The sequence below is a fragment of the Castor canadensis genome, chromosome 1, assembly GCF_047511655.1.
Source record: "Castor canadensis chromosome 1, mCasCan1.hap1v2, whole genome shotgun sequence".
Lineage (NCBI taxonomy): Eukaryota > Metazoa > Chordata > Mammalia > Rodentia > Castoridae > Castor > Castor canadensis.
Genome location: NC_133386.1, coordinates 121,960,656 through 122,104,834, shown reverse-complemented (window position 1 = coordinate 122,104,834; position 144,179 = coordinate 121,960,656). Strand labels below are relative to the sequence as shown.

Here is a 144,179-nt window from a genome sequence, read left to right as displayed (position 1 = left end):
TCAATGAAGCAGTAGTGCCTCTCCACCCTGTAGTTCCAAATCCCTATACACTTTTAGCCCAAATACTTCCAGGTACTGCTTACTACTCTGTCCTGGACTTAAAGGATGCCTTCTTTTGCATTCCCTTACATCCTAAAAGTCAACACATCTTTGCCTTTGAGGACCCCACTTGAAAGTCTGGACAAGTCACCTGGACTGTCCTCCCCCCAGGGATTCAGAGGCAGTCCCCATCTCTACCACTTGAGCCACTCCACCAGCGGCAGTCCCCATCTCTTTGGGTTAGCTCTAACCCAAGACTTGGCAGAGTGGCAGTGTCCACAAGCTACTCTGCTACAATATGTAGATGACCTCCTGCTCTGTGGACTGACTGAGCCTGTCATTTCATGAGCCACTGAATCCTTACTTAACTCCTTAGCAGATAGAAGATATAAAATCTCTAAAGAAAAAGCCCAATTGTGTCAGTCTTGGGTTACATATTTAGGTCTTGTCCTGGAGAAAGAAATGAGGTCTCTAGGAGAAGACAGAATCTGTCCAATCCTGATGTTTCCTCTACCTAAAACTCTAAAGCAATTGAGGGCCTTTTTGGGAGTCACAGGATACTGTAGAATTTGGATCCTGGGATATGCAGACCTAGCCAGGCCCTTATATCAAATCCTTAAGGCAGCACAAAAGGATCCCCAGCCCTTTATTGAATGGGATGACAAGTCAGAAAATGCATGCCACCAGTTTAAAAAGGCCCTTAAGACAGCTCCAGCACTGGGTCTCCTGGTACATGATAAGTTTCAATTATATGTCTATGAAAAGGGAGGCCTGGCCTTGGGAGTGGTGACTCAGCTCCAGGGCATCACTCCCCAGCCAGTAGGCTACTTAAGCAAAGAGTTAGATCAGGTAGCCAAGGGATGCCGAGGATGCCTCAGAGCACTGGTTTCTAGTGCCTGAAGCTCAAAAACTTATCCTAAATTGCCCCCTAATGGTTTATACCCCACATGACCTAGGGGGAATTTTAAACTCAAAAGGAGAACTTTGGCTATCTGACAGCCAAACTTTAGCTATCTCATAGCCGTCTACTTAAATACCAGGCCCAGCTTCTGGGAGGGACAGAAATAACTTTAAGGACCTGTCAGAGCCTAAATCCTGCATTCCTTCTACCAGAGGCAGAGGGAAATCCTGAACACTCATGTGAGGAGGTACTCATGAAAAATTATGCTGCCTAACCTGACTTAACTGATCGGCCTTTAAAAAACCCAGATCTAGAATTATACACTGATGGCAGTTACTTTGTCAAGAACGGTGTCAGACATGCAGGGTTTACAGTTGTAACAGAATTTGGCACCCTCACATCAGATCCTCTTCCTCCTAATACAAGTACTCAACTGGCAGAATTAGTGGCCCTAACAGAAGCCCTAAAACTGTCAAAATAACACAGAGTCAACATCTATACAGATTCTAAGTATGCCTTCCTGATCCTGCATGCTCTTACAGCCATCTGAAAGAAAAGGAGAATGCTAGCTACAACAGGAACAGATTCCCACAGAGATAAAAGAGAGGTTACTTTAATAGTTTTAGGGATAACAGCCTTAGTTACAGCCCTAGCTGGAATCAGCTATGGGGTGATTGCCAATCATGTAATTGAAAAAAACCTAACCAAAGTAGTAGAAGACACCTCAGACCAGGAAGGCCTTGCCATTAAGGACATGCAAAGGTCTTTGTCATCCCTTGCCTGTATGGTCATGGACCACCGCCTTGCTGTAGATTTTCTTTTGGCCAAACAAGGGGGGGTATGTGCCACGGATGATACTTCCTGTTGCACATATATAAACACTTCAGGCATTGTAGAGGAACATGCAGACTACATTCTCCAACAGGCTAAGTGGTTCCGGGAGCAATCTCTTGAGACTCAGGTTTTTACACAGGTATGGGACCAAATAAAACCCTGGCTCCCCTCCAGGACTTGGTTCCCACCCTTTCCAGGGACTATAGTTGCCATTATTCTCTTGCTTGTGTTTGGGCCTTGCATTTTAAACTTACTTGTCAAGTTTGTTTCTTCTTGCCTAGAATCCATGAAACTACAAATGCCTTTGATGGAGATGAAAATGACCTACTACCGCAGTCCCCTTGACAACCCCTCTCATGGTCAGCCCTGATGCTGCAGGCCCCTTCATCACCCCCATCAGCAGGAAGCAGTTACTGAATAGACTTCATCCCCATCTGTAACAGCATTTAGGGCAACCATTGAGAGGGGGGATTGAAGGACGGACTGCAGGAGGTCCTAAAAGGTGATAAGTGGTCAGGGAGACACCTCTCCTTCCCAGGAAACTTCTGTCTGCACCTGAAAGACATCTCTGCTCTCAGGCAATACTCAAAAAGGCTATAAAAACCCAATCCCCACCCTGAACCAGATCACTGGTTTCTGGCTCCCCCTGCATTTCCCACTATGCAGTCTTTCTCTTCTCTACAAATAAAATCTTTCTGACCTCTGTTGCTGGAGTCCACCTGTGCTTTCATTCTCAGAGTGGGCTCAAGAACCCTGAGCACCTGAACTTCCTGCATGTGTCATCTGTGCATCAGCTCACCCTCTATAGTGAGAAGCAAATCCTGTTTCCTGTGGACAAACTGTGAAGACAGAGCTCTGAGGCCATGGCTGCTTGACTTCCCAGCCTCCTCCCTCCTAGGGGGAGGAGTCTGAAAGGGCTGAAGTTTGGGCAGGCAAATTGCCAGATTCCCTTAGTTCTCTCCATCCAGTTCAGACCTCAGTCAGTGCTCTGTTTGTTTCCCCAACTCTCTGATAAACTCAGGGAACACCCACTGGCTTGGATGTTTTCTGGCCCTGGGTGCACAAACAGGGAGGCTTCTGGAGTGAGTGAAAACATCCCTCATGGGAGCAGGAGTGGCTACCAGTGCTCTACCACTTGAACCACTTCAGCAGCCCTGTTTGTGTTGGGTATTTTCAAGATAGCATCTCAAGAACTATTTGCCCAAGGTTGGATTTGAATTGCAGTCCTTTTGATCTCTGCCTCCTGGGTAGCTAGGGTAACAGGTGTGAACCACCAGCACCTGGCTTATTTTAAAGTTCATAGAAACTATTATTATTTTTCATTATTTTTTGACCTTTTCTATGGTTATTGGATGGTGTAATTATTGTTTTCAATTGGTTTTATTGTATTTCTATATCTAGTTTGTTTTGGTTTTGCTGCTATTATGGCAGTTCGTTTTCTCTTCTCTGAGTGGTACTGGGGATTGAGCCCTCAAGAGAAGACCACCTTATAAATCTGAAAGGGGTATCCATCCTAACACATGCACAAAGTGCAACATAGAAACATGAAAAAGTAAAGCAATATGACTCCTCCAAAAGTTTGTAACTCTTCAATAATTTAACCCAATGGTGTTAAAACTGTTGTAAAGCCAAAGAATTCAAAACTCTAGTTTTAAAAATGATTGATGAGGAAAAAACACCCTGGGAGATTCCAAGATGGTGACTAGAGGGAGGAAGCAGAAAGCATGCTTCTTCAAGTAAAATCTTGGAGAGACACTAGGGACACACCTGGCAGGAAAAACCACCAAGAAGAGGCAAAATTCTGACACCTCCACACCCCCAGCCTGTATATATCATCCCCAATCAACGTTAAATGGAGAAACCAGGAGGGCTCCTGCGCTGCCAGACTCCAGCTCCTAACCTGCTTGACAGAACCTCAGGTGAGCAAATAAGCAGCATGCAGTACTCCCACAGAGAACCCTAGGACAAATCTGCATAGCCCCCTGAACAGACTGACCACTGCCCAGGGAAAAAAAATCTGAATAATAAACAAGCAGCTGAAAAAAAAAAAGACATGTAGCAAAGAGGGCAGGGCACCCTGAGCTCCAGAGAGCTCCCGAACTGTAAATAAACAAGCCCGCTGGAGGAGGCCAGGAGTAGCGGCACTTGCCCAGCAACCTTGAAGTGGGGAAAGCTTGTAACAGTGGCTGTCTTGTGGCACGCTCCACCGGAGTGGGGGAGGGGCATAGCCCCATGCTAACTCTAAATTAAAAAAAAAGACTGCAATTGCAACAGGGAGGTAGGGCTGTATACTGGAGAAAACAAAAGGGGCGTGCATCCAGAAGAACTCTAAAGAAACAAGGCCTGTGGGGCTAGGTGAGTGTAAAGCTTATTCCTGAGATCTGCAATAAATAAAGCCTGCAGCAGCAGCTGGCTGGCAGTAGGTGGCAGGTGAGCTGCAGCCTCAGATAGACATTCACAAAGCTGTATCCAGACTCTTTTTTTTTTTTTTCCTTTGATGAGACAATGACAAAACTACTACTCAAAAGCCAACACCAGGACTGGGTGCTAAAAGAGTAACACCAAAACTATTAAGACTGAAACTTTATTGCATTTGAACTTGGGGTTGTTTTTTAATCCGCTCTCTGTCTCTCTAATGCCTGTTTAGCTCACTGTTGTTTAGTACACTATCACTCCCTGTTTATTTCTTTGGCTGTTTTTTTTTCCTTTTTTCTTTACCTTCTTTTCTTTCCCTCTCCTCTCACCCTTCCATTCTAGATATTATCACAGTTACTATTCCAAGTTAGACAATACTGAATTACACACAGTACAAGGACAGTGACAGTAGCAAGGGCAAAGATGAGAAGATGGAAAAAAGAGGGAAACCACTTTCCCCCCCAATAACAAATTAGTACAGGAACGAGAGGGAAGTGAAGAAAACAGATACCCAGATCCAGACTCCAACAAAACGAAAATAAACTATGACAAAGACCCAATGAAGCCCACAAGAACTTCCTGAAAGAAGAAATCCTGCAGGTAATCAATGAGATTTTATGGAGATGACACTGGATATGGTCAACCAAAATGTATAGGAGACACTCAAGAAATTTCAAGACAACAAAAATAGAGAATTTGAGAAAGCACAAGAACAAATAAAAGAAACTATAGAAGCACTGTATGAACACCAAAGTGATAAATGAACTCAGGATGAAAACAGACAATATTAAAGAGGCTACTTAAAAATCTAAACATTGATCTACCATTTGATCCAACAATACCACTCTTGGGGAAATACCCAAAAGAATGTGACACATGTTACTCCAGAGGCACCTGAACACTCATGTTTATTGCAGCACTATTCACAATAGCCAAGTTATGGAAACAACCAAGATGCCCCACTACTGATGAATGGATTAAGAAAATGTGGTATTTATACACACTGGAATTTGATGCAGCCATGAGGAAGAATGAAATGTTATCATTTGTAAGTAAATGGATGGAACTGGAGAACATCATTCTGAGCAAGGTTTGCCAGGCTCAGAAGACCAAAAATCGTATGTTCTCCCTCATATGTGGACATTAGATCAAGGGCAAACACAACAAGGGGATTGGACTTTGCTCACATGATAAAGCGAGAGCACACAAGGGAGGTATAGGATAGGTAAGACACCCAAAAAACAAGACAGCATTTGTTTCCCTCAATGCAGAGAAACTTTAAAGCAACTGAGGCCAATAGGAGAAGGGGACCAGGAACTAGAGAAAAGGTTAGATCAAAAAGAATTAACCTAGAAGGTAACACACATGTACAGGAAAGCAATGTGAGTCAGCTCCCTGTATAGCTATACTTATAGCTACAAGCAAAAAATCTTGTTCCTTCCTATTATTGCTTATACTCTCTCTTCAACAAAATTAGAGATAAGGGCAAAATAGTTTCTGCCTGGTAGCAAGGTGATAAGGAGTAGAGAGAGAAGGGGTGGGGTAGGTAAGGGAGGGGGCGGGGGGAAGGGGAGTGAAATGACCCAAACATTGTATGCACATATGAATAAAATAAATAAAAATAAATAAAAAATAAAATAAAATTATTTATGAGCTCAAAAAAGATTCAAATACACAGATAAATGAAGTAAAGAAGTTGACTCAAGATTTGGACATGAAATTCAGCAACTTGGATGAGAAAGGCAGCAATGAAAGATCCTGAAAACAAATTTTGAAAATGAAAATCTCAATAAATCAAATTAAGAATCTGCTGGACACCAGTGACTCAAACCTGTAATCCTAGCTACTCAGGAAGCAGAAATCACAAGGATCACAATTCAAAGCCAGCTCTTGCAAATAGTTTGAGAGACTCTATCTAGGGACTATCCTTGCAAGAAAGATCTGGCAGAGTGGTAGAACACCTGCTTAGGAAGCATGAGGCCCTGAACGCAAACCCAGTACCACAAAAAAAGAAAAAAGTTAAAAACTTAATGGAAAGCACCACCAATAAACTACATCAAACAGAACAAATAATATCAAGGATTAGAGAAATAGTTGAGGAAATAATAAAGCAAGCAATCATGACATTCACAACATTTAAGACACTTGGAACATGATTAAGAAGACAAACCTACTAATCAGTTATATACAAGTGGAGGCTGAGATACAGATGAAAGTCATGGAAAACACACTCAATGAAATTATAGCAAAAGCTTTTCCAAATCTTGGGGAAGAAATGGACATCTAAAGACAGGAGGCAAGGAGAACCCCAAATAAACACAAAAAGAACTCTAAAGGACAGGAGAACATGGATTATGTATTTCAAGCCCCCAAACAAAATAATTGTCAACCCAGACTCCTATACCCAGCAAAGTTATCCTTTAAAGTCAAAGGAGAAATAAAGACCTTTCTTGATAGACATACATTAAGACAATTAATGACAACACTAAGCCAGCATTGCAGAAGATACTTAGGGGAACACTACACACAGAAGAGGAAGAAAAGATATGCACAACATGAGAGTTCAGGAAAGAATAAATCTCACTTAGAGAATAAATAAGTAGGAAAGAATTAAACATCATTTGCTTCTAAAGCACACTTCTAAGATAAAGAAGGGAGAAGTTAGGAAATAACTCTCAATAATAACCCTAGATGTGAATGAACTTAACTCTCTAATTAAAAGATGCAGATTGGCTAAATGGAATAAAAACCAATACCTAGGATGGATTCAAGATGACAACTAGGGTATAGAACCAGACAGCGTCAGCTCTGTGACTCCAAAACCTTGCTGAGACACTGTAGCCACGCTTGGCAGAAATAAAACAACAAGGAGAACCAAAACTTCGACACCCTGAACACCTAGCCTGTAAAAAGCTTCACCATGCCATATTACACTGAGAAAACAGGTGGGCTGCCACTGCTGCCATAATTGCCACTGCCACCACTGGCTCCAAACCTGCCTGCAAAACATTTAGCACACCAAACAGGTGAATGCCAAGCATCACGTGGTACTCCCCCAGCCACCCCTGGGACAAACCAGCATACCCACCCTTGGCAGATTGACCCCCCCACACCCCCGGCAAAAAACAAAACAAAACTGAACAATAAACAGTGAACTTAAATCTAGCACACGGTGGAAGGGGAGGGATTGCTAAAAGTGCACCAGAGAAGGGGGGAAGGCAAGGAGCTAATCTCTGTGAACTTTCAGTAAACAAACACTGGCAAGACAGGAAGGCTGACAGTGGGTAGATGATAAGCCACTGCCTGAAGCAGGACAGGTAGTGGACCACAAAGCTCATCTCCTGAGCCAGTGAGCAACACCCAAAGTCAAACAGCTCCACAAAATTGAAAAACAATCAGCAAACCATCACAAAACACTGACAGCAGGGGGGCAGCTGACAGATCACTGACCTTGCCCCAGAAAAAGGGGGCAAGGCAAAGAAACAAGCCCCCAATAATCAAGCACAGTGAAAACCCAACTCCAAAGCAGGACAGCTGGTGGGTTAAAGAGCTGATTCTAGAACCTGAGGACAACATGCAAACTTAAACTTCCACACCTCACTGAGGGAGGCGCTGACCAAGCAGCTGCCTCTGAAAGACAGAAGAAAAAAAAAACACTACCCACAGGCCAACCATCTGGCAAGACTACAACAGAGCTTCTGTTTAAATACCAACAAAGGACTGGATGTCAGAGGAGCAACACCAGAACTTAAAATAAGACTGAAATTCTATTGTTCTTGAACCTGGAGGGTTTTTTTAGTTGTTGTTTGTTTGTTTATCTCTTCCTGTTGATGTCTTTGGTTTTTTGTTTGTTCGTTTTGTTTTTTGTTAGTTTTATTATTGTAAGTTTTCTATTTTTACTTTTGCTCCTATTATCTTTTTTTCTTTTCTTTCTATGCTACCATTCTCATCCACTCATCCCTATTCTCACCCCCTTCACTCTCCATCCCTCTCCTCTGCTAAAACCCATTGCTCCCCTCTCCAACAACTTGTTCTGCCCCCTCTCACACCTTCTGTTCCCCCAGCCCTCACTTCCCCTCCTGTTCTCCCCTAACCTGTCACCAAACTACCCCTCCCTCCTTCACATTCATCACCCAGTGAACAACCTACTATACCAATTTTACCCAACTCCAAACCCCTGTAATCCCTAACACAAACACCCTCTTCAACAACAACAGAAATACACCCAAACACACACAAGGACTACAAAAACAGCAGCCCCCACACTGCTTCCCCCACTCACCCACCCCACTTCCCATCTCCACCTTTAGTGTCACCCTATCCAACTCCCCAAATTTCTACAGCTAGCATTGCAAATGTTAACACCCCAACTCCCACTGCTTATAGATATTACCACCAAGGGATCTTCTAAATAACACACAAATTACTGGCCGGGCATTAAACCTGTGAATTAGTTAATAAGTAACACTCAGACCAGGGTCAGAAATAGCACACCACCTTAGCTAAAAACCCATGACAACCACTAAACAAAAATTAAATCAAGGGAAAGAAAACAGGTGTCTGAAACCACCAACTAGCCTATCAAGAACATAGTTGCACAGTAACAAGCGGAGCAATAGGAAGAAGAAAAAGGATGGAAACCATTCTCCCCCCAAAATAATTTAATACTGAATTCAGAGGGAAATGAAGAAAACGGATGCCCAGTTCCAGACTCCAAAAAAACAAAGATAAATGACACCAAAGAACCCAATGATGTCCACAAGAACAGCCTCAAAGAAGAAATCCTGCAAGTAATCCCTGAGAATTTCATGGAGATGATACAGACATGGTTAACCAAAATGTACAAGAGGCACTCAAGAAATTTCAAGACACCAAAAATAAAGAATACAAGAAGACACAGAAACAAATTAACAAACTCATAAGAACCCTAAATAAACACCAAAGTGAAACAGAGAACACTATAAATAGATAAATGAATTAAAGATGAAAACAGACAATATCAAAGAGGAAATGATCCATGATATGGAAAACCTAAGAAAAAAGAATGAAACAGAAACAAAAAACACAATGGAAGGTCACTCCAGCAGACTAGAACAAGTCAGAATATCAGAACTTGAAGATAAAATGGAAATTAAGGGAAAAACTGAAGAGCTATTAGTCAAACAACTCAAGTCCTGCAAAAGAAACATGCAAGAACTCACCTACTCCATCAAAAGACCAAACCTGAGAATCATGGGCATTGAAGAAGGAGAAGAGGCCCAAGCAAAAGGGATTCATAATATATTCAATAAAATAATAACAGAAAATTTCCCAAATCTAGAGAAAGTTATGCCCATTCAGGTACAGGAAGCCTCCAGGATACCAAAGAGACTTGACAAAAATGGAACTTCCCCACAACATATTATCATTAGTAAAACAACAAGCACAGAGAACAGAGAAAGAATATTGAAGGCTGTAAGAGAGAAAAAACAAATAACATACAAAGGTAACCCATCAAAATCAAAGATTTCTCAATGGAAACCTTAAAAGCAAGAAGGGCATGGAGTGCCCCAGACACTGAATGAAAATAACTTCAACCCTAGGATAGTTTCCAGCAAAACTATCATTCAAAACAGATGGAGCAATAAAAGTCTACCATGATAAGCAGAAATTAAAACAATATATGACCACAAAGCCACTACTACAAAATATTCTTCAAGGGATTCTGCACACAGAAAGTGAAACCCAACATAACCATGAAAGGGCAGGCAGCACCAAACCACAGAAGAAGAAAAGGCAAGAAAGTAAAGAGTAACATCGACTTAGCTACACACAATCAAACACGCAAACAACTAAGACTACAAAATGACAGGAATCACCACATAACTATCAATATTAACACTGAATGTCAATGGACTCAATTCCCCCATCAAAAGATACCATATGGCAAACTGGATTAAAAAGGAAGATCCAACAATCTGTTGTTTACAGGAGACCCATCTCATTGACAGAAAAAGGACTGGCTTAGGGTGAAAGGCTGGAAGGAGATTTACCAAGCCAATGGTCCCCCAAAACAGGCAGGAGTAGCAATACTTATCACGGACAAAGTAGACTTCAAACTTACATTGATCAAACGAGATAAAGAAGGACACTCCATACTAACAAAAGGAGAAATACTCCAAAAGGAAATAACAATTATCAATCTATACACACCCAATTTCATCAAACATACTCTGAAGGAAGTAAAGGCACACATAGACTCTAACACAGTGGTAGTGGGAGACTTTAATACCCCCCATCACCAATAGATAGGTATCCAAACAAAAAAATCAATAAAGAAATTCTGGAACTAAATCACACCACAGATCAATGGACCTAGCTGATGTCTACAGAATATTTCATCCAACATCCACACAATATACATTCTTTTCAGCAGCCCATGGAACCTTCTCCAAAATTGATCATATCTTAGGGCACAAAGCAAGCCTCAGCAAATATAAGAAAATAGAAAGAATCCCATGCATTCTATCTTATTGCAATGCATTAAAACTAGAAACCAACAACAACAACAACAAAACCAGCAGTAAATGTGCAAACAATTAGAAGCTGAACAACACATTGCTCAATGATCAATGGGTCATTGATGAAATAAAAGAGGAAATTAAAAGGTTCCTGTAAGTTAATGAAAATGAAAACATGACCTACCAGAATCTATAGGACACAGAAAAGGCAGTCCTAAGAGGAAAGTTTATACCCATGAGTGCATATATTAAAAGGACAGAAAGATTTCAAATCAATGACCTAATAATGTTACATCTCAAACTCCTAGAAAAACAAGAACAAGCAAAACCCAAAATTAGCAGAAGGAGAGAAATAATAAAAATAAGGGCCAAAATTAATGAAATAGAAATAAACAAACAAAAAACATAGAATCATCAAAACAAAAAGCTGGTTCTTTGAAAAAATAAATAAGATTGACAGACCCCTGATTAAAATGAGGAGAGAAAATACCCAATTCAGTAAAATCAGAAATGCAAAAGGGAAGATAACACCAAAACCACGGAAATCCAGGGAATCATCAGAGTCTTTTAGAACCTATATTCAAATAAATTTGGAAATCTTGAAGAAATGGACAAATTTCTAGATACTTATGACCACCCAAAATTGAACCAAGAGGATATTAACCACCTAAGTAGATCTATAAGATGAAATGAAATTGAAGCAGCAATCAAGAGTCTCCCAAAAAGGAAAAGTCTAGGACCTGATGGATTCTCAGCTGAATTCTATCAGACCTTTAAAGAAGAACTAATACCAACCCTCCTTAAACTTTTCCATGAAATAGAAAGGGAAGGAACACTGCCTAACTTATTTCATGAGGACAGTAAATTACACTCATCCCCAAACCAGACAAAGACACCTCCAAAAAGGAGAACAATAGGCCAATCTCTTTAATGAACATTGATGCAAAAATCCTCAATAAAATAATGGCGAACCGAATCCAACAAAACATCAGAACGATCATTCACCATGACCAAGTCACCTTCATCCCAGGGATGCAGGGGTGGTTCAACATACACAAATCTATAAATGTAATACAGCACATTAACAGAAGCAAAGACAAAAACCACTTGATCATCTCAATACATGCAGAAAAAGCCTTTGACAAGATCCAACAGCACTTCATGATAAAAGCTCTAAGAAAACTAGGAATAGAAGGAAATTACCTCAACATTAGAAAGGCTATATATGACAAACCTATAGCCAACATCATATTAATGATGAAAAACTGAAACCATTTCCCTTAAAATCAGGAATGAGACAAGGGTGCCCACTATCCCCACTCCTATTCAACATACTCCTGGAATTTCTAGCCAGAGCAATTAGGAAAGAAGAAATAAAAGAAATACAAATAGGTAAAGAAACTGTCAAAATATCCCTATTTGCAGATAGCGTGATCCTCTATCTTAAAAACACAAAAACCTTCACTCAAAAACTCCTAGACACCATAAACAACTTCAGCAAGGTGGCAGGATACAAAATCAACTTACAAAAATCATTAGCTTTTCTATACAGCAATAACAAACAAACTGAGAAGGAATATATGGAAACAATTCCATTTACAATAGCCTCAAAACAAATCAAATACCTAGGAGTAAACTTAACAAAGGATGTGAATGACCTCTACAAGGAGAACTACAAACCCCTGAAGAAAGCGATCGAGGAAGACTACAGAAGGTGGAGAGATCTCCCAAGCTCATGGATTGGTAGAATAAACATAGTAAAAATGGCTATACTACCAAAAGCAATCTACATGTGTAATGCAATTCCCATCAAAATCCCAATGACATTCATCACAGAGATTGAAAAATCTACCCTAAGGTTCATTTGCAAACACAAGAGACTGGGAATAGCCAAGGCAATGCTCAGCAAAAACAGTTATGCTGGAGGTATCACAATACCCGACTTCAAACTATATTACAAAGCAATAGCAATAAAAGCAGCAAAAATAGATACGAAGATCAGTGGAACAGAATAGAGGACCTGAATATTAATTCACACAGCTGTGCCCACCTTATTTTTGATAAAGGCGCCAAAAATATATGATGGAGAAAAAACAGCCTCTTTAACAAATGCTGCTGGGGAAAGTGGTTATCTGCCTGCAGAAAACTGAAACTCGATCCATGTCTATCACCCCATACTAGTATCAACTCAAAATGGATCAAGGACCTTAATATCAGACCCAAAACTCTGAAGTTAGTACAGGAAGGTGCAGGCAACACTCTGCAAGCAATAGGTATAGGCAAGGACTTCCTCAATAGAACCCCAGCAGCCCAGCAACTAAGAGAAAGAATCGACAAATGGTAATTCATAAAATTAACAAGCTTATGCACAACAAAAGAAATGGTCTTTAAACTGAAGAGATCACCCACAGAGTGCGAGAAAATATTTGCCAGCTATATATCAGACAAAGGACTTTAACCAGAATATACAGGGAGCTCAAAAAACTAAACTCCCCGAAAATCAATGATCCAATAAAGAAATGGGCAACTGAACTAAACAGAACTTTTCAAAACAAGAAATTCAAATGGCAAAAAAAATATGAAAAAATGCTCACCATCTCTGACCAAAAAGGAAATGCAAATCAAAACCACACTAAGATTCCACCTCATCCCTGTTAGAATAGCCATAATCAAAAACACCACCACCAACAGGTGTTGGGGAGGATGTGGGGAAAAAAGAACCCTTATACACTGCTGGTGGGATGCAAGCTAGTGCAACCACTCTGGAAAACAATACGAAGGCTACTTAAAAAACTAGACATAGATCTGAAATATGATCCAGCAATCCCACTCCTAGGGATATACCCAAAGGAATGTGACTCAGGTTATTCCAGAGGCATCTGCACACCCATGTTTATTGAAGTGCTATTCACAATAGCCAAGTTATAGAAACAACCTAGATGCCCCACTACTACAAATGGATTAAGAAAATGTGGTATTAATACACAATGGAATTTTACTCAGCCATGAAGAAGAATGAAATCTTATCATTCACAAGTAAATGGATGGAACGGGAAAGCATCATCTTAAGTGAAGTTAGCCAAGCTCATAAAGCCAAAAATCATATGTTCTCCCTCATATGCAGGCTTTTGATCTAAAACAAATGCAGTAATATTATTAATTTGGGTCACATGCTAAGGGGAGAACACATACAGGAGGAATAGGGAAAGGTAGGAAACCCAAAACTTGAAAGTGTTTGATGTCCCCACTGCAGAGAAGCTAATACAGCAACCTTAAAATGACAGAGGTCAATATGGGAAGGTGACTGGGAAATAGTGATGAGTTCAGGTAGAGATGAATCAATTCATGTTGTAATATACTTGTGCATGGAAGCAATGCTTGGAATCTCTCTGTATAGCTATCCTTATCTCAACTAGCAAAAATGCTATGTCTTTTTTTATTATTGCTTATGTCTACTCTTCAACAAAATTGGAGAAAAGGGCAGAACAGGTCTTGCCTGGAAACGAGGATAAGGGGGAGAGGGAGGGGGCAGGGGTAGGGTGGAGAAATGGCCCACCAAACAATGTATGCACATATGAATAAATGAATAAAGAAAAAACAAAACAAAAACCAATATCTAAGTATTTGCTGCCCTCAAGAAACTCACCTCACTAGCAAAGAAAGGCCTGATTCAAAGTGAAAGGATTGAGAATAATATTCTAAACAAATGGAATCTGAAAGTAAGCAGGAATAACAGCAATAAAAATCACTGTTTGCAAGGAACAATCCATCAGAAGAGATAATTTTAAATATATATGTACCAAATATTAGTGAATCCAATTTCATGAAACAAACATTACTAGACATAAAGGGACAGAAAGGTCCACATACAATAACAGTGTGTGACTTCATTACCCTACTCTCATTAATACATCCTCCAGAAACAAATGAACAGAGAAACTTCACAGTTAAACTGCACCATAGCTGAAATTCCCTTAACAGATATTTATAGACAGACTATTTCATCTAAAAGCTGCAGAATATACATTCTTCTCAATAGCTCATGGAGCTTTCTCCAAAATAGGTCATATTTTAGGCCATAAGGGTTTACCAAACACACAAAAAATTGCAATAATTTCTTGTATCATGTCAGATCACAATGGGACAAAACTAGAAACCAATAGCAAGAGAAAACAACAAACTATACAAACTCTTGGAGCCCAAACAATATGCTTTTGAAGGATTAATGGGTCATTGAGGAAACTTAAAAATTCCTAGAATCAAATGAAAATGAAAACACAACTTACCAGAATCAGTGGGATAAAATAAAATCAGTTTTAAGAGGGAAATTTATACCCATGAGTGCTACATTAAAAATTTAGAGTTTTTGAGGGAGATGCGGCTTGCCTCTCCTCCTGACTCACCGCGGTTCACTGTCATGGAGGAACAAGTCGGTCAGGAAGCTGCACGTAAGCCATGGCTTTTTAAAAAATTATTCACTTATTCACATGTGCATACATTGTTTGGGTCATTTCTCCCCCCATGCCCTCCTGCCCCACCCTCTTCCCCCCGCCCCCTCACTTCCAGGCAGAACCTGTTCTGCCCTTATTTCTAATTTTGTTGAAAAAAAGACATAAGCATAATAAGGAAGACAAAGCGTTTTTGCTAGTTAAGGATAGCTATACAGAGAGATTCCTAGAATTGCTTTCGTGTACACATACAACCCAAGTTGATTCATCTCTAACTGATCTTTACACTGGTTACTGACCCCCTTCTCATGTTAACCTCTGTCACTTTAAGGTTTCTGAGATATGAGGAAAACCTCTGTGGAGCTGGAGGTGGTGAGTCACTGAATTCGCATCACCCTCACCAGCCACAACGTGAAGACTCTGGAGAAGGTGGGAGCTGAGTTGATCAGAGGCGCCAAGGAAAAGAACCTCAAAGCGAAAGGACCAGTCCACATGCCCAAGACTTTGAGAATCACTACAAGAAAAACACCTTGTGTGAAGGTTCTAAGACATGGGATTGGTTCCCGAGGAGAATCCACAAGCAAGTCATTGACTTGCACAGCCCTTCCGAGATTCTTAAACAGATTACTTCCATCAGGAGTAATCAGGAGCCAGGAGTGGAGGTTGAAGTCACTATTGCAGATGCCTAAGTCAACTATTTTAATAAATTTAATAAACTGAAAAAAAATTTAGAGGGCTGGGGATTGGCTCAAGTGGTAGAGTGCTTGCCTAGGGATATGTGAGGCCCTGGGTTGAACCCTCAATGCCTCAAAAAAAAAAAAAATCAGAGAACTATCAAATAAATAACCTAATGATAAACCTTAAGCTCTTAGAAAAACAATAATCAGCCAAACCCAAATTTGGTAAATGGAAAGAAATAATAAAGATTAGGGCAGAAATTAATGAAATTGAGATTGAAAGAACAATACAAAGGATCAGTGAAACAAAGAGTTGGTTCTTTGAAAAGATAAATAAAATTGACAAACTCTTAACCAAATTAAGCAAAAGAGAGAAGATCCAAAATAATAAAATTAGAGAAGAAAAGGAAGACATTATGATATTATGATAGTTACTGATGAAATTCAGAGGATCATTAGGAAATATTTTGAAAACTTATATTCCAATAAACTGGGAAATCTAGAAGAAATAGGTTAATTTCCAGATGCACATGACCTGTGCAAATTGAACTAAGAGGATATAAACAACCTAAACAGATCAGTGAGATTAAAACAATGACACTGAAGCAGTAATAAAGTCTTAAAACAACAACTATCACAAAAGCCCAGGTCCTAATGGATTCACTGCTGAATTCTATTAGATTGTTAGAGAAGAACTAACACTATGCTCCTTAAATTATTTCATGAAATAGAAAGGTAAGGAACACAATTAAACTCATTCTATAAATCCAGTATTACCCTGTTACCAAAACTGGGTAAGCATATCAAAAAATAAAACCAAAAAACAAAAAACCAAACCAAAAAATAAAAACTAGACCAATTTCCTTGATGAACATAGACATAAAAATACTTTATGAAATACTTGCAAACCAAATTCAACAACACATGACTGAGTTGGTTTCATTCCAGGGATGCAAGGATTATTCAACATAAACAAAGCAATAAACATAATACAACACATAAATAGAATCAAGGGCAAAGATCATGTGGTCATTCCAACAGATGCAGAAAAATCCTTTGATGAAGTTCAACATCCCTTCACAATAAAAGCCCTTAAGAAGGTAGGAATAGAAGGATCATACCTCAACATAATAAAGACTGTATATGACCTAGCCAACATTGTACTGAAGGTGAAAAACCAAAACAATTTCCTCTAAAATCAGGAAAAAGACAAGGATGTCTACTCTCTCACTTACTCAATATAGTGCTTGAATGCTTAGCCAGAGCAATAAGGTAAGAGATAGAAATAAAAGGCACACAAATACAAAAGAAAGAACTCAAATTATTCATATTTGCAAATTATACAATCCTATATTTAAAATGCCTTAAAGACTTCATCAGAAAACTATTATATATGATAAATACTTTTGGTAAAATAGCAGGATACAAAACCAACATATAAAAGTCAGTAGCTTTCTATGCACCAGTAATAAAGAGGAGGAGAAAGAAATCAGTAACACAATCCCATTCACAATGGCCTAAACACAAACATGCAAACAAAGAATTAGAAATAATCCTAACCAAAGAGGTGAAATACCTCTACAATGAAAAGTATAAAATACCAAAGAAAAAATTGAAGACCTCCTATGTTCACAGATTAGTAAAATTAATATTGTTAAAATGGTTATATTGCCAAAATACAACCTATACATTCAATGCAAAATCTCAATGACATGCTTCATGGAAATAGGAAAAAAATAATCCTAAAACTCATGTGGAAGCACAAAAGACCCCAAATGGTCAAAGCAATTGGAGTACCAGAACAATGCTAAGGTAACACAATACCTGATTTCAAATTATACTACAGAACCATAGAAACAAAAAGGGCACAAAAAGAGACACATAAGACCAAAGGAACAGAGTAGAGGACCCAGAAATAATCCCATGCAGCTATGGTCACCTGATTCTCAACCGAGGAGCCAAAAACATATGTTGGAGAAAAGACAGTCTCTTCAATAAATGGTGCTGGGAAAATTGGATCCACATGTAGAAGATTAAAACTAGATCCGTATCTCTCACTCTGTACAAATTCAAAATGGATCAAAGACCTTAATATAAGTCTTGAAAATTTGAAACTACTATAAGAAAACACTCTAAAATATAGGCACAGGCAATGACTTTCTGAGTAGGATTCCAATAGCTTAGGAAACATTAGCAAGGATTGTTAAATGGGATTGCATCAAATTGAAAAGCTTCTACACAGCAAAGGCAACAATTACCAGAATGAAGACGCTGACTACAGAATTAGAGAAAATATTTGCCAGTTATTCATTTGACAGGTGATTAATGTCCAGAATATATAAAGAAGTAAAGATATTAAACACCATGCCTATAATCCTAGCTACTCAGGAGGCAGAAATCAGGAGGATCGTAGTTCAAAGCCAGCCCAGGCAAATAGTTCTTGAGACCCTATCTTGAAAAAAAAACCCAACACAAAACAGGGCTGGTGGAGTGGTTCAAATGGAAGAGCACCTGCCTAGCAAGTGTGAGGCCCTGAGTTCAAACCCCAGTACCACCAAAAAAAGTTATTAAACACCAAAACTAAATAAAAAATAATCTGATCAATAAATGTGTGACATTTCTCAAAAGAAATGCAAATGACAATAAATACATGAAAAAATGTTCAATATCTTTAGCTTTTGTGCTTTGTGTGGGAGGACAAAATGGAAAATGGACAAAACTGGAGATTACAATGTTAAGTGAAATAAGCCAGATACAGAAAGAGAAAGTACATATTTTCTCTCATATGCAGAATCTAGACAAAAAAAAAAAATATTCCTAAAGTAGAAGGGGAACTATTTGAGAAGAAGAAGGGGACCAGTGGGAGAGGGGAGGGAGAACAAGAGAGATAACTAAGGGGTGAATATGACCAAAATATATTGCATACATATATGAAAATCACCATGAGACATTATTTTGTACAATGAATACTAATAAAATGTGCTAGATGTGGCAGTTTCTCCCTCACAATGTGAAAAGAAAATATTAAACGGCTGAAAGCCTTGTCTGCATAAGACGTCACAGTTGACAAGGTATTTGGAAAAAGAAGGGGACAGTCTTGCAGAATAGTAGCATCTCTAAAGCAAATAGGCAGGCTTTCTGTCAACCCAGCACTCAGCAGTGAACAAAGCTACAATAGTAGCTTGTTAGTGGACTGCATTGTAAAGCAAATGTCAAAGTTGTACCACTGGGAGCATCCTGTCAGTATCTCTCATTCAACAAAGCATCCATGGAACACGTCCTTCCTGCCTGGCACTGGGTGTGAGACCTTAGGGAAGCAAGAGGAGAAGTGGAGTCACAGTCCAGGAGTCACACAGTCAGGCTGAGCCTGAGCTGCTTTTGTTCTTGGCAAGAAGGAGCAGAAAAGGAAGTGAGAGACCACAGGATAAGATGCTGGTGGTGGCGTGGGTGAGATTGCCCTGTGTTTAACCCACACTAATTTAGTTTTAGGACGTTTAGTAATAGGTTTTGGAAAGAAAAATTTAATCAAAATGAGTTTAGGTGGATTTTCTTTAGGTTTTAGTTCTCAAAACTACCTATGTAACATTTGCATGTTGTTATTCCAGATTTGGGGGGATGTGGACCAACCAGGTGGTGGCAGCTTTAATCCCAGGCTAGAAATTTGCTTATTTTGGTGCAGAAATTTGAAGAAATTAAGGAGAGTTTGGAAAACACTGCAGATTTGGAATGTCTTTGGCAGTTGCTTATTCTCTAAACCCTGGATACCCCATCTCTCCTTATGGACCTAAATCCTACATTGCAGGATTATTTCAAGGTTTAGAGTGTGTAACCTGCACATTGCAGACATTCCACATATGGCAGCTGAAATGATAGCTGACATTTAACAGTAATTTATGATTCTCTGGAAACAAGGCTAAAGATGTTTGGCTCACTTTGCAACACGTCCTTATTGCTCAGTCTTCTGGTGGTGGTGATGGTGTGTGTGTCTCCGTGTGTAAGCTCTGCACGCTTTCATCAAGGGGCTCTGAATGCACAGGCAACAGTGGGTCAGCGGCCACCTGGTGGGAGGGCCTGTGGGCAGCTCTAAGAGGCAAAGCCCATGATCCGATCTGCATCAGGCTAGAGGGGCCCTGCAGTAAAACTAGGTCCCAAGTGCTTCCGTGTGAGGAAGGGGAACACACAGGGCATTTTTGTTTCTTTTTTGAGCTCTTTTAGTCAGACACTGGAGTGATTCAGGGAAGGGGGGCAGGGGTATTTTTGTGGCAATAAAGGGCTGTTTGTTAAAAGGTCTGCATGGTCCCTGATGGTCTCACTAGACCTCAACACAACAGTTCTCTGTATTTTTCTTGGAATAAACAGGCTTTTGCACTAAAAGCAAGGAAATATGCCCTCGAGCAACAGAGGCTTTCTAAATATTAGTAACTTTAACTGGATTAAGTATTTCCATTTCCCATTCCTATGACTTTGTGAGGCTCAAATTCCCAGAAAGTCTGCTTTTTGTGGCCATGACTTTGGGATTGCTTACGTTTGAGGTCATTCTGTTATGATGTGAGTAAGTGCTAAAAATCTTCAAGAGACTTTTTAAAAAAGTCTTGAAATAGAAAGGCTAGAAAATGAGTTTTACAGTAACTGCAGATTCAGATATCCTCCCAGATTCTTTCCTGCAAGTCTTCATCAGCATTTCTTTCCTCAACTTGCTGGCCTCTTGCCTTCTTGGGTCAGTGCTATCTTTTTGTACAGTCTCAGCTATAATAACATGCTGGTTCTTGCAACATCTTCCTCCTGAGAAGAATGGAAATTAACTATGTGGATTTCCCTCTGTAAGGCTGCTCCAAAGAAGGCTGGAGAGGCACTTTTACCTTAAAGTCCTCAGACACCAAATCAGCCGGGTGGTACACTCCCACCTCACTGGAGGTTCTAGTATGAGTGTGTGATTAACCTTGACTCTTACTTAGCAAGTGCAAGGCTTGGGTCCTGTCCCCAGCACCACAAAAGACAAAACCAGAAAGTTGCCTCAGAATCAGATACTCAGCTGGCACCAGGGCATATGAAGTCAGGGGGTCAGTGGTCTGCTTTGAAGGCAGTTTACACGACAGATGTTCATGATATGAAAGGGTGGAACAGACAGTTCCCAAGACTGGACTTCAAAAGACAAGAAATGCGAACAGCAGCAAACACTTAGAGGTGTGGATCATAGGCACTGTCCAATGTCAACCCCACTGTGATCTTAAGATCACATTCCCATTTTAAGATGATTAACAGGCTGAAGGAAATCTAGTAACTTTCCCATTGTTGCCCAGCCAGTTAGGAGCAGAGCCAGGATTTGAACACAGAAGGTTTGCCTCCAGGATCTAGACTCTGGACCACAAACTATTCTGCAACACTCTTAAGAACAACAGTAACTTCATACTGAAGCTTTCTGTTGGAAATGCCTCCATTGATTCAATCATTAAATACAACACTCCTATGAGCTAGGCATAGGCTATTTTGTGCTGCAAGGATGCCCTTTAGGAGTAGCTTCAGGTAATGACACATTCCACTGATATGGCTTTCCAGCCTTTAAAAGATATGTATTATGCAACACAAGTTCCCCTCCTAACTCCCGTCCCCAGATTACTTCCCTGAGTAAACTTTCTAAAACTGAAATTATTGGATTAAGCCAATGCTCACCCAAAACAGCTTTACTAGTTTATACTCACCTCAACCTTAGATAAGCAATCAAACCATGTGCTCTCTTGTTCATGCTCTCTCACACATGCTATTTGACAAGTCAGCACTATATATTCCAGTATATTGTAGAGTGGTTCTGAGTAGGTCCAGAATCAAAACTCAGTAAGGGACTGGAGGTATGGCTCAAGCAGTACAGTGCCTGCTTTGCAAGCACAAATACCTGAGTTCAAACCCAAGTCCCTAAGAATGGGGGAAGGGAAGATAAAGAAGGATGGAGAGGGTAAATCTAGCTAAGATATATTGTAAGCATTTTTGTAAATGTCACAATGGACCCCCAGTACAATAAAGAGACATTACCCATTCTAAAACAAAACAAAACAAAAACTCCCAAAAATCAAAGCCTAAGTCCCACCAAAAACAAATGGCAGGAGTATTAAGAGTCTGAAGCCAGCCAGCCTGAGGCTACAGTGAGACCCTTTCTCAAAATAAAAACTAAGCTGGCATGGTGGTACATACCTGTAATCTCAACCACCCAGGAGGCATGGGCAGGATGACAACGAGAGGCCAGCCTGACTATGTATAGTGAGACCCTTAAAAAAAACAACTAAAACAAAACAACAAAAGGTTCAACCAGTGAGTGGTTAAAAATCACAAGTGTCATAATCTCTCTGAGCCTGTTTTTTCAACCATAAAATAGACATTAACAAAGGTGCCTTGCCCTATGTAAAGGTTGAGTAGAAATAATTAAGGACAGATTAGGAACTCTTGAAAGAATTAAACTAGGGATAAACTCAGAAAAAAAGGTGCCTCCTTTGCCTTCAATTAAGTGAACAAACATACATAAAACCACTTTCCATTTGGAAGGCACCCTTGCTGTTTTCACTTGAATTTTAAGCCACTACTGAAGATGAACTGTCACTGGCCATTAGTATTTCTTCGGTGAACTGTTTTCTTACATCAAATTCTTTTTCTATTTGACGCTAGATATTTAATCACCTATTTTCTTAAGATTTATAGTTACATTTATACTGTTTAGCCCATTTGGAACTATTCTGGTATATAATGGCCAGAGTCTATCCCTCCTTTTCTTCTTCCCCAAATACATTTTTTTTTTACCTTTTTAAAATTAGGATATATTCATTGTACAGGGAGGATTGTGACAATTTCAGATAGGCTTATATCATACACTGAGTAGATCACCCCCACCTCTCCCACTCCACCCCTTTCCTGCCCCACTTAAAGCAATTACAAGGTTTCATCATTCTAGTTCATGTATATATATGAAGTCCATCAACCATATTCCCTCATCTTAATCTCCTTCATTCACCCTGCCCTCCCAACGCACTGCACCTTATAGCCCTGTCTTTCGTTTTTAACTCCAAAGTCAATGTTCAAAGGGGTTTCTCAATGAAACCCTTCCTCCCACTCCCCATTATTCAAGTTTTCAGCACGTATCTTCTACTCGCACAGATGTATTTTGATATTGACTATCACATTTCTTTCCCTCCTCCAAGTTCCACAGAACAGTTCCACTATTACAAACACATTCCACGTTTGTAGTTTGTGTATGATCATGTTGGTTGGTTGTGCATATGGATATCTTTTGGATCTGTCTTCCACATAGGAGAGAAAACATGCAGCCTTGGTCTTCATTCAACATGATGTCCTCCAATTGCATCCATGTACCTTCAAACCACAGGTGTCATTCTTCCCTATGGTCGAGTAAGACTGCATTGTGCATATATACCACATTTTCTTGAACCATTCATCTGTTTAGGGCACCTGGGTTGTTCCCACTGCTTGGTTGTGAACAGTGCTGTGATGAACATCGGTTTGCAAGAGTTTCTCCTGTATCCTGACTTACATTCCTTTGGATAGATGGCCAGGAGCAGTATCACTCGATCTTATGGCAGTTTTATTTTTAGCTTTTTAAGGAATCTCTGTACTTCTTTCCATAATGGTTGTACTAATTTGCATTCCCACCAACAGTGTATAAGGGTTCCCATTTCACCACATCCTTGCGAGCACCTAAATACTTGATGTTGGTAAAAATCAGCTCATTAAATTGCTTTTTCTTTTTGGTGCTGGGAACTGAACCCAAGCCTCATGCACTATTGAACTACATTCTTTCAAAATACTACTTTATCACGTATTTTAACATGCTATAAGGCTTACTGTCCTATTCTGCACCTGTTTTTCAGGCCAGTATCATTAAGTTTAATTTCCCATGCCTTTCACAGTGAACCTTCCTTCGCTTCTGTTCTCAACATTAGTAATACAAATTCTGCCCATGTCAGCAGTCACAAAAGACTAGTTCCTTGTGACAACCGTGACTGCAGTTGTCCTCACACCTGCCTCAGCCCACCTTGCTGTGCTTCTCAGGATTCCCCAGTGAACCTTTCCTCCTTCCAGCCCTTGAAGCTGCTCTCCAATAAGAAATGTGCTTTTCAGTTCCTACCCTACTTCAAGTCATAAATGATCATAGATGCACTAAGCTGGCAGTGCCAGTATGGTATGTGTGATACAAAGTGCTCTTGAAAGGCTAAGAAACTAAGTTCTCCCACACCCTGAAGTGTAGATGAATGCAACATTCCTGTCCCTATGCTTCCAGTTAAAGGCATAACCTAGTGCTTGTTCACCAGGAGCACAGGACAGCAGCCAAGTGCCCCAGGCAGACAGAGTGCCTGACTGGAGAAGGTTCAACATGTCCAGAGATGGTTTCCAAAGTGAATCTCAAAATTTTTATTTTGAAACCAACTTTAAAATTAGCTTTTATAGGCTGGAGTTGTAGCTCAGTCGAAGGTTGCATGCTTAACATGTACAAGGTCCTGGGTTTTACCCCCTACACCAAAAATAGCTATTTCCATCTAGAGCTTATTAGGAAACAAAATTTCCATAAAACTTTCCAATCTAGTCTTTCTTTGCTGTCTGCCTATCATCACTTGAACCTACATTGCCTCAAAAGTCACACATTTGCCCCAAAAATAAATACTTAGAAAGAACTTCACACAATTTTGGGTAATGTGAGCAGTTTCACACAGCTAAGAACTGCAGTTACACATTACAGTAACAATGTATGGTACCATTTACTGAGTGCTTACTTTGACTGGAAATAATAGGTAGACTTAGAAACATTTCTGACTGGTGACATTCAAACAGAACACAGTAGCAAGGTATCAGTTGTGATTTTCTAAGGGAGACATCTGCAGCCTTTCTTCCAAAATCTATTCAGAATGCACAATTCCAGAAGGGCTGGTCAGCCTTGTAACAGGCAGCAGGTGTGGCAGAACAAAGATCTAAGCTAGCAGAGAGGATGCAGGGATGAAGGAACCCTTTACACTGTTGGTGGCAATGTAAGTTAGGGGAACTATTTAAGAAGAAGGAACCAAGGGAAGGGAGAAAGGGAAAACAAGAGTAATGGGTGTGAATATGATCAAAGTAAATTATATACATAAGACTCATCATTTTGTACAGTTAATATGCTAATAGTTTTGTTTTGTTTTTTTAAATCTAAGCCCAGTTGCAGAGACTGCTGATAGAAACTGAGGGGTGTTTTCCAGAAGGCAAGAGTTGTTTATCTGGCTTGAGTGCTGAGGCCTCTCCACAATTTATGACCCAGTCTGCCAGCACACATGAGCCACACTCCTCCTGAATGCATAGAGTTTGTCCTTGGAATTTTGAAGGATAAGCAGCTGCATCAGTACTCTGAATTTTCAGTTTGGAAACACATTTATGGATGATGATGATGAACAAGAGAAGGGTTTTGAAATGATTTTTAATTCAAATAGAAACATCTTGTAAAGACATTTTCCAAGGATCACGTTTTGCTAGCTTGTGGAGAACATTACTAGTGTAATGCAAGACCAAGATATGGACTCTAGTTAAGGGATGTCTTTTACAAAATGCTGAATGCTAATAACGAGATGTAAAACCAAAAGCAAAAAACTAATTCAGGAAAATGATTTGGGACATGAACAGCTACTAACAATCGAATCTCTCTCTCTGCAGCTGCTACCAACTTGCTAACTAACTGAGCAGTGAAATGCTGTGGGTTATGGATGGGGTTTAAGATGATGGCACTATACATTCAACAGCTGATTCACTTTAATCTTTGTATTTTGACTGAAGTTACTTTATCATACTCGTATTCTTCCCTGTCAACCATGTCAGGCCATCAGGGGAGGAGGAAGCAGGAAATGTGCTTCCCAGAGGGCCACCTGGGAACAGAGTAGCCAGCAGTTTAGACTGCAGAGGGACACAATCCCCCTTTCAGTTTGTTTGTTTTGAGACAGGGTCTTGCTACAGAGTTTAGGCTGGCCTGGAACTCAGTTATGTAGACCAGGCTAGCCTCCAACTTGTGATTCTCCAGCCTTGGTCTCTTGAATGCTGGGATTACGTGCCCCATTTCAGCTTTGAATTAATGATTGCAGGTCACAGCAAACAATGAACAATGAACCATGAAATCAAATACCTGACTCTCTCCCACCTGCTAGCTTACCACCTTGGGCAAGTTTCTTTTCCGATTCCTGATAAGACAGGTAAAATATGGGTAATTCCTATCCAAAAGAGCCCAAAATAGTTTGAATAAAATGGAAAGGATTATGAAGCACTTCATATACTGAATAAAACTATCAAAATAAAGTAATATGAAAGAAAGCCACAGACCTTAAAATATAATATTCGAATACTAGAAGACACAAGTCAAAATATATTTTGTGATAAGAAAGTTAACTTATAAAAGTACAATTTTCTAGTTTATGTTGGCGGTTTAATGAGTCAAACTTAAAACCCAGTAAAATTAACAAAGCACACTAAGACTATATAATTTTTCCAGAAAGCAGATGTTTACCAATGCAAAGCTTTTAATCCCAGTATCACATACTCTAAATCCTACTTACTACTCAATACGCAACAAGATCCAAAGGTTTTTATTTTTGTTTGTTTGCTATATTTGAGACTGAGCCCAGGCTGGCCTGGAACTCATGATCCTACTGCTTCAGCCTCTAATGCTGGGATTCCAGGCATGTACCACCATCTTCTGTCAAAGGTTTTTTTAGCAGTCATATGCACCACAAGCATATTCTCACTTAAACTTACCTGACTGAAGGGGCATCTAACAGAAAGCAAAATGAACAATTTTAGTAAGTGGTCCAGTTTAGCAATAAGAGTCTAGAAGGCAACAAAAATTGCAAAGAGAAATCTTTTTGGAAATTTAAACAAAACAAATTTTATATTTTATTAAATCAGCAAATATCACCTGGGTATACTTTTTTATTAGCAAAAAATGATAAAAAATAAAAGGAAAAAAGAAAATGCACCTCAGACCAGAATACTAACAAAAGTTTTGTGGAAGCTGCATTTTATTTGAAAATCCACCCATTTTGCTAACATACATTTTAATATTGTAAACAAAAATAGAATTTGCAGAGACAATGCAACAAGTATGCTTAAACTCATGTACAGAATTGCTTTCCTACAATGAATGTCCTTCTTAAGGCCCCTCTCAACCCAAGTGTTAAGATGTATTTACACAAAGCACCGATCAACAGTGCAGTTTAATTCTCCGTTAGCTAAACTCTTGGCTAGACATTAACTTTAAAGATACTATTTCCCCTTGTTTAAAAGGTACATGATCATAACATGGCACAAGCCAAATAAAAAGTTCAAGGATTTTGTCCCCCTCCCCTCCCCAATAACACCTCCTAGAGTTTTACTGAAAAGAAGGAAAGTCTTGAAGTGAAAGCAATTCCTCACATTCATTTTGGAAAGGCCCTAATGTCAAATGGAAAATAATGACATGCCAAGCACAAAGCAGTAAAGATCCTTCCCAATGCACTAATGCTGAATTTTAAATGTAGTGCTTTTCCTAGTCAGTGAACTGTTCCCTTGCAAAATCCTAGGCACAGAATTGACTATAAGGATTAATGCATTTATAATGCTTCCCTAAGTCCCACTAGAGACTGAGAATTCTTAAGGGATCCAGACCTACTACGGACTTGCCTTAAAATATTTAGTGCTCTGTATGTCAGCTGAAAAGCATTCTGAATCAGATTCATTCTTGTGGATAAAAATCAAACATACTGTGTACATCCATACTCATTCTCATAAGGAGGTTTGATACAATATTAATGTTATGTAAAATTGATAATCATAAATAAATACAAATACTTAAGGAATGTCTACTGCAAACTGAATATAAATTTTTTTAAAAGAAAAGTTAAATTTCAGTTACAGTTTCTGTATTTGTGAGGACTGGAGAAAAGAAAAGATAATGCATAATAAGAAATATGTTTTTGATCCCCCAACGAGTCCTGCTGAATTATTGTAAAGGACACAGCTCTTCTTTCCAGGCAGCTTTTCCAATACAAACCTCACACTTTCCAAATAAGGGCTTTTCTTGGTAGGTTACTGATTATGGGTATTAATAGGAGTTGAAAGAACTGAAGGGTTAGTCACCAAAGAGACAGATCTTAGTCTTAAATCATGGCAATTCTTGGCTTTATAAATGGTATCAATAACTTCTCCTATAAACTAGTCCCAATTTCCTTCCTGGGCCTTCACTGGGTTACTGTAGCGTTCTAATGGAAGAAGAGTTTAAGAGACAGCAGTTTAGATTTTGCTGGAAGTAAGGTTTCGCCACTTGAGCACTTGTCTTTTTTGGAATAATTCCATTCTCTTCCATCTAGTTACATAAACTGTATCTGGAAAAAAAAAAGTATGTAAGTTAATTCACTGCATTGTAGGATATCTTCTCATAAATAAAAATGTGGCCTTTACCATATAATTGGCCCAGAAGTATTGACAACATGGTTATCACAAACCCTGATTACAAAACAAAGTGTTATGAGCTTATCATGTGCCAGAACTCAGTATTTGCATCGTAATTATAGGGACTTCCAATACCTTTCTAATTACTGAAAACCAAGGGGTAACCTGGGGTGGGGCGGGGGGAATAAGGGAAGAAAGAAGATCAATGAGCTATTTTTCCATGAGAAGTTCAAAAACATTTATCCATAAAAGCACAAATATTCCATGTGAAATCTCCTACTGAAAAGCAAAATGTGAAATATTATTTCTAAATGATATAAAATTAGAGATAATAAAAGAAGAATAATCTTATGCTAACTAATTTCCTTAGTAATATAAATCAAAATCTGAAAGATCTATAAAGGAACACTTTTCAATTGGGAGTCACTGTTCATTCAAAGATACTTTACTTTTCTGTTTAACTGCCTATCTACAAGTATTAAGCAGGCAGATGTGCTAACAAGCTTGTCAAATAAGAAGAGTGTAAACTCCCAAAGATCTAGAAGGCAAATGTAAGCTGGGGACTAGAGCATCAAGAAGAACAATTACACTGCCTCCAGAAAACAAGGGCAGTGTGGATCATATGTGGAATCCTTCTAGTCATTAAGTATTCATTTGCCCTTAATTAAAAAACAAGTTTTTTTTAAAGTTACTATTTTTAAATGAAAAGGAACACATAAAATACAAGTTTAACTTAAAGAAATTATGGAAGTGAATTCCTGACAATTAATCCGATTCATTCTGCTACAACTAAAGCTACTCCCACAATCAGGCTCTAATACAATGTATAAAATTGGGGAGTTCTCTACAATTCATTATAAAGATTGACTAAAACTCCTACTTTTTAAGAGAGGTGTTTGATCTCATCCATCTGCTGTGAGCAATGGATACTTCCTGTGATTTTATACCTTCTAATTATGTTGAAGGTATTTTCCAAAAGCTACTTCTTATGTTCTATCTTGACCTATTTTTATTTTTCATCTATAAAGAATAGGAAGAGGAGGAGGAGGAGAAGCAGAGGGAACCTAGACTCTTAAAGAAACAAAGGAGGAGAAGAGTGAATGGTGCTTAATGTTTGGTAATTTTATTAAGTATTTAAGTCCCCATCTCCCCCAACAAGCAGCAATACCTAAAGTGATTTATAAGAAATCCTCCAAAGAAAGTTCTGCAAAAGGGTCCTTTCCTGAAGCTCTGTGAGGACTGTGACTGGAGGGGCTGGATGCTGCCGACAGCTGGGGGAAAAGAAGACAGAGAGAGGGAAAGAAAAAAAGATCTCAGAATGACAGAATATGAAAGCAGAAAATGTAATGAAAGAAGAAGTGGTTTTTGTTTTGTTACCTTTAATAAACATAAAGGCAGTCTTTACAGAAAATGGAAATATTAAACTAAAAGTTTTGTCACATGTGCTTTTCAGAAAACAAATGTGTGCTTCTGAAATTTGAAAGGAATAGTCTTTAACCCATAAAAGTCGACATAAGCTGACCACGGTTAAGACTTTCAGTGTGGAAGCATAGGGAAAATGGGTAGGAGAGTATAGGAGACAGGATGCATAATTGTGAAGATGACTTCCTGTGTCCAGGCTAGCTGTCTATCTAGCCTCAGTGCAGACTAAAATATCTAGCTGCCATTCTTTCTTTCCCATTCCTTCCTCCTAATGGGTGGAAAGTCCTGCCTTCAGTTCTCAGACTTTTTTCACAGGGAGTCGTCTCCTGTCCTGATGCATCTACTGTGGGGAGTGAAAGGGACCTCAGAGGTAACTTAATCTAACTTTCCACATACTTCTCTGAATAAGGGGACACTTAAGATCTTTGATTGTTTCCTGTTTGAGTATATCTGCTTCATTTTTATAATCTGAACTCATCCTTTAATTTGGCTATAAGGTAGGTTAGACTATTGAACCAGTAACATTTGAGTATTCTCCTAAAGAAAGTCAGTTCTGAAGAATCAAAATGTTAATTTTCATATACGCATCTCCTTCATTTAGCTGATGTATAAGCATTTAAAGTTCAATACAAGCTATTTGAGTTTGGAAGAAACTTTTAGTTCTTTTTCTCCCTCAATATAGGATTCTGGATCATGCAAGCACATGGCCACTATGAAATGAGCTCTTTTTAGTGATGTTCAATTGCCCAGTAAATCAAACTTGACTAAATGCAAACAGTTTCAATCCACACTTCCATCATTCAAATCCTATAAAGAATTTTAAGCCACAAAAATCTCTCTCTCCGAAAAGCATGACAGAGAATGAAGAGCCAATGAATTTCAGCAAATATTGCACCAGTATAAGTAATTTGTCATTCAGGACACTAAGATCAACTTACAAGTTTAGAAATCACCATCGGTTATACTGGTGGTCATTTTCCTAGTCTACTTATTGCTTCAGAAATAAATGTTTAAAGACAATAGGAAGAGATGACAGCAAGGATGAGGGAATCACATAGGCAGCTGCTGCTGGAAGGACAGGGCACAACGTTTGGGCTTCAGGTTTCAAATACCATCCATGCAGGCAGAATCAGGTATAGCCTAACTGGAAAGATGTTCCCACCTTCCCCCTTCAGCCCAAATGCGGATTACCCTTCAGAAGCAGAATGATTTCAAGTAACTATCAGTCACTAAGGGGGAGGAGGGCCAACATTCACACTTATCCTCATTATTAACTGGGTTTCTCCCAAGCAGATTTTGTCTTTTACTTGAAGTTTCGGCAACAAACCCTGCTCATTACAGACATACTGCATCCTAAATGACAGGTCTGCCATAAGAGCCCTGAGCTAACCTGTATTCTTACATCAGGTTTTCAGGAGGGCAGCAATCTGATGGCCTGATAACACCAGAAAAATGCCCCCGAATAAACCAAAGGAAACATTATCATTCTTCCCAAGACGTGAGTATGCTGTTAGACAGAAGTCCCAGAGGCTTACAGTATTAAACAGGATCAAATTTCTTTGGGGAAAAAGGTACTGTTTTTTTGTTTATTTGTTTACTGGCAGTACTGAAGTTTGAATTCAAGACCTCATGTTTGCTAGACAGGCAGGTGCTCTACTACTTGAGCCACACCCCCAGCCCTTTTTTGCTTTAGTTATTTTTCAGGTAAGAGCTTACTTTTTTGTGATCCTCCTACTTACAGACTCCTGCATAGCTAGGGTCACAGACATGTGCCGCTGCACCCAGCTAAAAATACTGTTTCTTTAACTAAACCTTGTACTAGTCTCTTTTAAAACAGTAGAAATACACACTTCTATGTCTTTTATCTATAAATATTTAGCAAAATTAAAATGTGTTTGATACCATTAATGAGAAAATAAAACTTACTATCCTTGCTGCTATTTCTTATCTCATTAATATCCATCTGAAGTGGATAAAACCGTAGCTCAAATGGGTTGGCTACTACACAGCACCGAGGACTGGGACACCCAGTAGCCTTAACCATCTGGCCCATTCCTTCCCAGAGCCAGTGCCAAGCACAGACACACCTCACAGTGGTAAGATAGTAGTCAGCTCAGAGAGAACGTAAAGACGAGGGAAGGAAATATGCTGTCCATATTATTGTTCAAAGAGAGCAGGAAGAAGAAAAGGGGCAATGGGATCCTAATGCGTTCAGAAACAGCAGCATTTTACATGTCTGAAAAAGTCATCTATGATATGAGCACCAACCCTCCTGTACTTATCATTCTGTTGGACACATCAGAGAACATGATGTAAGGCTGCTAAAACACATAAAATGGCAACATTAAAATACTGGATGATGAGGAATTAAAAAAATACAGAAAACACAGCATTCATTACAAGTCAAACTTCACAAACAGCATAAGACAAACCATAATCGGTCCTTCCCGTTTCCCTGAAACACATGACACATAAAAACAAAACTGCCTTCAGCAGTTTCTCAAGAATGTGTTCTCCATAATATTCTCCACCCCAAAGTTCCCACAGAGCTTAACGCTTAATGTAGCTATCAGTCTGTTCAAATCCGAGTAGCCTACATTACAGCTAAAGATGTCTTTTAAAGTAGTCTTAGTTCTCCAAAACATATTTAATCTTCTCCTCTCAGTTATAGAAAAATGAAATAGTAAGCTACAAGAGCAGCACATAAATTTACAAGTAATAATGTAACTCGTAGTTGAAATACCTCCACTACTCTAATCAACCTTTAAAAAGTGTATGTGTAAAGAATTTCTAATGTTTCACCTGCAGAGGTTTTCCTTGACTGTAGAGCACTTAATATAGTAAAGACAGTACAGAAATCATAAATTAACTTTAATAAGACAAACATACCTAAAGGAAGTTTTAAAACTCAATTCTATAGATAGAATAAAAGTCATAAAATATTTACTCCATTACACTTCTGTTTAACATCAAAGAAAGATTTTCAGGTTGGAATAAGAATATAGAAGCAGTCTCAGAAAGTGAGGCTAGTGCAATCAAACATTTATGATCTGGGACATGACTCAACTCCCAAGCACAAGGTTCTGTGTTCAAACCCTAGTATTGCCAAAAAAGATTTAAAAAAAATTAATAGAAGCCAAGTATGGTGGCTCGCACCAGTAATTCCAATCACTCAGGAGGAAGATAATGGTTTGAGGACAGTCCAGACAAAAAAGTGGTTTGAGGACAGTCAGACAAAAGTTAGTGAGACCCCATCTCAACAAAGAAGGTGGCCATGATAGCTCATATTTGTAATCCCACCTATAAAGAAGGCTTAGGTAGGAGGATTACAGTCCAAGGCTAGCACCAGGAAAAAATATGAGAACTTATCTGAAAAATAACTAAACCAAAAAAAGGGCTGGGGGAGTAGCTCAAGTGGTAAAGCAAAATCTATCAAGTGTGAAGCCCTGAATTCAATGTGAATACACATTTCACCTTGAGAAGCTGGATGTGGTGGCACATACCTATAATCTCAGCTACAGGCATAAGTATGGCAAGTTTGAGGCCAGCACTTGCCTAGTAGGCAAAAAGTCCTGGATTCAAATCCTTGGTACCACAAAAAAGTTTCAGAGAGACTAAAACATGGAGTATCTATAGGGGAAGTTTTCTAACATGGTTCTGTACTTAAAATTCTTAGGGAAGCAACTTTGCCATGTCTTTCCATTTAAATTTTTTATTCATCCAAAAGCCTAGGTAGCAAATAGCAATACTGTAAGAGACTCATTTTGAGGGCTGGCAGAATGGTTCAAGTGGCAAAATGCAGGACTAGCAACCATGAGGCCTTGAGTTCAAGTCGCAGTACTGCCAAAAAATAAATAAATTTTGTAAGACTCATTTTGTCTTCACTGAGGGAGCAAAGACACCAAGAGGAAAACGTGTGTAGTTCTTTTGCCTAGAATGAGTGAACAGGGTTTTATAGAAAGGTGAACTGAATTGAATTCTACCTCTCACATAAAATGGGGGTGAGAATAGCTAAGCCCAATACCTGTGTCCTTGTTTATAGCTGTCTTGAGGATTAAACGGCAGTACGTATCCAGTATAGTGCCTGACATAAGTCAACAATTCAAACATTGTGTCAGTCTTCCCTAGAAATTACCATCAACTGTTCACATGTGTGGTAAAAGCTCAGCTCCGTGTCAATCTGTGCTACTTTTGCTCTTCTGCTGTACTATTAGCTCTCTAGGTCTATAAGGTCTGTGACCGCCCTGTCCACCGGTCACTTATGCTTCCAAATTACACTCATCTCTAGGCTCTTCGGGTTAGGCGATGTATTTTATCTGTCTCTTGTTTGACATTTAGCAGTGACCTATTCTATACATTCTAAAATGTGGTAAATGAAAATGCTTTTCAGTGATAAAACAAGCTTTGTAAAAAAAATGGCCTCCAAAGTGGGGTGTAAATAGAAATTAGAACTTATCTCTTAATTTTAAAATTTAACCATTTAAAAAATTATTTTTACATATTTTATATCTAACATGTTACTTCAGGAATAAATCAATAAATCTGTATGTACGCACACCGAGGGCACATGCTTACTAATGCTGGAATTTAGGGGCTAATGGCATTTCTCAGCAGACACTTGCCTAGCATGCATGCGTCCCGGGTTTGATCCCTAGCACCAAGGGAAAAAAAAAAAAAAGGAGGAAATTTAAACAGGCTATTTCTCTAGATAGTGACAGTCAAAGCATCCTATGCTTTCTAGATACACAATGCTACATGGTCACTCATGTTCATTATCAACTTTTTGGAGAACTTCAGACACCCAAGATTTTAAGATCACTTTCTGGTTTTGCTTATTACAATGAGAAGTTACATCTCCACCATTCTTTTAGAAACAATGTCCTCCAAGCCTACATGCCTGCTGTACACGCTGACTTAGTAAGGACAGTGCCTGCAGATGGGACTTTTAACATCTGACTGTCTTGTGTGTATACTGAGGGCTACAGAACCACTTCTTCATCTATGGTGCTAAACCCCAATTCCCAGAGTAAATTCTCTCATGGTATCCTGTAGTAGGCTAGGATGAATAAGCATGACATACTGCTTGCTGGCAAGGCAAAAAGCTTTCTTCACAAAAATCCAGCTGGGCAGATCAGCTGATAGAAGCAACACTACCAATACCCATGATTAATACACCAAGTTTAAAAAAAAAAAAAAAGCTCCCACAAACTAAGCCTAAAAGCAAAGGGCTATTGGTTCTTATAAACAAGAAAGTCATTAAAAAAGGCCATTTTAAAAACAAGACTTAAATTATTCCTGTATCTAAAACCAACAGTACTCCTATTTAGAAGGGTAAAAAGCACTCACAACAGGCCAGTGTTTCTTTTCAGACACTTAACTGATGTCATACTTAAAATTGGCTACTGCAAACAAAAAACAGCAGCCATTTTGTATATTTAACCTGATGTGCCATACACAAAACTAGCAGTCTTTCATAAAAATGCCTAATATAAATTAAGGAACCAACAAAAATTTTAATATGCTTATTTTTAAAATTGTCCAAGATTAACACTAATGTTTATATTGAATTTTGCAAAAAAAAAAAAAAAAACAGGCAGACTGCTATGGGGTCCACATAAGTTCGTCACAAAGTTAAGTGATGAGAATATGGCAAACACAATAATCTTCCCCATCCACAAAGAGCTTCAACAGTATCTAAAACTGCCATGCAAGCATTCATTAAAACAAAGTGTTATTGCATACCACAGTAGCTTTCAAAAGAAAACAGAACTAAGTTAACTGTGTTCGTGCTCGTAACATGATAGCTGCAGACTGCAAACAGAGTGAGTTTTCAAATTACATGTCAGCAACGGACATTCCAATTTACCAAACACTAGTGAAATTTATATAATAAATTTACCAATAAATTTATTTATATAATAAATAAAGAAATAAAGAAAAAAGGCTAAGACTCTATTCTTCCCAAATTAAGAGATATACTAGGAACCTGTAACAAGTAATCAAATACTAAGTAAGACTGTGAGGAAATAAAGAAGAGATAAAAAGTAAAAATAATGAAACCTAGCATTTTCCATGTAGTCAAACACATAGGAAGATGCACTAACGCAAAGCATATTTAGAAGTAGCTAAAATGGTTAGAAATGATCAGAAGAACTTAATATCCACCTTTAACTAAGAGATTAATGAAAATACCTTAAAAATGCATAAATAATGAGCCCGCTCCCAAACAAAAAAGGGGTGAGGATACTGGAGCTGGGGATGTACCTCAGTGGTAAGAGCTTGAGCTTACCATGCACAAGGACCCAGATTCAATCACCAGGACCAAAAAAGTAGTGGATGGGGGTGGTATCGACAGAAGAGTATATGTATAAGAAGGTATAATTTCAAAGCTATAGTATAGACTACTAAGTTAAAGTTATAATAAAGACAATTTCCTACAAAACAGAACAAGTCTATGTGACAATAACCTGGAAGGTATTATCTACTTACTCATTGTCAAGCACTAATGCAGCACTTAGAGCAACCTAGATAAAATATAGAAGATATGACATACTGCTTAGACTGTCTTACCAATAGAAAACAGATCTGGTAAGAGATGGAGTGCTCTGGACAAAATTAACGATTTGCTAGTAGTCAGATAAAAAGACCAAGAGCCCCGAAGTATGCCCCAGATTGGTAATGAATGATACCCCAAAGAAACACTTAAAGGAACAAGGAATTCTGGTAATAGTTGTGGAACTGGGATTTGATTGAAAGATTCTATTTTGACGCAACTGTGTTTTTCATTTAATCTACCATTTACTTTACAATGTGCAAAGAAAAGGTCACTTCTCTCATAGATTTTTGCATCCAACTGAAAAAAGGAGAACAAAATAACAAGAGATTAAAAGGTAATTGAAAATTTTTGGTTGTGGCTAACATCAAATAGACAAAACTGATCCAAGGGAACAGCTAGTAACCATTAAATATTAAAGCATGATAAAAATCTCATCTACTTCAAAGACAAGCAGTTAATTTAAAAATTACTATTAAAAAAATAGTCAACATGAAAACAAAGGTGTATTCATTCCTCAGGTGAGTCAGGTAAAATTTCAGCAAACAAATCAAACCAATTTTGAATACTACCATAAATTACTACAATGTTACAATTATGTGAAATGAGAAATTAAAGAGAAGTGGAAAGGTGCATGGTGAGAATGTTAAGTTTTCATCAAGATTCATTTGATAAATAATGTCCAAAAAACTATTACACATGAGGCACTACTCTTGGAACTGGGGATAGAAGCCTACCTTTAGGATGTTTACTATCTAGTAAACGGAGTCTTGTTAGACTGGATGGATGGATGTAGAGTGCCTGCCTAGCAAGCAGAAAGCTGAGTTAAAACATGATAACCATGAAAAGAAAGGAGAGGAGAGGAAAGAGGACAAGAGGGAGAGGGGAGAGGAGAGGAAACAAAAATAATGCAGGATAAGGAAAACAAATTACGGATCTCATAATTACTCAAAAAGGACAAGAAATGACCAAAGAATGGGGCATAAATCCACTTTGTGGCAGATGAAAGATCTTTGGAAAACCCTGGATAGTTACTAAACTTGTAAAGGCATGAGCATTAAAGAAGATGAATATGCGGGCACAGGTGGCTCACTCTTGTAATCCCAGCTACTCAGGAGGCAGAGAGCGGAGTCAGCCCAGGCAAATAGTTCACCACAAGACACTATGTTGAAAAAAACCCATCACAAAAAAAAGCTGGTGGAGTGGCTCCAGTTCAAGCTCCAGTACCAAAAAAAAGTGAATAGTCTGTTCACTCATCATTACTCTTAAAAACGGAGTAAGTCTTCATGAGGGAGACTTAAGATGAAAGGAAAGCTGAGGGAATGCCTTAAATGCTCAACTGTATTTAGATTCACCTCTTTAGATGTTTTAGTATGGAAATAAGATGATATAAATACTGGCAACATAAGATTTTCCCAGTATTTACAAAAGGATTAAATTAGAGGCACAAGTAACACAAGAGAATGCTGCAAAACAAGCTCAAATAAAGAAGCTTCAACCTAGGAGAAGGCAGTTCCTAGTAATAGAGCAGAGGAACAACTAGTGGGACTTTTGAGATCAGAAACATGAAAAATAAAGAGAGGAAAGGAATTAAGAGTCACCAAAAAATTTAAGCCTATAATCCCAGCATACAGGAGGTTAACGCAGGATGGCTAGCCTGGCTATATAGTGAGACCCTGAAGATTCTGAGTTTTAAGTAACTCAAATAACTTCTGTGTGGAGTCCAAAGTTTCTGTGAGCCACTTTACTGCTGCCTCATTTCTTTTTCAAGTTTTCAATGTGCTTCTTTTATGTGTTTCTTCAACCAATAATTTTAGGGTTAAGTACTTACTTTTGAAGTAGAAACATGTTACCCTAATGTTTTCACAGTTACTTCTCTTCTGGCATAAAATGAGGAACAGACATTTTGGTTGCTCTTTATGAAAATTCTGGCACTTTTTGGATGCTTTAGTGAAAAGGTTATGGGGGTTTTAGAAAGTAACAGGAAATAAATTAAGAGCTGATGGTATGGGATTAGCACTTTATTTTAAGGCAGATTTTCTTTTCTACTGTTTTTTTAATGATTTTTTTAAAAAGCAAAACTCATAATGTTTTAAACTGAACGTATTATGCAAAACTGCAGAGATATTCTTGACAACTACAGTAGTTACATCCCAAATGTATAAATGTGATTTGCAATTCAACAAACAAGACCCAATGAACTGCTGACAAAGAAAACAGGGCTACTTGTAATGGTCCTCTGTCTTACAAGTATAGAGACAATGTGGGATGAGCACTGAATGAGGCATCAGAAACACCAGGAGGTAAGTTATATTTCACCACAGACTGAGCTGAACGTTTCCAAGTTTCAGTCTCCTTTTCATCAATGAAACATCATGATGATATCTACCTTAAACATTATTTTGAGAAGTGTATACACACTACTTAAATATACTTAGGTTCTAATCACTTAGTCCTTTACAACAGGAAACCAAATTATTAAAAATAAATGATAGTATGTTTGAAGTTAAAAGTATGACTAACAAAGAATAAAACAAACCCTTGAGGGCATGATGAAGCTTGTAATTGTACAACCTAAGAATCCATCTCCATTAATAGATAAAAAACCATCAATATACTTCTTTTTAAAAAATTTATTATTATTATATTATTGTTGTGCTGGGGGTACATTATGACATTTACAAAAGTGCTTACAACATATCTTAGTTAAACTCACCACCTCCATCATTCTTTATTCCTCCTCCCCCCATTTTAGAATAGTTACAACAGGTCCATTTTTCCAACACTTTTTTTTTTCAATACACTTCTTAAAGTTATAAAAATCCACTATGTTTCTTTAACAAGTCAAAGCAGAACTACCCATAATTCATGTCATAAAACAAATACATAAAAAATAAATGACATATAAAAGTAATGACTACCATGCATCAATTACCCTGACCCCAAGCTATCTTCACTGTAAACACCTAACTGATTACAGGAACAGGCAGAAAAAAAAATTATCATACATAGACAAAGGGGTTAAAAAAAAAGGGCAGGAATTATAGGTGTGGCTCAGTAGGTAGAGCGCTTGTTTAGGATGCGTAAGGCCCTGAGCTGAACCCCAGCATTGCAAACAAAAACAGTAACAAAGCAAGTATGACCCTGACCAAAGACAAGTGAACAAATATATGAATTGTGGCCATACACATTCTGTCTCCCCATCAGAACTGAATTCCACTATTCACTTGTAGTCAACAGAGGTGGCAATTTAGTGAATGATTTCAATACTCAAAAAAGGCACACATATGAAATAACCTCACATACTTCACTAGTCTATGAAATACAGACTACAGTCAAACTGGATCAAAATAAACTATGTTTTAGCAATGTAACACCATATGTCTTGGCAAATGCAAAATGTATGTGCATTCAAGTGAGAAAAGGGATAACAAGCCCATTACCAAATGTTTACTCAAATGTTTTCAAAAAGCATCAAACACATAGAGTACACTAATCTGCTGGCATTGGAAACAACTTTAAAAATGGAGAAGTGCAGTAACAATCATATGCAATGAATTATTTCTGTTAAGGACTATGAGCAGAACCACAGATGAAGGATAAGCCACTCCTTCTTAAGGGGCTCATTCCATCATCTGTCACCAGAGAAGTAAATAGTAAAGGGTTTTCCTTTCTCTCCTCAGAATAACAATTACAAGTTTTAAAAAACAAACAAACAAAAAACCCTAGATTCCTCTAATGCCAACAACAATGGGATGTAAAACAAAGACTGACTAGAGTGAATTTTCAGGAAGGAGACAGCACTAGAATTATTCAAAGAGGAAAGTCTCTCGTTCAAAGAAATTAAATGAAATGTACAGAATTAAAAGGGTTTCTTTTTCTTTTTGGTTTGTTTTGAATACAATCCTCAGTGGCAAAAAGTTTATCTAATGAAAAAAATAACAACCAAAAGATTGTGGAGATTTGCCAAGAGTTTTGCAAATATCCAAGGACAGCACTCTTGTAGCATTACTCAAGCTAAGAGCCAAGGAGCTGAGGCACTGAGTTAAAGGTTTTGAGGATTCACAATAGACAAGCATGCCAGAATCATGAAGAGAAGTAGGTTCCTTAATTTTAGAAAAACATCCTCTGTATTCGTAAGTTATGAAAAATTTTCCATCTTTAAAATTTTAATCTACATGTCCTTTCCCTTCAAACAATCAACATTCCCCAAAGCTCTAATATGAGAACAATATGGAGCACCTAACATCCAGGATGAAGGGGAAAATACAAAAAACTTATTAAGTTGTATAAAAGGATTTTTTAGGGCTATAAAGCTTTTCCAAATCAAGAATGTTAGAAGAGATGGATATAGCATGTAATACCTGTGCTCCTGATACAGGGCCAAAGGGGTTAGGCGGTCTCATGACAGGCTGGCTGTATATTAAGGTTGGCTGTGTCATTACAGGTACACTTCCCATTTGAGGAGGCTAAAAAACAGAAGAATATCAAGTGAAGGGCTGTTGACTCACATCTTCCTTACTATGAGTGAGTAAAAAAATAGTAAGAAGAACAAAATTCTTTGCTTTGACTGAAAGGGAAAATTTCTCTGCACACAAATAGGTCTAACAGCTACAATTTCTTTCTTCCCCTGGTGGTACTGAGGGGTTTGAACTTGAGCCACTCCACCAGCCTCTTTTTTGTGTTGAGTATTTTCAAGATAGGGTCTCTCAAACTATTTGCCTCGGATGGCTTCAAGATAAGATCCCTCTGACCTCTGCCTCTTGAGTAAGCAAGGATTACAGGCCTGAGCAATGGGCACTGGACTAACAGCTACAAATTTTTTAAAGAGTATTTTTCTGTATGGAAAGTCTTCAGCATGCTCATTTAAAAAAAGGTAGTAAAGAAAGTCTTTTTTTTCTATTTAATGGAGTTGCAAATTATAAACTTTAATTTTATAATTTTAAACTTTAAACAGTGTAACATAAAATAGTTCAGAACAAATAACTTAGCACAAAACTCAAAATTTCCAGATTTGCCAGGCTTATCTATGAGAAAAGTGTAAATTCTGTTTTATCAAATCAAGTTTTTATGCCATTATGCAAGTAATCACATGTGAAGACGGTTTTTAAAAGAAGTTCATACTCTCTAAAGTTCTTTCATTTTACCTCAAGTGTTTTAGGAAGAATAAGATGGGGCTTAAATTACAAAGAATTGATTCACTCTTGAGTAAATGAAAAGTAGAATCGTCACTCAGGATCCCAGGAGGCCAAGGCAGGAGGATTGTGAATTCAAGGCCAGCCTGGGCCATGCAGCAATCTCCTCTCCATCCTCCTTCCCTCCAAAAAAGTTCTCAATTAACCATCCATTTCTTTGAAAATAATGCATACAATATAGCACTGTATTATTTTGCTTAAAATGTAATGCTTTAAAAATCTTCTATTTTAAAAGGTTCTATTTAGCCTTTCAACTAGACTTAACCACTTACAAAAAGAGCTTGCCTTTATGGCCATGACTACCAATCCAAAAGCTGTGAAACTTCTTCACATGTATAAAGGGAGCTACTCCCATATCATATACAGGAAGTAAAACAGCAGACACAGTATCAATAATGAGGACACAATGCTGCATTCTATCAGCATCAGCTCATCAAATATGCCAATGGGTTGAAGCCTCTCCTGCCAAGTCTCATCTAAGTCTATATACTGAGAGGGTTAGGAGAGTGAGTATTATATTGAATATGGAGTATGAGGAGCTTAAAAGTTAGATTTTTTGTGCTCTATCAATCATTGTCACAGGATAATCTCTCTGACCTCTCCCAGTGTAATTCAAGAAATGTTAATCTCTTCCTTCCTCTACAGTATTAATAAGACACACTGGCATTTAATGTAAGGTCAGAACAACAAAAGCTTGGAGTTAATACTAGCATTTAAATCAGTTTGTAGGACTAAGGTCTGGCTGAAGTGGTAGAGCACTCGCCTAACAAAGGCAAGACCCCAAGTTCAAACCCTAGTACCTCCAAAAGAGTTTGTAATTAAAAACTACATACTTAGCAAAGTTATCAGAGGAAAAATAAGCAATTAATACCCTGAACACTAATAAATACCCTCTATTTTATAACAATTATTCTTGAAATACTTTGAAAACAATGCTAGGATACCACTGTGTTAAGTACTAGGCCTAGTTGTGCAGGGCACTAAATTCTTTTTCCAGTTAAGTCTGAAATAAAAGCATGCTAAATATGAGTCAATCTGTTTTCCAAAAATTGTACTGGAAATGTACTTACGATTCCATATCCTATCATGCCTGTTGGTGTAGTAGCAGGATAGGCCATTACAGGGGGTGCCTAATATTATGAAAAGAAAAATAAACAAGGAAGTGTAACTAATGTATGTCAAGTGAGTTCTAAGAATTAACAGCTATCGTTCCATTAAAGAAAAAAATTGTTAAGACAGCTGTGATTGACATTTTTGATTATTGATAACTGTGTTAATACTTAATGCTCAATGAAAAGGTGTCTGAAAATTAGCAGAAAAGCAAAATTGTTAAAAAAGAAAATGTACCACTTAAACTTAGATACAGCAGTGTTCTAAGATTTCAACATACTTTTTATAGCTTTAAAAATCCTTGATATAGTATTTGCCTAGTATGTGTGAAGACTTTGGATTTGATCCCCAGCAACCCCAACTCAATACTTTGGATATTTAAAAAATATTCGAAGTTCTAAATTTTAAAGTCTGTTACTATATAAAAAATGTTCACCAAGGCTGGAAGCAGTGATTCACACCTGCAGTCCTAGCTACTTGAAAGGCAGAGGTTGGGAAGATCATGGTTCTAACACAATTCCCCTAAGGGGAGGAGGGAAGTTAGCAAGACCCCACTTGATTCAATAAGCCAGGTGTGGTGTATGCCTGTGGGCCCAGCTACACAGGAGGCTACAGGCAGGAGGATCACAGTCTAAGGCCAGCCTGGGCAAACAGGCAAGACCTTACTTGAAAAATAAGAAAAGCAAAAAGGGGCTGGGGGGCATGATTCAAGCGGCAGAGTGCCTGCCTAACAAGTGTGAGACCCTGAGTTCAAACCTCAGTATCACCAAAAAAAAAAAAAAAAAAAAAAAAAGTTAACCAAGAAAAAGTTATTAGCATTGGAAGAGAAAAAAAAAAAAACCCTAAAAATTTCAAATAAATTAATAACTTGACCTTCAAAAAAAAAAATGAACTCCTAAAGACCTTATTCACTGTTATGAAAGAACCCCCCCACCGCCGCCAAATTCTAAGTCACTACTGAGTATGGCTATTTCTATGAACCAAAGTTCTCTAATAAAAAGTCAATATGTTAGCTTTCTATTTTATTCCAAACTTAAGAGGAACAATAAAGTTTTAAGTTAGTTTATATTTTGATGGTTAAAAGAACTATCTACCACTAAGATATGTAAGTTCCCCTTCTCATACTACTTTAATGATACAAATGGGAACAGAATTATTTTAGATATAGTGGCTGTCTTAACAACATTCCCTGTGTGTTTCTCATAATAAAGACTAAAACTCAATACAGGAGAAAGACCAATAACATTGCTGAAACATTAAAAAACTGAAATTATATGGCAATTTGAACATATGCATGGAGAAATTAAATGAAGCAAAAATGAAAAGAAGTAACAGTAAAGTAGATAGTTAAAAGTTTAGTATTTGGGTGAGCATGTAGGGCTTATTGGTCTCTCCCTACTTAAAAACCAAGATCTACAAGAGCAGTAAGACAAACTGCCAAGTATAGCAGAAGCCTATAAGATTACATGCAGTTATTATTTTAAACATTACCACAATCAACATTTCCCTTCATTCAGAAGTCATTAAGTGCATAGTGGCAGCACAGATACACACACAGACACCCAGCCATCTGGCAGCAAATGGCGGAATATTAAGCAAGAAAAAAAATTGTATTTCCCATGCCACCATCAGAATCAATTCTGCAACACACCCATGAAATCAGTAGATGCTAGGAAGAATTTCTGGCACATTGAAAATCTGAATGTGAAAACAAGTAATAGCTGGAAGGTTATGAGATTCTGCTGCAGCAGTGGTTAATAGCATGCCAATTTATTGCAAAAAAGGCTAGTTTTTGGTCACTTACGTATTGTGGAAAATGCATGCCATTCTGTTTTTCCCAGGGAGAACAATTACATAATGCAATAACACTGGATTAGAACAAATACTTACACAACAAAATACACAGAGAGCATTTTAGTTCACATGTATATTCACTAACTACCTAAAATTCCTTGGATTTCCAATATCTAATGAAAGAACATCTATACCAAAACAATATCAAGGTTGACAAGGGAAAATGAGTCTTTTGCTTCATCCCTTTATATGTATATAACAGTTCAGTGATTACAAATGTCATTAAAACATAAAATCTACCAGTAGAGTCAATAGTGCAAAATTCAATGTATCCCATAAAGAGGGTTGCATTAGATGTGTCTGCCATAGTAAAAAAAATTTTAAAAAGCACTAATGAAAAGAATTTGTAATATAACATACATTTTAATAAAATTCCAATGGATTTGTTTTAAATAAAAAAATTTTAGACCTTGACAGTGTTTAAGGATTAATAAAAAGGTTAGAAATGTAAACAAATGTCATAAGCAGCAGTTTATCTTAAGTAGTAAATCATGTTAGCCATTAAATATAAACTCTATAACATGTACAAATATTCAAACAAGATCTCCTTAAAAGAGGATATACACTCCCATATACAACACAATACCATAAATATTAGTGACTTATCATAAGCTTAGATACAAACTGTACATGGTTAGATGCCTGTAACATTTTAGTGGTCAATCCTAAGCCTACTGCTATCTAAAAACGTGCAATATTTCATATATATATATTTATCAGTTTAATATAAAGTAAGTAAATAGTCACTGTATTTTAATATAAGCCTTAGTATTTCTATCATTACACATACATTATTCATGTACAATTCACATCTGCTACCCCCTTACTGGTAAAGTATGAGGTAGTGGTAAAAACACTGGATTCAGAATCAGAAGGAATGAGTTCAATTTACATCTGCTTCCAACTGCTTCACACTTGGAAAAGAGAATCACATAGCTTTATATTTAAAACTGGAATAACTGTTCAAGTTCTCCCAAGAGAATACCACTTACAGGTTTAAGATAGAGCATGTATATATATGCATGTGGGTGTGCACACAAAAACCTAAACTATTTATGTGTAAAGTTTTATTATTAGTGATGGTGGTGACAAATATCTATGAAAAACTGACACCTTAAAAATGTGGTTAAGTTTCAGTATTATTTTCTTTTTATCAAGTCTGAAGCTAATAAAACTCTCTAATGTCACACAAAATTTTATCAGCATGCTATTTTTAGCCCAGCCCTTATATTTTTAATATATAAGTAACTCAAGGTAAATAGGGCAATGTCCTAGAATGGATTCCCCTTTTAATGGTTCAGTATTCACTAACTCAATGTTTGGGGTGACTAAAATATTTAACTGCCACAAGTGATGAGAATCAATTCTCATAAATCATGATATTATTAACAAAAGCCAAACAAATATAGTTTCTTTACGAATGGTGAGATCTGAAGAAAGTTCAATTTTGTATTATAAACAAGTATGCAATAGTTTTGAGATCAGCAACACAGAGTACTGACTAAAAGCATATGCTCTGCTGGGCCCTGGTGGCTCACACCTGTAATCCTAACTACTCAGGAGGCAGAGATCAGGAGGATTGTGATTCGAAGACAGCCCAGGCAAATAGTTCTGAGACCCTATCTTGAAAAACCCTTCACGAAAATAGGGCTGGTGGAATGGCTCAAGGTGAATGAAGGCCCTAAGTTTAAGCCACGGTACCGCAAAAAACAAAAACAAACAAACAAACAAAAATCCAGCATAAGCTCTGCAGCAACCTGGCTGCCTAAGTTCTAAAAATGCACCTAGTCACTTAAGAATTCTGTGAGTCTGGGCATACTGATTAACAACTGTGTCTCTATTCCTTCACCTATAAAATGCGAAACTAACAGCTCCTGCCACACAGAGTTCATTCATATAAGGATTATACAAAATAAAACCATATGCTTATTTATTAAAATTATGTCCAGCAAAGTAACACTTAAATACATGTTAAGTACTGAAATACACAGAAAAATATAGTTAACCAGTTTCAAAAGAAATACTACTTATACTGCTAAAACTCAGTAACAATTTACTTTTTCTATTCATGTGTATCACTTTATAAACATTTTCATGTTATACATTTAATTAAATATTCATATGTTAGTATATCAGGAACTTTCCCAACTCACCATTGTTGCAGCATTCCAAGCGGTTGTTGGTGCAACCTTTGGTTGCCAGTTAGATCCTCCTGTTAACTTCTTTTCACCTGGCTGACTCCAATTCACATCACTTTAAATAAATAAACATGAGAATTTTTTAAAAAATAATTATTAAGGTTTCTGTACTATACATTTAGATTCAACAGAGCATTTGAGGTTCAGACTTGACATTTCTACACATACTTTTGTGTTGAGAGCTAAATCAAGCTGGAGAAAGAATACAAATAAAACACTTACTTCTTAGTGGTTCCATTTCCAATGCCAAGATCTAGGAAAGGAAAAAAACCATTTTTTTAAAACTAGACTCATTTTAACAAAATGACTTACTTTAAAGATGATTAAAGAAACCAGACTACTTACTGCCCACGAGATTGGCTAAAGATGAATCCAAGTCATCAGATACTAATTTGTTAGGTGGAAGTTTGGCAACAGGAAGACTCTGGTTCTGAGAGGCCACTGTTGGTTTGAGAAGTCCACCTAGTTCATCAAAGCCTTAAAGTTACAAACAGACGAAATAGGATTTGTAAGGAACTTTATGGTGCTACTGCTTTCTAAAGGGGGTCTTTTCCTTTCTTGTTTGTTCACTGGAAAAGTTCTCCCAAAAAGGGGGGAAGGGCGGGAATTAGTAAATACCCTCAAAAGGAAAAAAAGCAGAAATTTAGCACTTCAAAGCAAACTGAGAAAGCTTCACTTGCTCTGACAGAAATCATTATCTTCTCTCATAAGGAGATTATACTAAGGTTCAATAAAGGAGATTAATAAAACAGTAGCTCTACAAAAGGGAAGGAAATGGAATGTAATTCTCCTATCATCCGGCAAAGTTTTACAAACAGTTGTATCGAAAGCAGTGTAATTAGAAAATATGTTTTTACAACTTTGAAAAGGTTCCTTTTATTTTGAGAAATAAAAGATTGTTTTTATACTCTTCAAAATGGAGATATAACAACTAACCTAAATTATACTAAGAAATAACTAAACTACTCGAACTCCAAAAAGTCACCTAGTAAACCAGGATACCTCTTGAAAATGAAAGTAATAACTCTTTTTCCACTAAAGGGTAGAAGGCAAAAACAAATCCAACAAAACTTAGCACACTAAGGGACTCAACAGAATGATCTAGAAATGCTACAGAGTTTAAAAGAAGAAAGTAGGATGAGCACAGTGGCTCGCTCCTGTAATCCTAGCTACTCAGGAAGCAGAGATTGGGAGGAATGTGTTTTGAGGCCAGCCCAAACAAAAAGTTCATGAAACCCCATCTCAATCATGGCTGAGTGTGGTGGCATGCTCCTATGCAGGGAAGCACAAACAGGAGGATCACTGTTCAGGTCAGCCTAGTCATAAGGTGAGACCCTATCTCAAAAATAATCAAAACAAAAAGGGCTGACAGAGTGGCTCAAGTAGTAGAGGGCCTGCCTAGCAAGTTCAAGGCTGAGTTCAAACCCGTGGTATAGCGCGCGCGCGCACACACACACACACACACAGTCACTAAGAATGATAGTCTACAAAATTATTCTCTATTTCCTTACCAAGATAAATTCAAAAGAAAAAAGTCAAATGCACCCAAAAATATATAAAGTGTATTAAAAATAAATTCTTAGTCCATATATATAAGCTTGTTTCTTTCATGGATGATAGCTAATTACATGCAATATAAATAAGAATACCTTAATATGTTCCAAACTTTAATTATTAACCAAAATTAATGGCCATTTCATTATAATAATAGAATCAGAACATCATAGTTTTATAGGAACTTTAGAACCTTCAAATTAACAATGGAAGCACAAGTTCAAACCTCACTCTACAGATTCATACAATTCTTTTAAGACAATTAACAAGCACACTAAAGTAACGATTACCCTTAGAACAATAAAAAGCTCCTATACCCACAGATGTTGTATTTAATATATTAGTTACTTATTTATAGTAACTATCAAACCAGTCGCGATACCACAGGTTATATTTTCAACATAAAAACAGGCAATTTTATACATTATAATGTAATATGGTTATCACTTATTTCAGTAGAGTAAAAATTATAAAGTACAACATCCTATATAGTCACTAACAACTTCGAATTCTAAGGAGAAACCGCTTTTCCTTATATACTCTGCTGTGGAACAAACAAAATCTTCAATAGTTCCTGGAAGTCTCATCTAGTAGTTTGGGGAAAGAGGGCCAATTTAATGTACCCATAGATGCTAAAAGCAGCACTGTCTGTCTTTACACCAAATCTATATTAGAATATTACAGAACTTAAAAAACAATTTTCTTACCGCCAGAATCCACAATAATGTTTGTAGATTTATTTCCAAACACAGATTCAAAGTCCACATTAAGGCCAGTTGAAGGATGTGGCTGTGTAACTGGAGAAGGAGTAAATCCTGAGAAAAATCAAAATGTAAAAAAACTCAATTCTTTAATAACCATATCTATATCTTTTTAAAAATGACAAAAGAATGGAAATGGCAATAAATTCCTTAAACAAAAGGCAAAGTTAACTCTTCAAGCAAAATGTTTTACACACCATATTTCTATGGTGATTATATCTTCCTAATAAAATCATTCATTAAGAAAACTAGTGAGAGCTGGAGGTATGGCTCAAGTGGTAGAGAGCCTGAGTTCAAACCCCAGTTCCACAAAAAACAAACAAACAAACAAAAAACCCAAAAACCTAATGAACCAATGAGCAACTGATATTGAACTATAGCTTGCTTCATTACAGAAATAAAACCTTTGTTTATCTTTTACCTTGAATTTGTGTGCTGGTAATCTTTTAAAAACTAAAGTCATCTAAAACGCCAGGATTTTGCAAAGTATGTACACAATGCAAGGAACCATTTGGGAATAAGTATTTGGTGGTACTTTTAAAAAATATGAACTATCTTAATATCCCCAAGACAAGACATTTTCACTCTACCTACCTACCTTCCATCTCACTTTTACCTTCCTTTTTCCCTTCTTTACCTCAACAGTTAATCAAAAGCTACATGGTTTAAGTTCATCTGCATTCTAAAAGTTGCAACCCACTAATCTTTATATAGACCTGTATGCAATTGCTTTTAAAACAGTAAAGAAAAAAGATACACATTTTCAACTACCCTCTGATTTCAATAGGGCTAACAAGTATATAATCCAACATGCTAATCAATCTAACTCTAGCCAGAAGCACCAGCCCATTAGCAGGACACCTTATTCTTTCTTGGTTGCATTATACTGGCAGTAGTAGTATTAGTCAAACAAACACTCAGCCAAATCTTAAGACTGGACCATAATGGAGCAACAAATGTAACATCTTTAAAATGTGAAGCTAAATTTTTCTGAAGTGAGCTTCTGAAATTCTAGAAGCTGAAAAAAGCACTAAAAACCATTTAAAGTACTAGGTATGCCACTATGATTTGAGCAACTCTGCGTCACTGAGTATATTCACCTTATAGAAGTTTGTGTTAAATGGCTCCTAAGGTCTCATTTCTAAAGTCTACCAAAGTCAGAATGTAAACAAAAACCACCTGATGTTAGAAGGCTACTATCTGTACCATTAGGGAGAAATTGAACTTTTGAGTTCTAAACATTGATTCTTTCTTCTCCCAGCTTTGTGCAGAAGGACTTTTCAACAGAAACCTCACTTTACACCATCAGCATATAAAAAAATACAATGATTTCATGTTGTATTAGACAGATTGGGTTTAAAGAAAATTGTAAAAAGTAGAACAAGATTTGGTGAAGGGTAAGAAGGTCCTTCAAAAACAGAGAACCAAAAAAAAAACAATGATTATTAGCAATAATCCATACAAGATGGTACATATCAATGATACTGACTTAAAAGTAGCATTTTGGATCATATAATGAATATTTTGTAAGGCATAAATTTTTTTTGAGAATCTACAAGTCTGAATTTGTTTCAACCCTTAAACTACCTTTAACTCAAAGACACTGGTCTTATCATGAGAACACAAAAACTTATCAAAATACCAAATCACCTCACCATTCATTGAAAGGATTTAAGAATTTTAGACTTATTGATCTAATAATATATAAAATATACAAGCATTAACTATACTATGAGCATACTGGTTCAGCTCATAACTCTGTATTAAGGTCAATGCATCTACTTAATAAAAAAATATATTTACTTATGTGCCCATTCTATTAACATATTGTTAATATGTTAAGTAAACATATTGTTCTTTGAAGGATTCTGGGAACAATTGAAATCCCTATGTGTCCTGCTACATTGTCCTAGCCTTCTACAATTTGATTAACAAAACTAAACCTATAGCTTTACTAATGTTAATTAACAGAGGGAGTCTCCAGAGGGATCAATTTGTGAAATTACAGTATTATTACCTAGAAGTACAAAAGGTTTTGTTGGGTCTGGGGACCTAAAGGGCAGATAAGCAAGTATCCCATCCCCCATGGAAAGCACTATGAGCCCTGCCCCCTGAGGAGGAGATACAGGGTCTCATAAATCTGCCACCAGGCTGGTAAACAGAATGCTCTCAAGGTTGTTTCCCCCCATAAGGGGCAAACAGACCAGCTCATCGAGAGCTGGTGTATAAATTCACCACCAATAAGAACCCATCTAACCCTTACCCTAACCAGAGTTAAAGCGTTCATAAAAAGCCCCAGCCTTCACCTGAGCAGGGAGTCACCAGTTTCCAGGCTCCCCTGCACTGCCCTAGCTGCAGCCTTTCCCTTCTCTCTAATAAATCCCACTTTGTGTACCAGCCTTGTCTCACGAGTCAATCAGCTGATGAGCCAGCTCTTTGGCCTGTGAAGGCAAGAACCCTAGACACCAGCCCACAACATTTCAGGTCTGCATGTTAACAGTTTGAGAGAATACAATGTAATCCAGAGCACACAGCTCAAGTTGAAAAAAGAAATCTGTTATGTAGACAGGGAAAAAATAAAAAGAAAGTTTTAAATAAACTGCAAGAGTTGATTAGCTACTGGGAAGCAAGCAGTGAGTTTCCAAGATAACAGTCTTTGAAAGTAATGAATAAACATAACACATACACCTTCAAGGTAAGCTTTTTATCAGTTCAATGAACACCATCAACTTAATGGCCTTCTTTTACCTTTTGAGGTACTTGTTAAGATCCCCAACTTTAATTTCTAAAGGTTACTTTAAAACAAAAACACAGAACTTGAGGCTGAGGCAGGAGGATTTTGAGTTCAAAGGCCAGACTAGGCTACATAGTGAAACTCTGTCTCAAAAACCAAACAAACCATGGGGCATGATGGTACATGCCTGTAACTGTTACCAGGGAGGGTAGCAGTTCCAGGCCAATGCTAGTAAAAACATAAGACCCAATCTGAAAAAAAACTAAAGCAAAAAAGGCAGAGGTGTGGCTCAAGTGGTAGAGCTGCAGGAGGCCCTAGGTTCAAATCCCAGTACTGCTAAAAACCCCAAAAGAACTATCACTATTGCAAAAGGGAAAATTTAGAGAGGAGGGAAAAAAGGAAATAGGCTCCTGCCTATATTATTTCATAAGGCCCAATGAAAACTGTCACTGATCAGCACCAGTCAACAGACTAGTATTTAGAAAACACCACCCTACAGGGCAAACCTCAAGAGGAAATAATAAATTAACTGAAAAGCACAAAATTGGCTAGCTTTGGAACATGAAGGCATTCTAAATATCTTTAGTAAAAATTGACTGGGCTCATTTTGGATTTTGGTGTTTCCACATAATAAATTAGATTTCATACATTTTTGTGAAAGTAACCATCATTTATTGAACTCCATTAAAGGCTGGCAGAGTAGCTCAAGTGGCAGAGTGCCTGCCTACCAAGAGTGAGGCCCTAAGTTCAAACCCTAGTACCATCAAAAATAAACAAATCGACCCATTAAACACTATGTAAGGGTTTTATAAACCAGACATTATTTAAACGTTATAACACCCTATTAGATGGCTGTTTTATTCCCATTTTACAGATGAGAAAATAAACAATTTACCTAAGGTCAAGGATTTGGTATGTGGCAGAACCAAGACTTGAACCTCCATTTATATGATTCAAAAATCTACCTGAGGTTTTCAGTTTATTTTAGGCATTTATGTTACATAAACTAATATGTAACAAATTTTTATTATACCCATAATTTTTATTAAAAATTATTCAAGTTCTATGAACTTCTTGAGCTTTCCATTCCTAATGCTAAGACCAAAAATGCAAATGACTCTTGATAATTTTAATATCTAAAATTAATGAGAAAATAATCAGTGTTCAAGATTTTGTCTGATGACTAAATATTAATTTAGATAAGAAGAATATTAGAAGTATGAAGTAGTCTATAAACACAATATGGCTTTTAATGATGGTAATTTTATGATAATTTTATATGCCAGGCATAGTGCTAGGTGTTAAACAGTCATATATGTAAGCTTTGTAATAATTATTCAAGATTACCAACTTTTATAGGCTCATAAAGGTTAAATATTTGCTTAATTTTTTTTATTACATGCTCTCATAAATTCCATTTTAAAATATATTCTTACCATGACCAAGAACCTCAATTCCTTAGTTGTGCTATATATATATATATATATATATATATATTTTTTTTTTTTTTTTTTTTTGACAGTACTGGGGTTTGAATCCAGGGCATCACACTCGCTAGGTGTAACACTAGCCATACCATCAGCCACAGTTGTGCTATACACACACTTGTAAAGCTTTAGTACACACTAAAAACTAGTGGTATACATACACACCCAAAAAAAATCAGCTGGAATTTGAAGCTTCCTTCAGTTTTACTGTACTGGCCAAGAAAATATTTGGAAAGACATAGATGAATATACAGAGAGCTTTAAATTTAAGCTAGCAATATTAAAATGTCATAAATGTTTCAGAAATTTTTTAACAAGTCCTGAGTATTGGACTAAAGTAAAACCATAACAAACCATAGGGTATGATTTGTGAAACAAAACATTCTGTCAGAAAACAGAATCTGACAAAAAAATGGTTGTTCAAAAGTAAATACATATATTTTTTCCTTAACTAGTTTATAAAACTTCATTTTAAGGGGAAAAAAATTCCACCTCTATAAAAAAAATTGATTAAAGAGACTACTGTTAACCTACCTCCCACCAAACCAGCTACGATAAAAGTCTCATAGCATGTAAGGGTAGCATTAGGATAAACTTGAGTGCCAAGAAAATTCTGACAAGGTACATATGACAGGAAAGGGGGGGGGGCTAGAAAGAGAGAAAAAGAAAAGGGAGGAAGAAAAAAAAGAAAGAGCATTAAGAGGAAAAACTGTTTAGAGTGGGACAGAAGGGCTGGTGGAGTGCTAAGTGGTAGAAGTGCCCCTTCCCAGTCAAGCCCCAGTATTGAAAGAAAAAAAAAGTAAGAAAAAAGTGGGATGGAGTAATTAAAAAATAATTAGTTAGAACAAATCAACAACAAAAAAAATAAGAGAGGAGTTCAAGCACTTGATATTCTTTAAATTATAACTTACTAAAAAAAGAACTTTAAGGCTTCAGTATTCTACTAAAAAGATTAAGAAAGGAAACTACTGTTTACATTAAATTAACACACAAACAAAAAAACCTCACTATCTTATTAGAAAAAGAACTATGATGAAGCAGTTGACTTTTCAGTCAATACTAACCTGTTGCTAATGCCTAGTTTGACAAATGAGGAAGTAGGCCTGGATAAGTTCATATACTCATACATGTGTCATAGTTAGGACTACATTGACTCTCCTTGATGACATCGGTTCTCTTACAGCTTCAATGAGGACTAGCTACCTAATACACTGAACATCATATTATTTCTGGCAGGGCTGGAGGGTATCTAGACACACAGCTACTGTGATTTTTCTGGGTTGTTCTTAATTCAATAGAACAGGGGCTGGCAATTTTGTATTGTATTACAGTGACAAAGAATTAACTTCAATTAATTACTGAACTATGAATATATGTGCATGTGTTTTAAAAAAACAGGATTCAAGCCTGGCGCTGGTGGTTCACACCTGTAATCCTAGCTATGTGGGAGGCTGAGATTTGGGGTTGGGGGAGGGTAAAGGAGGGGTTGCAATTCAAGCCACACAGAACAAATAGTTTGAGACTCCCATCTCCAAAATAACCAGAAAAAAATGGACTAGAGTTGTGGCTCAATCAGTAGAGTGCCTGCTTTGCAAGTGTGAGGCCCTGAGTTCAAACCCCAGTCCCCCAAAACAAACAAAACTAATCAGGATTCACAAACTTTTTTTTCAGCTTTAGTATACACTTAGAAACTTACTCTTCTCTATATAATTCTGGTATAAAAATTTTCCCTTTTATATTGTGATAACAGGATATTCAAATGAAGTTGCTTTTCTACTTTATTAGTTAAAATGGGACACATATTTCCTACCTTTTTTCATTCACGCAAACAAATGAGGTGAAACCCTTAAGAATGGTATGATTGGAGTGAATCTAGTTAAGATAAATTGTAAGCACATATATAAATATCACAATGTATCCCCCATACAAACTCTTATATGCTAATAAAAATAAAAAAAGAATGGAATGAAGAGTATGTATGAATTTTAGACAACAGAAAATTTTAGTATGCAAAACTTTAAAAAAAAAAAAACTCACTACTAAGAGTGATAACTACACCAAGCATGGAGGGAAAAATATAAGCACATATAATTATGTAAGTTTAAAAAATGTTACTTTTTAAATGACTCTCTAGACTAATATACAGGATGCTACATGCTAGAGATAGAGGATTACATTACACTAGAGAACAAAAAGCTAGAGAAGAAAACACTTAAGAGTTCAACATCAAAGGAAAAATTTTCTCTAAAAATTCGCATTAAATAAAATTAGGGATACTAGATGTTAATCTAAGAGCTTCACATTATTATTGTTGTTCACTTTATTTTAAAATTTGATGTTAAAATCCAAAGTAATTATTGCAGTGTCTTAAAAGTAATTAATGGATACCAAAAAAGAATATAGTCAGTATAAACATGAATTGGAAAAAAGGTTAAATGGTACTTTACCAACAAACATTTCATGAGTAGGTGTCCTAGTAGTAAAAGTGGATACATCTGAAGAAATGGGAAGGTGAACATCACCACTACTTTTTGTGAGGAAAGGATTTAAGCTTGGAATGGCATCATCAACAGCATCTATAGTAGCAGAGAAAGGATCTGTGCAGTCCCAGTGAATTACAGCAGAATGAAGAAAGGAAGTAAATAAATTAGTATTGTAATTAGTCAAAAGATGCAAAGTGAAAAGTAGTATATTATTGTTTATTAATTTTAAATGCAAATATATCTAACTACCAAGATGGAAGAACTGCATTTAACATATTTTAAAAGAAATCCTTAGGGGGCAAAAGACATGTATGTGTCTATTAACAACAGTAGCACATAAGAACAGATTTGCTCTCTAACATTAGAAAGCCAATACTTAGTTTAAAAAGAGAAAAGTAACCAAGACATTTCTATAAGAGTCACTCACCTTTGTATCCATCTCTTCTCTGCCCTATGGGGGAGTGTTTACTCAAATAATGGATATAAACTTGTATTGTGTAAGTAAATTTTCAAAAAGGAGAGGGGTAACTTCAAATGAGGAGTAAGGCTATTTCTAGTATGTACAGATAGATATCTGCACAAAAGATAGGAAACAAAAAATAAAGATGGAGAGATTTATGGATGGGGAAAGGGATTTTTGACATATAAAAACAGAGAAAGACTACTCACTTAGTAGACTGGGACCAGGGCTCTGAAGTTCTGGCTAAAAGCTTTAATGTGTAAGTGACTTTCTAAAGGATTAACAGAAACTCCCTATATAATACTAACATTTTTTTTTTGACAAATCCTACATCTAGTTATTCTACTAACAGATATTTGCTGTATCTATACCTCATTCAAGGCAATCATTCTAATGCTAAAAACCATTTCTTAAGATTTAAAGAGTTAACTAAATGAGGAAAAGAAGTAGCAAAAATACAGCATTTTTCCTTCTTTGTAACAATTAAATATGACATGACAGACAGGTGTAGTGGTACACATCTGTAATCTCAGCACCTGGGAGTTGAGGCAAGAAGACTGCAACCTTTGAGACCAGTCTCAACAAGTTTCAGTCCAGCCTGGGCTACTTAGCAAGACACCGTGTCAACAAACAAACAAGACCCCAAGGAGATAGTTTTATACTTCCAACAACCAGCCTCTTCTTGTCCATTCTTATCTAGTTCTTGACCTTCAGTGAACTACACTGTGGAATCTTCAATACGAGGCACAATGTTGAACTTTGAAGATGGTTAATTAAACAACAACACAGCAGCAATGACCTAAGGACTACCTCATTCACTATGCCATGGACACACTTCCCAAGTCAGTAAGCTCAAGGCAGGTGCTCCATCACCCCAAACACAACTGCTGGAAAATGGAAAATATCAAGGAAATACTGAGATCATGGGTTTAAATTAAGCATAATAAAACTTCATATGACAACTTTTCTAGGAATTAAGCATTCTTATGGAACATCAATTCACACTCAAAAATAAAGTCCTACAAACTGATCAAAATATGCTAATTACATTATTCAAACTAAAAGGATGTTTTAAAATCTTTTTCCTTTTATCTCCTTTCCCCAAAGTGGAAAAATGGGGGAGGGGGATCAGCAAAAATAATCTAGAAATAAATGGTAGCAAACCATAACAAGGAAGATGATTTTCTTTTTTTTTTTGTACTAAAATGAAAATGTAATGCTATGGACTCTAGCTTCTTGGGTAAGAGCTGACCACCTAAGTTGAAAGTATTCTTTTAAAATACTTGATAGTGGCATGGAGTTTTTTAAAGTACATTATACTTTGTTGACCATGTAACTCAAAACACCTCTCGAGTCTTTCTTGCCAAAACAACAACAACAAAAAGGCCAAGATGAGTCATTAAAAAAGGACATACACTTCTACAGCAGATCCCTTAATTTATGAAAAAAGACATATTTAGCCACTGCTGCTCTACTGACAAGCACCTAATTGCAGTCAATTCCTATTATGTGACACATCCTAGAGAAGAATACACAACATGCACAAATGCATTTATATTTAGATTAATTAGATAATAAGGAAAACCAAACCAGTTCCTAATCTATTTGACAAAACACTATTGCTAATCTAGACAATGGAATTAATCCATTAGACCTTTTACCATAATAAACAAATTTATTAAAATGATTTTTTTTTACTTAATGATAATAATGTTCTAGCTATTCCAATGTAAACTTTACTCCTAAACTGTTAAAAAATAATTTTGTCCATTATTTTATCATTATTCATATGAAAGTTTAAGTTTATGCCATCCAAGAGTTGTGGGAAAAAAAATTCAAAGTAGTTAAAACAAGAACTAAAATAACACCATAATAACTGAATTTTTTCATGAAGTATTATGTGTCTCATGCCTGATAAAAGAAAGTTAAACTTCAGAAAGTTTTATAGCTAAATTTTGAAATCTTGCAAAATCTTAATAGTGCAGCTATTATCTATTTTTTAAGGGTGGTAAAAACCTAAGTCTTCTCAGATACTAGTATTCAACATTAAGTGCTTACTCCAGGCCATTTCTTGAAAAAAAAAAAAAAAAAAATCAAACGCTCATTAATAATTCACTGGGGAATAAGGGAGCTTGTGTTTTCTGTTTCTCCTACCCCTGCCGCCCTTCCTTCATTTTCATTTTTAGGTGGAATCTTAAACGTCTTTCACATAAATACTTAAAACCTTCCTTCCCCTTAACTCTACCTCATTGCAACCTCTCTTTGACAAGGAATATACTTCATCTCTTTGGTACTTATGATAAGACCCAAATTAAATAATGGGTCTGTTATTAGCATTCAGTTTAGCTGATGATCACAAAAGAAGCATAGAACAAAACTGAGGGTTATAAAAAAAAATCATACTTTTGTTTTGCCACATGCTACAAAAGCAGCATGATATAAGTGTTTTATATTTAAAGTGTTCAGGTAACTGTTTGTCTTCAAAATATTTTTAAGAATTTGCTGTTATGGTAGGCTCAGTTGTACAGCACTTGACTAGCATGTGCAAATCCCTGAGCTTGATTACTACCACTGCAAAAAAAGAATGTATTAGTATGGCAAAAGCTTTTCTATAGATTTCTTTATCTTAAGTTTAATTCAATTTTAAAAATAAGAATTTTTTTCTCAACATAATAGATATGAATAAGTGGATTAGAAGTATTGAGAGTTGGCTTTTAATACTCTTCAGTTATCTAATCATGAAGAAATTGAAGCCCTTAAATTATCACCAACTCAGTCTGCCCAATATCTTTATGTAAGAGCCAAGACAGATTTAATTCTGCTTAAACTGAAAAGTTCATAGTGAAGATCACATTCATTTTCTCACATGTAATAATAACTTTCTGGAAAAATAGTGCAATTTCTAAGGCCTGTGTTCCAACTGTATTGTATGTGATGTGTATTTTGAATGGTCTCACTGCTCATGTATAGCAAGCTGAATGTTAAAATATAAGGGAAAGAAATAGCAAACAAAGCAAAATAAGCTAAGACAGAAAAATAAGACATGGTTAAATACATCATAGCTAGGGGCCAGTGGCTCACACCTATAATCCTAGCTACTTAGAAGGCAGAGATTAGGATAATCACAGTTCGAAGCTAGCTGGGGCAAATAATTCTTAAGACCCTATCTCAAAAATAACCAACACAAAAAAGGGCTGGTGGAATGGCTCAACTGGTAGAACACTTGCCTAGCAAGCGTGGGGCCCCGAGTTCAAACCCCAGTACTGACCCTACAAAATATTTAAATATATTATATATATAAATAACATTACATTTACATATAGACTGTTATGAAACAACGTCTTCTAATAGTACACAGAACAATTATTATATACTGTAATTACTTAAGACAAATTTCTACATGTCTATCTGCTTTCATAAAACCACTCCAAGTGAAACCTTTAATTTCTCAATTAGAATTTTACATGATAGTCTCAAACAATTAAGGATTTTGCAGTTCCATTTCACTGAAATGTTAAATATATTAACTTTATTAAGCCTTCTGCAAAAAATTTAACCTATTTAGAACATTTTAGCCTCAATTTATTAAAAATAAAGAAGCTAAAACTTAAAATGGTCTTGTTAATTCTACTAACACTATCTAAAGCATTAAGAAGTAGAGAATAAGAGTATAAATTTAGCAGGTTGGAGAATCTTAAAATCAGGACTTAATACACTGTTAAATTCCTTTCTTAGCCTTAATTTGCTACCTACATTCGTTCTGAATTCTAAAATACTTAGTGAATTTAAGCTATCTTATCATTTTTAGAAATTACTCCACACTCTTGAGATTTTGCTAAATTAAACTAGGTTTCATGGTGAACTAGTTTTTCTAACCAAATTAAAGCTCATAAAACCAGCCTAAAATCTAGTGTTTTAGTGTTGCATTATTTCTGGTTCCCTACCTCAAAATAAGACAGAAATATTATGTCCAGAAGAAGAGAAAATGTCTACTTATTCAACAAAGTACCTATTATATGAACTTACTTATCAAGAAGTGTGGCTAGGATTGAAGACAGCAATAAGCAAATTACTAAAGAATTATTGAAGATTTCACAGAGCTTACACTCTAGTATACAAAACAATGCATTAGGAAATAAGCATTAAAAATAAAAATATTCTTAATTCAAATCACTGAAGAGGAAAAAATTTAGCTCATATACTGTAAACACTTTCTAGAATAATTTATCCTTACTTTGAGAGGTAAGCCTATCAATTCGGATGTTATATGCGAGTGAATACAAATTTTAAGGTATTCAAAAATACCTTTTCTGTGGTATCATTCTTTCTCAGAATGTCTCTTCCCTTCCCAGTCATATTTTGATGACTGTTTTCTAAAACAATATGTACATACAAACAGAAGTTCTGAAACCAACCAAGGAGATGATTTGGAAACTAGATGTCTAAGCAAAACTGTGACAAAAACAAAAACAAAAAAAAACTGTAAAAATTGACATGGATTAGCGCTTAGTTTGAAAGATGCAAGACCAAGGTTATAAACATTACAAGGTCACCTTACAATTAAAGAATTACTCAAGAGCAGCAAACACTCCTATCAGTCACTACTAGGGGAAATTCTTCGAATACCAAAGTCCAACAGGTCTGAATTAAATCAACATTTAAGTTATAAACAGTACAGAGTTAACATAAGATAGCTGGGCCACAACATTACTTCACTGCCTGGGAACCCCATCTGAGTTTTATTAATCTTATCATATACTTACCCAAAGGTGAGTGCTCACCCCCACAGGGAGATTTATTTATTTATTTATTTATTTATTTATTTTGGGAGACCAGAAGAAAACAGTTACTATACATTTTTGATTATGGAACTGAAATTCACTTTAAAGAATGATTTCATATTAGGAAAAATGGTCTTTCCTCTTATATTTATATTTAATGTCATCTTTGAACCTCACTTCATAATTTAACTAAACACAAATTCTCAAAATGGATTTATAATAAATGGAAACATCCTCAAGGGATAAAATTAGTTTAGTGTCATTTTAAAATTTCTTAAGTTCTCATGTGTCAAAAACTACACAAATAAGTGTAAAAACAACCAAAAGACAAAAGCAAAAAGCCAAACCCAACCTACATAATGGAAAGATGCCTATACAACATCTAATATAGAATTCATTAATGCTTACCTCCCCAAGTACTTGCTACCTGAGAAGCAGTTGACATAGGATGTACAGATGGATGAAAAGTTGGCTGTTGCAAATCAAGCAGATCATTTGGCAGCTTTGATGTGCTACAAAAATATTTTGGAAAGATGTTTTATTTCCTAGAGAAGTTTCGCTACATTTGCTATCCCCACACAGACATTAAACAAAACAAAATTAAGAAGTGGGGAGAAAATGGCATTTGCATACCCCTCATACAATAGCGTATTTCTGTAGGCCTGGAAAAATATTCCAACACCATATCTTAAGTTTATACAAAGTCAGTTAACAAACCTTTTCTGGAAAGTCTGAATGACTTGCTCCAGGAAAATACTGATTTCCTTATACTATATTTCAATTAGTATAAATTAGTAACTTAGTAATCTTCTACTTCCTAAATATGCAAAATATCAATTCTTATCACTTTATATTTAGATTTTATGCCAATTACTCCATTTATCAGCACTTTTGTAAGCATTTATGATTACAAAATCACAAATCTAAAAATATCTGTAAAATTTCTTCTATTAGCAGTCCTGTACCCAAATATCCAAAGGTAACCTTAGTATTTCTCTATACCTGTTAGAAGAACTAGGGGTAGAAAATATGTCAATGGCTGGTGTAGTCATTAACCCCCCTGTTGAGGTGGACACAGGAGAGGCTGCAGTTGTTAAAGAGGTATGAGGTTTCTTTGCAAGTTCTTTTAGGCGCTGTTCCTGTTGAGAAACATATAAAGAAACCAAAGAAGAGATCTGTTTGTTTAGCCACTGAAGAAAAGCATTTTCTAATTGTTTTATAGCTGAAAGGTATTCCTTTATTCTTTTCACCTGTCATTCTATGTCAGGATGAAAAACTAGACTGAATTTCAGTCTATCTAGTAGCTATATATTAAAAACTTAACTCTGTTAGAGGCCCCATTTACTTTATGTTCACCTGGACTTATCTTCCAAAGAGAATGTGCACACTCACCTTTAAAGCTTTTAAACGAGCCTGTTCTTCCTCTAACGCTGCCTGCTTTTCCCTTTCATCCACTTTGGTCAGAGACAGACCAGTGCTTGCCAGGGAAGAGACTGCATTGGAAAGTGTTGTGGCCCTAGGATAAATTGGACAAAGGTAATATCATCTTGTGCCAAAAACTATATATTCAAACCATGAAATGATCCTGCAATCAGGATCATTGATAGGCTGTAATTACAAACTTAACTTTTGGACCCAAAATGAGTATACTTCAAATGAAATATTCTAACCAGTGATCTAGATAACTAGAACAATTAACAATTGGGACACTGTTGACTGACACACACAATAAATAACTTAGTGTTAGATTTTGGAAAGGGTTCACAAGAGTGGGGTACACTGTTTCTTCCAAGCCTCAAGAGAGGGAACCAATGCAGTTAGGAAAGAGCTTTTGTATGCCCAGGAAAAGTCCTGATGGAAAAAAGTATTCAGTTTCTCACAGGGAAAGATCCTCTGCTAATTTATAACCTGGGTTTTGGCAGTGCTTCTGGAAGAATACCAAAGCATAAACAACAGCACTAAGTAATGTATGTTTAGGTGTGTTTCCCTATAACAATACTCCAAGATGTCATCCCCAGAGGAACTTCAGTCTCCTTGACAAGAAAGATAAATTTTGATCCAGTCTTTAGTCCATCTGGCACCTCCTTTCTTGTGCTGCCCTCCCAAGAATCTATAATTTTCTTGTCAGACATATTATGCATGCATCATTTATCATCATCTATCAAACACTAATCCATACCACACCATAAACCCCAACATTACATTCTAGGATAAATAAAAAAATATGATAAAGAACTCTAACAAAAAAAAGAGCTATCTTGACTTTGACTTTCCTTTTACCATAAGCTAAACATTATTAATTTCTACTCTAAACAAAGTAGCCAAAACTACCTAATTTTTACGTGAAATCAGTATTATGAATGAGTCAATAAAAAGATACAACTCAGAAGACAAGAGTTATATATTCATGACAGACATGTAAGAAGCCCAACAAATTTTGTGATAAATATTTGAGGTAAATTATTACACCAAAACTATGGGGCTTTATTTTTCATTACTTTTACAACTAACTGGGCCATAACATTTTGGCTATTATAATACTTTTAAAAACCTACTAGAACATTCAAAATACAAATCTGGAACTAAAAATAAGTATTAAAATTCATTAATGGCTTTTTTCCTTTAAAGGGTATTTAATTTTCCCTCTTTCATAACAGGGTCTTGCTGTGTAGTCAGGTTAGCTTCAAATCCATGTTTCCCTACTACCACAGCCTCCTGAGTGCTAGGATTACAGGTGGGCACCATCAATGTCCAGTATTTATAGTCAAGTAATTACTAAACCCAACCCAAAAATCGTGTTCAAAGATCAATATGAGATGATTTATGTTATTTTTAATTTGCTAGGTTAACTGAGAAATTAGCTCAATAGTTTTTGGGGTTTTTTTGTTTATTTTTTGGCAGTACTGGGGTTTGAATTCAGGACCTCACACTTGCTAGGCACACACTCTATCACTTGATCCACTCTGCCAGTCCAGTACTCAGATTTGAATAGTGTGGGCTTCTTGCTTGCTAGGCAAAGGCTCCACAGCTTGAGCCACATCTTCAGCCCTTGTTGTTCTGGATTTCTAGTTAACTTGCCCAGGTTGGTCTGTATTGTGATGGTCCTATTTGAAGCTTGCTGCCATCGTAGGGATGACAGATGTGCACACCACCCCCAACTATTGTTGAGATGGGATTTTGCAAACTTTTTGTCCAGGGGCTGGCCTCAAACTGTGATCCTCCTGATCTCAGTCTCCCAAGAAGTTAGGATTACAGATGTGGGTCACTGGCAGCTGGCTAGCTCAATTCTTTAACTGATTAAAGTAGGACACATCAACAGTCAATCCCATGAACTGGCATTAGAAAAAGATGATGAAATTTGATGTCAGACATCCTAGGTTTGAGTACAACCAAACCTAGATACGTATTTCATAGAGCTAATATAAAGATTGAGCAAATTAATACCAAAAATGTAATTATAAAGTATCATACAAACTAATGCATTATCATCTTTATGAGAAATTTTGACATTATGAACACAATTCTGAACCAAGGCATCATTGTTATCACTTTAACAGATGCTGACATTTATTAAAGGTCAATAACTATTCTAAAAATTTACTTGTATTAACCCATTTAATCCTGTTACCAATTCTATGAAGTTTACAGTATAATTAAATCCATCTTCAAACAAATCAAGGTAAAGAGAGACTAAACTACTTGAAATCTGAGCTGGACTCATCTAAAAAAAAAAATCACTCCTAATCTTTGCCTTACAAAGAATAAAGTACCTGCTTGCAGCTGTGGAATCTTTGATTTTCTTTCCTTCCAAGGAAGCTAAATGTTGTTCCAAAGCATCAAGAAGACTGCTGGGTGCCTAAAATTATACAAATATTAAGGATTTCATAATGATCAGGCCATTGATGAGTCAAATTATCATCTAACGAAAGCAACTATTTATATACATATATATATATATATATACACACACACACACACACACACACACACACACACACACACACACACAAGGTATGTTTCTCATAGGCGTTTTAGTTGCCTTATTATTTTTATCACAGAAAGAAGACCTAGTTGGAGGTCTTAAACTTATCAAAAATGCAAAACCCAAAACTATATAAATAGGAAACATTAAAAGACTTCTGCAAAAACTTAGATTTTTTTATATTTAATTTGAATTTTAAGTGAAAACTTACTACTAAAAACTACAACTACTATGACGCATGCAGCACGTACTGACTACTTGCTGACTAATTGTGCAAACATTACTTTTAAAAGTTAATGACAAGACTGACATCAGGAAATTAAAGTTAGAATGAAATGTACCTTTTCCACCCACTAGAATGGCAAAAACTAAATAGATTATAATATTAAATGTTGGTGAGGATATGGAACAAGTGGAACTCACACACATCACTAGCAGGAACGTTATCACTTTGGAAAAGTTTCAGGTCCCCCCGCCACCATACAGACAATAGTTAAGTACATATTATCTATCTTTAAGACTCAATGTTACTCCTATTTATCCAAAAGTGATGAAAATATAACTCCACAAGAAAAGACTTGTATTTTTTTTATGCAAGAATGTTTAGGGCTGGGAGCGTAGCTCAATGGGCAGAGTATCTACCTAGCAAGCAAAAGGGCCTGAGTTGGAATCTCAGTGCTACTTAAAAAAAAAATTTTTTAAATGTACTAAACAATGTTTAAGGACTGGTGGAGTGGCTTAAGTGGTAGAATGCCACTTCAAACTTCAGTACCAAAAAAAAAAAAAACAAAAAAAAACGCTTACTTACAATAGTCTAGAAATAAAAAAAAATCCAAATTCTATCATTTGATAGGGTCACATAATAGACTATCACTCAGCAATAAAGAACAATATACAATTCAACAACATGGACCAATCTCAAAACACGATAATGAACAAAAGCTGCAAGACACAACAGCAAATACCTGCATGATATTATGACACATATGCAAGTGTGTGTATATACCTGTTTACATATGTATACAAGTATAGGTTTTGTCTATGGTTCCTGCCTCATAACTTCCACCACCCTTGTAATTTCCCAAGTGACTAGATTAGTACTAGAGCACTTCAGAACTCAAGAAGTAGAGTCTCTCTCTGACCTTCTCTTACCCTTCTTTAACCTGTTCCTTTTTTTCCACAAGGAAGGCCATAGAAACTAGAATTTCTCTTCACCTAGGCCAGTAATAAAAACTAAAAGCATACTACAATATTCCCCTTCTTTTTTATCTTGGAGCTGGCCAGTCACAATACCCCCATTTCAGAAAGGATCCTGCCCTGTAAGTCAGAGAAAGGAATGCAGAATAAGAATGCATAGAGGCTGTTAGTTTAGATATGAATTACCCTCCCCTTCACGTGATGGACTAGCATCTACCTGGTGGTGCTGAGAGATGACTGAATCATGAGAACGCAAACCTCATCAATGGATTAATTCATAACTGAATGGTCTAGTTGGAGGAAATAGGTCATGTAGAAGGGCTTACCTCATCCTCTGCCCCTTGCTCTCTGCTTCTCAGCTACCATGTGGTGAGCAGCTCTGCTCAACCACATGATCTCCACCATGATATTCTGCCTTGCCACAACTCAAGCACAATGGAGCCAAGTAATCATGTACTGAAACCGTAAGGCAAAATAAATCTTTCCTTCTTTAAGTTAATTTGCCCAAGTGTTTTGTCACAGTGCAAAAGGGTAATTAACAGAGGCCAAGATGAATGTGGCCATATCCTGCTGAGTTTCCCTACTCAATCTATTAGTATTAGATGGTGGTTTATGCTTTAATCATGTGCATTAAAGTCTCCATAAAAAACCAAAGGATAGGGTTCAGAGTTTCTGGACAGCCTAACAATGTACAGGTTGCTGAGAGTGGTATGCCCAGGGAGGGCATGGAATCCCTATGCCCCTTCCCACGTGCTTGGTCCTATGCATCTCTTTATTTGTATCCTTTGCTACTAAACATGTTTCCTTGTGTTGTCTGAGTCACTCTAGCAAATTAAGCAAATCTGAAGACAGATCTGTTGGATCCCTGTATTTAGCTGGTCAGTCAGAAGCACAGATAAAACCACCTGGGGTTAATGACTGGCAGCTGAAGTGCAGCGTAGGTGACACTCTTGGAGCCTGCACCCTCAACCTGTGGAATCACATACCATCTTCAAGCAGAGTCAGAACTGAATTCAGGAATGCCCAGCTGGTGTTTGCTTGGGGGATTGTTTGCTTGGTGTGTGGGGAAAACCCTTCATATATCTGATGAAAAGTGATCTGCGTTGTGAGAGTACAGGAGCATAAACTAATTTGTCTCTCCACTGTATGTCTGCAACTTGCATAATTTATTGATTCTATTTATGTTAAGCTCAAGAACTAATAAAATGATGCTACAGGTTGAATATCCATTATCTAAAATGCTTAGGACCAGAAGTCTTCTATGTTTACTTTTTTGATATTTGCTATCAAAATCTTGGGGATGGGTCTAAAATTTAAACAAGAATTCATTTACGTATCATGTAGACTTAATACACATAGTCTGAAAGAAATTTCATACCATACTTTTAGTGTGCCTATGTTTTGACTGTGACTTATCCCATGAGGTTAGGTGTGGAATTTTCTAATAGAGTACCATGTGAGCATTCAAAAGTTTTGGACTTGGGAGCATTTAGTATTTCTGAATTTTGGAATAGGAATGCTCAACCTGTATTAGAAACCCAAACAGTAATGATACATGGAAATGGAAACAAAGTAAGAGTGATAGAACTGGGTATGTCTTGAATAGTACGTTGATTACACAAAGATTTCCATTTATCACATCCACTGAAATAGGTATTTTTCTTGAGTGTTTTTCTTTTTCTTTAACTGAAAACTAGTTGAACTACAGGCCTAGTATTAGTATGGTCTGAGAAAAGGGTTAATTATTTTGAAAAGGAAACCTTTCCAGTATGCAGAGTAAGAACAGGTCCCTCTGTTTAAGTGAAGTAAATGCACCTGGCATTTATTTACCCCAAATATTGTTCTTAGGTTTTCCTTGTAGAACTAGGGACTGAACTCAGGGCTTCAAAGCACTCAACCACTTGAGCCACAACTCAACCTTTTGCCTTTTATTTTCAGTTTTTTCTATGGATATGGTTTCATGCTAACTTTTCCTGGGCTGACCTCAAACCTTGATCCTCCTGCCTCCTCCTGAGTAGCTGGGACTACAGGTCTGTACCACTATTCCCGGCCTCCTTGAATTATTTAGGAATTCAAGAAACAGTTTTTAGATAGTAGTATCTAAAAAACAGAGGAGTCAACATCTAGCTAATTTCTCTATCAATTACGGCTTTAACAATACCTTTCATCTAGTATTGTCTATGAACAGTATATGGCAAGACCATACCACAAGGGAGTAGACAACCATTTAAATTCAAATACTGGATTATAAGACGGGCTTTGACATTAAACATTCCCTGCTACACCCCAGCAAAGTGCTAATTGGCAAGCAAAACACTGTCTCAAGAGTTTTTAGTGGAGGTGATCATAAGAGTGTTGATGATTGCTGGTAAGGCTTTACTTTGGTGGTACTAAGGTTTGAAGTCAAGGCTTCACACTTGCTGGGCAGGTGCTCTACCACTTGAGCCATTCCACCAGTCCTGTTTTGTGTTGGGTATTTTCGAAATAGGGTTTCATGAAATATTTGCCTGAGCTAGCTTCAAATGCCAATCCTAATCTTCGCCTCACAAGTAGCTAGGATTACAGGTGTGACCAACAGGTACCTGGCTGTTGGTAGGTTTTCAAAAGCTCATTTAAAACAACAGGTACCCTGGAAACAAGGGGGATGAGAGGTAGAGGGAAGGAGCAGGGGGGAGAAATGGCCCAAACAATGTATGCACATATGAATAAATGAACAACAACAAAAAAGAATCCATGAAACCATTAAAAAAAAAGGTACTGAATTAGCTACCTTGCATATAATCACTGAATCTATGAAGTAGACACCACTGACATACCCACTTTAGACACAGACAACCTGAGACAGTAAAACCAAATAATTTGTGAAAGATCACACATCTGACATCCAGCAAGAGACAAAACAGGTATATGTGATCGTAAAATCTGGGTATTGAACTACCAAATCTTAGACTGAAACTAGTCATTCAATTTTAACTTTATTGTGAAGAGTTTAAGATGTGACTCACAAATATTAAACCTCTAAGATATAACTAATGATGAACCATTTCTAAAATACTTTTAAAAGTATCTGGCTATTCTTTAAAAGGAAAGTGTGCTTTATAAAGAGAGATGGAGACTTCAGGTTAAACTGAGAAACCAGGAGGGGCCCTGGGACGACAGACACGTGCGGCCAGACGGCTTGGGAAGACACGGACAAGGTAAGCTAAGCGATACGCGGTACTCCTACGGACAACCCTGGGCCAGAACAACATAGCCCCGTGGACAGACCGACCTCCACCTGGGGAAAAAACAATAAACACACATAGCAAAGAGGGTGGGGCGCACTGGGCGCCTAAGAGGGGGGAAGGGGATCCTTCCCGGAACTATAAATAAACAAGCCGGGCCTGGCCGGAGAGGCTCTGGCGGGAGCGCGGGCACACGCCCAACAACCAGGAGCGGGAAAGCTTGTGTGACTGGCAGAGGGAGGAAAACTCCAAAAGAGAGGGGGGAAGACCCACTTCCAACGTGAGCTGTAAACAAACACGCAGGCCAGAGAAAGTGGCTGCAGTGTCACCTCCTCCAGTGTGCTTGGAAAGGGGAAAGAGTGTAGCAGTGGCTCCCACACAAGAGAACTCTGAGTAAACAAAGTCTGCAGGGCCAGGTGAGTGTTAACCTCACTCCTGAGATCTGCATAAATAATGCCTCCAGCAACAGCAGGCTGACAGCAGTGGGCAGGCAAGCCACAGCCCCAGACAGCCATTCACAACCTGTCTCCGACTCTGTTTTTTCTCTCTCCCTACCTTTGATGAGAAAACAACCGAACTACACCTGCATGCTGAAAAACTTACTGAAACAGTATTGCATTTGAACTTGTGACACTTTGTGTTTTCTTTTTTGTATTTTTTATTTTTTTGTGCAGTTTTGTTCTACTTTATGCGTCCCCTTTGATGAGATAACTACATAACAACAACAGAGGCACCATCTCCAGGATTGAAGGCTGAGACAGACACCAAAATTATTAAGACAGAAACTTCATTGCATTTGAGCTTGGAGGTTTTTTTTTTTTTCTATTTTTCATTTTGTTTTATTTTATTTATATATATATATATATATATTTTCCTTTCATTTACTCATTTTTTATCTTTATTCTTATCTTTATTCTTTTTATTCTTTATTTTCAATCCTCTCTCTGTCTCTCTAATGCCTTTTCAACTTACGGTTGATTAGTACACTGTCTCTCCCTGTTTATATCTTTGAAACTTTTTTGTTTGTTTCTTTGTTTTGTTTTTTTTTTTCTACTTGATTATTTATTCCTCCCTTTTCCTTTAACTTCTTTGCTTTCCATCCCCTCTCAACCTTCCACTCTAAATATCACTAGTGTTACTATTATAAGACAGAAAATACTTAATTGCACACAGTACAGGGACAATAAAAACATCAAGGGCAACGATGGGAAGACAGAAAAAACAGGAAAACCAGTTTCCCCACAGCAAAAAATTAGTACAGGAACCAGAGGGGAATGAAGAAAACAGATACTCAGATCCAGACTCCAACAAATTGAAGATAACCTATGCCAAAGAACCCAATGAAGCCCACAAGAATAGTTTAAAAGAACACATACTACAGGTACTCAATGAGAATTTTATAGAGATGATACTGGATAGGGTCAACCAAAATGTACAGGAGACACTCAAGAAATTCCAGGACAACAAAAATAGAGAATTTGAAAAAGCAAAAGAAGAAATAAAGGAAACCATAGAAGGACTGTATAAACACCAAAGTGGAACATAGAACACAATTAATAAAGAGATAAATGAACTCAGGACAAAAGTAGACAATATTAAAGAGGAAACGACCCAGGATATGGAAAACCTCAGAAAAAAGAACGAAACAGAACTGCAAAACAAAACGGAAGGCCAATCCAGCAGAATAGAACAAACAGAAGACAGAATCTCAGAACTTGAACATGAAATGGTAATTAAAGGAAAAACCAAAGAACTATTAATTAAACAACTCAAGACCTGTGAAAAGAAAATTCAAGAACTCATTTACTCCATTAAAAGACGAAACTTGAGAATCAGGGGCAATGAAGAAGGAGAAGAGGTGCAAGCAAAGGGAATACGTAATATATTCAACAAAATAATAACAGAAAATTTCCCAAATCTAGAAAGATATTCCCATACAGATGCAAGAGGCCTCCAGGACACCAAACAGACCAGATCAAAATAGAACTACCCCACTACATATCATCATTAAAACAACAAGTTCAGAAACTAGGGAAAGAATATTGAAGGCTGTAAGACAGAAAAAAACAAATGACATACACAGGTAAACCCATCAAAATCAAATCAGACTTCTCAACAGAAACATTAAAAGCAAGAACAGTTTGGGGTGAGATCTTCCGGGCACTGAATGAAAATAACTTCAACCCCAGAATACTCTACCCAGCAAAACTATCATTCAAAATAGATGGAGCAATAAGTCTTCCATGATAAGCAGAAACTAAAACAATATGTGAACACAAAGCCACCACTACAAAAGATTCTGCAAGGGATTCTGCACACAGAAAGTGAAACCCAACTTAACCATGAAAAGACAGGCAGCACCAAACCACATGAAAAGAAACATCAAGACAGTAGAGAGTAACCTCAACTTAGGTACACACAATCAACCCTTCAAACACCTAAGACAACTACATGACAGGAATCACCACATACCTATCAGTACTAACACTTAATGTTAACGGAAATAATTCACCCATCAAAAGGCACCGCTTCACGAAATGGATTAAAAAGGAAGATCCAACAATTTGTTGCTTACAGGAGACCCATCTCACTGACAGAAATAAGCATAGGCTTAGGATGAAAGGCTAGAAGAAGATTTACCAAGCCAATGGCCCCAGAAAACAGGCAGGAGTAGCAATACTTATCTCTGACAAAGTAGACTTCAAACCTACATTGATCAAACGAGATAAAGAAGGACATTCCACACTAATAAAAGGGGAAATAGACCAAAAGGAAATAATAATCATCAACCTGTACGCACCCAATGTCAACACACCCAATTTCATCAAACACACCCTGAAAGACCTAAAAGCATATATTAACTACAACACAGTGGTTGTGGGAGACTTTAACACCCCATTATCATCAATAGATTGGTCATCCAAACAAAAAAATCAATAAAGAAATCCAAGATCTAAAATATACAATAGATCAAATGGACCTAGTTGATGTCTACAGAGCATTTCATCCAACATCTACACAATATACATTCTTCTCAGCAGCCCATGGAACCCTCTCCAAAATAGATCATATCCTAGGGCACAAAGCAAGCCTCACCAAATATAAGAAAACAGAAATTATATCGTGCATACTATCCGATCACAATGCAGTAAAAGTAGAACTCAACAACAAAAGTAAAGACAAAAAACATGCAAACAGCTGGAAACTAAATAACTCATTACTTAATAAACAATGGATAATCAATGAAAAAAAACAGGAAATTAAGACGTTCCTGGAAGTGAATGAAAATGAAAACACACCTACAGGAACCTATGGGACACAGCTAAGGCAGTCCTGAGAGGAAAGTTTATAGCCATGAGTGCATATATTAAAAAGAACGAAAGATCCCAAATCAATGACCTAATGATACATCTCAAACTCCTACAAAAACAAGAACAATCAAATCCCAAAACAAATAGAAGAAGAGAAATAACAAAAATAAGAGCTGAAATTAACGAAACAGAAACCAAAAAAACCATACGAAGAATTAATGAAACAAAAACTTGGTTCTTGGAAAAAAACAAGATTGACAGACCCCTGGCAAACCTCACAAAATGAGAGAAAAAACTCAATTAGTAGAATCAGGAATGCAAAAGGGTGAGATAACAACAAATACCATGGAAGTCCAGAATATCTTCAGAGACTACTTCGAGAAAATATATTCAAATAAATTTGAAAATCTTAAAGAAATGGACAGATTTCTAGCTACATATGATTATCCAAAACTGAACCAAGAGGAACTTAATCATATGAATGGAGCTATAACACAAAATGAAATTGAAGCAGGAATCAAGAGTCTCCTGAAAAAGAAAAGTTCAGGACCTGATGGATTCGCTACTGAATTCTATCATAACTTTAAAGAAGAACTGATACCAACCCTCATTAAACTGTCCCACGAAATAGAAAGGGAAGGAAAACTGACGAACACATTTTATGAAGCCAGTGTTACACTTCTCCCAAAACCAGGCAAAGACACCTCCAAAAAGGAGAACTATAGGTCAATCTCCTCAATGAACATTGATGCAAAAATCCTCAATGAAATAATGGCAAACCGAATTCAACAACACATCAAAAAGATCATTCACCACGACCAAGTAGGCTTCATCCGAGGGATACAGGGGTGGTTCAACATACAAAAATCAATAAACGTAACAAACCACATTAACAGAAGCAAAGACAAAAACCACTTGATCATCTCAATAGATGCAGAAAAAGCCTTTGATAACATCCAACACCATTTCATGATAAAAGCTCTAAGAAAACTAGGAATAGAAGGAAAGTACCTCAACATTATAAAAGCTATATATGACAAACCTACAGCCAGCATTATACTTAACAGTGAAAAACTGAAACCATTCCCTCTAAAATCAGGAACCAGACAAGGATGCCCACTATCTCCACTACTCTTCAACATAGTACTGGAATTCCTAGCTAGAGCAATTAGGCAAGAAGAAGGAATAAAAGGAATACAAATAGGTAAAGAAACTGTCAAAATATCCCTATTTGCAGACGACATGATCCTATACCTTAAAGACCCAAAAAACTCTACTCAGAAGCTTCTAGACATCATCAATAGCTATAGCAAGGTAGCAGGATATAAAATCAACATACAAAAATCATTAGCATTTCTTTTCACTAATAATGAACAAACTGAAAAAGAATGTATGAAAACAATTCCATTTACAATAGAGTCAAAAAAAATCAAATACCTAGGTGTAAACCTAACAAAGGATGTGAACGACCTCTACAAGGAAAACTATAAACTTCTGAAGAAAGAGATTGAGGAAGACTATAGAAAGTGAAGAGATCTCCCATGCTCGTGGATTGGTAGAATCAACATAGTAAAAATGTCTATACTCCCAAAAGTAATCTACATGTTTAATGCAATTCCTATCAAAATTCCAATGACATTCATTGAAGACACTGAGAAATCTACTGTTAAATTTATACGGAAACACAAGAGGCCAGGAATAGCCAAAGCAATACTCAGTCAAAAGAACAATGCTGGAGGAATCACAATACCTGACTTCAAACTATATTACAAAGCAATAACAATAAAAACCGCATGGTACTGGCACAAAAACAGACATGAAGACCAGTGGAACAGAATAGAGGACCCAGATATGAAGCCACATAACTATAACCAACTTGTCTTTGACAAAGGCGCTAAAAATATACGATGGAGAAATAGCAGCCTCTTCAACAAAAACTGCTGGGAAGACTGGTTAGCAGTCTGCAAAAAACTGAAACTAGATCCATGTATACCACCCCATGCCAATATTAACTCAAAATGGATCAAGGATTTTAATATCAGACCACAAACTCTAAAGTTGATACAGGAAAGAGTAGGAAATACTCTGGAGTTAGTAGGTATAGGAAAGAACTTTCTCAATGAAACCCCAGCAGCACAGCAACTAAGAGATAGCATAGATAAATGGGACCTCATAAAACTAAAAAGCTTCTGTTCATCAAAAGAAATGGTCTCTAAACTGAAGAGAACACCCACAGAGTGGGGGAAAATATTTGCCAGCTACACATCAGACAAAGGACTGATAAGCAGAATATATAGGGAACTTAAAAAACTAAATCCTCCCAAAACTAATGAACCAATAAAGAAACGGGCAAGTGAACTAAACAGAACTTTCTCAAAAGAAGAAATTCAAATGGCCAAAAGCACATGAAAAAATGCTCACCATCTCTAGCAATAAAGGAAATGCAAACTAAAACCACACTAAGATTCCACCTCACCCGTTAGAATAGCCATCATTAGCAACACCACCAACAACAGGTGTTGGCGAGGATGCGGGGGAAAAAGGAACCCTCTTATGCTGTTGGTGGGAATGTAAACTAGTACAACCACTCTGGAGAAAAATTGGGAGGCTACTTAAAAAGCTAAACATTGATCTACCATTTGATCCAGCAATACCACTCTGGGGGATATACCCAAAAGACTGTAATACAGGTTACTCCAGGAGCACCTGCACACCCATGTTTATTGCAGCACTATTCACAATAGCCAAGTTATGGAAACAGCCAAGATGCTCCACTACTGACAAATGAATCAAGAAAATGTGGTACCTATACACAATAGAATTTTATGCAGCCATGAAGAAGAATGAAATGTTATCATTCGCTGGTAAATGGATGGAATTGAAGAACATCATGCTGAGTGAGGTTAGCCTGGTCCAAAAGACCAAAAATCATAAGTTCTCTCTCATATGTGGACATTAGATCAAGGGCAAACACAACAAGGGGATTGGACTTTGAGCACATGATAAAAGCCAGAGCACACAAGGGAGGGGTGAGGATAGGTAAGACACCTAAAAAATTAGCTAGCATTTGTTGCCCTTAACGCAGAGAAACTAAAGCAGATACCTTAAAAGTAACTGAGGCCAATAGGAGAAGGGCACCAGGAACTAGAGAAAAGGTTGGCTCAAAAAGAATTAACCTAGAAGGTAACACACATGCACAGGAAATTAATGTGAGTCAACTCCCTGTATAGCTATCCTTATCTCAACAGTAAAAACCCTTGTTCCTTCCTATTATTGCTTATACTCTCTCTTCAACACAATTAGAGATAAGGGCAAAATAGTTTCTGCCGGGTATTGAGGGGGTTGAGGGAGGGGGCGGAGTAGTTGGTAAGGGAGGGGGTGGAGGCAGGGGGGAGAAATGACCCAAGCGTTATATGCACATATGAACAATAAAAAATAAATAAATAAATAAATAAAAACCACTTAGAGCAAGCAGTGAGACAACAACAACAAAAAAAAAGAGTGAAGGAAATATGATGCAGCATATACTAGGAGCAGCAATTTATAACAAAAAATGAATGAATAATTTCACAATCCCACTGTTCTCTGATATTACCATATTCTCTGAATTATAGGCAATTGTTTTAATTTACTTTTGAAAATTTTTCTAAATTGTCCAAAGAACCTCTGGCATGTTCTCTTTGCTCAGAGATCACCAATAAAGAGGGAGGGAGAGAGGACAGTCAACCCTAACCAAGTATAAAGCTATCAATATTTAAATACATATAAGGACAGCATGTAATTTCTACATATTGTCTGAGGCTGATGGTTTTTAAACAAAATACAAAGGATGCTGGCATGACAGGAGATGGGTAATGGAGGAAGAGGATCTAACACTACCAAATCAATTCATACTGCACATTATTCAAACAATGATTCCAAACATTTAGCCAAAATAATATGCTCAATCTTAATGAAGCCACTTTACCTTATGTGGATACTTTGTTTTAGTTAGCTAGATTATTTATATACTCAAGAGTAGCCTCAAGATCAGAAAGATGAATCAGAATAGTAAAATGAACACAAAAAGCAGCATGCACAAGAAAGTGTTCCAAAGGTATCCCAAAAAGTTCAAAACAAGGTAAGAGATGTCACCTATTAAAGAGAGAGCTGACAAGTGTTATAAGGACAGTTTATGCTACATACTTAACACTCAGTAAACAAAACACTGAGACTAAGCCAGAAGAAACACTGGTGCATGTTTCTTTCCTAAATTTTTTTTGAAGATAATAAAAAAGAAACAATAGCTAACATTAATTGAATGCTTAATCTCTAAATTTTATTAACCTATTTAATCACTCAAATACCATACAGATGGTAACAGTGAAGCATAGAGAGTTAATTTCCCAAAGTTACAGGGCCAGCTAATTATAGCCAGACTCAAACTGACAATCTCACCCTAAAGCAGGCTCTCTTAACTTTACATTTCCAGGTTTATCTCTACTTAATACTCACACCTCAGTCAAACAGCCAAAAGGAAAGGTTTAAAACAGGAAACCAGCTGGGCACCAGTGACGCATGCATGTAATCCTAGCTACTTGGGAAACAGAGATCAGGAGGATGACAGTTCAAAAAGACCCTATCTCAAAAATATCCAATACAAAAAAGAGCCGTCAGAGTGGCTCAAGTGGTAGAGTGCCTGCCTAGCAAGAATGAGGCCATGAGTTCAAACCCCAGTACCACCAAAAGAACTCCCCAAAAAATGGAAACCAAATCCTGCATAAATGAATTCTCTATTACTAGTAAAGCAAAAAATTTACAAAATACCATTCTCTTAAATTTGGCTTCCAGCTTTGTTGTTGCTCGGCTGGTTGGTTTTTGGTAATAATGACGATGCAGAGAAAAAGAGGTTAAAGGAAATAAAGAAATGGTAGAGTAGTTGAGTAGGGCCACCAATAAAAGAGATGAGTTGATCATTTTATGTAGTCATAATGTTAGAACAATTTTCAGCAATGTATCAAAATATTAAAATATGTTAAGAAAGATTATACTGATCTTAACAGTATTGACTACATATTACTCATCTTTGTACTTCAGTACACAAAAGACAGATTGCTATTTTAACAACATACTTACCTGTGAAAGGTCTGGTATATCACCTCTGTCAATTCCAACTTGCTGCAAGGAAAAGTATAGAATAAAGATGTTTTATAAATAAAAATTGGGAAAATAATACATTGTAGATAAGACTTCTATGTGATATATGATAAAAGCATTATGGCAAGAATGAGAAAGACAGACACGAACAAGTTCCTTGGGGCATAAAAGGAAGAAGTAAACCTGAGGACACCTACTTTTTCTTTCTCCATAACACATACCAGACACCTAGATAACACTTTTTAAAACCCATGTCATTTCTGTAGGTCAGGTGTTTTGTTTTGCTTTGTTTACAAATATCAAGTGGTATCTAACCAGAATAAAACTGTGAACACATTTTCATGATGTTCAAGCACTAGGTAATTTCTAGCAAAAATGGTAATCTTTCCTACCATCCAAATTAAAAAATTATATTCCCTCCTGTGGCTATGGCTTTTTTTTTTTAAGCAATTTTCTTTTTTTCTCAGCCTCTCAGAATCATAGAAAAAAAAAAATCCATGTTAATAACTAATCACTGTCTGAGATCTGTTCCCTTCATTCCACGAGGTTACTCTTGTTTTTCTTCTAAGAACTATGGTCTCATAACGACACTGCAAGCCCCAAAAAATAAGTATCATGACAAAATATTTTACAGCAAGGGGATCTTCCTATTTTTTAGATTACACAGAGTTCTGGTTTATCCCACCTGAGTCAGAGCAGTAGATCTAAAGGTAAGTAAGGGCTTAAAACTTGTGTTAGTAACTATAACCACTAAATACAAAGAACTTAAAAGACCAAAAGGGTAAGTTGACAAATAAAAAATGGTTTTTTTGGAGACAGAGACAGGCTTTGTAGCCCAGGCTGGCCTCACAATCACTATCCTTCTGCCTCAGCCTCCTGAGTGCTGGGATTGTATGTATGCACCATTGTATGTGGCTCAACAAATTAAAATTTATTCTTAAATAAATGGAAATCATATCATAAATCCTACCTTCTTTTAAGTTTTAGTATGTGACTGATCCTCAGTAATCACTAATTTCTTCAAATCCAAAGCAAATTTCAGTTGGCATCACAAAGTATCTCACCAAGAAGTTTTTTGCGTGAGGCCTTGAGTTCAAACCCCAGTACCACAAAAAAATCTTTTTCCCCAAAGATCTCCTCATCTTTTCTATCCTTTTCCATATGCTTCAGAATAAAATATCACTATAATAATAGAGCCTAGGATAAATCACTAATTTGTTAGTTCCAGTGTAGTAACTTTGATGTAACTGATCAAAATATCCTAGGGAGACATTTCTGGCAGTGATGGGCAGCAAGTAGAGAAAAGGAAAACAAAAAATTCCTTAAGTTAAGAGCTTGTCTCTGTGCTAAAAAGATAAGCCTGCAAGCATTACCACAATTGCTTTCTATGGTAATCTCAGAATATTATTTTTAAAACAGATTTGCTAAACTAGATTATCCTGAAACGTCTTTATCATGGTTTTCATAATTAGTGGTAAGTAACATACAAATTTCACTTCTGAAGGGGAACAAACATCTGGAATGTTGTGGCTCCAGTTGTAAGTCTCCTTGGAGGAATAGAAACTTGTACTGACATTGCATATTCTCTACCACCATTAACAGAATAAACTTTCTAAAACACATGATTCATTCCAAACATAAAAGTCACTGCCACCACTATACCCTCTCTATCTACTTTATTCTGTGAAGAAGTAAACAATTTAAAAGCAGATTATTTTTCAATGTTCCATACTGAATTAAGTATGTAGCATATATCTTATTTAAGCACTCATTCCATGCTAAAGAATTCAATACAGCATATTAATATGACTGGATATATACCCTATTTTACTGAAGACATTTCTTACATTTGGATAGTGATTTCTTCAAAGTACTACATACAAATTTTTTTAAAAGCAAGTTAAGAGACAAAGGCCCTTAAAGACAGTTTACCTCTGCAACTTTGAGAAACTCTGAGATTCTTGTCATCCTAGTCAAGAACTTCTTATAAATGTCAAGACCTTCTTTGCACTGGTTCTTTTTCATATCAAAATATTTTTCTGCCAAAAGTAAGCATAAAAAGTATTTACATCAAAATACAATGCTCAAAAATAAAAAAGATGAGGTGATAGCTACAATAAGATCATATAAGTCTCTCAAAGAACATACACTACAAAAAATTACCTAAAATTATTTAGGTATTTAAAGCAAATGAGAATAAAGGTGATACTTTAAAAATAGAAAAACTACTTGACTTTACTTACTACTTTGTTTTATATTTCTCCCCAGACAATTCCATAATATTTGCAGGTAAGCATACATCATACTTTACTCATTTAAAATAACATTAATACCTATTTCACAGTATTTTCATTAAAAATATATTCATATTAACATACTCTAAGATGGCAACTTTACAATATTCTAGTGTCACTTGGAAACCTCATTTAAATTTAAGATTATAAACAATTGCAAAGAGTTTAATTTATACCAATCACAGGGGAGAACGACTGTTTTTCACAGCTTTGAAAGAAAACCCTTCAGTTTTCACTTACTAAAAAAATTAAGCCCAATTTCCCTACCCTCATGAATTAAAGCACCCCTGAATAAATCTGTTCTCATAGTGTATGAAAACAGATTTAAATGAGTAATTTCTAAGGGAAGCAGGGAGAGAACGGACATGTGGAATAAAAGTACTTGACACCTGACACTTGATACTCTGGCACCCTTTGTAGTTACTTTTCTACCCTGTCCAAATCCCACTGAAATAAATGAGCATATCTATGCAAAATTAACTTTATCCTACATATGGAAGAAAATGCCACAAATTTCTAAAATGCTTTAAAAATAAACATGAAATGGATTTAAAAATAATTATTGATTTTAAAACTTTAAAAATAATTATTGATTTTAAAACTTTAGGTGTTAACTCAGTGGTATACCATATGCTCACTATTCCTAAGACCCTGGATTCATTCACTCACCAGCAACTCCTGCCCCCACAAAAATTCTACATTGTGGGGGGGAGGGTGAATCAGTATTACAAAGTTTATCATGGGATAAATTATAAGGAAATAAGATTTTTCCAGGAGAAAAAATTTTAGAGGTTTTCCCCCCATTTAAATATATGTAACATAAAATTGGCTATCTTAGCCCAACTTAATCATAAGGAAGTTTTAAGTTATTACTAAGAATGAATAAAAATTTGTACTACCCAAAAGACTGTGACACAGGTTACTCCAGAGGCACCTGCACACCCATGTTTATTGCGGCACTATTCACAATAGCCAAGTTATGGAAACAGCCAAGATGCCCCACCACTGACGAATGGATTAAGAAAATGTGGTATGTATACACAATGGAATTTTATGCAGCCATGAAGAAGAACGAAACGTTATCATTCACTGGTAAATGGATGGAATTGGAGAACATCATGCTGAGTGAGGTTAGCCTGGCCCAAAAGACCAAAAATCGTATGTTCTCCCTCATATGTGGACATTAGATCAAGGGCAAACACAACAAGGGGATTGGACTTTGAGCACATGATAAAAGCGAGAGCACACAAGGGAGGGGTGAGGATAGGTAAGACACCTAAAAAATTAGCTAGCATTTGTTGCCCTTAACGCAGAGAAGCTAAAGCAGATACCTTAAAAGCAACTGAGGCCAATAGGAAAAGGGGACCAGGAACTAGAGAAAAGGTTAGATCAAAAAGAATTAACCTAGAAGGTAACACACACGCACAGGAAATTAATGTGAGTCAACTCCCTGTATAGCTATCCTTATCTCAACCAGCAAAAACCATTGTTCCTTCCTATTATTGCTTATACTCTCTCTACAACAAAATTAGAAATAAGGGCAAAATAGTTTCTGCTGGGTATTGAGGGGGTGGGGGAGAGAGGGAGGGCGTGGAGTGGGTGGTAAGGGAGGGGGTGGGGACATGGGGGAGAAATGACCCAAGCCTTGTATGCACATATGAATAATAAAAGAAAAAAAAAGTCTAAAAAAAATTTGTAGAAAAATATTAGCTATATCTAAAAATATGAAGTGCATCTAGTAGAACATTTTCATTATGAAAATAAGAACTTAATCACTTGCATATATAATCAGCTATAAAATTTTTTTCTCCATTCAAATTGTTACAATGAGTGGACCTTTTTAGGCAGCTTTAAGTAACAACTCAGTCAATATTATTTATCAATATGACACATAAGAAAAAAATGTTACTAGGCTACAACAGTATTTACCCAGCAAATTAATAATTCCTTCATTGTAGGCTGCAAATAGTCTAATGGCGTCTTTGAACAGGAGCATGAAGGCAGCATTTATTACCCCGTTTGTAAGTTCATTACTATTAACCTGGGGGAAAATGGAAAACAAATTAGCTAATCTTAAGCTTTAAATGACACTGACAGAAAGCCTTCCTAAAATACAGCAAACTCAAACATATAAGCATATTTTTAAAAAGTATTTTCTCTTTATTATACATAAATTTCCTAGTACATGAATATTCTGATTTCTTACAATCAGAGCAGCAGGCAAATATTGCAAAATTCTTAATAAGAGTTCAGACTTAAATAAAAGCCTCAAGTAAACAATAATCAAATTTTTGACATTCAGTTTTAATTCAGAACAATGTCACAAACAAAAAAGGTAATGTCATTTAACTCTTTTTTTTTTTTGGTACTGGGGCTTGAACTTGGGGCCTTTATCTTGAGTCACTCCAGCAGCCCTATTTTTGTGAAGGGTTTTGCAAGACAGGATCTCGTAAACTATTTGCCCAGGCTGGCTTCGAACCACCATCCTCCTGAGTAGCTAGGATTACAGATGTGACCACCAGCACATGACGCATTTAACTCTTGAAATTTCTAGACTATAGCTCAAGTCTTTGTATCATAACATTAAGTACTTCCAATAGCTAAATGAAGCCTCTCTTTCGTTTTTTTTTTTTTTACAGTACCGGGGCCTAAATTAAGGGCCTGACAATGGAGCAAGCCCTCTATCACTAGCCAAGCCTCCATCCAAGGTGAAGCTCATTTCTAGATAGAAGTTCACTGTGACTCATGAAAGACTTACTGAATTAATTCTAAATCAATAAATATTTATTAAATGGTTACTACAATCACCAAAGTACTAAGCTCAGCTAAGTAGAAGATATACTTTTTTAAAGTATATCTTTCCCCAATATTATTATATTACATTATATTAGTATATAATATTATAACCACCTCAGATGGTTGCTGGGAAAATTAACTAATGACTGAAAAAAGTCTAGTACAGTAGCTATCACATAAATGATTATGAAGACTATTTCTATCATTACTGAATTATGTTGCAACAAAAAACAGCACTCATTTATCTATCAAGAATACAGGGCTGAAGTCATGGCTCAAGTGGTGCAGTGCTTGTCCAGTATGCCTCTACCATGCCCAGGGTCCTGGCTTCAATCACCAGTACCACAAAAACAACAAAAAAGAATTTTGCAAATATCTTTAGCACTAAGGAATGAATCAAAAAGATAAACAAAATTAATTGTTTTAGATAACACAAATATCTAGTATATGAAAATTGTTTAATTTACTGTGATCCTCACTTTCTACAAATACATGCAGGTAGTTGTGTCTGTGTTCACATTTGTAGCTGTTATGTAACACGTACACACGTGTGTGTCTACAGAGAGACATTTAACGTAAGAACAAAGTTGGTAAACAAACCGGTAAAAAAAATATTTGCAGGATATCTAACAGGTTTGATTTCCACTATATAGGAAATATTTTAATAATAAAGTAAGGACAACTTACAAAATAAAAAATACATATGGCAAAAAACACATGAAAAGTTTAGCTTTACTTACCGCATGAGTTAAAAACAGAACAACCAAACTACTGAAGTATTACTTTTTAAACATCAAGCTAACAGGTATCAGATAATAGATACTACTCAGTGCTGGTGAGAATAAAGAAAAACAGTCAGACACAATGTGCACATCTGTAATCCCAGCACTCAGGAGTCTGAGGCAGATATCAGGAACACCAGCTTGGGCTACAAAGCGAGTTCCAGGCTAGCCTGAGCTGCAGAGCAATACCTTGTCTCCAGAAAAAGACAACAAACCAAAACAAACAAACGAAAAACAGACACCTGTTGACAAGTGACTGGCTCAATACTTTTGAAGTTATGTTAACAATATTTACTAAAAATTTAAAAGTTTAATATCCTTTGAACCATCAAACTCGTTTTCAACACACAACACTGTACAGACAGGTTTATGAGGATGGACAGATGGACAGACATACATACACACACTGTATTTACTGCAACACTGTTTCTGACCAGAAAGACTAAACACCTAACAGTAGGAGAATTGGGTGAATCGTAATATACAATAAGATATAAAATAGAAACTGAAATGAGTAAATAATTTTATATAGAACCCAATAACACACTAAGTGAAAAAAATAATGGCTGGGCCCTCTGGGACAAACCAAACTAATGCTCTGTAATTGCATCAATTTCAACAGGAGTCCACAAGCTTTTCTTTTTGTAAAAGATCAGAAAGTGAGTATTTTAGACTTTGCGGGCCACATGGTCTCTGTTGTAACTATTTAACTCTACTACTGTAACAGAAAAGCAACCACAGGCAGTATGCAAACCACTAAGAGTCTGCCTATGTTCCTGCAATACTATTACAAATTCTGAAATTTGAAAAATACTTTAAAAATTTTTAGCCTGGGGATGTGGCTCAGTGGTAGAGCATTTGCCTAGCATATGCAAGGCTCCGGGTTTGATCCCCAGCACTGCAAAAAAAAAAAAAAATTTTTTTAACCATTTTAAACTGACAAAACCATTTTTAGCTCACAAGCTTACACAAAAACAAACAAGTTGTTGTGTAATTCTATTCTACTCTATGAAACACAGGATTCATTTACTGAGCATTTATTTAACATTTAGTATGTGTCACACATCACTAGGCAGTGGGAATATCGGAGAGAAAGCAGGCTTGCTTTCTACCTGAAGAAGCCGTTAAGACTAGCAACTAAACACAAAAATAAAGAAAAAAAATCAATTTGAACATGAAATTGTCAAAGTCCCATTCACTAATTAGCACTTAAATAATGTCAAGATACTGAGTGAGTAAATGGAGAGAGAGAGAAAACATAGTTGAAAACACTAACTTCTAACAGCACAAATAACTATGTCAGCAACTTAATTCAAGTAATATTAAAACAAAAATTCCATGGAAGACAATGCTCTTGAGCAATATATAAATTATTACAAATGCCTTTGGAATTTCCCTTTATTTTTGAATCACTGTCCTGCTTTGAGTCAAGCAGAACTCAAAAGTAGCAACATCAAAGTGGCTATTTTTAAAGAAATCCTTAAGCATTTTTAAAATCTAAAAGCCATTATCAAAAGAAAGTAGATTTTCAATGTGGTATCTACACACAATGGAATTTTATGCAGCCATGAAGAAGAATGAAATGTTATCATTCACTGGTAAATGGATGGAATTGGAGAACATCATGCTGAGTGAGGTTAGCCTGGTCCAAAAGACCAAAAATCATATGGTCTCCCTCATATGTGGACATTAGATCAAGGGCAAACACAACAAGGGGATTGGACTTTGAGCACATGATAAAAGCCAGAGCACACAAGGGAGGGGTGAGGATAGGTAAGACACCTAAAAAATTAGCTAGCATTTGTTGCCCTTAACGCAGAAAAACTAAAGCAGATACCTTAAAAGCAACTGAGGCCAATAGGAAAAGGGGACCAGGAACTAGAGAAAAGGTTAGATCAAAAAGAATTAACCTAGAAGATAACACACACGCACAGGTAATTAATGTGAGTCAACTCCCTGTATAGCTATCCTTATCTCAACCAGGAACCCTTGTTCCTTCCTATTATTGCTTATACTCTCTCTTCAACAAAATTAGAGATAAGGGCAAAATAGTTTCTGCTGGGTATTGAGGGGGTGGGGGTAGAGGGAGGGGGCGGAGTGGGTGGTAAGGGAGGGGGTGGGGGCAGGGGGGAGAAATGACCCAAGCCTTGTATGCACATATGAATAATAAAACAATAAAAAAAAAAGTAGATTTTCGAATCACTTTTCTTCTCTATCATTTTCTTTGGCTTGTATATCCTAAAATTCTAGAAGTATAGATGAAACACCTAAAAATTATGCATGTATTTAACTACATAAAAATGATGTTATTTGATTGCAGACTGCATTCATAGGAAAATCATTAGACAAACAAGATATTACAATGTGAAAAAGTAGTATCTATAAAAACTTGAGAATAAAAACTAAACGGTTATAGTGATCTAACTTTTAAAAATCTTAAATTGCAAAAACATAAATCAACTTACATTAAAATCAAGAAGTGCATCCATTTGATTTTGAATAATTGGTACAGTTTTTAAGAGTTTTTCTGTGTTCATTGTTCTCATAACTCCATCAGCCCTATTATTTAAAAAAAAGGAAACAAATGAATTTGCTATTAAATCTTCCTTCTGGTTCTCTACTTAAATAAAAAACAAAGTTGTGATGTTTCTAACTCATTACTGAACTTAAAACCTCAAGCAAGGATTACATAGAAAAAAAGCAAAAATGAAAGTAGACAACACTATATATCCAATACCAGTGTATTCATTTAAAACCAAAGAAAGAAAGAGGAGGAGAAGAAAAGGAGGAGAAAGAAGAAACAACTAAAATTTGAGATATAAGAGCAAAAGTTTATAGTACACAGCCAGGCGATTGGTGTACTTTTCACATTAGGAAATCACATGATCCTCACAACCACTGGGTGTGTGAAAGGAGATTTACCAATTTTTAAATAACAACAATAAAAAATCATTTGCCTCAAGTCACTAAACAGTTAAACATGGATTCCGCAGTCCAAGCACTGCTTTACTTAAAAGTATCTTATTCATAGCCAGGTGTGGCAATACACACCTATAATCCCAATAATTCCAGCATTCAGGAAGCTGAGGCAAGAGGCTTGCAAGTTTGAGGCCCGTGTGGGCAACTTAGCCAGACCCTGTCTCAAAATAATGTCAAAAGAGGTGGCAATATAACTCAGAGGTAAAGCATTTCCTAGCATGTGCTAGATGCTGGGTTCCATCCCTCGTCCCACATTTAAAAAAAAAAAAAGAAAGACTGTATTCATATGACTAAAATAGCAATGGCCTGTTAGACAGAAAAGTATAAAGAAAGCGACTTTATCACAAAAGACAATTTTACCAAGACGTTTTAATCTAGTTGTTAAACAAGAGATTCTAAGAGCATTATTTTTTTGTTTGTTGTTTGGTTTATGATAGGCTCTCCTTAGGCAGTCCAGACTAGCCTAGAACTCTCTCCATCCTGCCTCCCCTTCTCTATGCTGGAATTACAGGCATTACCACATCCCACCTAAAAGCACTGTTTTTAAACAATTAAGCTATGTATGAAAAGCAACAACAGTACTTTGCAGGACTCAATAAAGTATAGTAAATATTGAAATACCTTAGGCAGCTATTGATCAGCTTTAGCCTAACTAGCCAACTTAGGCTAGAAATACTAATTTTCTCTCAAGTACTAAACTACATTGATTAGTACCAGCTGCCAGAGTCTGGGATCAGGACACAATCTTCTTTGCAACTCTATTTTCATAACCAGCCCACTCTTATTTTTACCAGTCACCACCACTTCTCTTTTAATTCTCCCTCTCTTTTCCTGAAGTCATTTTTTGACCTCTGGTCATTTCTCCATTACAGAAGTGTTAAATGGTAGACTCAGTCTTTCTTGGTTAACTTCAACATCTACATAAACAACCAACCTAACATCTTGATCTGTAAGTCAGTCCCTTTACAACTGCCCCTAATTCTGTAATCAGGTCAAACCTCACTACTCTCAGATATATTATCCCACCCCTTAGCTGGAAGTGGGAGGAGACAAAATCCAGACATCTTATTCTATGACAATAATCTTTTAATCTTCTAGCTGCTTTGGCCAAGTATCTCCAAGTTTTTGCTTTGACAATAACTATTTGACCTCATCAAAAACCACAATATATCAACTCTACCACTACCTTTATCCCTTCTCATTTTTACTTTCTTCATCTAGCTTAGAATTCTGCAGATCCTGTTATAAATACTTCCTTCCAAATACTCTTAATTTTCTTGTACCTCTCTTTTTCCTTTGGCAAATTCACAATCCTGCCTGAGCAAATAAATCATCCATGCCTGTAACACAAATAACTGAGTGCTAGCAAAGAAAACCACGCAGAGAATGTTGCACAGTGATCACTTGCCTAGCATGTCCAAGGCCCTGGGTTTCATTCCTAGTATCGCAAAAAAGAAAGGGAAAGAGGAAGGGAGGGAGTGAAAGGAAAAGGAAGCCACAGAACCAGGCAAACTAGAAAAACTATAAACTCATAATCATTAATGTCAAAAAGGTATTGAACACTGATAGCAATCCTCTTAGCCTTCTCTGGCGAACTCCCTTTCTAAGTATTTTCAAACCTCCTCCTACTTCTACATCCCTGCCCACCTTCATCAACTCTCAGCTCGTAACTCTTAAAATGCTTCATTCACTAATTGAAAACAAGCCAGGTGCCAGTGGCTCAACTATAATCCCGCTACTTGGGAGGCTGAGATTGGGAAGATTGCAGTTTGAGTCTAGTCCAGGCAAATAGATGGGGCTTAAGTGGTAGAACATCTGCTTTGCAAGTACAAAGCCCAGAGTTCACACCAAAGTCCCACAAAAACCAAAAAAACAGAAAAAAAGGATCGTGTGGTTTTGAAACCCAAATTACACTATCTGCTCTGCTCCTGTTACAATTAGGGAAGTCTATCTCTTTCCATCAAATGGAAATATCACTGCCACAGTACTTTGGTTGTCCTCTCAAACATCGCCCCTATTCAACACAACTAGCTGTGATGATAAAAATGTCCTGTGTGTACATCATTCAATATGGCAGACAGACTAGCCACATTTGGCGACTGGGCATCCGAAAGTGACTAAAATACAAGTTCATTTAATTTATTTAAATTAGTCACACGTACCAAGTGGCCAGTAGAGCTCATTAATCTTCTTTCATAGTAGATCATTACCATGTTCAGGCAAGCAAATGCTCTACAATTACTTTTTTTGGGGGGGTGGGGGTACTGGGGTTTGATCGCAGGCCCTCACTTGAGCCATTCCCCAGACCAAAATTTTAGCTTTCACTGTTTTTCAGTGCCCAGGACCATCCTCAAACTGATCTCATCCCATGTAGCTGGGATTATGGGCATAAGCTACTGCAGATCTGGCTTCCACCTACATTCTTTATAACACACACACATACACACACACACACACACACTCACACTCTCTGTCTCTGTCTCTCTCTCCCCCCACTATTCCCATCTAGTTTCTACAGAGCCAACCATACTTAGCAAAACATTCCATTTTTCAGTTCATTCCAATATGAGCTCCACTCCTACCACCTGAAACTTCTTTTAGGTCATTTAGACATTCTGGGTTGTCTCTTCAATAGGTACTTTCTATCTTCATCTGACTAGACTACTTAGTCTTATTCAGAAGTTCCTGAAATACTTTCTTACCATCTGCTATTTCTCTCTATCCTTCCTTTCTTCCATCCTATCACTTTGTTCAGTATCTTTTGTTGGCTCATCATCCTCTCCCCATCCTCCAAAACACACGTTGGTGTGTACCTCAATGTATTTCTGGGCCTCTTCTCTTTCTATACTTACTCCCAAAGCCTAAATTACCAAAATGCTATCAATACACTTATATTCCCAGACCAGAACTCTTAAGTTCCAAGTTAGAATGTACAGTGTCTGCTTACTTGATATTTCAACCGGCTTAAATCACAAGCATCTCAAAAATGAGTACTTCCAAATTATATCAATTATTACTACACCCTACATAACACATTTTTGCAGTAAAAAGAGCCATATTCCCTGTGTTTTATACTTAGGGGACATTTTTTGGTTCCTTCTCTCACTAGCTCCACATCATTTCTTCCCAGAAAATCTAAATTTATAGAGGAAAAATTTAAATTAAATGTGCATACCAGACTTCAAAGAAACTTCAAATACTTTATAAACCTAAATGTTTGGGTTCATATTCCATGAAAAATACAAGTTTTAATGATTTCATAAATGAATTATAAATTCAGATACTTGCTTCCCAGATATAAGCTAGCAGTGGATTAAAAGTTGAAAACCCACCCCCAACCCCCATACAGCTTGCGTTCAATGTCTTTATTTGCAGAAAATAACCAAATTTTTCCTTTTATTTATTTGACTTATACAACAATGCTTTGTCACTTTTGACTCACCAATTTAGAATACAGGATAATTCAATAAATATTACAAAAAATGAAATGTTAAAAACAAAATGGAGGAGCCAATGTTTAATAAACTATTGAAAAAAAGTCTACAGGCAATGAGATTATCTATAGAACCACATCACGTACTGTTAAAATCATTTGGCTGTATTTTTGAGAACCATTAACATCTACTATGTTTAGACAGAGAGGCAAGTCCTGAAGCTATAAATATGAATAAGACTTTATTTTCTTAATGGATGTGACAAAATCATACATAACCCAACAAAAGAAACAAGATTTTCTCAAAGAAAAGATAGGTGAATAAATTCTTGGAAAATGACTAAGAATTGGCCAAAAAGGGCTATATAGAAAAAAATGAAATATATATGAGTGAAAAATCATTTAACCATCATCAGAGTAATTAATTTAGATATCTTTTTCTTTTTTTTTTTTGGTAGCACTAGAGTTTGAACTCAGGGCCTTACCCTTGTTAGACAGGTGCTCTTTCTGCTTGAGCCACTCCACCAGCCCTCATTTAGATTTCCAAATAGTCTATATTTCTTTAAAACAACTACTGTTGGCTTTTATTTTGTTGTTGTTTAGTCTGTCTTGTTTAGTTCAAAATGGTTTTCACTATGTAGCCCAGGCTGACCTGAAACTTATGGTCATCCTGCCTGAACTTCCCAAATGCTAAGATTACAGTGTGTGCCATCATAAAAACATTAATCAAGCATTTAAATATAAAATACTGAAACTACAAATATACCTCATTAAAACAAGAACAGGTATTTGATCATTTCAGGGTAGAAAAGGTGGCTCTTGAGGTTGCTTTAAAGATAAAAGCCATAAATAATTTCAATCATGTAAGATTTTTAATTTTTTTTTCTCTATTTCTGAAAAACTAGATCACTGCTTCTTACCCCCAACCTAAGTCATGGCTGCACTCAAGATGCTCTCTGTTGGCCATATTTTTGGAGAAGTCAACTTTGCTTTCTACAGTTATAATACTACAAAAAAAAGTTAAATGCAAGTGGTATATTTCTACTGAAAGCCCTTTCTTTCTCCATTTCTTTGGTGTAGGCTACATATACCCATTTTCTTTTGTTTATTTGCATTTCAAAATGTGAAGCCCTCATGTTTCACATTAAGAAGCATTCTGGGGACAAGACTTCACAAGCTGCTGTGGATTATATATGCAAGGAATGAAAAGTCCAAGATATTATATTCTAATGACAATGATCCTAAAAAGAAATGGTTATCAGCTCCTATGAATCTAGACTCCACAGGAACTTCTGGTTTCTAGGAGACACTCAACGTAGAAACAGATGTATATCCTAAAAGTTCACACCTCTTTTCTCCAGAATTTTTTATCATATTAGTTTGAAATTCTGCAAATCAGGACATCACAGAAAACTAACCTTCTTAATCAGGGTCTCCTGTTTCCCATTCTCTTCTCTGCAGTTCAATAACCACCTTTTTAAAAATCTTTTTTAAATTTTTATTGTTGTGCTGGAGTACATTGTGGCATTTACAAAAGTTCTTACAATATATCAAATATATCATACTTGAATCTACCCCCTCTCCCAAGATTTTTAAACTTTTAACAAAGTTAAAACATAGGGAAAAATAGCCCTGACAACTTGTTTTCCTAGTACACCAAAAAGTTCATTTGTTGACTGTATTATAATTACATACAATATTTCATTTAATTTGCACCACATCATGCAAATTGTCTTTTGTTATCTATCTCTCGACAGCAGCTCTATATAACCTACAACTCATGAGCTTCCCATCTTAGCCTCCATCCATCACTACCATTTTACAGAGAGATGAATCAGAGCTTACGTCAAGGCTTCCTAGTCATGTCACAGAATACGAATATGGCAGAAAAAGAGTTGCTTACATGTGTGTGCCCAGAAACTGACTCTTTATCCTTTCAGCCTCAAGCACCCTTTACCATTTAGCCCAGTATCCTGTAATAACAATTATCAGTTTGTGTTTGCTATATGAAGTTATCAAGTTGATGGATGTGTAGTAAAAGGTCCCCGTTCTTAGAAAAAATGCACTGAATGGGCTGGAGATGTGGTTTGAGTGGTAGAGTAATTATCTAGCAAGTGTGAGGCCCTGAGTTCAAACCCCAATGCAGACCCCTTGTAGTTCCAGCTACTTAGAGCTGAGGCAGGAAGAGCACTTGAATCCAACATAGCCAGACCATCTCAAAAAAAAAAAAATCCTAAAAGTTTTGAGGCACAGAGCCAGGAAAGAAGCTCCGAATTAAAAACCCAGTAACACACGCATGCATGCACACACACACACACACACACACACACACACACACACCCTTCAAGAAAAGCCTGCTCTATTACATATAAAACTTCATCAGCTATTCTCAATCTCAAGACTGGTGGACCTTCAAATTATTCTCAAATCTACAAGTAAAACAATTCACAGTGAAGTATTAATATAAGCCCAAGTGGAAAACAGTTTATTGGACAGAACACAGGGATTAAGAACCAAACTCCTAATGTGAACCTGTCAACTATAATCTACAAAGTGACTACACATATGAAACAGAACCTGAGGAATTTAGTTTTGGTAAGTTTCAAAATAATCACCTCTCATTAATTTGGATAACTAAGAAGCTACTTTCATATTGTTATTAAATTTTTCACTTCAGTTTAATAATTTATAACTTTAAGAGAACAATTTCAAGAATGTATCAATTACTAAGATCTCTGGAATGTCTGGTCACCTCAAAAAGGCATTTGCCCAAGTATTTCTACAGATGACAGATTCCCCGCAGGACAGTCCATCATAGCTAATAGGAAAATCATTTCTTTCAGAATGTCTTCAGTGGTTTTTCCTGAAGTATTACCATATATACTCTTGCAAGAAAAAAATCTGCATATCAGACATTATCAAGAATTGAAGAACTGGTATTATTCATGTGACTAAGTTCATGTGCTAAGATGACTATTATTTAGGATGCAGCAAAAACTAACTTCACCTTTTGCATCAAGGTTAAAGGGAATCTTAAATACAAAAGAGTACAGAAAGAAATGAAATACCTTCACAGAAAGATAACCTATGTTTATGGATTAGAAACTTAATGTGTTAAAAATGACAATAATCCCCAAACAGACTACAGAGTCAGAGCAATCACTATTTTAAAAATCCCAGCTGCTTTTTCTATAGAAAATAACATGCTGATCCTAAAACTCACATGGAATGGCAAGGGAGCCAGAAGAGCCAAAACAATCTTGAAAAAGAACAACATATCTGGAGGAGTCACACTTTCCAATTTCAAAACTCACTACCAAAACAACAGTAATCAAGTAACTCAGTGTAGTACTGCCATGAGGACCTATAGATAACAGAACACAAGTGGATCCAGAAATAAATGTTCACATTTATGGGCAATTCATTTTCAACAATGGGGCAAGACCACTCAATGAAAAAAGAATAGACTTTTCATAAAATGATACTGGAACAACAGGATATACATATACAAAAGAATGAATTTGGAGCCATCCTCATATCACATACAAAAATTATTTCAAAACAGATTAAAAATCCTACACGTAAAAGCTCAAATTATAAAAGTCTTAGAATAAACCACAGAAGTAAATCTTTGTAACACTATTAGACAATGTTTTTTTAGACATGATGCCAAAAGTACAAACGACTGAAGGGGAAAAAACTGACAAACTGAACTTTTTCAAAATTAAGACCTTTTTTTCTTTAAAGAACACTGTTAAGTCAATGAAAAAACAAGCTGTAGGAGGGGAAAACATGTTCGCAAATCATGTATGTGATTAAGGGACTGGGCAGAGTGGCTCAAGTGGTAGAGCGCCTACTGAGCAAGCATGAGGCCCTGAGATCAAACCCCAATGCCACCAAAAAAAAAAAAAGGGACTGGCCAGAATAAACAGTAATGTTACTGCCTATTCGTGAGGGATAATCTTAAGATACCCAGTGAACATGCATAATACTAAACCCTATATACACTAAGTGACTAAACAGGTAAGTGACACACACTATACACTGGACGATAGTTTATGCTCTGTGACAGAGCAGGACAGTTTTAAATTTCATCAAGCAATTCAGAACACAATCTATAATTTAAGAGTTGTTTATTTCAGGAATTTTCAATATAATACTTTAGAACCACAGTTCTGACACAACAGAAAGCAATATAGGAGAAAACAACGTTAAAAAAAAAATTCTGCAACTCACAAGAGATACAGCAATTTAATTTAAAAAATGACCAAAGGAGTTGAGGAACCATCTTTCCAAAAGAGATATACAGATGGTTAAGAAGCACATAAAAAGATGCTATTATCCATCAAGGAAATGCAAACCAAAAATCACAACATACTTGACTTCACCCACTAGGATGGCTACAATTAAAAACAATAAAGCCAACCAACTGCAAAGAACAAATTTTGGCCAAGAATGTGGAGAAATTGGAACTCTCACACACTCTGGTGGAAATGTAAAATGATTAACTGCTTTAACGGTTTGGCAGTTCCTCAAACCAGCAAATCTAAGAGTTGCCATATGATCCAGCAATTCCATTCCTAGGTATACAGCAAGAGAAGTGAAGGATACTCCAGATAAAATCTTGTGCACTGATTTTGATAGCCAAAAACATTAAAATATCCATCTGTCCATGAACAGATATAAATGTGGTTTATATTCAATACAATGAAGTATTATTTGGCTATAAAAAGTAATGAAGCTATAATATATACAAGATGGACTACAGCTTAAATACACTACGTTAAATGAAAGCAGCTAGACCCAAAAGGCTACATATTTACATGAACAGTCCTTAACAGGCAAAGCCTTACAGGCAAGAAAGTAGATTCACGGTTCCCAACGTCTAGAGGAGAAGGGGAATGGGAAATAACTACTAACGGGTATGGGTGATGAAAATATTCTGGAATTAAGACAGTGGTGATGTTGTTGCACAACTGTGCAATACACTAAACAATCACTGTATTATAGACTTGAAAAGGGAGAATTTGAAATGTGAATTATATCTCAATAAAGCTATTTTAAAAATATTAAAATACTACTACAAAAACTACCTGATATATAGTCCTTCAAAGAAAAATTAACTTCACCTTTGAAAACTGGCTAAAATTCTATAATTTAACATGTAGTTGAATTAATTGTCAAAACAAGGAAGCACGACTCACCCTCTCTTGACTTTTGTGAAATCAAATGCAACTTGTCTGTATGAAACTGCTTTTTCATTTAAATATCTACTATACCGCCTAATAAATGTAGACATGTCATATCCTGTAAGAAAGAAACAGAGAAGGTTTTCATACATGATTAAAATCCCAATTTGCCTAAAAAAAAACTCTTATTAATGGCTATATTACTTTGATACATCAACACCATTTAGTGATGTAAAGTAGTAACTAATTAAAAATTTCACATTAAATTCTGTAAGAATTCACATTTTTAAAGTCAACTATGTAGCTTTAAAACACCTTTTAGCCTTCGAATTTCACTAAAATAACTGATCCATATTTCTATTTTTTATTCATCAGGAACTGGAAAAACATGTTCTTAATACAAATTGATAACCTCACAACTCAAATTTAACAGCCTACAGAACTATAATTTAAATTCCTCAGGTCATCCAGAAAATTGTAATTTTTATACTTGTGAAATCTTTAGTGGTATATTATTTAGAACAGCTTTAACTTATTCACGCCAATGTCATAAAAAGTATGAAGAGTACTATCCAGTGCAATGGAATGGCAATATGAAAGTTTAACGCATAAGAAAAACAATTACATGAAGGTTTTCAATAAACTTTCGAAATTAATACATACATGACTCTAACATTGTTTGGTCATCATCATGAGATTTGAAAACTTCAACATAAAATCTCATCAATGTTATTTTAAAAATACTACAAACCTTGTACTTTAGTCATTGCCTGGCTCAAGAAGTCTACAAAGTTTTGCTCTTCATTAAAAAGCAGGTCCGTTTAATTTTAACTCATCTTCACTAACAAATCTAACTTTACTTGACGATTTCTTCTACTGTAAAAAGATAGTACCAAAGACTGGAGATACAGATCAAGGAGCAGAGTGTTTGCCTACCAAATGCAAAGCTCTGTGTTCAAAACCCAGTACTGACCAAAACAAAAGACAACCAAGAAAGATGAAACATGACTGGAGTTATACAAGTACCAACTCATATTTCAGCAAGTATTTATTGACTGCCTACTAAAAAAATCAGTGAACTGACTCACTGAAGAAAAGCCAGTAAACAAAATAGAAAAAAAAATCATCTAGCATTATAGCTACAACTACACTATATATATTTAAGCCTATTTTTAAATGTTTTCATTTCTATGAGCACATATTAATTGTAAAAGAGGCTTTCATTGCATAACAAATTCACCACCTCTATTACATTCTTATCCCCCCTTTTTAAAGTTTTTAGTGAGTTTCATAATACTATTTACATATATACATATTATAATATGAGTTCAATCATACCCTCTATCTCCTCTCCTACTGGTCTCCCCCTTTTACAAACATATCATATCACCTTTTTTTTTTTTTGGTCTATATTCCACATGTAAGAGAAAACATGCAATTTGTCTTTCTGACATGATCTCCAGTTCTATCTATTTGCCTGCCAATGACATAATTCCATTCTTCTTTATGGCTGAGTAATATTCCACGTTGTGTAAATGTACTGCATTTTCTTCACACGTTGGTCAATTGATGGGCACCTAGGGTGATTCCATTCACTATTATGAATAGTGCTAAAATAAACATGGATGTGCAGGTGTAGCTACTGCATGCTGACTTATATTCCTTCGGATATACGCCCAAGAATGGTACAGTAGGACCACACGGTACCTCTATTTTTAGTTTTTTGAGGAGCTTCCATACTGATTTCCATAGTGACTATACTAATTTACATTCTCAATAAACAGTGTAGAGGATTTCTTTTTCCCTGCTCCCTGGTCAACATTTGTTTGTTTTCTTGATGATAGCCATTTTGACTGGGGTGAGATGGAATCTCAGTTTTGTTTTGATTTGCATTTCCTTTATGGCTAGGGATGCTGAACATTTCTTCCTGTATTTTTTGCTCATTTGTACTTCTTTTGAGAACTGTCTGTTCAATTCATTTATCCATTTATTAGTGGGATTGCTTGAGGCTTTGGTGTTTAATATTTTGAGCTCTTTACAAATATTTTGGGCTCTATCTACTATGGGTATTAATCCCTTGTCCAATTAATAGTTGCAAACATTTCCTCCAATTCTACGGGTTCTCTATATTCTGGTAATTGTTTCTTTTGCTGTGCAGCTTTTTAATTTGATGTAATCATATCTGTCAATCCTTGCTATTATTTCCTGAACAATCAAGAGTTAAATAGTCATTACCTGTACCTGTGTCTTCTAGTGTTTTTCCGTTTTCCTATAGTAGTTTCAAAGATTCAGGTTTTAACTTAAGGTCTTTGATCCATTTTGAATTAATTTTTATATAAGGCGAGGGATAAGGATCTAGTTTCACTCTTCTACATGTGCATATTCAGTTTTTCAACACCGTTGAAGGTGCTGTCTTTATTCCAATGTGAGCTTTTGGTGCCTTTGTCAAAAATCAGATGACTGTGGCTGTGTGGGTTTATTTCTGGATCTTCTATTCTACTCCATTGGTCTATGTGTGTTTTTTGTGTCAGTACCATGCTGCTTTTGTTATTATGGCTCTGTAGTATAATTTGAAGTCAGGTATTAGAATACCTCCAGAACTGTACATTTACTCAGGATTATTTTGGCTTTTAGGGGATGTTTTGTGTTTCCGTATGAATTTTAAGACTGATTTTTCTATTTCTGTGAAGAATGACATTGAGATTTCAATGAGTAATGCACTGAACCTACAGATTGCTTTCAATAATATAGCCATTTTCATTTAATTATGCTAATCCATGATCATGGAAGTTATCCCATCTCCCAATGTCTTCATCAATTTATTTCTTCAGTTTTGTATAGCTTTCACTGTAGAGGTTTTTCACCTCTTTAGTTAAGTTTATTCCTAAGGTTTTTTTCTTTTTTGAGGCTTTTATAAATAGTATTATTTTCCTGATTTCTTTCTCAGCCTATTCATTGATGGTATATAGAAAAGCTGATGAGTTTTATGTTAATTTTTGTACCCTGTTACTCTGCTGCAAATAGGGATAATTTGACTTCTTTCTTTCCTACTTGTATGCCTTTTATTTCTTTCTCTTGCCTATTGCTCTAAGAATTCAAACACTGTACCAACTAAGAATCGGAAGAATGGACACCCTTGTCTCACTCCTGACCTTAGAGGAAATGATACAGCCTTTATTATGTTGATGTATATTCCTTTTATTCCTAGTTTCTTCAGACCTTTTATTTTGAAGAAATGTTGAATTTTGTCAAAGGCTTTTTCTGTATTTATTGAGAGGAACATGTCATTTTTCTCCCTTATTCTGTTTCTGTGCTGTACTACCTACCTCCATTAATTTGCTATGTTGAACCACCCTAGCATACCTGGAATGAAACCAACTTGATTTTGGTGTGTGATGTTTTTTAACATCTTACTGAATTTAGTTTGTAGGTATCCTATTGAGAATTTCTGCTTCTATGTTCACCAAGGAAATTGATTTATAATTTTTTTCTTTTTTTGTTTTATCCTCACCTAATGCTTTTTTTTCTTTTTAAAATCAGGCTAATGGTAATACTGCCATCACAGAATGAGCTTATCCAGCATATCTTCCTTCCTTTTCTAGTTTATGGAATAGTCTGAGGAGCTTTTCTTTGTTGGGAAACACTTGATTACTGCTTCATCTCATTGCTCATTATAGATCTATTAGTTTATATCCTCTTGGCTCAATTTAGGTAGGTCATATGTTACTAGAAGTTAATCCATTTTTTTCTAGATTTTCCAGTTTGTTTCTGAAGAATTTCCTGATCGTCTGATTCATTGGTATTTGTCACAATAGCCCCCTTTACATTTCTAATTTTGCTAATTTTAGTCTTTTCCCTCTTTGCTTTGGTTAGTTTTGGCTAAGTTCATTCTGTCTCTCTCTCTCTCTCTCTCTCTCTTTCTCCCTGCTTCTTTCCTTTTGGCTGTACTGGGGTTTGAACTCAGGGCCTGACACTTGTTAGGCAGGTGCTCTACTACTTGAGCCACTCCATCAGTCCTCTTTTGTGTTGGGTATTTTCGAGTCAAGGTCTCACAAACTATTTGCCTGGGTTAGCCTTGAACCATGATCCTACTGATCTCTGACTCCTGAGTAGCTAGGATTACATACAAGAGCCACCAGTGCCCAGCTTTTATGTTTTCAAAGAACCTTGTTTCATATGATTCTTTGTATTTTTTTTAAAGTCTTCATTAATTTTGGTCCTGATTTTTATTATTTCTTTCCACCTGCTAATTTTGGGGTTGACTAGTTCTTGCCATTTTAAGAATGTGCAGTACATCATTACAGAATGTATTTAAGATCTCTTTTTTTAATGTTGATACTCATATAGCTATAAACTTTCCTCCCAGCACTGTCTTTGTTGTGTACCAAAAGTTCTTTCTAATATGCTGTTTTCATTTGTACATAATTCTATGTAGGTTTTTATTTTCCCCTTATTTCTTTGATAACTCATGATCATTCAGCAGTTTACTGTTCAGTGTCCATGAGTTTGAACTCCAGGAGTTTCTTTTGTTGTTGATTTCTAGTTTTATTCTACTGGTTGGATAACGTACGGAGGTTATTTCCATTTTCTTGTATTTGTTAAGACTTGCTTCATGAAATGTGATTTTGGAGAAAAATCTGTGGGCTACTGGGAAGAAAGTGTATTCTACAGCTGTTGGATAGAATATTCTGTACATGTATGTCCAGTCCATTGAAGGAGAAATGAAAACCTTCCATGATAAAAACTAAACACATTCATAAGGGCTAAGCCAGAACCTCAAAAGATACTTAAAAGTATCCTTCCAATCTTTGATTTTTTTGGTCTGGATGACCTATCTATTGATGACAGCAGGATACTGAAGTCACCCACTATTCTTATGTTGGGATATATCTATGTTTTTATATCCAATAGTGTTGCTATTTAGCACATATGTTTACAATTGTCTTATTCTATGAACTGTTTCCTTTAGCAACAATGAAATGACCTTCTTTGTCTCCTAACTACATTTGATGTCTGTTTTATCAGATATGAGTATAGGAACTCGTGCTTGCTTTCAGGCTCCATTTGCTTGGAATATCTTTTCCATCATTTTACTTTAAGCCTGTGTTTGTCTTTGCCAGTGACATGCATTTCTTGTAGGCAACAAATGGTTGAGTCTTATCTTACCAGTCTATGTCTTTTGACTGGAGAATTGAGAACATTAACATTCAAAATTATTTTTTGAAAGGTATGTAGTAGTTCCTTTCATTGTGTAGTCTTTGTAATGTTGATTCTTTTCTAGTCTCCATTTGCTCATCCACTCACCTAGTGAGACTTATTCTTTCCCATATTTTCATGGTTACACTCATCTTTCTCTTCTATGCATAAGATTCTTTTAAGTATCATCTGAAGTAGTAGCTCATGAATCCCCTTAGTTTTTGTTTATAATGGAAGGTTTTTATTTCTCCTTTAATTTTGAAGGACAACTATACTGGGTGTAGTAACCTAGGCTGGCAGTTATTTTCTTTCAGGACTTGAAATAAAATCATTCCATGTCCTCCTTCCTTTTGGAGTTTCTGCCTACTAGTACACTTCATGAAGTTTTATATATTCACACGCCTCAACTCTTTTGGTTCATATTGTTCCCCATAATCTAGTCTACTTTCTCTCTGATAGATGAAGTACTTCCCTCACCCTTCAAGGTTCAACTTCTGTGAAAAATTCCCTTCAACCTTTGTGCCCTCATCTTATTCTCCTCCCAAGTACAACTGGTAGCTATTAGTTGTACATGTCTATGCTACTCACTAGAAGTTTATTTACATTTCTGTACCACCCGTTGACACTTAATTTTTAAGACTCCACCCAAAATACATCAGCAATCAAAATTACTTTTCAAAAATACCACTGAATTACATGTTTTTAATTACTGTTTAGTCTTATCTTTACAATCTGTTTAGAATGTGAGCTAAAGGTAGGGGCCTAAACATTGCCCTCTCATAAAAGAAATAAAATCCTTAGAATCTTTATCAACAAAGCTTCTTAATTTTCATCTTAAGGAAATGGGAAATTAGTAACACACACACACACACACACACACACGAACACATACACACCATTTGGTCCAGGAATGGTGGCAAATGCCTATAATCCCAGCACTAGGAGTCTAAGGAATTAGGTTTACCATTTCAAGGTCAGTCTGAGGTACAAAGTGAGTTCCAGGCCAGCCTGGGGACACCCTGTCTCAAGAAAACAAAAACAAAAGCCACCTGGGCATATGTAAAAACTCTAGCATAGAGTAATGGGGCTTGCGTATTGATTTCTACAAAGTTCAAATGAATAATAAGAGAAGCAGCAAAATAAATGGTTAAGCAGGGAGAATTTCATCCATGTCCCCCAAGTCAGATAACTGACTTGTTTAAGATTTTATTATATGGGCTGGAGGTGTCTCAAATGGTACAGCACCTGTCTCATAAGTATGAAGACCTGAATTCAAAACCCAACCCAAGTACAACAAAAAACAAAACAAAAAAAGAATTATAAAAACAGAGTCTACTTCTCAAAAACATTTTTAACTTAGGATACTACACCTCTCATTCAAATAAAATGAATTTTGCAACACAGGGTCCTATATATTTAATGATCTTCCTGAACCTCAGGAAGACAGGCATTCAATTCATTCTAAGTGATACTTCCACTCATCAAAAAGAAACAAGTATTGTCAAAAGGAAATGAGTATTGACTGGACAGCCCCTATCCCAAATACTAAATTCCATTAAATTTACCTCCATAAGAACCATCATTCAAGCCCTCATTAACTCTCCAAACAAAGTCACGACTAGAATAGCCTCAAATGGCTTCAAGAATCAGTCTATTTGGATACAATCTGATAAAATTACAATGTTTTCTTTATAATACATACTCTCAAAAACTGGTATTTCCTGCTGCATTACAAAATTCTAACTCTATCAAAATTTTTCTTCTGTATCTGATTTGTGGCTTTGAACACCTTTTTGAGGATTATCTGTCATGACATGTACTCAAACCATGACTATATTCTATTCATATTCACTCACTCTAAAAGCTTAAGTACTACATATACATTCACTCTTACCTATCTGTGTACCTGTGCATAACCAACTCATCTTCTCATCTATCTCTCAAATCCCAGCACAAATTCCACCCTTTCTAATGATACTTTCCCATATTGCACTTCACTCTTAATATTCCCAAATCATTTGGTACCTCCTTTAAAAGGTTCTTCCTAGAATTTACAGTTTGTAATAGCCTAGTCCTAGAACTGAGTACAACACATATCATTAAGACAGAATGGACATGGGTGACTATGATGAGAATATGGCAATTTCAAATTACTGAAAGTAAAATTTCTAAAAGGTAATAACTATGTGTACCAATGAACAATTCATCTAAACAACACTAGAGGTACCTCAGCTAATAAAATGTATAGTATGCCAACTACATTTCTTAGAATGAAGCATAAAACAATAATGAAAGTATATTGTTACAGTATCTCCTATGTGCCAGGCATCATTCTAAGCACTTTACAGTTAGTGGGCTAAGCCTCATTGACAACTCTATTGGATATAGACATATTTTTTTATTTTACAGATACAGAGAGGTAAAGTAACTTGCTCAAGTTCATACGGCAGGTAAGTGGTAAAGATAAGATCTGAACCCAAACAGTCTAGGTCCAGAAACCATGTTCTCAAATAACTACTCTGCATTGCTTCTTAAACTTTGGGATGTTAGGTATGAAATAAATCTTAAATCTTCAAAGTAAAAGAGGTTTTTTTCCCTACAAGTTCAACAAAATACGAGGTTTAGAACAGCAATGTGCTAAAAGAGTTCAATTCTGCATTATTGGTCATATGGGGTTGATTACTCTTGGTTTTCCATAATGAGTAAATTGTCTTTACCTTGCAATCCACTTTTATCCAAAAAATTGCTTAAGTTAAACAACGTGTTTCTTGAAGCCAAATACTGTATAAAACGCTGGAAAATAAACAAACAATTACATCAAATTAAGACACTCTCATCTCACAAACTCTAATTTGAAAAGAGGAAAAATGATAAACATTTCATTAAGCTTACTTTAAATTTCTCATCCTCACTCCTCATTAAATAGTTGCCAAACCTAAAAATGTAATACAGATTTTTCACTAGCAAACAGGAATTTATTAAGACTTAATATTCAACTATAGTAGTAAAGTCAAAATAATAAAAGGAAATAGACACTGGACCCAGTAATTTTGGTTTTATTGTAGCATATTAGGACTATAGCTAATCATATGCAGATTACATTTACATTTTATGTATTTATTTATTTTTAAGACAGGGGCTTGCTATGTTGCCCAAGCTGACCTCGAACTCCTGGACTCAAACAGGAGCCTCCCAGGGAGCTGGGACTACAGGTGCCTGTCAGCATGCCTGGCTGGCATCTGTATTTTAAACATCTACCTGGTGTCTTGTCTCGGGTTTTTTGACTTTTTTTAAAAACACAAAATATTCCTAATCAATAGGAATATTCCTAATATAATAGGACAGTATTATAGACACCCTCTTGTCCATATTAATTTCAGATCTTGTTACAGAATCAGAACATTACAGATTCCATATACCTTCAATCTCATTCCCTTCTCTCCTTCTTTGGAGGTGTTTATTTTCTGAAGCAGATTATGTATCATTTCCACAATTTAAAATATTTAAGTATCTATAAATGGAATTTTATTTTCTAACTTAAATTTACAGAAATATCATACTTTACTTAATTTTCCAACAAGCTTTTTAACTCAATTCTTCCCCAAGAATTATCAGCTTACCATGTGTAGATCTAGTTGTTTTAAATGATGTTCTAGAATTTCAATGAATTAATATATCATTACACATTTACAATACATTTACCATTTCTTTATGGATATTTTAAGTTCTTTCCAATTTTCAATATTATTAGCAATGTTACATTGACGTCTTTGTATTTATTCTCTATGTGCAAATATTTAAAGTGTGTCTCACGATATATACTTAGTTTTAGGTTAGCATGTATGTAAAAGTACATTTTTTTCAAAACACTGTCAAAATGCTCTCCAAAGTGTTTACCATGGAACATTACCTTTCCTTTACATACAACCTCTGAGACAGTTAAAGAAATGCCTTTCCAATTCACTTCTCATTTCGATTCCTCCTTCCTTTTTAGTATTTGCAGCAGACACTATCAAACAGTCATCTCGGCTCAATCTTGTTCACTTAAGATCATTCTAACAAACCAGGATTCTAAAAACTAATTTTCAAATCAGAGACTCACGTTTTATCATCAACACTCTGTTTCAAAAGGTATTAAGATATAAGGCAGCACCAGTATTATTTTTGTAGGCTTTCATAATACTCTTCAGAACCTTTGCATTCTAGTAATGAATGTAAATATTCATTACTAGTCTATCGACTATAGACTAGTCTATAATCTATAGATACTAGTCTATCAGGCCATGTCATCCATGTCTTTAGAGATAATAAATCTATTGTTTTGTTTTGTTTTTTTAAGTCCTCTCTATACTCATCAGAACATTTGGCTACAAAGGCTAGGCTTTAATCTTTTTTTTTTTGGTGGTACTGAGGTTTGAACTCAGGGCCTCATGCTTGCTAGGCAGGCACTGTACCACTGAGCCACTCCTTTATGTTTGGTGTTTTCAAGATAGGATCTCTCCAACTATTTGCCCTGAGTGGCTTTAAACCTTGATCCTCCTGATCTCTGCCTCCTGAGTAGCTAGGATTATAGGTGTGAGCCACCAGCTCCCAGTTTCAAGTTTTGATTTATGTTTCTAATAGCAGCTGAAGGACATTCAAAATGGTATTAAATTAAGCACCATGCCAACAATCTGGCAAATAATAAAGTTTCATAGGTTCTCAATTTGCATTACATTGAGATAACATAGAATGTACTACCCTAAAAGTATCATTCAAAGAATGGCAAAATATTGATAAATGTTGAAGATGAATGATAGTTACATTGGCATTTACTGCATGATTCTTTCTATGATTGGCTATGTTTGAAATTTTTTATAATAAAATCTTTAATGGCTCTATACTTCTACGTATTTAGAATTATCTACAAAATTTTTTTCTGCATTTTCATTTATTAATCACCTACAACTTATCATGCTATAATAGGTATCTTGTCGATTCTATTTAGTATTACTGCCCAAGTCTCTCAGTGAGTAAGTGGAAAATGGGATAGGAGTACCTAGCCACCTAATGTAAAGGCCATCTGACACAATGCCCACTTAGTCTCAACCATCTGAGATTTTTCTGTGTTCAGGTTTCTCCACTTTAACACTACTGACTCTTGGTATAGATAATTTATTGTTGCTGAGTACTGTCCTATGCATAGTTGTGTTTAGAAATAGCCCTGGTCCCTACCTAACAGTATTCCCTCCAGATGTAACAAACATTCTCTTCCCTGACAAGTTTGAGAACCACTACTATGGTATTCCCATCACCACAGTATAATGAAACCCTGCGCATACCCTCTCACAAACTAATCACATCTGACAATGAGAAAATCTGAGAGCTGTAAGAACCAGCATAAAAAAATGAGCAAAGTACAGCATTTATCTCAGTTGCTTAACAGAAACTAAATGGGAGTGTATCTAAGAAACTAAACAGAAGAATCTAAAAAAAACACTGATCTTGTGTGGTGGCACACACAACTGTGATGCCAGTACTCAGGAGGCAGGAAGAACTTGAGTTAAAGGCCAGCCTAGGCTACATGGTGAGAATCTGTCTCAAAAAACCAAATAAAACGAATAAGTAAAACAAAATAAAATACAAATAAAAAACAGTGAACTACTGTATTTCTCCTCCTGGCAGCCAACTGTGTAAAATAGCAATCAACTTTTGCCTTTATCAACATTTTGCCTTCAGTACCAATTTATTCTTTTTAAAAGAAAAAATTATACCTAAAATTGTGAAAATTACATAAGATTGGAATTCTTTAGAACTGTCATGATTTTAAATAAACACATTCTTGATAAAAGTTTAAACTATTATCCTAGTTAAGACCAAAATGTTTTGAGTTACATTTAAGTCAGTGTATCTAAACACTTCCACCATTTCTGTAAACTGATTATAAGTGAATTTAAAAAGAGATCATGTAGCCAGCCAAGTGTTGGTGGCTCACACCTGTAATCCTAACTATTTGGGAGGCACAGATCAGGATTACTATTTGAAGTCAGCCCAGGCAAATAGTTCTGGAGAGCCTATCTCCAAAAAACCCAACACAAAAGAGGGCTGGTCAAGTAACTCAAGTGGTAGAGTGCCTGCCTAGCAAGAGTGGGGCCCTCAGTTCGAATCCCAGTACCACCACCACCACCACCAAAAAAAAAAAAAAAAAAAAAGGCAATCATATAATGTCTATCCTTCAACTTAGTAATCACATTTTTTAAGTTTTAAAAAACCACAAATAAAACCACTCAATGTGGTCCTACAGTAAGAATAATCAGAAAACTAAATTCCAGCAAAGGGTATAGTTTAAAAAATTGTGGTATATAAAATTATGTGGTTAAAGTTGATAAATAAAAAAGAATATGTAATATGAGGATGCTTGTAAAAAGCACAGCATTATCACATAAGCAATATTTTATCTAAATTATTATTATAGCTACTAAAAAAATAGAAATAGCTACTAAAAAAGGAAAGAAGGGAACTCCAAAATGTGCCAACAGTAAGATATACTGAAATGATAAAAGTCGCAGGTAAATTCCTGCTCTGATTCTGAACTTTAATAATGCTGCGTTGGTATTTGTCAGAAGTCTCATGACCGAAAAGCCTCAGGTAATGAATAAAGTGTTGGATGTCAAAGTCATTATGTCCAGAAATCTAATACCAATGACTTTAAGTCCCACCAAATTTCTATGAGAATAATCTTTGGTTGTATTGTTCCAAAGCATCTAACAATGTAGAGTTACCTAATTTCATCTACATATTCTTGGAAAGCTCCTTTCACAAGTAAGTACACTAAACTTAGAAAACCAAAGGTTAAGAACCAAAAAACTGACCACTAGGCTATCATGGAAAACAAGATGATTTTCTCCAAAGAGAAAACTAACCACAAAAGCTTATAGCAACAAAGACTTCAGGCACAGTATGATAAAGAAGGCATATTTAATCAGTCCCTCTCAAATGTCACCTTAGTCCTCAACATCGCAGCCTTGAACTAGGCAAAATACTTCCAAAGACAACCATCTGATCAGGCTACAGTAAAAAAACAAGTGAATATACACAAAAATATTGCCTATAAATGAAGACTACAAAGATCACTATTACTTATAGAATCTCTTGAAATTATCTTTGCTTCTTGATCTCATTATTGAAATCCTCTGTGCTCTGTCCCACTTTCTATTTTTTAGTTTACAGGCCATCTTTCCTCAAATTTCAGTGTCTACAATTATATATCTGGCTACACGTTTTGCCCTTTTTATTTATATTACTCAGTTGCTGAGGTTATTGTTGAAGTTTTAATGAGAAAAGCAAGTTGAATAATCAGTCACACCAACAGTTAATCAAAAACTTTTCTTACCTCATTTCCATACACCATCAAATGATGAGTTGTAATGAGAGATTTGAAGACCACCACCCAACTACTATTAGTAGTTCTTTCAAATAAACTGTCTGCCAACTGTGGGATGTTCACATTCATCTCATTTGTGCACTGAATTAAGTCTGTAATTAAAAAAATTTAAGAAGATTAATTTACTCTCTGGTTTTAATTTATTGTTAATGACAGATTTGCATATACTGATAGGTAAAGAATCTAACAAAGTGGAGCAACAATAGACAGTTTGGAGAACTTGTTAAAACTCTTCTGGGAGAGCAACTGAGATCATAGAGAACAAGCAGTAGGTGCTGAGTAACATTACATCAATGATCAATAATACCAGAAATTAAATCAAACTCCCATATGGTGTAATTCATCCTTGAGTGCTTTATTCATCTCAACAGGAATTATTTCAAGGAACTTTTTAGTTCTCTTACTACTCATTTCAGAGTTACAATACTGGTATTATTCATCCCTTTAAATTTAAACTTTAACTTTAATTTTTTCTTTAAGAAAACCTTTTAAAGAAATCATATGTATAGAAACATAAACAAATGGAAGATCAACTACCTTCATTAATATCTTCCTTAGAGTGCTGTGTTTGTACTAATAGGAAGATAACAGAACAGAAATATGGTCTGTGACTAGATAAGATTTTTTATATGGAATGTTTCTCATTCTTCTATCCCCTCAATTCTACTGAGTTAATTCAGGTATCAATAGCTAATTCTGGTATCAACTAGCTAATTCTGACAAAACTGAAAATGGATTAAAGTTTCTTACTGAATACATTTCCAAATCATAAATGACTTAGAAACTAATATTCAATATTACTGTAAATATTGTAAACAATGTAAACTCCAGTTTTACGTTTCAAATTACTATAAAATAGTCTAGCATACATCTGTTTCACCAATACTGGGGAAAGAAGGACGCTCTTAATGGACCTCAGAGTTTTATTTAGAATCTGCTTAAAAGTTATCACTGGCAAATTCAATGAAGTAAATACCAAATATGGTCCAATTTAGAGAAATAATAAAGACAAAGCTCAAGACATGAGTCATTTAAAAATATGTAGCAGGGCTGGTGAAGGGGTTCAAGTGACAGAATGTCTACTTACTAAGCAGACAAGTACTGCAAGAAAGCAAAATAAATAAATACAATGTATAAATATCTTAGAACTACCAGAAAGGGAAAAAGTTATTAAAAGTGGACTTATTTGTCTACTTTAAATCTTTAGTTCATAATGATTAAATATGCATTTTATTTTTTAAAACTTTTACTAGCATAAATTAACTGTACAAAGGGCTTTCAATGTATTTACATGCATGCATATAACATACTTTGATCAGTCCATCTATATTACTTTCTCAACTCCCCTCTCTGCTTCCACCAAATATGAATTCAAATGACCTTATCTGGCCTTGACTGCTTATAAGAAATGGCAATATAACTAGTATAGCATTTATCTGCTTACAATTTTTCAAAATGTTTGTTCTGGAAGGCAATTATTTGCATAAACAAAGTAACATCTGCTTAATAAATGCTTAATCTGCTTAATAAATGCATTTAGAAAAGCACCCTAACCTGGTCAACACTGCTTAAAGAACAAAGCACAACAGAGTCCTATGGAACAGCAGAATGACAAAAGGCTTTCACAATTCATATTACTTGCAAACAAAAATTAAATAATAAATCCAACTTGGATGTGCACGGTCCAGCTTCTAGGAGTTAAAAAAATGGAATTTGATTTCTTCATTCTCTGAATCTTCATTCTACTTTTGTAATCTGTCTTAAGGCACCAAACATACTTTACTTGCCTTATTCCAAATACAATCTACAGAGGACAAAAACCTATCTATGTCTTTTTTGTTGTTGTTGTTCTTTTTGAGAACAATCTCAAAAAGAGGTAGCCCAGGCTGACCCCAAACCCAAAATCCTCCTGCCTGGGCTTCCTGAGTGCTGGGATCACAGTAGTAGTATGCCACTTCTCCCAACTCTGATCTATTTCTTTATTGTAATTGTGACAAATTCAGTTTTGAAACAAATGCCTACCTCTACATATTTTAATACAGATAAATCCCCAAGACCACAACAGTAACCAAGTCCTTTTGATTCTACCTCCTAATCCCCCAGAGAAATCTACCTTCTCTTTTCCATCTCACTAGCAGTGCCAAAGTCAAAATTCAGATGTTACTTAGAAAATGTGTAGCCCCTATCCTGGAAGCATTCAGAAATTGGAAAGGCAGATTTTTCACACTGAGGGGTTTTGACCACATTACTATCAAAGAAGGAGATTAACTACTCTGCAATGCACAATGAGTACAACGAGACACAATGATCTGACTGACCTCCTCTGTTAATGTGTGATATGGATTCTCACCCATTGCATACCTCCACTCACTCAACTGGTTACAGAATGCTGTACAACACAACACTATCACAGCTTAACCTAGATGGTGTTCTGACTGCCTTACAGGATAGGAACAATGCATTCCAGTGTTGTCAGTATGCTCCTCCTTGCACTTAAGTCTCCAGGATGTGTTCTTTCTGCCTAGAATGCTCTTCTCACAGATATCTTGCTTGCTCCCTTACTTTCTTCTATACATCTTTGCTGAAACTTCACCTTATCAGATGAACTTCCCTGAGTATATATAAAATAACAAATCCTTAAGTCACCCCTCTACTTCCAAACCATCATCACTCCCCTTAGTACTTCATATTCCCTTTTTCTGCTTTATTTGGTGTTTATTGCCATCTAATTCCATTTGTTTAAAGTCTGTCTCTAAACTAAAATGTTAGATGTTGGCAGGGCTCCGTTTTGCACTCTACTATTTTTCCAAAGGCCTAGAACAGTACCTCACATAGAGTGGACACTCATGTTTTGTTTTGTTTTTTTTTAATACATACACTAGATTTCGGTATGCATACTGACACTCCTAACAAGGCACTTTAAGAAAGCATCCACAATGGTATTTCCTACAAAGACTAAACCAATATTCTATAGCTATGTGTACAACCTGCTATTTCCACACTCAAAATATAAGTATCAGATGCATGTAGGCTCAAATAGGGACAGTTTCTAGTATTTAAGAGAATGAAAAGAAGTGTTCACTGTATCCATGACAAAGTGAAAGAAACCAACACCTACTACATAAATAAAATGTACTTTTATAATTTATTATGTTCTTCCAGCAGGCAATGAGGACAGACAAAGCAGATGTAAACTGTATTTACATAGGCAAGAATCTTGCTCACAGGTAAGGTCACAGGAGCTCACTACTAACACACTAGAACTAAATTTTTGTAAAGAAAAAGGATACTTTAAAGTATTAATCAAGTAAATATCCAACTATTTATTTGTTTGTTTGCTTAGAGACAGGGTCACTTTATATAGCCCAGTCTGGCCTCAAACTCAAAATTTTCTGGAGGCTGAGGCCTCCAGAAAGTGCTGGGTTAGAGGCATGTGCCACCATGCCCAATTCTAATCACACAATTCAAGGCAAGTCCTAAATTCTGAACTAGTTAAAAACAAAAGCAAAAAGAGTAACAGTGGAAACACAAAACAACATTGTATTCAGGGAAAATTTGTCAAGAAAATACAAAAAAATAATGAGAACAGCTTCCAGATGATTTCACTAACCTTAAAACCACATTCCTAGTACAATCCACTAGCCTACACAGGCCAAGTTCACCAACTTCAGAAACTTAAGGGCACTTTTTCATCTCTGCAGCAAGTCAAGCAAACCAGCCAGTGGCATGCACCACTCGAATGCATAGGTTTTGAGTTCCCATGTAAATATAGGAACTCACTAGGTTATATCAAAACCATGCTAATACCAACTCAGATTTTCTAACAAGTGTTTTATATGGGAAATCTTTGATCTTAAAAAGTAACATTTTGATCATATTTAGTTTACTCTTTCAAGGCAATGCATATATAATACTAAGTATTTGAGTAAAAAAATACCTCACTTTATGAACTTATTTTTGAACACACTACAGACATACTGCTCACTAAAAGCAGAAATATGTAATCCAAGTGTTACAAAATATAACATTTAAGAGTAAACATATACAATTGAATGATGAAAAACTAGAGGATTAATCAAAATTGTGTTTAAAAGTATTAAGTTCAAGTTATATAGAAATTTTAAGAACAAAAGTTATGATAGAATAATTCTTCAATGGTCACTTCTGAAGAACAAATATTAATTTTAGTTACAAAGCTAAACTTCCTTAACTTCTTTTTCAAAACTTCACTATTCAAATTAAAATAAGATTATTTTAACAATGCAAAAACATGTTATACAGTTCTTGTCGCACTGAATGTTCTTATGGTGCATATAAATAAACTGCTAACAGAAAAGAGTAAGAAAGGCCAATTTAGGAAAGAAAATGGCTCAATCAAGTGAGAGTCAAAGTTTGATCTTAAATTCTTGTCTTTTTACCCTCCCCATTTCTTTTCATGTTGTCATTCAAGACTAAGAACCATAAGCCATTTGCTTTGATCCACATGTTCTCCCTCAAACCTCTCCTGGCTATGATACAGTCTGATACCATGCGAAGATCTACAGACAGATTTCGCACCAACCTAGCATTACAAAAGTACCTCGAGTCTGTAATATTTCAGCAGCAAAAAGAATTTCTCAAGTGATTATTGTGCTGTGCTGTTTTGTTGCCTCAATACCAATTAACCATTCAAATCAAATTTAAAAAATTAAAAACTAGAAATGGAACTGCCCATAGATAAACAATCCTTTAAAAGTTGGGAAAATGAGAAGTAAATAGAAGCCCAATCACAAAAAGTGCTTGCTCCTCCTCCTCTATTCCTACTTCACCCATTTTTTTCTAGAATAATCCTAAGCATTCTGGAGCATGTCCAGATGCCCCCTGTGCCCACAGGGGTCACAGAGCACTGAGCTGCATTTCCACAGCTGCTGCTTTGAGACCAGTTTGCTATAGCGTGAGAGGAAGTCTGGACATCATTGGCTAGAGCAACCCTGACTGAAGTAGAGTTCTTTAATATGGATGGCCCAAAAATCTGACTGGTGTAGGACCAGCAACATAGTTCACACCTTCTTTCTCTTTACTGAGGGTTATCAGTTGCCTGTTCAGAATTAGGACCATGGCTCTTCCAGAGTCCAACATTCTATCAGCTCATAATGCACATGCTAGTAGTTAAGCCCTTTTCCTTCCCAAGTATCAAAAGCATCCACCACCTTCTTCAACTCTGCTACTGAAAAATAGTTCCAAATCACTGAACATTATTTCCCTCCCCGCTTTTAAAAATGCTTTTTCTGCAAATTCTTCCTTCCAGTGCTTATCACTAGCATCTGTTCCCATCAGTTTTTGTGGCATATATAATAATTCAACTCTCACAGCTTGCACCAGATGTATAAGACAGTGCAGAATTTATACTGTTGGTTTATTGCAAACTAAGCCATACGAATCACAAAAGTCTGTTTAAAGTCTTGAAGAATATGTATTTCATTGACCAAGTGGTCAGACAGGCTATCCGGATTAGGTATGCCAATATAATTAGCTTCTTCTTGTAGGGCAACTAGAGCCTGTTCGTCTGTGGGAATCTGAACTTCTCCATGAAGATAATCTTAAAGGTACCTAAATAAATATCCACCATGGTAAGACAACCCCCCCCCAATCTCAGCTTAGCTGGACAAGTACAGGTGTGTGATGTTGCTCTGTACTAAAGGGGCTCACGGGGTGCTCGTCACTATGTGCAGTGTAAGCTATACCACAAGTCTGGGGTTCCTATCTCCAGGTGTGCCCTATGCTTAGAATTGCTGGGTCAGTTCCTTTGTAGTTACAGAATCTGATTCTTATGTTTTTAGAGGAAAAATCACCATTGAACACATGGCTGGCCATTGTTCTCTTGTACACTTAAAAAGTTTTGCCTTACACATTCAGAAACTTCAAAACAATGGCAATCCCCAGACCTCCTATGCAACTGCCCAACCTTCCACATGACCACTAGATGTCGCACCTCAGAACATTAACACACACACACACACACACACACACCCGTCCCCCCACAACAGATCCTAACTATTCAGTCAAACACTATTCTTTTTCAAATGGATGACTTTGGAAGACAACCTTTTTGTTTCCTTTCGGGTGTGCTTGTCTTTGGGATTTTTTGTGATAGGGATGGACTCCACAGCTTAATGCATGCTAGGCAAGAGTTCTACTACTAAGCAACACCTCCTATTCCTAGAGGATAACCTTTGTAATTCCCTCATAATCAACTTAAATAACATAAAACTGATTTGCTCAATCATCTATAAAATTGGTGATACACACAGAAGGCCAATTAAGGTTGCTTCACTAATCAAATCTTGGAAATTTTTCCAGGGTGATAATAAAAATAATAGTACTCACCAAGAAATAGTAACCGGAGAATAAGAAAACAGTTTATAGGATTTTGACTTAAAGGATCAGAACTTTTTCCACATAGCAAAAATATCAAAGTATTTAAAAATATGCAAGTTGCAATCAGATTTAAGCCAAAACAAATTACATGCGCACAGGCACTGTCGTAGTCCTAAATGTCAAAAGTCTGAGAAATGCAAGTCGTATTTCTTACTCCATCCAATTCTTTAAAAGATCGCAAAATGTGTTCCAAATTAAGATAAAACTGCTGAAATGTTATCTTTAAAATTCGTGGGGTCTTCCATGAGAACACAGTGCTGTATTTTTTAATAACTTCCATTAGAATAAACTTCAAAATACATGTTGAGCCCAGTGTGGTGGTACACATCTGTAATCCCAGGACTTGGGAGACTTAGGAGGATATCAAGTTCAAGGCAACCCTGGGCTCCATGGTGAGACCCTACCTCAAAAACAAAAACCTCTGCACAGACTGATTTATACCTTAAGAAATAAATCTAACCAACCTATTACTAAGACTTTTTTTGTGAGACTGGGGTTTGAACTAGGGGCTTCACACTTGCAAAGCAGGTACTCTAATGTCTGCCACATCTCCAGTCTATTTTGCTCTGATTAATTTTGAAGATAGGGTCTCACAAACTATTTGTCCAAGATGGCCTCGAACTATGATCCTCCCAATTTCAACCTCCCAAGTAGCTAGGATTACAGACATAAACCACCAGTCCCTGACTTTAATTGGACTTTAAGGTAATAACTGGGTAACAAGTCTAAAAGATAGAACATGAAATGCTCAAGAAAAGTGACAAGGACTGAGTTAATATACAATGTAAAGAAGGGAGAATTCAATATATTAGAAAGATGACCAGACTGCTTTGATAAAAATATTATGAAGCCAAGGGATCTAATTCACAATGTTAAGTGGACATGGCCGATAATGGAGAATGTGTTAAGTAACAGTACAGTCTCATAATGAAATACTATGAAGCTAACAAGAGGATGGCCAAAAACCATCATCAGGAAAATGCTCACCATGCATTATGCAAAAACCACAGTAAAGAAAAATACATAGCCCAGAGCCGGTGACTCATGACTGCAATCCTAGCTACTTGGGAGGCTGAGATTAGGAGATTGCAGTTCCAGGCCAGCCCAGACAAAGCAAGACCCTAGCTCCAAAATAACCAGTGCAGGAAGGACACAAGCAATAGAGCTCTTGCCTAGCAAAAACAAAGCCCCAAGTTCAAACTCCAGTGCTGCCAAAATAAAAATAATACAATGAGACTCCATTTCCTATTGTATATTTTCTGGTATATATGTATTTGCCCAAGCACAGAATGATGCAAAAAGAACTAAACACTTGTATGGTGGTGCATGCCTGTAATCCCAGCACTCAGAAGGCTGGGACAGGAGGATTGTGAGTTTGCAGCCAGCCTGGGCTACACAGTGTGACCCAAGAACTAAACATTTCCAAAATTACTCAGTAATTAGGTTGTATGTGAAGTTAGTCTAAACCAATTTGCACAGGAATTATACATTAATTGTACAATCTTAAGTCTTCGTAAATGCCTCTTAGCATATAGCGCACATTCATTCCAGATCTTTTGACGCATATTATGGGCAACTGCAGAAAGCACAGGCATAACATGTTTATCTCCTCAAGCTTGTGAAGAAGAGGTGGCAAAAGTGTAAGACTTGAATAGTATAACAACTGAGAATTTGAGGAACACCATTTCAGAAGGTTGTCAGAATTTTGAACTTTATTCATCTCTAGTCAAAATTGGGTGACCCTAGAGGGAACTCCAGACCCCACAATGAAACGAAGGCAAAATCTCATCTTGCTAAGAAAATCAAATTGCTGCTGTAGGAAAAACTGAGTGTTAGCACAATAGGTATGTTATTTCTGTCACTGTATTTTCTGCAAAATGAGCAGCTTTGGTTATCAATTAAGAAACTTTTCACTCCTTTAACTGAGTAATCTTTTTATTTTATTTATTTATTTATTTTGTGGTACTGGGGATGGAACTCAGGGCCTCATGCATGCGAGGCAAAAACTAAACCACTGGGCTATATCCTCGGCCAATCTTTTTTTACTGGTATGTAAAAAGAGCTTCACCCCTAAAAACTATTCAACAGAAAATTTGCTGCGAAGTCTTCACAAATTCTATTATCTGCCTGTTTGTTATTTAAACAAAATTCTTTCTTCAAAAGACACATTAACCTGGAAAGACCACTACCAGTGCTGGTTTCAAGTGCTATAAACGCCAGCTAAAGAAAAAAAAATTTTTTTAGCTGAATGCCAGTGACTTATACTTGTAATCCTAGCTACTCAGGAGGCAGAGATCAAGAGGATCAAGGTTTAAGGCCAGTCCAGGCAAACAGTCATGAGATTCTATCTCAAAAAAACCCTTCACAAGAAAGGGCTAGTGGAGTGGCTCAAATGGTAAAGCACCTGCCTAGGAAGCATGAAATCCTGAGTTCAAACCCGAGTACTACCCAAAGAATAAAGCAAATTTTTTTAAAAGAATAAAAAATTTAACATAGCTGCAGTAAGTATTCTTGGGAATATACCATACAATGCCAAATGACAACTATCTTCAGAACACTTTAAAAAGCAACAAAAAGTTACATTACAGAGACCAATCATTTAACATGAGTAGGGGCGATGTACAATGTAAGCCTATTGGGAATTGTCACAATGAATCCCCCCTTGTACAATGAATATATCCTAATAAAAATGGAGAGAAAATAGAATATACATGAGGGATCAGATGTGATGGCTCATACTCTTCATCCCAGCGACTTCAGAGGCAGAGATGCAAAGGATCAAGGTTCAAGGTCACCCAGGCAAAAAGTGACTGAGAATCTATCTCAACAAAAAAGCCAGGAGTTATGGCTTGTGTTTATAATCCCAGCTATTGTGGCAGATTACAGCTAGGAGAATCAAGATCTGAAGTCAGTCCAGGGCAAAGACTTGAGATCCTACTGGAAAAGTAACCAAAGCAAAATGGGCTAGAGGCATGGCTCAAGTAGTTCAAACCTCAGTCCCACCAAAAGAAAAAAAAAGGATTAAAAGAAAAAAGTCTTAGTGTTAGAAGAATGGATGGTATGTGCTGAAGAAATAATTTCTAAAATAAATTAGAAAACACTTTATCTGAAAGAACTTACTAGGATGTTATATAAATAAAAAAGCAGCTGTGGATGACCAAAAACCATTATCTAAGATGTCCATAAATGTAGAATATGAGTGAAATATTTTTTGAGATGAATAGAGGACAGAAAATCCACTATTTTATAATAATCTTAAATACATATTCTGAGTTTCAATATTATGAGGATAACTACTTCATTTATATCCCTAACATTAATGAATCTGAATAAGTAAAATAAACAAAACTTAAGGGATTATCTTACTGGGAAAGTGAAGGCTTGCTTTATATTTGCCTCATAGTTTGCCTCATAACTGGGTACGTATAATTGAGTGTGTGTGAGTGTACATTCAAAAAATGCTTACAGTGAGAAAAAGAACAGGACCACACACTTTCAGATCTGTGCTATTCCTTTTGTTGGGAATGATGTGTATATATTCAAACCAAGGACCACTTGTTTTACCTACTGATGACAAATACGTAGATATACAAAGTTGAGAACACAGAATTTTGCTTCTATTAAATCATGCCCTTTGAGAATAAAAATACGTACAGCCTTACACTGTAGTGATTGTAATATATATGTACAGGGCTCAGAGGTGGCACTGAGGAACAAGATATTATTTGGGCGGAGGGGAGGTAAATTTTCCCTGGTTCCAACTTCATACTCCCTTAACTCACCTGATCACACTTACTACACATCATTACAATTACTGGCTTATGTCCCAGTCTCTCCCATAAGACTGAACTCATGGGAGCAGTGCCCTGTCTTCCTTGTTCTTGATCTGCCATAATGTAGCAGTGTAGGCCCTAAGTAAAAATTAATAAATGAGGGCTGAGGGTATGGCTCAGTGGGACAGCACTTGCATACCTAGCATGTACTAGCCCCTGGGTTTTATCCCAAGAACCACAAAAAGAAAAATAATGAAAAATGAAATGAAGATGAATATAGAAAATAATTCTCTATTTAGTCTAAAGTTTGGTACAGAGATAATTTAAGAACTGTATTAACAATCTAAAGAAAGCAACTGCTTTTTTTTTGGTGGAACTGGGGTTTGAACTCAGGACTGTGCACTTGCAAAACAGGTGCTCTACCACTTAAACCACATCTCCAGTCAGAGCAACTACTTTTTCATGTTTATATTATCCCATATTCCTGTCCTAACACTGCAGTAAAAGAGTGTAAACTGCCTTAAAGCCAGCAGTGGTGGTGCATACTGCTAATTTCAGCTACTTGGGAGAAGGTGGAAGCAGAAAGATCTGAATTTGAGGTCAACCAAGGCAAAAAGTAGCCAGACTCTACCTCAAAACCAAAAGACCTGGGGACATGGCTCAAGTGGCAAATCACCTGCCTAGCATGTTTGAGGTTCAAGGTTCAATCCCAGCAGTGTGTGTGTGTGTGTGTGTGTGTGTGTGTGTGTGTGTGTGTGTGTGTGTGAGAGAGAGAGAGAGAGAGAGAGAGAGAGAGAGAATTGCCTTAATAGCAAGTCTCTACGTCAAGGAAAGGTCCTAAGAATAGTTTCAAAAACAGGCCTATCTCTGGCTGAGAAAAGATTAATATCCTTTTTATCTGTAGTGGAGAAAAGGAGAAGTGAAAAGGGAATAGTTAGAATTCAGGTGGAACTAGGTACACAAGGCTAACCTCTATGATATTCCACATAATTATTTGGCTGAAATGTAGTCTCTTAAGTCATAGCTAAACAAAAGCCAAGTTTACTGAACTGTCCCATCATTCAATTTTTAAAATACAAATGAACTGTTTAGTTAACAGAGCTATTGTGTAATTGCCTTAAAAAATAATCAACATACAAAGCATCTTTTTCAAATCAGCCCAACCTACTAACTCTTAAAAATTATCATTATTTCTTCATTTGTTTCCTCCCCCACTAATCTGTCATAAATACAAAATGAAAAATCTTGTAACAAGAGTAGAAAGTGTTAAGTTATGAAAATGGAAAAAATATGCACCTTTATAACACTCAGAATTCACTGTCAATGACTTACATGTTCAATGGAAGGGTCCTTTCCCTCCCCCATTATCAAAATGTTTTTAGCCAACTAGTAAGCATTATTAATACAAGAAAGTCTGAAAACCTAAAGCTTCTCCTTGGTGTGCTGGTGAACTCTGCATTCCTACCATTAGATGGCAGACTGAACAGAGAAACAGTAGGGACTTTGACAAGAAAAGACAACAGATTCAGGCTTATGTACAAAAAACTTCCTTGAGATTGTTTAGGATTCCATTTTAGTACTCTAAAGTGGTGATTTACAAAGCTACACACCCTGCCTTATCTAAAACTACAAATAATGATCTCAGGATGAAGATAACCATATTTTGGTAAGCACTACTTCAATTTATCATCAAATGTGAGATATCAAAAACTTAACAGAATAAAAACTCATCACTTAATGTAAGAATTTTAAGATATTTATTTAAACTAAATAGGAAAACAAAATGAAAGCATTACAATGTTCTAAAATCAAAAAAATAATGTGTTCATAGTATAAACGTAAGATGTTTTTCCTTTGCTTCTTTGAAGATTTCAAGTTTCAGAATTACAATCTCACCTACAGGAAAGAAAACATATTAAGTATCAAGTAACTTAAAAGCAGAGTTTATATGTCAAAATACAGACTTTTTGTATTACATTCTAACTCACTAGTAGCTCATTAGCCCAATTATGGAAACACTACCAGGATTCTTCAACAGTCCAGTACTAGACCAGAAACACGCAAAAACTAACTTCTTAAACAAAATACAAAACCAACTAGCAATACATTATGAGTACTTTACTTACCTCCATCAAAGCTGTAAACCATAATAGTCCAGGAGTGTGCACACAAAAACAACTGAAATAATTCTCCTTTAATCCCAGTGAGACCAGGAAAAAGGAACCAGAGCTTGAGAGGCTCTGCCAATGCAGATTGGAATACTATAAGGGAAAAAAAATTATCTGGAGCGGTTGAAGGAATTGGGACTAAGTGTGAAGAAAAGTATGTTACTGGTTGGTAATAACTAAGTGTCCTGATTTTCCTGGAATAGTATGGCTCCCACCTGTTGTCCCAGTGTCACATTCTCCCTTAAAAGTATGACCCAATTTTAACAATAAATTATATGTCACTCCAGTTATGAGTGACCTAATAAAAGTTTACCAGTAAGGAATTAATATGGTACTACCAAGTCGGGCATAGTGGCTTACTTCTATAATCCCAGCACTTGGGAGGAAAAGGCAGGAGGATCACAAGTTTCAGATCAGTCTGGACTACATAATAAGACCCTGTTTCACAAAATTATGTGTGTGTGTGTGTATATATTCCTAGTGTATCTGCATTTTCTTTCTATGAATGAGTGCTATATTCTGGTTCTTCCCCAACCTTTCAAAAACATAAACATGCTGCTAATTCTACCCACTTGGTCCTCTCACCCCTCCCCATGCTGTAAGCATTCTTTATTTAACCTTATTCTCTGGTCTTGTTAATTCAGTCTTAGAAAAAAAAATCATTCTTTTAAGAAAAATCAATGTAAGGTCTTCTGGAGAGTCGGAGAGTTTTAGAATCTGGGGAGTTGTTAGAATTTTTTACACTATGTCCAAAAAATATCTCACACTTTAAAAATAAGAACATGTGGTCTGGGGGCATGGCTTTGCTGTAGAGTGTCTGCCTAGAAAGTGCAAAGCCCTGAGTTTCCATCCCAGTACTGCCAAGAAAAGAAAAAGCGAAAAAAAAAACCACCAAGAATATGAACTGGGTGTGGTAATACACACCTGTAACCCCAGCACTTAGGGAGACTGAGGCAAGACGATCACAAGTTCCAGGCCAGCCTAGGTGACACCATTTCAGAAAACCAAAGAACAAAAATCAAACAAACCACCACCAAGAACATGATCTCAACTCTAACCTGCCTATTCCATCCTTGTTTTAATAAGTAAGATTCACTCTTTACTTGGGGAAAATAAGTTCAGCCAGGTGTGGTAGTACACAACAGTAATCCCCACACTCAGGAGGAAGGAGATATTGAGTTCAAGGCCACCCCAGGCTTCACAGGTTCTGTCTCTAAAACCTCTCCTCAAATTAAAAAAATTAAGTAAATTCTCAGAAGTCATCTGTCTCCATTTATCTTGCATAATGTGTTAAAACAGTGCCTTGTACATGCATTCATATGAAGGTATAAATATCTATGGCTTCATAGGTGAAACAAAAGTTCATTCTCTACTTTTAAGATTCCAGGGGAAGAAAAGAAAAATAACAGGCAAGTCCTTCTTCCTGAGGCTAGGTTAATGTTACCCAGTAACAGCCATGCCCAAATCCAGGTAAGCAGAAATCAAAAACAATTTTCAAGTCTTAACAATTTAAATTCTGCCTTGTCAGAGTGAATAATGGATTGCACTTAGCTTTTCTGCCACAGTCTCTTTCACCCAGAAAACACAAGTTCTGTTACATGTCCCCAATGGCAATTAGAACAATGAGAATCTTTGAATCTTTATATTTCATCTTCCTAAAGCTTTGAAAAACTCAGTATGAACAAACAGAAATCCCATTTATTCTACAAATATTCACTGCACAGCATAATTAACCAAATAATGTCTTAGGAGGTAGTAATAAATAACAGTGACAAAACAAAGTTCCACTGTCATGGAGTTTTTATTCTAGAAGGGGAAGATAACCAGTGAGCAAATGAACACATTCGTACTAGATGGCAGGAATTGCTAAGGGCTTCATAGCACTGAAGAGAAAGAGAGGGGTATGTGTTTTGAGAAGTTGCTATTTATACACAATCAGGAAAGGAGGCCCAGATAAAAAAACACTTAAGGATTGTGATGGACTGGGAGTATGGCTCAAGTGGCAGAATGCCTGCCTAGCTAGTGTGGCCCTGAGTTCAAACTCCAGTACCACAAAAAAAAAAAAAATTATGGCAACAGTAATAGTGTGTCATTAGTGGCCTGGAGGCCTATGGATCTGAACACCAAGACCAACTACCACCTTCCACACAGCAGGGAAGTGAAGTGGTATGCCATTATTTCACACCTCACATGTCTGTTTTATCCCTGCCAAACCAATAAACAGGATCTTCTTTGATTTTGTAAAGTCTCTAGTTTTATGCAGATAGTAAGCAGAAACTGGAAATCTCAATTGCTCATTACATGCTTAAGGATCAAAACAATCTGTGAAGCTGGGCATGGTGGCTCCCACCGGTAATTCCAGCACTCAGGAAGCTGAGGTAGGGAATTGAGCATTGGAAGCCAGCATGAGCTACATAGTGAGACCTTGTCTCAAAAAGATAAAAAAAAAGAATGAGGGCAGAGAGCTGGAGGCTCACAGCTATAATCCTAGCTTCTTGGAAGGCTGAGATAGCAAGGGTTGAGGTTCAAGATCAGTCTGGGCAAATAATTCATCAGACCCCATTTCAAAAATAACCAGAGCAAAATAGATGGGAGGTGTGGCTCAAGCAGAACACCTACTTTGCAAGAGTGAAGTTCAAACCCCAGTCCCACCCAAAAAAAAAGAAAGGAATGACAGATGTAGCTAGAAATACTAAGCAGCAAATAATAACCTACCTACATGGTTTTGAAATAATGCTGAGTGGAAAGTAGGAGCAATTTTATTAAGCAACTAATAAATCGTTATAAAATAAAGCCAAAGTATTGTTCCTATTAAGTTTAAACTTACACCTTCCAACTTCTACAAGAATAACCAATAGCATTATTCCAGAAGAGGGAATAACCACTAACAAAAAAAAAATATCTCCATCTTCACACATTTCCTAATCTTGTAAAAAAAGATCCATGACCCATATTCACCTGTTTCTCAGCATAAAAAGTGATCATTTCATTTCCTGACCCACGCTTTCATAGAAAAGCATTATAAAGTGTCTTCTGACCTAAAAATGTCTTAAAAGATGGCAAAATTAAACTGACGATGTTAGTTTAAACTTAAGAAATTTCACATAAATTATAACTTAACAACTAATTAAAAGAAAAAATATATCCATTTAAATTTAATATCCAAGCTTTGCCATCAAAAAGTATTTGTTGATCTGGATAAAAACTATTCCAGAATATACACAAATATTATTGCTATTATCACCATCTTTAAAAGCCTAACACACTGTGGTAAAAATTTAGAGGACTCATTTTTTAAAATACATTTAAAAGGAAAATTGCCAGGCTCTGTAGTCATAGCTACTTGAGAGGCTGGAATCAGGAGGATCACGGTTCAAGGCGAGCCAACAGCAAATAGACCTCATCTCCAAAACAGTAAGAGCAAAACAGACTGGAGGCGTGGCCCAAGAGGTAGAGCACCTGCTTTGTGAACACCTGTCTTACAAGTGTGAAGTACTTACAAAAAAAAGTACTGCCAAAAAATAAATAAATAAAAGAGAGATTACAAATAATTTTGCACTGTTAACTTTTATTTCTTTTGGAGTACTGAAGTTCTAACTTAAGGCTTCAAACTTGTTAAGGAGACGCTCTTGCCACTTGAGCGTTTCTGCCAGCCCTTTTCATGTTGGTCATTTTTGAGATATGGTCTTGTTTTTCATTCAGGTGGGCATCCTACTATTTGTGCTTCCTCGCCTAGCTGGGATGACAGGTGTGTGCCACTGCACCCAGTCACTGGTTGGGATGGGGTACAGTCTTTTGTATTCTTTGCCAGGGATGGCCTCAAACCATGATCTTAGAGATACCCACCTCCCAAGAAGCCAGGATTGCAGGCCTGAGCCACTATACCATACTCCACCTCTAACTAAGCATTTTCTTTGACTGCTGTTATTAGATAGCTTTCAGAAACTGAGATAGGCTTTTGAGAAGGGGTGTCTATGACTTCTTCCTTCAAAGTTCATTTCCCTCTGCCAGAAACTTTTGATCACACTTGGTCTGAAGTACTATTCATTTCTCATCTCTTCTTCAATAGTAATGATGAGAAGGCTGTATTTCACCATCACTAAAGTTCTGCTCTCTGCTCTCCTTTCACTTCCACGCACAGCCCATTAATTTCCATGTGATAAGATGTACTATAACAAGTCAAGATGAGCAAAGGATCTAGAATCAAATTCCAGATTCACTACTTACCATCATGCTTTCAGGCATTTTAATTAGCCACAGTTTCAACTTCTATACTTTAAAAATAGAAATATTAATACTCAATTTTTACAAAATTCTTGTTTCATTAAGAAGATATATTCTGAGTACCTTATGAACTTTAAAGTACCATTACAAACCTAAGATACTGCTATTTTTAATTCGCTTATTTGATTGGTGACTTTTCCGTCATCTTAGGAGACTATTTCTCCACCTTTCCCTTATAGTATTATGAAACCATGTCAAATTCAATGACTTCAAAGCCTTCTCTAAAGCCCAATCTCTTTAACAACTGGAACTTACACATGATCTTTATTATTATTTTTTTTTATGGTACTGAGGTTTTTGGGGTTTGAACTCAGGGTCTCACACTTGCTAGGCAGGCGCACTGCTGCTTGAGCCATTCCACCAGCCTTGTTGTGTATTGCTATTTTCGAGATAGGGTCTCTCAAACTATTTGCCTGGGCTAGTTTCAAACAGTGATTGTACTGATCTCTACCTCCTGAGGAGCTAGGATTACAGGTGTGAGCCACTGGCACCCAGCACATTTGATCTTAAGAGCAGCAAAATATTTAAACATATGATTTCTTTATACATTATTAAGTTCTTTCACATTGTTAATCTTTTGATTATCACAATAACCTTGTGATAAGGCAAGGGATGTTGCTGTCTCCATTATAAAGATTTAAATGCATGTCTAACCGAAGTAACACAAACTAGTGCCTGTCTGGAACTAGATTCTTTGAACAGTAAACTTTACACTAGAAGGATAAATGGAGACAGACACATTTGTATTCATTCTCACTCTCTTTCCCAGTCTCCCTTCCTTTCCTCCTCTCTTGCCCTTCCTTTCCCTTCTCATGAGCTGAAGTGGTCCCAAGAGGGTTGAGCCTAATTATCCTAAAATCCACATGTTCTGTTTAGTTCTCACAAATCAAATTCCTAATACAAACAGTACCCACCTGGTTTAGTACATCCTGCTTAATCTCCTATCTTCACTGTGACTACAATGAATAAAGCTGACAAAATATAAGGAAGGCAGCATACCCAAGAAACACAATTAAAAGTAGAGATTCCCTATTTCTAAATGGCTCAGAAACTACAAGTCTTAATTTATATTAAAAAAAAAACAGAAAGAAAAAAGAAAAAGTTTAAAGAAGCTGTCACAGAACTCAATCTCCAGATATTAAGTGAAGAGACCATGTGATTTTCACATGACAGGAACACTCAGAGCAGTTTTCCAGTCATCTTTTGTTCCAGAGATGCAATCATTCCTAATTCTTGACAACAGAAAAGGTAACAATGTTAAAGGGAGCTTCAAAAGCTGTAGCTTCTGAATGTATTGTAATACATTCTTGGTTAGTCACTGTGTTAGGAAAGCATAACTGATAAAGAGTCAAGGAAAAAGTAATTCCAGGTTAGCTCTACAAGCCCAAGGACAGAAAGCAATTTATGCTTTTCTCTTAAAAGGTTCTTTCCATGCACTGCACCTTCAGGTGATCAGCCAAGGAGTATCTCAGCCTCCAAGCTACTCTATAAATAGCTTTCTAATTTAACTGCCAGTTCCAACTCCATAACTAATTTTTAAGACAAAACCTGCCCTTTACTCCACTCAGCTGTGTTATACAATGTTTCTAAGATGAACTACAGAAACTACCTTAATATAATGCCTTAAGGTGGGCACCACACACCTGTAATCCTAGCTACTCAGGAGGCTAAGATAAGGATTATGGTTCAAGGGAGTCTGGACAAATAGTTCAGGAGAACCCATCTCCAAAATAACCAGTGAAACTGATCAGAGGTATGGCTCAATCAGTACAGCGCCCGCCCACTTTCAAGTGTGAAGTCTTCAGTTCAAACCCAATCCTGACAAAAAAAAAAAAAGATAATGACTTAGGCCACTATAGACCACCAAGCCAAAATAGCATTTTGCAAAATTATGAAAAACAAAATTTTTTAAATTTTATTTACTTTCTTATTTAGTGCTGGGGTTTGAACTCAGGGCAAGCACTCTACCACTTGAGCCACTCCTCCAGCCCCGAAGAACAAACTTAAGTGAATGACTTAACCTTTAAGGTTAATGTCTTAAACCTTATATTAAATACCCAACCCAAATTCTAAGCCTGATTAGTTAATAGGCAATTACATGAAGAAAAGTTACAAAAGCTAATGTTAAGAAAAATGAACAAGGAAATACTGCCTGCAAACCCTTAACTTCTCAGTCATTAAACAGCCAGTTTTACTTACAAACAGAAATGCACAAAAAGAACAAAGCAGAAATTTTCTCCAGCTCCCTACCACCAAAAGGACAAATGCGAATATTCTATAACTTATTTATCCTTGGATGCACCATTTTTAAAAAGTCATTCTTTGATTCAATGTATGTTCACACTGGTCTTATGAATCAAAACTAGACAAATTCCTCCATGATATCTTACCTGAAATAAAGCTAGTAACTTAAATTAGTCAATTCAGTTTTCTTTTCTACTCACCTAAAAGAAATGCTACCTTTCCAAAACTCTGCCCCTTCCTTTCCAAAGATGCAATTTGAAGACAAACTTAAGAGGTTTAAAAAGGTAGAAACTACTAAACTTTTTGGGCTGGTGGAGTGGCTTAAGTGGTAGAGCACCTGCCTAGCAAGACTATGGCCCCAAGTTCAAACCCCAGTACAGCCAAAAAAGAAAACAAACTTTCTAGGTACAACAATTTGAACATAAAGATTATTCTAAACTACACCAGTAAGTTCCTTATTAATCTGAAGTCACAAAAGGTCAAGGGATAAAAAAGGTGAAAGAGAAAAAGTTTATATTTTGACAAGTCAACTAAAATTTAGCTCTACATCTATTGCAAATAAAGGCAAGCTCATTTTTTTTTGCTCTTCTCAGTAGTTATCATAGGTCACAAAAGGTTGCAGTCTAAACATGTGCAAGCAATTACAGCTAGAAAAAGCAATACAGCCTTGAACTATTATAGAATTCTAGTATTAATAAGCAGATATATGCAATTCCCCAGTCCACAAGACATATGCACAGAATACATATAACCTAAGAAACAAGTAAACTAAATTAAAAATCCTTAAAATAGCAACCATGCTTATATTCCTTTGATTCTATGAAATAAAAATAAGGGAAAAATAAACTTTGAGGCAACAATCCATCAATTCATCAAGTAATCAAGTAATTTTAAGACAATGTCATTATGGTACAGCATATGGTGAAGAGTGACGCTCATGTACACCGTCAAGTGATCCACCATTATGAGCAACAGCCAACAAATACAGGACAATTAGACATTGCAGATCACTTAATCTGTGCTTAATTAAAGGGACTGCTACTATCACCTTTTTCCTTCCTTTTTTTTTTTTTTTCCGTTGGGACTGGGTTTTGAACTCAAGGCTTCAAACTTGCAAAGCAGGCACTCTTACCTTTTTCCAATACATAATGTATCCAATATATAATCCTGGTATGAATACTCTGAACTGATCAAGTTAACCAACCAGTTAAAGACCAGTATCATACCTGAATATTTTAATACAAAATTAATTCTTACACAAAATCAACCTTACACTTAAAAGCAAAACAACAAAAAGCTGTTAACTAAATAGTCCATTAGCCCACTACACTAAGTATAGCGCTCTTCATTAAAGATGTTATTAACTATTTACTAGGATAATTTTATGCACTGGGCATATTGAGTTTTGGATACCAAAACAAAAAAAAATGGGAGTCCCTGTTTTCAGAAAAGGTAAGCAAGCATAAGTTGCTATGAGAGGGGGGAAAAAAAAAGCCTCTGCAGAGACTAGGGGTACGATTTGATTACAAGTGCTACCCATGAATGGCTTGTCAAGTATGGCCCAAGCGGCCAAGGGGGAGGGGGAAAAAGAGGTCCTGTCTTCTCTCACAAAGAAGGATATATAATCTAACATGAATAAAGGGAGATCCTTTGGTCAACTGGATGACTGATGTGAACTTTTAATTTGTGGATGGGACTGGGGCTTTTTTGCGGCTTTACGCTTGCAAAACAGGCACTCTACACTTGAGCCACACCTCAAGTCCATTTTTTTCTGATTATTTTGGAGATGGGGTCTTGTGAACTATTTCTCCAGGCTTGCCTTGGAACTGCGATCCTCCCAATCCCAGCCTCCCAAGTAGCTAGGATTACAGAAGTCAGCCACCAGTGCCCAAGCTAGTCACAATTTTTAAAAAAAATCAAACATAAGACATGGTTGAAAAGACTGATAGGAAGGCTCTTACCAGCACACATTTTCATATTTTATACTATTCACATTCTTTGGTGGTACTCTGCTCTTGCTAGGCAGGCACTCTACTGCTTGAGCCACACCTCCAGTCCTTTTTGCTCTGGTTATTTTTGAGACAGGGTCTTGCTTTTTGCCTATACAGTCTGGACTGAGAGCCTCCTATTTATGCTTCCCACAGTAGCTAGGATGACAGGCACGTGTTACCACCATACCCAGCCTTTTCAGTTGAGACAGGGTCTTGTGAATTTTTTTACCAGACCTAGCCAGGAACCATGACCCTCCAGATCTCAGCCTCCCACACAGTTGGGATGACAGGCATGAGCCACCATGCCCATATACTGATTGAGCTGGGGGGGTCCCACAAATTTTTTTGCCTTGAACCATGATTCTCCGCATCTCTGCCTCCCAAGTAGCTACGATTATAGATGTATTCACGTATTTTTAATAAATTGTTAATAAAAACACACATTTTTGTTGGTCATTTTCTCCTAAAAAACCACAAAAACAATGCCAACTCTCCCCAATGAACATAAATTCAAACTGCTTTTCAAAGTAACGATACCTAGAAGGTGTAACAGAATACTGTGATTGAGAATGAAGCAAGGGCTGGTGGAGTGGCTCAAGTGATACAGCGCCTGCCTAGTGAAGCCCTGCATTCAAACCCCACAATGGCCCCCCCAAAAAGGAGAATGAAGCAAAGGCTCATAGAGAAACAGTCTGTGACCACAGTTTCCAAGGTAAAGAACTAAAGGAGCACAAACATAGCATCACAGAATAACAGAGGAAGGAGGCAATTTAGAAAACAGGCAATTTGAGTAATGGATTTTCCTAAGGTCATATGGAGCTGGAGCCAGTACCCCATATTCCAGTTTAGGGCTTGTTTCTCTTCAAGTCTTTTCACAATTTACTCAAGAAGTGTAGAAAGTTGCCATTTCCAAATGTAACCTTACACACTTAAAGAAATTACATTTCTCTAATGAGTCTCCTAACTATATCTCATTCTCTAAAAGTTTTCTGTGAACTAGAGTCCTCCAGATTGCCTGACTTCACTGTCATCTAAAAGTTAAATGTATTCTGGGGGAAAAAATGTTAGGGCTGAGAATGCAGCTCAGTGGTAGAATGCTTGCCATCAAGTGTGAGGCTCTGGGTTTGATCCTCAGCACTGCAATAAATTCAGTAAATTCACTTCCTCTTACTAGTAGTATCTCTGTTTATAAACTAGAGAGACTTCTTGCTGAATAGGTTTTTGTAAGTACTATGTTAATTCACGTCAAACTGCTCAAAACATAGAAAAGATTCCTTAAATCTTAGCGGCTCTCCCCATTTCTACATTATATCCTAACTAAACCAATTTTATACAATTTTGTGTAACACTGAAAAATGTCCTTATACTTTTACAAAATCTCTACCTTTAGATCAGTTAGGTACATATTATTTCTATATAGAAACTTTTTCAATGATCCCTGTGCAATTTACAGACATAAATCTCCCAAAACTCAGTAATAGCCATTATTCAGTTTATAATAATCAAGTTAACATAAAAAGCTTGATTTTTATGAGTATGGTGGTACATGTTGTAATTACTGCACTTGGAAGGCTGAGGCAGGATCTTGAGTTCAACGCCAGCCTGGATTATATAGGGAGACTGTCTCAAAAAAAAAAAAAAAAAAAGCTTGAAGCAGCAAACTAGTACGTTATGCTGCAAGTAAGTCGAAATAAGAGCATATGCTGACACTTACTTAGCTTCAAAATAAGCAAAACTCCTTGTCTTCCTCCATTTTCACACTGGCAGCAGAAAATAAAGGTACAGTGGCTTTAACTATTTCCAACTTTACTGATAGTGGCTGAAGCTACCAGTCAATAAGCTATATCCAAAGGCTATATGATTAAAATTCATGTTCCCTTCAAATCTGGCCTAAGTCAATTGCTCCAATTATATTTCTCATTATACCCACCCGACCTCCCAACCCCCAAAGACCCTCACTTACAAATAGATTCATTTGTTCCCCAAACACAATTCCAGTCTTCCTGCCTACAAATGTTTACACATGTTTTCCTCCTAGTAAAATGACTATTGCTCCTCACTGCTTACCATTTAAGGTCCACTTCTCCCCCTTATCAAAGGCAGTATCTCTCTCCTCTGATTTTCAAAGTCACTCCTCACATTGTCTGGTAATATAGCTATCTGTATATGTCATCTTACTGACTAGACTCAGGACATGATCAGCAATTTCACTTTTAGATTTGTCAATAATCTCCATACAGTAACCTGGGTAGATAGCAGACACTCAATATGTCATTGTTAATGAGAATATTGATTCTCATCAGACTATCAATTTTGTTTGGCAGAGATTCAGCTTCAAAAGGTGAAGATGTTGATGCTGTTATCATTTACAAATCTATAGATCTCAACAGTTAAATCACATAGATCAGACAAGCCTCCCCCCTCTACGTTTTTTATTCATATTGACCATCACCTGATGATAAGTATGTTCATTCACAAATCTGGAACTTAAAAACAGCTTGATTTCCAGATATGCCCCACCAAAAACCCTGAGATCACAGTATGCTTGATCATATTTTGAAACCCAAACCATTAGGTTTAACAATATCCACAAGGTCCAATTTCAGGTGCTAAATATCATTTGACTCCCTGAACATCTGGCAGTAGGATCCTGTGTTCCTTCTTTCCATGTTTCTCAACAACACCACTATGAACTGGGAAAAGAAAAAGTACCTCCCTAGTTTCAAAGCATGGCATCTAAAGTTAGGAAAACAGCTAATAAGGAGGGGCGGGGTGGGGGGCTGGAGGGTCTTTAAGGGATCCCTACCCATTCTCATCTTCCCTTACTCCCATTAACATTCTGCCTTTCACCATACAGAACTATGCAAAGCTTTCTCCAAACACATTATAAAGCTCTTTCTTGCCTCCATGTTAAGACACATCCTAATTCAGAAGGAACCTATTAGGCACCTTATAACTCCTCTGTGAAGTCTTCACTAACCTCCTTTAAAGTTAATTATTCCCTCTCTGATATTTTATGTTTAAAAAAAAAAGTATTATACATTTATCTCAATGTATTTCAATTATTTGGTTACAAATTTTGCACTATAATTTGTAGTCATGCCCCTTTTAAGGTCAAGTGTCACTCAATTTCATATTCTTTTCTGGACCTCAATCACTTTCTGTAGCATCCCACTTAATTGCTTCTGCTCAGGATTTACATAGGTTCTGCTCAATATTAAACAGAATTCAATCTCAGAACATTTGCCCTATATTCTTACACACTTAAAGCAAGCAAAAAAGATTTTCAAGGTAAAGTCTTCTAGAGAATTCCATGAAAATATCATGACATAAATAGACTCCCATTTTTCCATTTAGGCCTTGTCCAAGAAGTCTGAATCTTAGCAAATATTCCAAGAACAGCATGGAGACTAGGTGGTATGGAGTGGGAAGAAGGCCTCCCCACCCCACTCAATACAGCTTACTAAAGGCATAGGCTTCATTTCCTACTGTCTTTATTTACACATGAAATGTTTTGCCAGTGTCCTATATTAAAACACACAGGCAGTTAGCAAACAAGGCCTTATGTCCCACTATGGACTTATATGGACTACTGCAGGTAACAAAAAGTCTAAAAGCAAGGACTGTCTGAAATTCACTTGTAACAAGCACACATAAAATAATAGAAAGAAGAAAGAAAGGAAAACTGAAGCTCTAACAACCTGTGTTTGAAATCAACTATACCAATAATAATACATAGGTCCCAAAAGAACATTTTCATATCAAACTGACCTTATTTTACATAACCTAACTCTAAAAGTTTATTTTTCAATTTCCATCATTCCTCATATTCTCAATAAACAGAATGAAAATTTACTTAATCACAAAACAGATGTTTAAACAAACCACTAACACAGCAAAGAAAAGACTATTATTCCTACAGGAATCTTTCTTTAAGTAAAAGATTCTGCAACACTACTAGATAACACATGGACCCATAAGGAATTCATCCCTCAATTTACTCAAAATTTTTTCACTGCATACTTGTATATACTGTATTTAGCACAGTAAAAGAGAGGCACAGGAGCCCTCCATATAAACAGTTACGATTACAGAAGCTATAAAAAAATTTTAATATATGAAAAAATATCATTATGGGGAAGTTCAAGACACTATGGAAGGATACCATGACACTTTTCTGTTTGGAAAGTAACAACTGCTTACTGGTACTTTTTCTCTTCACACATTTAAAGGACTACACACATGGAGAACCTAAAAACATACACTGAATCAGGTTAAGTGGACCATCCAGCTGAAAGAATGTTTAACCCAAACAATTCCATCTATCTGTCAATGAACTATGCTCAGAACTAGACACTAATAAGGAAACTTTCTTTAAAATCCCCTACAAACTTTTATTTCTTCATTGCACAGAGATAGTAGAGGTTGGATTTGATGGCAACTTCAAAAGTCACGGGAAAAAATATCAAATATCCTTAGTTTGTCTTAACTTTGCCTCCTACTTTGGCCTCAATGTTCCCTCAGAAATTCATGTTGAAAGCCAGGAGCAGTGGCTCATGCCTATAATCTCTGCTACTTGGGGAGGGGAAAAACCATTCAAGAACAGCCAGAAAAGTTACTAAAACCCCATCTCAACCAACATGCCTGTAATCATAGCTACCCGGAAGGCATAGGTAGGAGGATGTTGACCCAAGGTTGGCCCTGGGCAGAAATATGAGGGGCTCATTTCTTACATCAAAAAAACGAATCTACCAGTGCTAGAGCACCAGCCTAGCAATAACAAGCACAAGGTTCTGAGTTCAAACTCCACACAAAAAACTGCCACATAGTTACATTCCTGGAAGCACCCTTCACACAAAGCCAATATGATCCCCACTTCCTGGGAGTGGTCCAAGGAAGCAGCTTTGATAAACATCTCAGATCTATTTCTGATCCCCTGCTTAATTCTTATTTCTACTTTCAAAAAACATGCCCTCAAAAATGCATCTATATTAATATATTTTCAAATTGAGTAGTTATAACCAAAATTTTCACTCTAGCAGTGTTTTGGAAAACACCTTCCAATAAGATAAAGAAAACTAAACCTCTGAGGCATCAGAGGTTCTATGAAACAGCAATTTGTTATGTTTTACCAATATTACTGATTTCACATATAAATCTATAACCAGGTAATTTTAATTGGCTACAACTAAGATAATTGCCAGAAAAAAATATTCTTAAACGTCTACTGGAATCGATCTCTATGCTGTCTCCATAAATTGTTCAGGGAGGAGTCTCTAAACCAAGAAGACAGGTTATGTATACTCATTCAATATTTACTGAGTACCCAGAAGGCTGCTGACTAGGTACTTTGATGAGATACAAAACAGTACAGGGAGTAGGGCATTAAAAAAAAAAGTTCCTATGGTACAAGGGAAACACAATAAACCATGTGTGTGTGACACTAACTACAATTTAACAAAACTGTAAGCTTTATAAATGGTGACAACACTGGATTGACAAGACTAGGGGGAGTTGCTCAGTAACGTTTTTATGAATGAGTTTACTTTAAATGAGTGTTAATGAAAGCAAGACAGTTTAAACAAGGTTTAAAAGAAGAGCTGGCAGTATGGCTCAGGGGTAAAGCATTTGCCTAGCATGTAAAGCCCCAGCACTAAGGAAAAAAAAAAAAAAAAAGAAGGAAAAGAAAAGGAGGACTCTATTTTGACAAAAGAACAAGGAAGGCATTTTGTGTCCAAGGAATGGTGTATGCAAAGGCAAATAGTTTAGTTGTGAAGAACTCATTTTGCCATAATTGGTAGCTAACACCTGCCTGGTTTTCATGAAAAGGAACAGCTTTGTGAGAAATGAAGGGAAACAGAAAAGACAAATAGACTAAAAGGTCCAATCTGATGACATATTAAGGCCTTTGGGAAAGAAATGTTAGGTATCATTTTTATACTCTTTTTGATCCCAGCTGTCCCATTTCCAAGTTAACACTGCACTTTCCTTCCACCTACTTAATCTAATGACGTAATCAAAGGATTATGCCACATCTCTTGCTCAAAGTCTTCCAGCAGTTGGGTCACTGTTAACTATCAAATTAAACTCAAGGAGCTGGAATAGCTCAAGTGGCAGAACACCTGCCTAACAAGCATGAGGCCCTGAGTTCATACCTCAGTACCACCAAAAAAAAAAAAAAAAACCAAGACCAGATGTGGTGGTACATGCATGCCCGTAAGTCCAGCTATCGAAGAGGCAAAGGGAAGAGGATTCCAAGTTTGAGGCCAACCCAGCAAAGCTAAGGAGACTATCTCAAAAGCAAAGTATGACAACACTGAAAGCATGATCCATGAAAGAACTGACATGATTTATTTGGGGGGTGGGGAAAGCACTGGGCCTTGTACTTGCTAGGCAGACTTGTGCTACACCTCCAGCCCCAGACTTTAACTTCAATGAAGTTAAAAATTTTTGCTCTGTGAAAGATACTGTCAAGAGAACAAAAAGTAAGAGTAGGAAAAAGTATTTGCAAAGATATGTCTCATAAGGGACTGTTATCCAAAATACACAATCAACTCTTGCAATGATAAGAAAACAATCTAACTTTAATAGAAAGGGCCAAAGGCCTAAACAGAAGTCTCACCAAAAGAAGACATACAGATGGTGAGTAAGCATATGAAGAGATGCTCCAGATCTTTTCATTACATCAAAGGAATGCAAATTAAGATAAAAATGAGATCCCACTAAACTCCATGAGAATGCCAAAATCAAATGGTGGGGAGAATGTGAACAACAGAAACTCAAATCATTACTGATGGAAAAACAAAATGATATGGAAGACTTTGGAAGACATTTTGGCAATTTCTTAGAAAACTAACTCTATTCTTACCATAACACATACACTGATGCTGACAGCAGCTTAATTCGTAATTGCCAAAACTTGAGAGCAACCAAGTCGTCCTTCAGTAACTGAAGGAACAAACAGACCATGGTACACCCAGACAATGAAATACTATTCAGTGTTAAAAAGAAATGAGCTATTAGGCCATGGAAAGTCAGAGCGCTGTGCACTGGTGGTACACTCCTGTAATCCTAGCTACTCGGAAGATCAAAAGAATCACAGTTCAAAGTTGGCCAGGCACGTGGTTCTCGAAATCCTACCACAAAAATACCCAACACAAACAGGGCTGGCAGAGCGGATCAAGTGGTAGATCACGTGCTTAGCAAGCATGAGGCCCTGGGTTCAAGCCCCAGTATTGCCAAAGGAAAAAAAAAAAGTCACAGAGCAATCTTAAATACATATTATTAAGTGAAAGAACACAGTCTGAAAAGACTACACACTTTATTATTCCAACTCTAAGACATTCTGAAAAAGACAAAACTCTGAACACAGTATTATCACTGGCTGTAAAGGGTTTAGGAAAGCACAGAGCATTTTTAGGGTAGATCATCTACTCTGTATATACTATAATCATGGATATATACATTTGCCCAAATCCATAGAATGTACAAAACCAGGAGTGAATCCTAATGTCAACTATGGACTTTGGATGGTACTGATGTGTCAATGTAAGTCCACCAGCTATACAAACATAACACTTTAATAAGAGATGTTGATAATGCAGGAGGCTATGCATGTGTGAGAGTAAAGGTACATGGGAAACCTATAACTGCTTGAAAAAATATTCACCTTCTGGGATAGAAAATTATGATGGAAAATGTCACCCTGAGATGACAGCAAAGACTCCAATGCTAGACTACTTGGGATCAAATCCCAGTTTGCCTTTTCCTGGATGTGTGACCATGTCAGAGCATCTCTCACAAAGGTGTCACGAAGAATGAGCTGGTTAACAAATAAAAAGTGTTCTGTAAGTTGTCCAGCACACAATAATGACAAATAAATATTTTTCCAAAAATAAGTTAATTTTGGCATAAGCAGAAAGAGCATGCACACTGCTACCTACAGATGTAACTTGAGAAATTCTTAGCTCTTAGATAATCTGGCAAGTCTCAACTCTGAACATAACTTTTAATACAAAATCTTAGGTTCATCAAAATTCCCTTATAAATGAGTATCATTAGTCAAATCTAACTGTCCAGAACAATTCTGCACAAAAAGAACAATATACACAATGAACATACAAAATTCTAAAAGGTCAAATTCAAAATTTGGATTCTCTAGAGAAATGTATAAAGCAATTCAAGTAGGAACACACTGAGACAAAACACAAAGTAACGGAAATGCCACTTTAGCCACCAAAAGAACAGGAAGAGCAAATACTGAGTCTTTACTTTGAAAGTTTAAAGCTACCTCTTCTTAATAAGGCTCTAAACTCTTGCCAAGAAGTCTTTAAATTTGTTTTTCTTTCTTCTTTGATTTCAAGAGAGAAATAGTGAAATTAAACACTTTGGAACTGAAGAAAATAAACAAGAGGCAACTTCCTATACATTATGGTGAACTTTCACATTTTTTTTTTTTTTTTTGGAGACTATGATAGCCCAGGCTGGCCTCAAATTGAAGCTCCTCCTGCCTCAGCCCCCTGAGTGCTGGGATTAATTGTGCCCTAGCTTTCACATTAAATATTCTAAATGATTAAGGTCAAAATAAGTAATATTATTTAGATAAAGCAATTCTGATGATTTTTTATTTTTAAACAATTAGTGTGGTTTTAAGACACCAAGTGTTTCATAAAATGCTTCACAAATCATATAAAAGAAAACAGCAAAGTCACGATGAATTGTTTTACTTCTGTCATTCTAACTTTAAATTCAGACAGTAAGAAATTATCCTCATATGATACATAATAAACATAAAAAACACAGATGCTCCAAATCTAATATTAAGCATTTCTTAAAATAAATTAACCCACCAGTGACGTGTTGTTATTTTACAAAGATGTTCTAGAATTCATTTACTAATTACAAATAGAATACTACAAACAGAATGACAGTTCTCTTAAAAGTTTCTCTTTTACAATACATACTACAGTTGGCCCTCCGTTTCCACAGATTCCACATCCTGGAATTCAACCAACCTTCGATCAAAAATATTTGAACATGTTCAGTCTTTTTTCTTGTCATTCCCTAAACAGTACAACAATTATTTGCATAGCATTTACACTGTATCAGGATAAGTAATCTAAAGATGATTTAAAGAGTACAGGAGGATGTGTACAGGTTGTATGCAAATACTATGCCATCTTATATAAGGAAACTCAAGCTCTATGGATTTTAGTATTGGGGGGAGGGGGGTGCCAAGAAAAGTAAAATCCTTCAAATGTGTAAGGGTTGCTGTTCTACCTTGACTACAGATGGTCATTAGAGCTTAATATTAAATGGAAATCATGCTTATTTTTACACATATTTCAGAGTTTAACAACTCTTTTCATACCACTAGGGACAGTAGTTAACATTTGTATATGCTAACACCTATAAGCAAAGAAAAAAGAACTTTCTTCAACAAGCACATAATGTAGTATGAATTAAGCTGTAATTCATGGATAATAGTAATCAATTCCTAATATGGAAAGATCTTTGTAAGGAACCAAATAAAAACCACCTCCACAGTCTTAAAGCATGCTTTTGTTAAATGCTGCCATTTTAAAAATGAAACTGTTTTTCCAGCGGATTCAAAGAACTAGGCATTTAAAAATGCAAAATAATTACACTTTCACCCCTAAGAAAAATTCATAAATGAAAAAATAACTACTTGAAATATTTCTAAATTAAAAACTTAAGTTTGTGGTATCAACACCAAGAACTGTCTGTAGAAGCCTCTTCTACTCTTTCAAAGCATGTGAAAGTGTGGGGAGGTGTGGCTCAAGCAGTAGAGGCCTGCTTTGCACTGAGTTCAAACTCCAGTACCACCAAAAAAAGGTGTGAGGGAGAGGAAAATGTTCAGTAAACCATTCACTAGTGAGATTTTACTTAAATCTATTTCATTAGTTTCAAGGGCATTTTAAACAATAAAGAGAAAACTACCATTGAGGAGAAAAGGAGACACCTTATTTATAGTTTTTTTAAGTCGAATATTAACATACACATTTCAGAACTACAAATATGGAAGCTTGTAAACAGAGCAGTGGCAGAGAAAAAGAACTACAAATGTGAGTTTATCCTCAAAACCTAATTCCGGTTAGCATGTGCAGTCATTACAAGACATTTCAAGAAAAGAGGTCATTACCATTGACAAAACCCACAAGCAAATAACAGTCTTCTATCCTCAACCACCCTATTTGCTACTTTTTCTAGCAACATATCAAAAGAATCACTGCTACATTTGAAGACACGGCCTTTATAAAGACTTTTAAGGGCTGTATCTATTGTTATAATTTATTACTTTCAGTAAGGGAAAACAGTTCACAGAGTCACAAGTTATTTCTTCCCCCCCTACACGAAAAAACAAAACTAAACAAAAAACATCAGAAAAATTAACACGATGTTAGAGCAAACTTAAGATTTGGTAGGGCAAACCAAGGATCATTTAAAGGGATGTAAGCAGTAAAAATGTTTACTCCAAATGATAATCGTTATATCATTTATGATGTATTCAAAATGCATTTTTGAAAATGTTATGGTAGTGTCATCATTTAAATGTATTCTCTAAACAGGCAAAGACTAACAACTAAAAAGCAGCCTCCCTAAGAGTCACAACCACATAGTAATGATTTTCACAAAATTTTTTCACAGTAAAGGCACAGAAATCACAATGAATAATGGGGTTGTGTGTAGCAGTAACTTGTTCTAACAGCACTTCGTGAGGAAAGTATCTTGGAAGAATTCACAGTTGGTACTTTTTTTTCTTTTTTTTTTAAGAGCAAACCTTACAGTCAAAGTCCAAATGAGAAATCAAAACAGAACTCCTGACAGTGAATTCCCTTTCAGGACATGCTCAATCTTGCTTCATAAGGTAAAGTACAGTAACTTTCAAGTATGATTAAAGTCAGTCGAGCTAATGTGTCCCGTAGTCATTGAAAAAGAGAACGTACTATTGTAGGTATAGCCTTATTTTCCTGAAAAGTTCCAGGTCAAAGCTGCACTGACTCAAGGCTGATCCACTGAGCTTTGTACCCTGAGGTAAGGGAGTCTTAAGAATAAAGGAGGTGACTTACAGGTTTCAAAAAAAATTGGGAGGAGTTGTTTATGTCAATTGTACCTAAGTCAGTGAATGGAGTAATAACAATATACCTGTAAGAAAACTTAGTTCCCCAAAAAATAATCAGCATAAATTAAAACATATCCAAACGGAAGCATCAAACATTCTTTCGGCAATGTGATTGCAATGAGGTTAAGTTCATTAACTTATCTTGTATTCCAACAGACTACGTTTCGCACTCAAGCTTTTAAGTCCAAACCGCCAAGACAACAGTTCCAAAAACTGATACCAATATCAGAAAAGCCTTTTCCCACATCCCCATCCGAATTTAAAAAAATAAATAAAAACGGAGGGGGGCTGACATTTCCGACTCACCCCACTCAAAAGCATGGATAAAAGCAATGAATAAATTCCACCGGGGGCAAAGAAAAACACTGACTTTCCACAAAGCTTTCCCCAGAACACACAGAACCCTTCACTTTTACTTCCCACGAAGGCAATGTGCGACAGAAGCAAGGTAACTGGGTAAGACTGAAAGGAAAACGAGTCGAAGGAACTTCACTGAAGCTACAGGGGCAAGGAAAGGTAACCCCCAAGCGGGGAGGTGGACGAGAAAACCGGGAGCAAGAGAAGGGAAGAACAGAGGCGAGGAGAGGAAGTGGGAGCCCCTGCAAGGGCAGCTGGGTTCCAGGGTTCTGGGTCTAAGCAACCGGACGTCTACGGACACCCGACGAGGCTCCCGGGAACAATGGGCGGCGAGTCCCGGGCCGGCGCGGAGAGGCGGCGAGCGCCGGGCGGTGGGACGGCGGGCAGCGGCTGCGGCAGACGGGGAGGCCGGGTGGGCGCGGGCGGGAAGGCGGCGGTCTCCGAGGACCCCGGAGGGAGTGGCTAGTCCGATTTCAGACAGCGCCGTGAAGGCAGGTGTGGTGAAGGCAGAAAGAATAGAGCCCGAGGAGCACGGGACCCGCCGTGCGACGAGGGGAAAGAGAAGGGTGGAGAGGGCCGCGCGGGCTGCACTCACAGTCCAGGTGCTTCTTCTTGGGCCCCATGATCTCGTGGGTCGTGGCCTTGCATACTGTCTTGGATACGGCGGAGCCGGTGACACTGTGCTGGGCGGCGGTGATCCGGTCCGTCAGGCTCTGGCCAGACATCTCTGCGGCTCCTCCGCCACCCCTCCCACTCGGCAGCCGGCGGGGACCGGGACCCCCAAGCGCCCAAGGGCCCCCACCCCTCCGAACCCCCTACCCCCACCGGCTCCCTGCCCGCCTGCCGGCCTGGGGCGGGGCTCAGGGCCGCGCGCTGCCACCGGCCCGGAGAGAACTGGCTCGTGTCCCCCGAGGGGTCCGGCACGATGTCGGGCGCTCTCTCGCCCCCGCCTCAGTCCAGCCCAACCCTTCCCTGGTCAGCTGGAGCCCGGCAGGGCAAGAGGGACAGGCAGCCGCAGGAAAATGGCGGCGCCAGGCTCCTCCTCGGAGCTTTCCGGGCTGCCCCGGGTCACGTGACTCGGGCGCCGCCCCTTCCCCCGCCCCTTTTCCCTTCCCTTTGCTCTTGGACGCCCGCCCTCCTTCCCTCCCTCGCTTGCTCGGCGAGGGAAGAGCGGGGCGGCGCCCGCGCGTTATGTGGTGGAACCCGCCGGGCGGGCGCAACAGGAGGCCGGCCGGGGGGCGGTGCGCAGCGGGCCGCGTCACGTGACCCGCCCTGCCAACAGGTCGCCTGAGGCTGGGCCCGGGGGGTCACAGAGGGGGGCGGGACGGGGGAGGGGCAGCGAGGCCGGCGCGCTGGGGAACGCGAGGGGCGGGGCTGTTGGCTGCTCCCTTCTTTCACCCCCACCCTGAGGGTGTCCTAGCGTTCTCTGGTTCTCCTCTTGACAAAGAGGGGGTGCAGCTGCCTGCGCAGTTTCTCCCTAGGACGGGGGCGTCGGGGCTCCTGCTCCCCGGGCTTTCCTAGCCGGTGCGAGAACGTGTTTGGAGACGCCCCCAGAGCTGTCCTCGCTTGCAGGGAAAGACGCGATCAGCCTGTTTTCTGAACCTATCAGCAGGCCTCTCTCGGCTCTAAACTATTAAAGCTCTCCCTTGTTTTATTTACCCCAGAAAGATTTTTACACACAACCTGTTCCTCGAGAGGCTTGGAAATGTCACCTGGTTTTGTTTATCTCTGATACAAAAACTCTACACGTTGCTGCCAGTCTAAATTTAGATACAGACCAGCCAGTATTCATTCTCTGGGGTGTCAAATGGAACAGGAAACACATAGCTTCTCTGGAATTTGAAAAGGGAAGTAGTAGGATGATGTCAACGGCGATTAGCTTGACCCTACAAGGCTGACTGCTGTGGGGATTAAGGTCCAGACCATAGAAGGAAGTGAGAGGGGTAGTAAATGGAGAAGTCCCATTCAGAGAGTCAGACATCTGTACCTGCCATCTCCCCCGGTTTAGTCCGTCTTCCCTTTGGCCTCTTTTCTCTTTCTGGGTGAGCCAGATTTCCATGGAAAGATATTGACACAGCACTGTGGGCATTTTAGAGGAACTGTTACAGCCTGAGACTCTTCTAATGAGATCCAGAAGATCTATTTTAAAAAGCCTTTAAAAATGTTATTAGTGCCCTACATTTTAAGGCAGGGTTAGGGATAAATTTAAAAATGTCTATGAATGTTAAGTTACCGTCATAGTCATATGTAATCTTGCTAGTTTCAAATGAAATGCTAACATACTCAGAAAATCTGTGTACACCATCTGCCAAACAAATCTAAAATACTGTGCTTCAATCTGGTGACTCTCAAAAGATGCAAAACTAATAGATATTTAACATTTTGTGTATCATATCTGGAATTTGTGATCTCCCCCAGTTCTCTTTTTCTCATACGCACACCCATTTTTTCCCTCTACTATGGCTGATGAAATTCTGCAGCACCATGCTTTTTGCCAAGAACTTACAGTTCTTAAACCAGCAGGATTCATCCTTGTTAAACCAGCCTTAAATTTCACAAAAACTCTGACTTCCTCCAGTGCATCTGCAATCCATCTGTAGTTTGGTGCCCAGTTTGCTGCCCCATGTCTATCAGGCAATAGAACTACCCAATTCTCAAGACATGTAAACCATTATTGCTTCTCTTCAGTGGGTTCCACTGTATGAGGTACTGGTTGGCCTCAGCCTCTGTGCTGATAAACCCCAATCTGAGATCAATGCTAGCGTAGCCTAGACATGAGACATCGATAGCTAAATATTTTATCTGTATGGAAAATATAAAAATTATTCCTAAGCACACAGCAGGAAACACATTTTTATGCACCACTATGAAAGATGTTCTAGGAAGGTATTTCACTGTTACCAAAGAGGTTCTTTCAAGTCATCTTTATGCAAAAAGCTACAAAATGTTTAACCTTTTAACAAACTAGCTTCTTTTAGAAATATCAATATACTATTTTCTAGGATACATTTCATAAGTGCCTAATATGTAAACACTTAGCAATCATTGTAGAGGTTTGTGTATAGTTGTGAACTGGAAAACACAGATAAATTTAGAAGATGGTGAGTTGTTGTAAGAATAGGAATCACTGATCTACCTTACCCTATTATTTGCTCAAGTTTTCTCTATGTTCCAGTTTCCTTGGTTTATTCAAGAAATATTTCTACCTGAAATCCTACAGATTCAGCAAACTCAGTATGACCAAAACTTCTCTTGTCTTGTCTTTATCTACTGTGAGGAGTGGATTATGAGAAGCCTATGAGACCTGACATAGCACAGCTGTGCCCAATAATCAGCAGGATGAGTTTGGCACCGCCCCAGGAGCACAAGAAGGCAAAATGCAGCACAGCTCCTTTCCTACATTGTTTACTTCAGAGAAGTAGGAACTCAGGTTTCTCTTGTTGCATTGTCATGCTCCCTCCCTGAGAACTGTTGCTCCACCTCCTTGTTTACTACTGGATTTTAAAGACTCCTGAAGGAGGACAAGGGGATTGATTGGTGGGCTGCTGAGTTATGCTAGAGGTTAGAGGAAACATGAGACAGTGCAAGTCTGAGCACCAAGACTTTAAGAAAAGCTAAAGAGAACATGGGACAGTGCAACTCTAAGGACCAAGACTTTAAGAGTATGCTAATGCAGTATTTAGACACAGCTGCTGTTGTCTGCAAGTGTGAGCACTGAGACTTTAAAAGAGAACATGGGACAGTGCAAGTCTGAGGGCCAAGACTTTAAGAGAGATTAAAGAAAACATGGGACAGTGGGAGTCTAAGGAAAGAGACTTTTTTTTTCTATTCTTTTTTTTTATTATTGTTTTATTATTCATATGTGCATACAAGGCTTGGGTCATTTCTCCCCCCTGCCCCCACCCCTTCCCTTACCCCCCACTCTGAGACTTTAAAGAATAGAAAAGAAGCAAGATTTTAAAGACAGACTTTAGAAGTAAGGCCTTAAAGATTAGAGAAGAAAAGAAGCAAAGTAA

The 144,179-nt window shown here is 36.7% G+C and overlaps 1 protein-coding gene and 1 pseudogene across 13 annotated transcripts; both read right to left on the bottom strand.

Annotated features, from left to right (window-relative positions):
* Nucleotides 1–26,826: 26,826 nt before the first annotated feature.
* On the bottom strand, nucleotides 26,827–141,226 carry Picalm (phosphatidylinositol binding clathrin assembly protein). Of its 13 annotated transcripts, none has more exons than XM_020166762.2 (22): nucleotides 140,759–141,225; nucleotides 107,736–107,878; nucleotides 103,081–103,156; nucleotides 95,183–95,285; nucleotides 86,032–86,125; nucleotides 81,918–82,029; nucleotides 79,627–79,733; nucleotides 77,674–77,715; nucleotides 64,615–64,700; nucleotides 62,237–62,360; nucleotides 61,847–61,983; nucleotides 61,253–61,356; nucleotides 55,568–55,717; nucleotides 48,846–48,953; nucleotides 46,930–47,061; nucleotides 46,807–46,837; nucleotides 46,540–46,639; nucleotides 44,337–44,360; nucleotides 42,493–42,552; nucleotides 40,592–40,696; nucleotides 29,421–29,523; nucleotides 26,827–28,185 (listed from the first exon to the last, which is right to left on the bottom strand). In XM_020166762.2, the coding sequence occupies exons 1-21, from the start codon at nucleotides 140,886–140,888 to the stop codon at nucleotides 29,431–29,433; spliced, it is 2,061 nt and encodes a 686-aa protein (XP_020022351.1). In that variant the 5' UTR covers nucleotides 140,889–141,225; the 3' UTR covers nucleotides 26,827–28,185; nucleotides 29,421–29,430. The 13 variants fall into 13 exon arrangements, with proteins under 13 accessions (XP_020022351.1, XP_073937758.1, XP_073937759.1 ...); XM_074081657.1 differs by having other exon boundaries at nucleotides 46,930–47,046; XM_074081658.1 differs by having other exon boundaries at nucleotides 55,568–55,696.
* Nucleotides 107,885–120,124, bottom strand: LOC109688429 (BTB/POZ domain-containing protein KCTD18 pseudogene; annotated as a pseudogene).
* Nucleotides 141,227–144,179: the final 2,953 nt, after the last annotated feature.

Excerpts from the sequence above, each read along its gene's own strand:
- Picalm (XM_020166762.2), bottom strand. The coding sequence starts at position 140,888 with ATGTCTGGCCAGAGCCTGACGGACCGGATCACCGCCGCCCAGCACAGT. Across the intron at positions 47,062-48,845 it reads CATTATTGTGGATTCTGGCG|GCTTTGATGAACTAGGTGGA; the intron begins GTAAGAAAATTG and ends TGTAACTTTAAG. Across the intron at positions 42,553-44,336 it reads GCATGCATTTTCCACAATAC|GCACCCCCTGTAATGGCCTA; the intron begins GTAAGTGACCAA and ends TCATAATATTAG.